A 123,139-nucleotide genomic window follows, 5' to 3' on the forward strand; every position below is an offset into this window, starting at 1 on the left:
TGCTGTAAATGTCACGCTGTAAATCAGATCATAATCAAATCACTGTAATGTCAGTACAACCCTGCTAAAACAAGATGATGATGATGACTGATGACCTATGACCTACAATAACACGATGACCAGTGTGCAGGCTTATCGTCTTTCTTTCAGATGACCACTGTGATTAAAATGATGTCATGTACATATGTAATCATGTTTCTGTGAACCCTGAGGAATTTATGTGTGCACCCATGGGTGAAATATCAGTGAAAGGGAGCTACTGGTGATGACATGTGAACGCTGAGATCTTGTATCACGCTTTGGTTGAGTTAGTCCTATGACAACACCAGTAAGCTCATCAGTTTGCTCTGCAATCTCAAAGCTACTCCCAGTGTTGTCGGTAAATGAAGAAAGAGTTCGGTCACCGCACAAAACAAAACTTGGAGCTAAATGCTAATGTTTGTATGTTAAGATGCACATAGCGCAGTTGACAAGTCACATGCATAAGATAACAACTGAGAATCAAGGGAAATGATGGTACTACGTGTGTTACCTTTTACCAATATGTCGTCTCCCACAGTCTGAAAGCAGGGGAGTCACACAAGATAAAGAATCACTAGCAACAACACATGTTTAGCATCACAAATAAATAAACTGTCTCACTCTTTGACCTGCTTTCATCAATCTTTGATTGAGCTTTATCTCCTGGAGGTCACTTGACTTTTGACGTTATCTGGAAACATACAACATGTGGAGCCTCCTCAGCCTGCAGGTCAAAGGTGAACTGAGAGTGAAGGAAGATGTTAAAGCACATGGACACAGATTTGACATCAACAGCAGCACAGTATTGTCACCATTAAAGTGTCATTTGGTTATCTGCTATGCCATGTCATTAAGTACTTTAATGAAAGAGTGACTGAATGTAATCATTTCTTTAGTTAATAAGTTACAGATGCCTACAGTACAATTACATGTTCTGAAACTCCACCTGTGGAGCAGAGACAAGGACCGACATTACATTATATGAGTCTAACATGAACCCAGCCACACCGTGGGAGTGCTATGATTTGATATTGGTTTTTCTTTCAGTGTGCTTAGTCAGGGGTGGTGACAGCTCCCCCGCTAACAGACTGTTACATCACTGAGACCTCTGACCCTCAGGTAAACTGCACAAATCTTCACACACCTCAAACATTTTAGTTAAAACACTTTTGAATGTGTTCTTAACAGCCCATTTAAATACTTTTTACCATATTTCTCTATTTGGGACTGACACATCCTCAAATGATGTAACGTCAGTGAAAGATGGGCGTCACTTATTAATTTCCCAATGCAGTGGTTTTGATGTGACTATCCCGAGAATGTTTGAAGTGTTGTACGTGCTCTTGTGCAAAATTTTGTCCCATTTTAAAGTTTTTTTTCATCCAGAAATTCTGATGGATTTAACACAACTTTTATTTTATTTTGAAAATAAGTTTTAGCTTCTTCCTTGTTGTGCTATATTTTAACAGCAAATATGATTTAATAGTTTTTCTTTCCATAATAAACAAAAAGAAACAGATTTTACAATATGACACAATCTGATTAATGTTGTACTGAACATCCCCATCAGTGACTGCACTGGTTCACTTGTCAAACTCTCCCATCATGCCCTGCGGCACCAGTTTGGTGGAATAAGCACAAATTACGCATTTGTTGATTGTCAGTGTTTTGATCAGCCCTGTGTCTCCACCCACTGACGCTGCTCCAACCAATGGGATCCCTCCCGCCCAGGAGGAGTGATCAGGGTCTGTATAAGCCCGACCCGCCTGCTCATTGTCCTGAGTCAGCGGCCATGCGCAAACGGATCCAGAGGAGGGCTGTGCTGTGTAGGCTGTCTTCATAAGATCCTGCGGGAGCGCACACACGCATACCCGACCGACTGGAGGGCACAGATAACTGCTGGATCCTGGACTTGACAAATCTCTTCCAGACCTTACGAGGAAAACATAAGTCCAGGTATCCCGTCGGGTACCTCGGGGTGTCCTCCTCTTATGACTGACCATATCGGACCACGGATGTAGAGATCAGTAACGATGTGGCGGCTGCGCTGGTAACTCACTGGACCCCCCTTTGCTGTTTTTGCCGGTTGTATCTGGAGGAGGCAGAAAAAATCCAGGATGAAGCTCAAACCGAACCAAACCAGGACGTACGATGGCGAAGGCTTCAAGAAACGAGCAGCGTGTCTGTGCTTCAAGAATGAACGTGAAGAAGAGGTAAGACACCCAGTATTTCCATTTACTCTGCATAGCTGAACCATCTGTCTCAGACTTTGTGGCCTAGTCATCCCCTGTGTGCACCCTCTCATTCAGACAGGGGCCGATTATAAAAATGTGCTTTAACAATGTATAATACGTTTTGATTCGTGGCTGCATCTGTGCAGTATTTGTTTCGCTCGAGGCCAATGTTGGTGTTTGCGTTTCCGTGGTGTTGCTGATGCGCCTTGGGCCATCCAGTTCAGGCTAGTTTGTGGAGCGCGCAGAGAAGAGAAAAATGACAGCTGTCAACGGAGCTTCCAGAAGCAACACACGACAAACCACCAAGACTTTCTAAATAAAACCCTTCTCCGTTAGAAACGACGCCCACTCATCACACGGCTCTTATTTTGTAGACAAATCGCCTCCGTTTCCGGTTAGCTTCTTGCTAGCTTGTCGAAGCTAACCCGAAGGGGGCGAGGCGCTCGTTTGCAAGTTTCCTTTATTTGCGGGTTTAACATCGGCCTGTGTTGAGTGAAGAGAAACGAGTTTATACTGGGAATATGTTTAACAACATATCTGTCGCCTCGTTTCAGTCAGTAACCGAACAGCATCCGTGAACAGGCAGTAGCCATTCATGACTATGCCGCATCCCGCCGGCCTCGATCGGGCTAAAATGATGTGGATTTAAAGGGGCCTGCAGCATGTTCATTATAATGTGGACTGGAAAACTGCCATGTTTAATCCAACAAGCACTAAACACCTTTTTATTGTGGTACATCTTTTTTTTGTTTTCTTTATATTTTGCACTCAGTTTTATAATTAATATGCACAAACAAAAAGCCAAAAACAAACCAATCCAGTGACCTTTAGGTGATACAGATGAGCTATGAGCAAAAAAGTTAAATATAATATTCAAATGTGTTGATCTGAGTGAGACAATCAGTTTATGTGAGATATAACATAGACGGCTCTCAGGCTGTAGGACATGGATGCTGGGAAGTGTGAACATAATATAAATGATTCAGACCAGTCAGGTTTTTTTTTTTTTTTTTCTTTTTTCCTGCATTTGTGGAAAATGTAGTTTTTGGCAAAAGACATAGTGAGGCACTATGTGGGCAGTCTGCAATAGAGTTCCTATTATGTAGTACTTTGGTGTATGTTTTCAGGGACGCTAACAACTTATTCCAAAATATATTTAAGTTACTTGTTAATATTATGTTCAAAGTCAGAACCATATTTTTTTTTATTGTGGCATATTATTCCATCAAAATTTAACCTTTTTGAGCTTGAACTGTTACACAATATGAAGTCCAGTCTGGACTCAACTAGACAGGCACAAAGGGCTCTCCCTGTACCTTCCAGTGTTTGGCTGTACAACACAGACCTTCAGACGCAAACATATCTGCTCACTGGATGTTATGTCATCATTATGTCTTAAGTGTAAGAACATGAAAGAGATTTTCTAGGACCTGTCATATACCTTCAGAGATCTGTATGTCTATTGTTTTTTTTTTTTTAATATTTTACTCAAATTGTAGTAGTAAAACCACATAACTGCGTAATTGCCTTCTTTTTCTCAGAACTTGTTTGTCGTATCATTTGTAATTTCAGGAAATCATATTCAGAGAATATTGTGACAACAGGAGTGTGTAGGCGTGATCAGCACCGTAAGGATTTTCAGGCTCTGACAGGCAAGTCTGCTCATGCAGTCAAAGATGACACTGAACCGATCTGGCTGTGACCAGTTTTGGGTGATAGTAATAGCCATTTTCTGCCTAAAGAAACTTGAGCCATGAGCTTTGCATTGTCAATAGTTTCCTTAAATACATGCCTACACACACAATCAGTTCCTGGACACAGGAGACCCAAGCATGGTGACATAGGAGCCGCACATGCCGCTGAAAAGTTTTTGTTTGGGAGGGGAAGGGAGAAAGCTGAGCCCCCAGAGTGAGGCACTTTCTGACAGCAATTAAACTCCCAACAGCGGAAAGTGGGAATGTGACAGTGAAGAGGGAGAGCAGCGATCTCTGGGTTTAACAGCACATGAAACACGGAGGTTCTGTGCCAAGAGAGTGTCTTTCATTCTCTGACATCATAATAGTGCAATGAGAAGTTGTAGAAACCCGTTATTAAATAAGTACTTAGGTTTTTTTTTTTCCTTCACCAATTCATGTGTTTAATTAAAACAACAAAAGACCCTTTCACAACATTTTCACACAGTTTTCCTTGTGTTTATGAACATTTTGGATACTGTAGAGGACTGACATCACATATATAACATATTGCCTTTTGGTGTTGGTGTAGCACCAAAACTGAGCTAAAAGTACCATAAATATTGGACTTGAATGTGTTGACTAGGGACAGAATGCCAAATGGCTCATAATCTTAATCTTAAACTTTTGTCTATGTCCTACAATTAACCAAAAACTCTGTTGTTGCAGATGTAGGTTAGACATTATAATCCTAATATTCAAATCTGAATTTTATATTTGTACCATTAAAAGCTTTTAAAAGTAAACTCTAATGCAATGAGTCTGTGCATCAGTCAAGAGTTTAATTCGAACGCTTAAAGTCAACCTGTGCTTGTTAGATATAAAAATTATTGCAGCAGATTTGTAAATAATGTCAGAGCTGGAAATGGAGGCGTTCGGTCTTTCTGTCCATTTGCCTCATTCTGTTCATCTCTGACTTTCCCCCTTTATGACCCATCCTGTTTGTTGATTCCTGGATAATGCAATGAGTGTATTACCATCTATTGATTCTGCCCCTGCACTTGAGTACATGAGTGGCTGAGACTTTCCATTATTCTCCCCTCTGGGCATTTGGAGCCTTCTTTTTTTGACAGCTACATGCGTTCCTGCTTGGGAATGCTTTGGGCAGGAGGAGGAGATGTTTGTGTCTTTCAGAATTTTCCTGCTGTGCTCTACAAATTTAGTTACAAATAACTGATTTTCTTTTCTAAATCCCCAGCATTGTGCAATCACTGCCTGTCATGTTGGTTATCCAGGACTTCTAAGTTTGTTCTTGTGGATTTTTGGATAACACAGAGGGCAGTTAACACCAGAGGTGTCCACAGTGCCTTTCAGGTTTGGGGTCCCTGTAAAATACCACTGAGAAATCTCGGGTATCTCCAAGCTCATCCTCTTCCCAAATATAAGTGTGTTTTCTATGTGCTTCCTCTTATAAAACTATCAGCTGTGTTCACCTCAGAAGCACGTGTGAAGGAACAAATTACTTAATTATATACAGTTTGTAATATGTTGATTGGGTGCTCTACATTCCTAAATAAATGAAAACAAGACTAAATGTAGCCTGTGCTGTTTCCTGAGGATGGACAACTGAGAGGCCATTTGGGGTAACAATCAAAAGATAAAAATGGAACAAGCAGAGATGAAATCTGCTTTGTCCTCACTGTCCCGACAGGACTGGAGCTTTTTTTTTTTTTTTATAGATCCCACACTGTCGGCTTTGGGCTGGTTGACACCAGTGATTTCCCTTTAAGCTTTGCTGGCTACCACTGACAGCACACAGACACACCAGACAGTGTGGGGATGCAGGCAGGAGCCTTTTGTAATCTCCAACACATCAAAAACACAAGCGATGACTGAATTGGTATTTTGGTTATACAACTGAAATAGTTCATCTCTATAATGGCAGATATGAAAACAGACTTCTGGCAGGTGGTATTCACATTCAAAAGGAGGACAAACCCATCTTTGCTGCATATTACACACACATACCAAGACAACAGCTTTTTCACATTTCTTACAGTTTGCACTCTGCTGAGAAGATTGTTGTACTTTTCACTCATGTAATTTACTGCCACGAGATTTTAAGACCTGCTGTGTCTTGTTCTTCAGCTGTTTCATCTGTGAAAAATGTTTACTAAGCGAGCACACATGTAATCCACCTCTTCATCCTTGACGTTCGTGCTGTAAAGCTACACATATGCAACCCCTCCGCCTCCCACCCTTCATTCAACCTATATTGTCTGGAGATATGCAAGTGGCTGAGCGGTGAGTGTTGCACGTGAGGATGCCAGCAGCCAGCAACGCTCACTGTCAAACAAAGCGCTGGGCACATGGCGTCTAATCAGTTTGGCCTTTGGTGCAAGATACAATCCCATTAAAGAGAAGCTATACAAATGCTAAGTTAGGATTAAATGACAGACTGACTCCTCGGACAGATTACTGGAAATGGTGATCGGGTGGCAGAGGGGGATGTCACCATCTGTTGCACTAGCTACTTAACACAGTTTTGTTTTGTTTTTTTAATGCATGTATATGTACATTCAGTGCTCGGGGTGTATCACAGAATGATTCCTAAACCGATAAATCAACACAAGAAGTGTTAATCTATTCTAATGGTGTAATAGAAGCTGTATGTGTATGTTTGCGTCCAAAGGAAATACAAAAATTCACAATATTGTAAATTAAGTCACGTTAAGGTCAGAAAATGTGGTGACTCATCAGAAGGTAACTGAATGCTGCTTCCTTGGGTTTATTTTTGTTTTGCTGTTGATATTATTGAGACCTGAGTCCTGTCACACGCTGTCGTTTAGTGATGATTGATCTGCATCATACAAACGTGATAATGTTTACAGCAGGTGAACCTCGGTCGTGTTTGCAATATGGAAACTGCCAAAAACCGCAGACGCAGGCGCATCTGATCTATGCATAAGTGTGCAGTGCAGCTGTGGTGTTATCCAAACCCTCGCGGGTGCTCAAGGGAGCAGTGATTTGAGTGGCTCGTGTTTGTTTTTATATGCATTGTCTGCTGGGGTCATGTTGTAATGGAACCGCTGTGATAATAGCTTTGAATGAGCAATCAGCAGAAAAAAATGTCAAATGTTTTGTTTTACTTAGTTTGCCAACTTCTGTTAAACTCAAAACACTGATGTATAAGTTTCTGTGAGCTATTTTAAATATACAAGAATTGATTTTTATTATTTTTACATGAAAGGTCCTCAACACGTGTCTGTCAGAAGCACGTGTTGAATGGGAATGTTTGTGGGTTGTGGTAGATTTTGGATCATGTAAACAGCAGCACAGGAAAAAAATAGCAGAAGCACTGCCAATAATCAGTCATCTGACTGTGAGTCCTGAGTCCAAAGGGTCAGAGGGTCATGGCTCATGTCAAAGTCTTCAGTTTCAGTGTGACACTCAAAGTGAAAGCCATTGGAAGAAGGGGTGAAATCAGTGAGGCAATTCTGAATAAAGACTTAGGTGCCAGAAAAACATCCTAAACCGAAGTAAAGACTATATGGCAGCATGTCGGCCTGAGTCAGAGGTTGTGACTTCTAGCTTCCACCTGAACTAATGAAGCCACATTCCTTATGCCACAGTAAATTAAAATATTAAAATGGTCTGTATTTACTAAGGTCCTGTTTTCTTGGACAGGTTCTGCTGGTCAGCAGCAGTCGGCACCCAGACCAGTGGATTGTGCCCGGAGGGGGGATGGAGCCGGAGGAGGAGCCGTGTGGTGCCGCAGTACGAGAGGTGTTCGAGGAGGTAAATAAGTCTACAGGTTCATTTTGTTTTAATATTATCCTGTTAAGTCTGGCCTCCAAAGTGAGGTCATTTTGGTGTAATCACAAAATGAGCAAGGTCACACAAAGGGAATCTGCACAAAACTGTCGTGCACAGCAGTTTTTGTGTTTTACTGTGATTGATTTTAACTCACATCCAAAGACCACTTGTTCCTTACATGACAGGGATGGAAACCAGCTGCTGCTGTAAAGGTCCTCTGTCCTTGCAAGTGTCAGTATTCAAACTGCAAGAATTCCCACCATTTATGACACCATATGAGTGCTGGGAATATTATACCTGCAATGTTTTGGATGGGAACAGGTTTTTTATTAATAGAACACACATTGCACTCTCTGACACTATTGTCTGTGTTTGTTTCCAGTTAAAAATAAATAAATTACCGGAACTGGAGTTGTGTGGTTTGGTAATGGTTTGCATGCTAAGGGTGAAAATTGCTCTGTCAGTAGCTTGGTGACCCAGGATCGCGCTGGTATTCCGGCCATCCCACTGATGGAGAACCTTGTGTTCTCAGCTACGTCAGAGGTCTAAATTTGGCTCCTCGCTGGATTCCTCTACATTCAGACACTGCAACCCAGCCATCCAGACACATCAGCGGGACTGAATGACATTTGTGAAGTATGCTGAGTAGGGGAAAGGACACGTGTCCTATATCTTGACAGTAATTTGAATCCTGTGAAGTATAGTTGAATGAATAAAACTTTAATAATGATGCCTATTATTAGAATTACTATAATCCTAGGCAAAATAACTGAATTAAGTAATGTCTAAAGACTTTACAATCATCAAACTAGTCTTAAAGGCATCCTGGTTGCATATGGAACCGTACAGTGTTTGAGAGAAACCACAGTTGACAGTTTCTGTTTTAAAGTGAAGAAGCTGTCAGGCCATGGAGTACAGAAATGAACTCTAAAAATATCAGTGTTGGCACATGGATGTGTTCTACAGTTCAGTTCAGGAACATTTTCATGCATGGGTAATTGTTTGTGTATCAAACCGCCTGCAGGGTCGCAGATGAGTTCAGTGCACAGAGGCGGACCTGAAGTACTTAAAAGTCACTGAAATGTAACAACAAATGATATGAATTGTTTTGACACTGAATATAGTCTGTGGTTCGAACACTGCTTTTCTATTGTTTTCACCCTCTAATCATCGTTGGCTATTTCAAGTCCACAGCTGCTCAAAACACAGGGAAGACTGTTGTCTGTCTCTATACTCTGTGAACTAGAGCCTGTTTTTCAAAAAAAAAAAAAAACCAAAAACATTTTTTTAATGTTTTCTCTTTCTATCTTTCTCAGGCTGGTGTAAAGGGCAAGCTAGGACGCCTGCTTGGTGTGTTCGAGGTAAGCCCTTCACTTATATATATTAAAGTATGCAAATTAGCGTATAAAATGTGAGCCTTTTCAAATTAAAATCCCCTGTATGTGTCAGGATAATCAAAAAAACAACAGCTAATAAACCTCTCTCTAATATTGATTTTGGATTTAACAGTGGTCTTATATTATCATTCAATATTTAATTTCCTTTCTTCCTGATCCCTAAAGCAAAACCAAGATAGGAAGCACCGGACGTATGTGTATGTATTGACTGTGACAGAAACCCTGGAGGACTGGGAGGACTCGGTCAACATCGGTACGGTTTCATCTTCCCCACAAATGTTTGCAGATGGAGATGCAATTGCACATATATATATATACATATATATGTGTGTGTGTGTGGTGTGCTGCAGAACAAATCTTTCTTGTGCAAAATACTCTGTGCATGTATGTGAAGGCCAGTATACTGCATGGAGACTATATGGTCACTGGAGTATTTGGTGACAACAGGTGCCTATAAATCGAGGCCACTGATCTCTGCAGTAGTGAGGTTGTACTTAGCTGCAGTATATCACAGTTGTCAGTGGTCCTGACGTCAGTATCCAGCCTTAGTTTGTGTGCTCAGTGGAGAGCATCCTCTATCTGGTGTCTGGTCTATTTATTGTAGATGGACGCACGTTTGTGGGCGTATGTGTTAAACTTTTACATGCATTCAAATTAAACTCAAATATCTGCCTTCACTTTGCTTTAATTAATCTTGTTAACCAGACAAAATAATCGAGGTTGATGTGTAAATACACACTGCCTCCGGTGTTAACTTTGTATATTTCAAATCAACGTGTGCAAAAGGAAAAACCATATCTTAGTAGCAGGCTTTATTATATAAGTTGTATTTTGGATAATAAGTCTGTTGATTATTTTATAGCTGTCTTATTGCGTTGTAACTGGGGAGCTCGTGCATTGACCTCTGTCTCCCTCTGCAGGTCGCAAGCGGGAGTGGTTCACGGTGGAAGAGGCCATCAAAGTGCTGCAGAGCCACAAACCCGTCCATGCCGAGTACCTACGGAGGCTCCAGCTCAGCTGCTCCCCCACCAATGGAAACTCCATCCTCCCGAGCCCGCCAACAAACGAGAACTACGCCCATTACAGCGCCACCGCCAACACACCCTCGACGGGCAGCGTGTTGGGCTCCACCTGCAGATAGGACTGCACCTTTTGTCCTGTCCAGCTCGGACAGTTCACTGAAAGTCTGTACAGTCTTGCATGAATCTAATGACTTTACACAGCTACGGCTCTCTTGTATGTATAATTTGTAGTCTTAGCTGCAGGACAGACCAAAGCCATTGTTAAAGACTGTACTGGAGTAACTGGTAAAGCTCACGCTCACATCTGTGGATATGGCTAAGTCAAAAACGCCTCTGTTTTCCTGACAAACACCAGACTGATGAGCTGAGGTTTGGGAAGAGGAAGTCACAGACGCTGCTGGCGTAAACGACCTGGTGAATGAATGCCTTACAGAAACTTTTTACGAATGTTATATTTGGGTTGTTTTATTTCACTAGTGGTCATTTTTATTTTCTTTAAGCAGAATGGATACACTTTCCAGTCTAAAATGGTAAAAGCACGTCCATGTCCATCTCCACCATGTAATAATTACTTATTAACTTTTTCTAAAGAGTAAGTCAATTGGCTGGATGAAGCCACTTTCCAACATTGCTTTTCAAATCACTAGACGGTGGCATTAAAATACTAAAAAACTAAAATGAAGGTACTCGAGTATTTCAAACAGTTTGTATTAACCAAAAAGAGAACAAAATAAAATGAAAGCTGCCCTGATTAACGCTCTCAGTGAATTGCTACCTCAGTAAACTGAAAAACTGGATCTGAGTCATGATGCTGCTCAGTATCATTTGACACAGCACCTACAGTGTTTATAGTTAAACTTCAGCCAATGCCGTCGCATAATGACTCAAATAACCTTGACTGATTCAACAAACTGGTCTCCTTTCTGTTTATAGCCACATACCTTTCTGTTTCCCATGTTTTCAAAGTAAAGGTATTTGACCTCTTTGTCTTAGGTATTATGTGCTGCTTTGAATTGTGGTCGGGGTTCAGTTCCAATAACTCTAAAAGTGGATTTCCTAAAAATATTATAATTCATCTTAAATGAAAATGATGCCAGCTGCCTTTTCCTGCAGGTGTTACAATGCGTCTGGTGCTGCAAGGCAATCTGCTGAAACAGTCCACTAAATGACACGATTACCAGGTACAATATGATTATTTTGTCCACCATCTCCAAGTACCCAAGATTACTTGTCTTTGGTTATTTTCATTACTTATAAATCTGTTAGTAATATCTTTTATTACTCTATTAATGGTTTTGTCTATGAAATATTGGAAAATAGTAAACATTAATATTGTTTGGGTTTTTTTTTTGGAGGGGGGTTTACTGTCTGAACAGACAACATTTTGGGAGCATCATGATTGTTAAGACATATGCAACATGAACTACATTGTGTTTGCTTCAAAGCTAGGATCATTTGTTGTATGTCACTAAATGCAAAAGTCCCCCCCCCCCTCATAAATATTAAAATCCCAACTGAATCGAGAATAAAAGAACAGAAATCTTTAACAAAAAAAATCTCACCGAAAGTAATAAAATGTTACATTTCAGAGAATTATTTTGCCTAATCATCCGATATTCACTTCCAACAGACTGACTCCTGTATCGACAGCTGAATGACAACTAGTTACCACACAGAGATTTGTAAATAGCTCTGAAATGCTGAAATTGTGTTTTTAACCTGAATGACCCTGTACAAATTTCTCTTAATATTTTCTATATTTTTAACAACAGCAGGAAAAAACAACAAGAAAACCCCACTGAGTCTGTACAGTACAGGATGTTTGTATCAGTGACAATGTGCCACAAGTTGAGGATATGAAAGTTGGCTGGTTTGTGTTTTAGTGTGAAATACAGATGTTTGAATTAACTCATTTAAAATCATTTCGTTAATTCCACGTGGTTGTTGATAATGACTCAAGAGAAGGAGATGTCCTGGGACATGCAGACAGCACAAAATTTGGTTGATTTAAAAATAAATTAGACTGGATTCACAAAATTTTAGAGGTATTTGGTAAAGAACTTAATGGAATTGTTTCTATTTTACAAACTATATATAACATCTTGTATTAATAAGTACAGATCTAAATGTTGGCATTTCTGTTTTTTTAAATATATATATATATAAACATTTTGGGGGAAAAAACAGCTTTTAGAACATAAAAGCATAATGACAAGAGAAATGTTTAAATGAATATATTGAAATCTACTTGAAGTTGTGCTTTCTCTCCACTTCCAAAGGGTTTATGCTCCAACACACAGTGTGATAACTTATCTACAGTATCTTAACTGTCTCGTCCGATGGGTAGAATAATGACTCCAACCACCTCGACCTCTTGAGTGTGTTTAAGTGTACTTTTTGGGCTATTGAACGTAACATATGATGTGCCAATTAGAAAACGTGTTGGTATTCAGAAGTCGGCGACTTAGTTAAAAATAAAAAAACATCTTAAACATTTATTTTTGTGGAAGAATGTGTGTCTTTTGAGACTGACTACGTCCTCCATTGTTAAAATTATGACTAGGCACGTACTGTCTCAAGATCCACTGAGGCTGTGTCTCAGACTACAATGCAAATCATGAATTTGAAATCTAAAACCTATCAATCCTGATGTTTTGCAGCTTAATGTCAACTTATTGATTTGTGACTGGTGCTATGATGAGTAAGGACCAGAATAAAATAAACCACAATGTGCAGAGATGTAAGACAGCCTGGACAGAAACATCCACGAAATGACTGGTGTTTTGTGGATTTGATCGACTTGAATGTTTGTAATATCATAAGGGTGCGTCTGGCACATTTAATCAGCGAAAACCATTTGTTTATGAATATTATGCATAGAAATGTTTAATGTGAAAGTGATTTAAAAAAATTGGACTGGAAAGAGTGTTTTTTTTTTTTTTAGAAAAAAAATTGCATTAAAGGAAAAAAACATTGTTGGTGTTTGTTCTCATTTGAGGAAATAATAAGGCAGCCTGCAGCAGCATGGTGTCAACAGTATGGACGCCCCAACAAACAGGCTTTTGTTTAATCAGCATTTAACCAGGAAGTCTCTTGAGAGACACCATCATAAATGTCTGGTGGTTATGTTGAGTGAAATTCATGGCTCACTCTAATTTTACAGCTTGTGTAAAGGCTGACAATTCACTGGAAGACACGCCTGCCTTTTGTGTCTGGCTGTGGTTTCCTCTTCCATCTCAATCCAAAGTGGGCGGTGCTGCAGTCCAGTGTGAAAAATGAATCAGGCAGACAACTAACTCCCAGAAATGTTTATTAAACACTCTTCCATATGTCACAGCCTAGTAATAAATAAATCAGTTGAAGGACTGCAACAGATATTACTTAGCCAGATCCTGTCCTGAAATAAAAGTACCACAGTTTACCAATACTGTCCTGCGTCCCAGGTCCCTGTAATGGTTATATTTTTTATAGTACACAGGGTACTTTAATACAGCAGCTGGTTATGTTACTGCCATCCTATTGACTGTACCAGATAGAACTAACCGGTTCCACCCCCTGCGGTGACACTTGACACCTCAGGTGCTTCGCCTCTAGCCCCGCCCCCGACACCGCCCTCCCCTATGGCAGCACGTCGGTCGACCCACCTGAGCGATCTGAGGGGAAACAAAGGCGAACCAAGAATCTGAGCTACTCCCGATCTACTTAAATGAAACGACCGAGTTTGACTCTTGGCGAATTTGGATTTGCTCAAAATGGATGAGGTGTTTTTCAAATCAGCGTTACCTGCCCAAGGCGCTTTGGTGCTGGATGACACTAGTCTGGCTCTGCCGGCGGAACCGACCCAACGATCCTCAACGGAACTTGGTTCAGACAAGCGGAGTTCACGCGTTTACCAGCAAGTCCAACTCACCCTGGCCAGGAAGGCGAGAAAGAGCATGTCAAATGGTAATATCTCATGTTTCCTTCTGTGGAGATTATGAATCCACGCAGTATAAATGAGAGAACACCCCAGAAGAGACTTCACACAAGTTTGAGTAGCAGAACAAAAATCTTCATCATCCTGATCCTCCTCATTATTTTGAGACCACCTTATTTTACCTGTGATCCGTGAGGCTTCTGTGTCTAGAATGCATGGGCCATAGTAGGTCACTTGTCCAACAGGTTTCTGTGGTTTCATCCAACTACCTAAAGGCTGCCAGCTGACTAGATTGAGTTTGTAACTCTCATGTATTGGTAGCTTACATAAAGATGTGAGTGGGTCAGCTCTGAGCTCCACTTAGTCATCAACTAAAAATAATTTCAATATTTTCAGGACACGCTGATTTTTAAGCTTGTTTTAATAGTGGCTGAGACTATTATTCTAATTATCAGCTGATTGTTATTGTTAAATATCCTGACTGATTTGGGATTTGTTTTATGTTACTCCTCCGCTGCCCTGCCTCTCTCTCTGCCTTCCTCTTGTCAATTCACCTTAATGCAAATGAATGAGACCTTTAGTTTACACTAGTCCGCAAAGGTGTTTGCAGAACCGTGACTGTGTACAATGTTTTCTCAGCTCAGGCAGCCAGACCTGACCTGAGGACGCGTCAAGTGTTGCCACGTTTTAGATAATTACAGTGTGAAACTGTACACCAACAGAAACCTCTTCACTGTGCTTCAGGTGGCATCCGCTTAGAGAGAAGAACAAAGAGCTTTGATGCTTCAGACAGACTTTTACCTTACATGAAGGTAAAGGACTCTTGTTACCCCTTTTTTTTTTTTACTTACATGTGATCACACACAGCCATTAAGAGTTTATAGATGTTTATCATCTTGTTTATGTGTTACTGAAAGGTTTATCTGTTTTCCTAATAAGGCCGATCGGATCATAAAGTATTTTAATCATTAGTTTAGTGCCTCAGATTCTTTGTTGTCCTCTCTTTGAATCTTGGACCTGACCATTAGAAGAACAACACGGACTCATAATTCATGTCATGGTGCACGTTTAAATATTGTACGACACAATTTGAATGTAGTCAAATGGTCTGTAGCTGCTCAGTGTTGTTATCAATCAAATGAGTCATTGTGTTCCTGCATTTGGTTTCCCATTAATATTATCAGGACTGTGGATTTTTTTTTTTTTTTTTTTTTTAACCATTCAGACATGTGCAGTCCTCACAGAGGAATATAAAGTGCAGAATAATTATGTTTACTTGTTTATTTTAAGGTGACTGGAATGGGTTACACCAACAACTCTCTTTCAAGCACCCACATGTGGAGACCATCCAGGAGAGTGGAGGTGTCTCCACCAGCGAGCCCAGAGTTTCCTCACCGTCGTTTTAATTATGGTGTCCAGTGTTATGGGACGTACACTGTCCCCGGATCCCACCAGTCACTCAGGGTGGGCAGTATGATGACCCACTCAGTTGGTTGTGATTTATTTCAGCGGCACGCCTTCTCAGAGGTCCCTCAAGTGACGCAGCCTCACGCATCCACATCCTTGCATGGCAGCATCTACCAGAGGACGCCGTGGCAGACGCCAGGTCCAAGGCCTGTGTTCTCAAATGCAGCACTGCAGCAAAGTGGAGAATATGGTTTTCACTGTGATTATAACCAAATTGGTGTCAAACAGGAGAGACGCACCAGGCAGGAACAAAGCGATATGATGCTTGGTGCTACCGAGCTTGATGATTGTCTGTCCTGCATGGCTCAGGTCAGGGGGGATAACAGGGGCCTCTACAGACTGAATTCATACCCGCACTCTGTCACCAGCGTGGAGATGGACACAGGGAAGCGTATGGAAGTAGGAGCCCCATTTCAACAGATAACCACGCAAAATGTCACAACTCTGTAAGACTGTGTGTTTGTGTTCAATTCTCACTTCATTTAATAATTTTAATGTGTTCTCACATAGTCCTGATGTGTGTGAGAAGCATACTGTCACATGTGGTGTTTTTTTTTTTTTGTTTGTTTTTTTTTTTTTTAAACCTATGGACAACATCTTCACACAGGAAGTCAGAGAACAAGCCTGAGGAAATGACTTTAGAGAAGGCCGTGAACCTGCTGACCCAGGATAACGAGGACACATTGATCTTTGCAACCACCCACATTCAAAATCTGTGTTTAAATAGCACTGACGCTAAAAAGATGGTACATATATATGCATTTTACAGTTATTAATAATAGAAATGTATACTTGTTAAACTCTTAAACCTAACTTTACTTACCAAATGAGATAAAAACACTTAAGCTCTCTGTACAACTCAATTAATCCATTTCTAACTTAGCTACTGCTATAACCAAGACCATCAAGTACCATTTTTTATAGATCATTTTATGTCTGTGTTTGTCCTCCCTTGTTTTCAGGTATTCGACCTCCATGGGATTGAAAAGCTTGTGCAGCTTCTGTGCAGCGACAGTGAGGAGGTGCAGTGTGTTGCTGCGGGAGCACTGCGTAATGTTGTTTGCCAGAGCGGCAAAAACAAGATGGAGGTGAAAAAAAATGATGGCCTGGCCGTTATTTTAGGCACACTGAAGAGCAGCCACGATGTGGAGACCAGACGACAACTTACTGGTACATAAGGAGGAGCTCAGATGTTTAAAATCAAATTTGTTTTAAAGGTTACTATATAAATAAATCTTCATTAAATTTAAATGTATGTTTTTACACATTATCAACTATGTTTGCATCTCACTCCCAGGTCTATTGTGGAACCTCTCCTCTCATGACCTTTTGAAAGAGGGACTCATCAAAGAAGGCTTACCCATCCTCACCCAGTCAGTCCTGGTGCCCTGTTCTGGCCTTTCAGAGGGGGAGAACCCAAAAGACGAGCTCCTGGCTGATGCTGATGTTTTCCACTTTACTACAGGCTGCCTGCGGTAAACTTCTGTTAGCTTTGACGTTAGATACTCTGAGAGCTTTTGCTGTGATGATGTCAGATAATCAGGTCATACCAAAATAAATACAGAATTTTAGGGATTTCTGCAAAAATATATAGAAATAGAAATAATATACAAAACATTTACTATGGTTACTATATATATGATACTACTGTGAATTTGGCAAAGATAAAGGTAAGTAAAATCCATGTTTAGTAACTCTGCACCATAAAGTCGTATTTTTTTATTACTAAGGGCAATAATTAACAGATGGCAGTGCATCTCAACATGGTGTTCATCTGAATCTGCCTATCAGTCGTATCTGTGGAAACGACCATTGCCCTCTCAGAGTTCTGGTGAATCATGCTTGGCAAACTTAATAAAATCCATTTGAATAATAAAAGCAAACAACAGCTACTTGGTGATGGATGTTGGATATCCAGTTTCTGCTGCTTGTTTGTCACATTTTAACATGAGCCCATGACCATCCTGGCAGCTGTGACGCTGTACTTGAGCTCAATGTTAATATAAGCATGCTGATATCCTCACAATATAACTGACAGTGGTATGGGCTGAGCATATTACACCGATTATCAAGCATCTGCGGGCGGCCCCCGTGTTGTTGTAATCCACACATGCACATAAAAGCAACATATATCAACACGACCAAGTAGATAGTTAGCAAAGTCACATAGAATTTTTTTTAAGATCAAATTACACATATGTGCTATGTAGTTAGACAAGATAGTATATTTACAGTACATTTAGGGACAGTGAAATGAAGCACTGGGTAAACCCTCATTAATATATATATATATATATATATATATATATATATATATATTTTTTTTTTTTTTTTCCATAGAAAATAACCAAGTTTAGGTGAGAAAGGTCAAAATGACAATAACTGCCTGCATTGCCATCAATATGGTTCACTTTATGCCTCTTGGATACTTTGAGTAGATGATAAGTTTGCTAGTTTGCCTGTTGACAGCACAAAGAAGGGAAGGGGAGAGAGAAGGATGGAGTCAGCACTGGGTATAAAACATGTCACATTCTGCTTAGGAGCTGACCACCCCAAAAAATGCCCCTGAACAGTAAATACCCAGTAAAAGAAAATCGGTTCAACATTTTAGGCAAAAAAATCGGCCATAGGCTGCCCTGCTTTCTAAAAACTGGCATCAGCCAAAGTAGAACCCAAATCAGTGGACCTCTAGAGTCAGTTTTAAAGACTAAGTTCTCCATCAAATATAACCTAAAACTACTGCTTTCTCATAAAGCTTCGTCATCAAAGTTGCTAAGTAATTAAAATTGTGTTTTTTATTATGTTAAACCACAGTGTATGTATCATATTGTTGGTTCCTGTTTGGACATATTTCATCTCTGTGTTTACAAAACAGGAGATATCAGACACGATTCTCCCCTGACAACTATAGTTGGAAGAAAAGAGTGAAAGACTGAATTATTCATCGAGCTCCTCTCTTCTTTCTGCTCTGCTGAGCTGAAATCACTCAGTCCTCGCTGGTTCAGTGTTATCAAGTTCCTCTTATCATGTTCTGAAACCCTTTGAGCTCTGTGTGGATGAGAAAAATGATGAGTTCGTCTTGGATTTCTGTTTCATCACTGCACAAAGAAACTGTTGTGTTAATTGCTGTGTTTGTTTTTCATAGAAAGTTAGATTACATAAAAATGGAATCTAACTCGGTAGTATATGAAAGAATCATGATTGCTACTGGCTGTGGGGAGAGATCCTAAATGGTCATAGTTCTTCATCATTAGCACTGACGACTTTATATATTTCAGTGCGGTTGAAAACACACACACATAAATGTCACATCCCTTGATTGTTTTTACTGCTTGTTTCCAGAAATCTGAGCTCTGCTGGTCCAGATGGGAGGAAAGCAATGAGGGAATGCAAGAATCTTATTGACTCTCTGGTCTACTACATCCGGGGGACCATAGCTGACCATAAGACAGATGACAAGGTAACATGAAAATGATAAGTTTTCCAAAGAGAATGTTTATCTTCACACTCTGTTACACAACAGACTGCGCTGTGATTTCATCTGCAGTGCAACAAGTTGGAAATCAAACCTCTGCATACTTTTTTTTGCTAATTTTTGTAATGTGCTGTGCAACATACTTCATGTGCAGTCATTCATATAAATTGTTCCGCCTCTCAAAGGATTAAAAAGGTTCAGCCCATTTTCAAAACGTAAATAGTTCCTGGGAACTTGTGAGTCAGTTGAAAAGGAAAAATCTGCTGGACTATACCTGTTACTCCCATTCAAGCTTCAGTATGTTTATCTGTATATATAAATTTAATATCTTCTCATACTGTATGTAATATAATATTTATATCTGCTCTGAAGTCCACAGAGAACTGCGTCTGCATCTTGCACAACCTGTCTTATCAGTTTGAGGCCGAGATTCCAAAAAAATACACCCAAGATCGCAGCCAATCTCAGCAAAACCTGGCTCCCAAGCCAAAGACTGTCGGCTGCTTTGCTCACCGCAGTGCTAAGATCACAGAGGTAATCCCTTCAGACAATAATCCACATTGACAATAGAAAATATATCCTTGAGTATAATGTTTGATATCCTGTGGAAACTGCCACATGTTTATTCATCCATAAAACAGCTTCTTCTTTCTCTTGTTTCTGGTGGGAAACATGAAAGCACAGGATATATTTGACATTACTGATTTAGCAGAGACGTGCTATTATGAACTTAGCGTTAGAGCTGCTCTAAGCAATATTTTTTTAATAATATATAAATTGCACACACAAATCCACAGAACCACTTTCCCAGTTGTCTTTTAGTGCTACAGAATGTTTTAGCTTCTTTAAAGTCTAGTTTAAAGTTTAAAGTTATTTTGGCACAAGGTACATTTAGCACACACTTGCCTCTAATACCAAATATACTGGGACACATCATACCCATGTGTGATAACTGAACATCTCTTTCCAAAACCCATGGACTTTAATCTGCTGCGTTTACACTTAACTACTGTCATGTAAAATATCATTGCATGCTGTTCGTTTAAGAGTCAAGTGGCCTAGCACCAGTAATGAAAAACACAAGACCAAAAATATGCAAAGGTGTCTGGACAGGTCATATGTTTGGCCTAAATAGTTTAAGTAGTTAGTTGTGTGGAGACGTTATGAATCCGTCTGAATACGCTCCTCACTTATCTCTTTTTAAAGGGGTTGTAGTTTTATAATGTTGCAGGATTTACTTGAGACAGATGGTAAATTGATAATATACACATGGATGCAGGATTAAAGTTTAAAAAATGTATTTTTCATTTCAGTTTGTTTTTAATTAAAAACTCCTCACAAGTCTTTAAACGCCCATTAGACCCTGCAAACAAAAATCCATATTGCAGCTGCTGTTACTGCATCAGACAGTCTGAATTCTGTATAATTAGGTAAATTTACTGTATAATGATGTTGCAAAGTTTATGTGCCACCAAAGGCACATGCAGAGCAAAAAATAAAAGCAACATAAGACAAGAAATATGATATTCATCTCTAACCTGCAGTAGTATTACTTCTGCCTCATGCTGTCAATATGAACTCTGTGAACTCTTCTGAAAGCTGCAGCTCATTACCCGGTTCCTTCTCAGGTTCTGGAGCGACAGAGCTCCCTGCTGGAGGACAAGGCTAACCCCTGTGGCATAGAGTGGCTGTGGAGTCCCATCACTCTCCGCATGTACCTGTCTCTGATCGCCTGCAGTGTACGTCAGTACACCCAGGAGGCTGCCATCGGAGCGCTGCAGAACATCACAGCTGGAAATGGAGCGGTAAGATGGGACTGGTGCAAACGTCATGGCTCATACCAACTTCCCAGAGTGCAAAGTGAAATTAGCAATTTTGTCTTGGCACCAAGTTAATGAATAATATATTTAACAATATGTAGATTGTGCCTACTTTGAGGCACTCTCTTTGCATTTGAGAGTGCAACCAGCAAATGAGATTTCTTTTACAAAATTCACAGGGATTCACATTTTTAACTGAAGAAACTGACCGTAATAAACTTCTTTGTCAAACTATTTACAGCAGTAGTTATCATGTATCAAGACTAGCAAATCAAACTGAAATATCTCACATACTTAATATATTTGGCAGATGTCTGAAGCCATCGCCTTCACCCTTGTTCAGCAGGAAAAGAATCTTCAGCACATCAAGTACATATTACAGGAGGGAGAGGGTGATGTGAAGAGGACAGCACTGTCTCTAATAAAAAACCTCTCTCGCTACAATGAACTGCAGCCTGAAATTGGTAAACTGAGATACTTACAACGTTGAGATATTTTCAACAAAGCTTGTGTTTGCTGATTATGTCGTTTCCATTTGAACCCTGAATTGCACCTTTAACTTTTCACTCGTCAGATATGTACTATATTGGTTTTGTCCTCCTGAAGTCAACCAGGTGTTGCCAGATGTGGTGGGGATGCTGCCCAACGATGACACCGGCACGGACCTGCCCGCTGAGGTGACAGCTTCTCTCTGTCATATCCTGATTAACCTGAGCCAGGCGAACTCGCAGAACGTCAAAGCCATCGTCAAAGAGAGAGCTCTCCTGAAGATCATCAACATCAGCAACAAAGACAACGGGTTAGTCAGTGTTCATGAACACATATTCTAATGTATAATAAAGTATCTGACTACACACAGACATCTCCCACTTCAGAGAGAACATATCTAAAAGCAAAGTAGCTCAAACGTCTGTTGTGCAGTTTAATTTCTAATTTCTCTTTTCTGTTTTCTAGATGTGGACCATCCAGAGCAGGTCAGGCAGCATGCATCCTGCTGCACACCATTTGGAAACACACAGACCTCCATAAGGACTTCAAGAAGGTGGGTTCCTGCACACATTACACTAACGCACATGGCGAGGTTTCTTCAAGGGCAGTGGCATCATAGTTATCAAAGTATTTTATGAGAGGAAATACTGATGTTACCCCTCCAGTGGTTACATCTGGGCAATAGCAGATCCATGAGCAGGGCTGTATGAAAACAATATTACATTTACAGACTTCATTTAGCAGGTACTGTTGTAACTAGCTATTATTAACTAGTCTATTTTTGATGCTACCACTAAGGGGCGCCAAAGTAAAACATTTTTGATTCCTGCTCATCCTACTGACTTTAAGCTGCTCTGCAATACAACATCAATACAACACTCTCTTTACTCTCAACAGCTTGGGTACAGGAAGACTGATTTCATCAATGCAAGGACAAATAAAGCTGTGAAGTCTAGATGAAACTGAGCTGAAGCTCCAAACCGCAATTGTTAACAATACTGTCATGTGGTTCCACATCAGCCCAGGCACCGTTTTTCTGTAAACTGTGTCATAGTTTAATAAATTAAGAACAAACATGGGGATGGGGTGTTGTAGTAAAACAGATAAATCATTAAATTCTACAACACAGTATCTTAAGTGAGGTGCCAGTTTTCATTTCACTGGACCTTTAAAGCACTTTTTTTTTTTTTTAAAGTTTTGTTCCTCAAATACATCAGGTATGTCTGGCCATTGTTTTTGTGCCTCATGTTAGCAGGTAAATGTAGAAACTTGTCCTGAAAACATAACATCTCTAGAAAAGATAATGAATTTGAAAGTATTCCTTTATATTTGTTTTTATTTCTTTGAAAGAGGCAGCTTCACTGTCATAGGTAATGCTCTGTTTTTAAGCACTATGGTAATTATACAAAAAACATGATGAAAAAAACCCAAAGATTAAAAGTAAAGACATTGTGCCTTCTTGAGTTGTGTTCTCAGATGAATAAAGTGTTTTGAATAAACTTTATTGTTCATTATCTTATGTAAATATTAAGGAAACGTCAAAGTGTGACACTTCACAAGATTGGTGAAATGGTCCTTAAAAAAATCTCTTGTTACTCTAATGATGAGTATTACAATATATATATTATTGAAAGGGGTAAATCTTTAATGAAGTGAATGAATGACCTTTTCTGTTGGAAAACCTGACCAACGCTAATCATTTGCAAATAAAGTGTGGAAGGCGAAGTCTGTGCTGGTGGATTAGTCAAAAACCTCTGGGGTTTGGCTTCATTCATCAGGCCTCTCAGTGACTTTGAAGCCCTGAGGCAGTGTTAACCTTGCGGGTCTTGGCAGGGTGGACTGCACTGCGGTGCAGGGGAAGAAGGGGGAGGAGCTGGGCGGCTGGGTGCCAATCAACACCCCTCCTCGACAAAGCTTTTAGGGCCAGGGCAGGCGGGAGAAATGGGAATTGGTGTTCTCTGAATGATATTAGAACAATGGTACTGCTGAGGGAGATTGGAGATGAAAAAAAGAGGATATGACATGAAGCACAGGCGTGCAGGTCCACGAGTCACAGCATTGAGATGAAGAAACTCGGCACCAACATTCTTGCAAGATGACTAAACTCATCCTCAGAGCCTTAATGGTCTTACTCAGATACTTTATTTAAACAGCCAAATTCCCCCAGAGATCCACTTTGTCAAATGAAGCCAATCCCAACTGGGAAATCTGCAGAGGCTTCACTTGATTTCTAAATCAAATTAACAGTATCCCACAAAGCAATTACAGCTTTGTGTCAGTGATGGCCCCTTTTTCTGCATACGCAGCCTGCAGAGATCATGGACGTGTGCTGGGAGAAAGAAACCCTCCTCCTGCAAGTACATAGGACATAATGTAGCATGACATGAAAAAGAAAAGCTGCTGATCTTCTTCTCTCTTGTTTCCCGGACTTGTGTTGAGCTGCGATAAAACCTTTCTATGTATTTCAAAAGAGGGACGACCACATTTGAAGTGCACATCAAATGATCCATGACTTCTGTGCACACAAAGGACATGGAATAATTTAAGTCGAGCTCCTTTGCAGTTGTTTTTTTTTGTTTTTTTTTTGTCCATAAATAAAGTACTGGTTTGTTGGTCATATTTCCTGCAGAGGGCAGTGTCGTAGCATTAACACAAATCACTCATCAGTCACGTTAATGAAGAACTGAGAAAAGATCCGGTTTTGTTCTGTGACACTTTGTCTGGAAATAAAATGTATTTTTCATATTCAGAAATTCTCCATCTCCTGTTTAAAGTGGTTTATCTCTCAGTTCAAACCCCAGGCTTTTCTTTTTGAGGAACAAAACTGTGCACTTCCCTCATTTTCACTAATAATCTCTAATTCAGTCAGATTGTGAACTATTTTGGTGACAAAGTCCACGCTCTCAAGCCTTTTGGTGTTGGTGCAAGAAGGACAAAAACAGCTCTGAAGAAACCAAATCCTTTTAACAATAGCTTACTTGTCTCTTCACAAACGACTCAGCTCTAAGAACTGGTCAGATGTTTCATGTCACAAAAAGAGCCTCTTCCTTCTGTAATGAATTAGGTGACCGGATTTAAAGAAAATAATTCCCTTTTCATCATTTCCTTTAAGTAAATTTCTTGGACAGTGTGAAGGATAATGTTGTCTAAAAATGATATTTATAGACCAACACATAAATAATATATGTCCAAAATACCAAAATAGCTAATAGTAACAGGTGTCGAGACATATGAGAACGGGTTTGTTTACCACTGGAGCGGAGTGGTGAAGTGGGCTGCCACATAAAGACTGAGCATGTTTAATACACAGAGAGGAAGAAAGCATTCTTTCAGCAGCAGTGGAAAACAGACTAAAAAGAAGCCAGTTTGACTTTTCTTTTTTTGAACTTCACACTGAGGCCATTGTCTGCGTCATCAACACTGCTATCCACTGACATAATGGCTCGAGAACATTTGGGCTCTAAAATGAAGTTGTGTTTTGCAGAACTGTGGGATGAAGTTACAAACTCTAGGTTTTTTTTTTTTTTAAAGTCAGGATCAGACAATTTTAAGCACAAAGCTCAGTAGTAGTAGTTTAACTTTCATCTGGCATCCCGACCCAAAGACGCGACGCAGCAATAAACCATGGAATCAATCAATCAGTAAGGAATTCCTTACACTGTTCCTACCATAATGATGCAAACATGCCATTTTAATGATTAAATTCTTTATTGCTCTGGACAGATCTCACTCAAGTTGCATTTAATTGCACATTTTTAGGCTTGTATATCTGTATACACTTTTTCTGAGGCTGACAGGGAGTTGTGTGTCCATCTCTTTTGGATTTCTGCCTTTTTGCACATGTTTCTGGCAGATTTGCACGTAACCCAAAGCGAGCGCTTCTATCCCTTTTGGCACCACACCTTGGCCTTGTTTTCAAAGATCCATATTCCCCTCGAGCCCTGTAATTTTTATTTTATTTTTTTTTTGCCTTTGTTTGGTACGTATTTGAGTTAATCCCTTTCTCAGGGAGCTATAGAGGACTCGGTCAAAGCACAGCTAATTAAAAACACCTAACTTCGTCAGATAACGTTCTGATGTTCATTCATCAGCTGGCAGCAACAAAGCAGTCATTATGGAGTTTAGGGAAGCAGTCTTTGGAGAAAGGATTTTGTACTTGAGAGAGGAGGTAGAACGGGGAGATCTTATGAAAGTGGGACAAAGGTTTTACCAGTGAGAGACTCTCCTAAGACGAAGCAGAATGTCTTAAAACTGCACAGACATAAACTAGAAATTAAAAGATGTCCAAAAAAAGGGTTTTGTGTGGGTGGCATTACAAAAAGTAACCTGGACAAGACCTTTTCCATAAGAAACATGAGGACCAACTAGTGACATAACTGCTTTTAGAGAAGAACATATGTGATTTGCATTTCCCCTTTTCCCTTAAGTGATTGGTCTTCATTTTAAATGTCTCACAGGGTAATGTGACTGTCAAGTGCTCAGACTCTTCAGGGACAGGTGTGCAAATTTGTCAGCCTGAAGGGTTTCAGTCTCAGACAGAAAACTTTCCTGAGACAGAAATTTTTACCTGAGGAGTGAAAATCAATTCACTACTCGGAGAGCAAGGAGTAGGAAGAATTGGGGCAAATTTGTCGAAGAGAGGGGACGAGTCTTATCAAAAGCTGAAATGTACTGTAGGGTACAGGCTGGTGTGTGATGAGCTGAGAGGTTTCATGTAAAGCAAGAAAAGCACAGAGCAGAGACTGTGCAGAGGGATCTCAGCGATGAAACCTCACAGGTGCTGTCGGCGGATGCAGAGAGACTGTACAGAGTTAAATTCTGAGATCTCATGGTCTGCGGGGATGCCAAGGGGCGTGCTTTGGTTTTTGGTGCCAAGTACAGCAGACAAGTCAAGAAGGATGTGGACTGTGGGGAAAAAAAAGAGGCAGCAGGAGAAGTGTGGAGGGTTTTTGAAACTCTGAGTGGTTCAGCGGTTGAGTGTTCTGGCCCAGCTCTAGGCTGATTGGGGTCAAGGAGGTTGTGTTGTGATTGGTAGACAGAAAGCTGGATAGAGGAAGCACATTGAGGAGTTTGCAAAAAGGATTAAAATTGTAATTCTTGACTGTAAGTCCTGAGTATTGGCTTCTTGACTTGACAGCATATGGTGCTATCAGGAATATTTGGTTGCTTCTTTCAGAAATTGCGAGAATTTCTCGAGGAGGAGAAGAGAAAAAGAAATTTAATTGCTAACAGTTTTAGCATGAAAATGTATAATAACCTTAACTGTCTTGTTTGCATGTATTTATTCATGTATTTATTATGTACAGTGTGTTTAGTTAATAGTGTTGGGTTTTTAGCATAAGCAGAAAACATTCACCAATCCATCCATCATCTATACCCACTTATTCCTGTTTAGAGTCACAGGGATCTGCTGGAGCCTATCCCAGCTCTCTTTGGGTGAAAGGCAGGGGTACACCCTGGACAGGTCACCAGTCCATCACAGGGCCACATAGAGACACACAACCTCACACACTCATACTCAGTCCTATGGGCAATTTAGAGTCACCAACCTGACATACATGTTTTTGGACTGTGGGAGGAAACCGGAGTACCTGGAGAAAACCCACGCAAGCACAGGGAGAACATGCAAACTCCACACAGAAAGGCCCCTGAGGGGGTTTCAAACCAGGAACCTTCTTGCTGTGAGGCAACAGTGCTAACTACCAGTCCACTGTGTGGTCCCTAGAAAATATCCTAGCCTAGCTAATGTTATGGGTCATTTATTAGAAGTTACTGGCACTAACTTCTGTTATTGATTCTGGGAAATATAATCTGAATTTGTCAACAGTATTGGAGTAAAATGTCATATTAGGCCCATGTCTGTAACTCTTCATTCTAACTAGATCAATTATTACCTACTAATGTCATTATGAGTCTGTGCAGCACACACAACTGGCAGTTACTGAGTGTAAATACAGCTGATCAGTTTGAAGGACTAGTTTGGTTGTGCAACTCATTTTAAATGTAGTGGTGTTTAAATCTCCACTTAGTAAACACTGAGGCCGATCTTAAACTCTGGAAGAGCAGGTGAGACCGGATCCTGCACACTCACATACGTTGTTTTCACTTGTTCTGGCTAATTAGACCTGGGCTCTGATTTATGCTCGGTGAGGCTGTGCAATGAATCACAGAGGATTTAATAAATGAACAGAATGATAAAGGTGAAAGTTGCCTCATCCTAACAGCTGTGAGAAAACAAAGAGGAAAGTAGAAATGATGTTCATTCATCAGGCAAAGTGAAAACACTTGTTTTGAGACTTTGACAATTTGGCTTCCAGGTTTAAAAAAAATGGTAGGTGGTTTTGGATTGAACAGTTGTAGCCAAATTCTTTCTCTCTATCAAAATGTCAGTAACAGGGCTGCTTCATGTTTTAACTCAACTTTTACATAACAGTTTATTCACTTTTACGTCGTGGACATGACACTATGAGCTGCAGCCTGAGCGAAGAGTCCAAAATGAGTCCGAAAAGCAGCTGTCAAAGCTCATCAGCACTTGCCTGCAAGAAAACATCAATCTCTCACAGCTTGATTGTCACAACGGCTGAACCATCTGCTGAGGATTAATTGCAGAGTGCAGTTCTAAGTGGATACATAGCTCTACAGTGCCGTAACTAATGAGTGCTATTAAAATTAGAGTTGGCCAGAAAAAGAACCATATCATGGGTTTTATTAAATTTATGAGTCATGTAAAGACATTCATCTACAAAATGGGTTTGTGAGAGGCTGTTTAATTGAGCAACAAGAACAGATTAAAAAACTAGAACCAGCAACTGTAATTTTATCAAATTTGACAAAAGCTAAACATAAAAAAAATGCAACTTTTTTTTCTTTTAGTCTAAGCAGGTGTGTATCAAAATACTGAAGCTTCAGGTCATTAGTGATTCTGTCTGATCAGCACAATGGACAGTGAATTTAAATAAGGATAAACACACACATCTTTTAACTATTTCCAGTGAAACTACTTATTCAAAACAGCTGTAATTTTATTGTTTCATTATTTTTAATTCTATTTTCGCATAAAACGTTTCAGAAAACACATCCAGGATTTTAAACCAGATGATTTGACTTGTGTTTATCTCTGTTGCTTTTTGGATCCTTGCTAAGATATTAGTCTATTTATTAAGGTGTAGAATGAAATGACAAAGACTTTAATCCATGTTTACAGCTGAACATCATGGCCTTTGCTCATGTCGGATGACTGGGCAGACACATGTTTGTGTTGTTATTATTATAATAATATTCTAATTAATCATCATTATGCAAAAACACCGAGTAGAAATGTGGCTCTGACTAAGGGGCAGCGACCAGCGGCCTCCGGCCTCAGGGGGGCGGTAGTGAGCCCTGCGCTGCTCTGTGCTCCAGAAACAGGCGAAGAAGATGCTGCGCACTAAAACACACCAGGACAAGCCACATAAATGTGTGATTTATGCTTAATTTGAAGTGTTTTCAAATAATATTTTCCACTTCTGCAAGAGGCCAGACTTTGCGGATGAGGGCAGGGTGGTTGGTTTCGTTAATGTACGTCTGGATAATCGTCCCGCACCCGTTAAAGACCCGGCAGTTTTCTCTGGGAAGTTCCGGGGCTGGATCCCACGGCGCGGAGGAGACAGTCCCGAGCAGGCGGGGGATGTGCGCGCACCGTTAACTCTGATGCAGGCGCGGACTCGCTCGGAATAAACAGGATCTCCCGCAAGTGGTCCGCATAACATGCAGCGGGAAGTCCCGGATTTTATCACAGGGAGAGACAGTGCAGCTACAGCCGAGCCGGGGAGTTTTGAATGCTGTGCCATCAGCTGCTCAGAGGTATGTTGTTGGGCTGAATGCAGCAAGTCTTTCCACTGGAGCGTGAATGCGTCAGTCAAGCCAACATTTAAAAGCCGCTGCCATCAAAACAAGGTTGTAGGCTGTTTAAATGGACCTCTCTCTTATATCTATTATCATATACACATAATATGTGTTATATTTTATACACAGAAGTGCTGATATCGAGTGGTCACTAGTAGTTGCATAACTTTATTTTTGCAAGGTCAGATTTATTCACTAATTCTCCCATATAAACACTAATACTCCAGTAAAATGTGTCAGACAGTCCTAATGTACTTTTAGTTCATATTTCACAGCAGAGTGCATCTTTAAAAGGCGTGATATTGGTGTCCCTGACAGATTTTCCACATGGTCAAATACCTGATCCATGAGCCAGCAGGAAGTGAGTGAATGAGGGGTTAGTGTGTGAGTGGATGTGCTGAGGCGTGCACTGATGGAAGTGATGTGCAAACCTCTCACAGACAATATGTGTTTGTAGTTTTAGCCCAAAAACACAATAAAAACATTATTTTTTTGCACAGGACAAAAGTATTTTGTTATCTTGTGGTACCTATGCCAACATGTGTTTATTTCTGTGTTTATTCTGACGCTGAATTTCTTTCCTTTCTTTAATTGAAATTAATTTTAATTAAAATTGGGAATGTTTTCTAGAAATTTAAATTTATTAAGAAAATGTTGCTGGTTACTTTCTTTTTAACCATTCATCTAACTGTGCTACACACATGATTCCCTCTGACTCTTTCCCCCGTGTTATTCATAATCTAATTTACTGATTGCACAATGCACTGATTTGGCTTTTATTCTTAAAAGCAAACTAAATGAGTGGACCAGTTTAGGGTTAGGCGGGGACCCCAGCAGACTGCCCCTGCCGACACCTTGTGGTCTGCTAAGCTTCGGGTCTTACAGGGTTAAAGCCTATTGTCTCCACCGAGCTGATTAGTTTTAACTTTTGGGACTACAAGGTGGCAGCTTGCTCACCCAGCTTCAATGTATTGATTACTCCCAGCACTCGTGAAAATGAATTTAATTCAACAAAATGTATTTCCACACATGGCTCATTAGATGTTCCTATAATTAATCTAACATTTTAGACCACATTTGTTGCGTCTGTGTTAACACCACGTTTAGTTTTTTCGCAAGCATTTTACATAATTTCCTGCAGAATAGATGACTGACAGTAGCCGAATACAAAGCCGTTCTGTCTGATTGCTCCCTGGAGCTGTTCACTCCGCCTATTCCAGCTTTTGTTAAAACCTGCAGCCACCTCCTGCTCAGCAGCTGACAAAGTTGATATGGAAGTAATCTCTGAAAAGCACCTCCACTGAGCAGCATCCAGCAGATGGAGGCTGAAATGTGTAGTTTCATGTTAATAGAAATATCAGATGAGAGTAGGGAGTTGGGCCATAAAACATGAGAGAGGGACACAACAATATGTTATAAAGCTCAAGTGCCAATAAAGTCATGAGTGATAAGATAACATAAGATAAGGTAAAACAGGATAAGATCAACTTTATTAATCCCCTAAGGGAAATTCAAATTACTGTAGGTATCAGGGCCACTGAGTCTTCAGGATGCTTAATCAAGAAAAGTCAGATCTTGTCTGAGGACAGGGGTCGAATGCTAATTTAATTTGCGCTTCATATTTGAAATACCTGCTGACGTTAGCATTTCCTGTGGCTGCTTTGAGCCCGGCTAGTGGCGTAGTTCCAGGGATGTCAATGTCAGGCGCACTGAAGTATCTCAGCAATTATTGGATGGGATACTTCAATGCCATGAAATTTAGTACAGACATTGATGTTCCCCATGAATGTTATTGGCTTAAGTCTTGGACTTTTCATCATCAGGCCAACTTCTGAACAATCGACTTTTTACTCCTTCAGTCTTTATCCACAGTACTATAGGCTGTGTAGGGTTGGGTTTTTTAATATGAACTGTATTGAGCTAGTGTGAGTGACAGCTTAATTTCTCTTTCAGGAGGTAAACTGAGCTATATGAGCACTCCAGCTGAAATTGGTGCTGGTCTCTACCAGGAGACCAACGCTAAGACGTTTCAGGAGCACCCCACTTTTTCCTTAGTTTGAGAAACCCCACTGAAGTACACACCTCCATGTTTTCTCGTGCACCTCATTGAGAGGAGACAAAGAAGAAGTGACAGGAGAGCACGGGTTGCTTCTTAATTGTTGGTGATTGTTTGGTCTCCTTTCCCAGACCGTTCCCCCCAATCAATCCAGTCATCTGTGTAAGGTTTGGACAAAGCCAGAGCTGTGTTACCATGGTGAGGGATTGTTTGCATCCAGCCATGCCGCTCTCCATGTGGACACACACACACACACACACACACACACACACACAGTATCGTGCTCTTTTGTCTGCACACCACTTGTTTCAGTGGACCCCCTCCTGCTGCCACAAAATCTTTGCTACTTAAAAAATCGGCCTCTGACTGCATCTTCGCCTGTTGTTGCAAAATTGTGTACTCAATAGGTTTTCGCATGTATTTATATTTTCAGTCTAACAATTGTATTTTTTAAATGTACAATAATATGGCATGTGATTGACTCTTTACAGCAAATCTGTCGGTTTAATTGGACTTTTTTCTGAATTTTTCTGAACAGTTCTGTTTGTTGGCAGGCTACTGGAGAAATTAGCAAAGGTCATAGTTTAAAACCTAATCAAGGTGTTTGTTAAAGTTTAATTTAGCAATAGACCAACAGAGCACTGAGCTCAATGAGGCAGAAAATAAACTCTTTGGTTGGTGTTTTGCATTTAAACCCAGATTTATAGCTGGTGTGTCATTAGAAGATTTTCTTTTACATTTCTCAATCATAATGTCTTTGTACCCTTAATACTCCTCTCAGGGATATTAAAGAAGCTTTCAGCTGTATTTTCTTAGCGACCTGTTTCATAAATTACTACCCAAAAAAGAAACATCGCCTTGCCACGCCATGTCCCCTCCCTAACTCGGCCTTTCTGTGGCATCCTGGGAATGACGCTTCAGGGGAGGCAGACTGAAGTCACAACTAAGTTTAGCTCAACAGTCCAAAGCTCAGACGACGGAGTGTTCTTCATGTCTGAAACCCAAATCTTTCTGGGATTTTTAGGGGCCTAAACAATGAAAAGGCAAGTTGAGAGCTGCTCTAAAGGTCAGAGCACATTTACAGTCAAGCTGAACTTAAATAGCAACGTATTTCCCAGCACATTCATTTATGTGTAGTGTATGATGTATTTATTGTCTCTGTGGCAGTGGGAGCATCAAAGTAACTGCAACGTAGATCAAAGACATAACCAGAGGGCAAGTGGAAATAGCGTGATGAAAATGCAGAACAATAACAGCAACGGCCGGGGAGAGAGCGGCAGCGGTGGCTGAGGGGTGGCAGGCACCTCAGCGATTCAAGTGTTGGAAGTTATTAATAGGGTAAAGAAAACTGAACCTCATTTCTACGTGCGAGTGACCCTGACATTATGGCTCCCAGGTCCCAGCTTCTTTAAGCGAATTTGCTGTTGTGCTCAGTGTTTTAATGATAAGGTTGTTGGTCATTGTATCAGTGAGGGCCAGACTTTTCACATTGATGTCCTCTAACCAAGTGTTTCCGTGTGTGTGTGTGTGTGATAGAGGGAGGTATCAGGATTACAAGCTTGTGTCAACTGTTTTTTTTTGTTTTGTTTTTTTCCCCCCCTCGTGGATAAAGGCTCACTGTGATTTGGATCTTGTTCGTCACTGAATAAACATTCAGTCACCACATTTCGACCACAGCTGTGAAAACGAAAGGTGTCGTCACATCAGCTGTGGGCGTGCTGTGTGTTACTCAACCGTGTCACAGTTGATTTAGATTGGAAAAGGTTTCTTTCACAGGTTTGCCTCGACACATGTTGCTGATGAGAATCTGAGAGTAATTATATGATTTTTGTCCTGATTAACTGTTTTCTTGTGCATATTTCATCTTCCAACAATAGAGTGAAGCTTTTTTATTTTGCAGTTGGATCTACAGCACAATAGTTTCACTTTTTAAACTTTAGACTTTTTCACCATAGCTAAGAAAGAACATGTTCTTCCACTGTTCATCGATATCTATATGTGCGATTGTGACATTGCCAAAGTTGTGTCCTGTTGTCTTTGTGCATCCCAGCTCATTATCTATTTTTTTTATTAACCTCTTTGCTTTGTTTATCCATCTGTCTCACTACTCTTTCACCTTCAGTCTCCTCTTTTTTTTTTTCTTTCTTTGCAATTGTCTGTCTTCTATTCCCTGTCCCACTGAGCAGTGTTCATGGGAATAGTCTAATTTACTGGGCTGTAACATGCGTCTGGGTTGAAATGCATCCTGCAGTATCTGTCTACAGTTACAAATCATCCTGCTCCCCCGCCAAATGTGGGCCTTGCCCTTACCAGATGCCTTCAGTGCAGGGGAGTGTGCAAGGTAATGCAGTCTCAGTAGGAAAATGCCTTGAGGGGGACCAGTAGTTAAATTGCAGGAGGGACGGGGGTCCCATTCCAGCTGTGATGAAGATGAAAAGTACCTAAATTATTAAAGCAGCCCTCGAGCGATAGGAAAGTCAAGAATCACAGCCGAACTGATGGCCCAAGTCAGGAAAAAGAAGCGCTCCTGCCAAGTAGGGTTGCGAGACCCTGAGCATTAGGCACCTGCTCCTTCATTGCTCTGTTGCTCTAGCCTGCTGTTGTGGCCTTGCCAGGTTCGTAATGACTGCCTCGCTGCTGAGGTGCCAGTGTCAGCAGTTTAAAATGGCTCTCATTCTGTGAGCATGTGACTGTCGTAAGCTTTCCTGCACTGACACCAGCAAATGAAAAATATATTGGATGAGGCCCGTTAGATGGTCACGTTTGCTGCGCCGCAAGTGTGTTCTCACAGCAAATTTATCACAAGGAACTGCTGCACAACCATGTGGTGCTTGGTTGGTTTTTTTTTTTTTTTTTTTTTTTTTAAAGTGGTTGTAAAGTAATTCTGGGAAATGTAGGAAATTAGTACCTAAGACACAAGGTAATGAGTTTTAGTAGAATTGCACTGTGATATATGATCATATTGTTTTTTAAAACTGATTTCAAGCCAACTGCATTGCTTACAAATAGATCATATTAGCTGCACTTTTCATATTTCACAGGCTCATTTGATCATTTCATCCACTGTTAGGTCGTCTTTAGGTTGACATTTTCCACTGAACTGTGTTTCTCTTTTTCTAATTCAGGATGGACAATAAAGCATTGTTAGCACCCTGCTGTGGTGTGGAGAAATGAGGACCTCTGGGTGAAGGCCATGGAGCTGAAAGTGTGGGTGGATGGTGTGCAGCGCATCGTGTGCGGGGTCACGGAGTTCACCACATGCCAGGAAGTGGTGATTGCTTTGGCACAAGCCATTGGTAAACTCAAACCCACTTACTACAGTACAAGAAAAGCGTGAGCTCAGCGCTGTTGTTCACAGGTGGTGGATTCTCAAAAGGAATCGGTGGAATATGAGCTGTAAATGTGAAATATTACTAGTAATATGATGGTGGGATTTCTAGCCCAATATAAATAGACATAAAAGTCTTGGACAATTCAAAAGGCCAACCAATAACAAAGTCCTACAAACGAGTAGATTTACCACAGCGAGATGAAATCCTTTGCGTCTGGCCTTTGTGCTAGAAAACCGAAGTGGTATGAATGATATTTTGTCCTACACAAATCCCCATGGGCATATTCTCTGATGTGCACTGTGTCCAGTATTGGTCAGGCAAGTTGTCAGACATACTGGAGATGATAAATTGCATCAAAATGAAAAGTGACTTGGGGGCACAAAGAGATTTTCACCATAAACGGGCTGCACAAAATGAGCTAACTCATGCTGCAGACTTTGATTTATCAGGACTCTATGTACAATTGCAGGGAAAAACATCAACACTCGATTAGTCATCGCACAGACTGGATTCTACATGTAACTTCACAAATCACAGACTACAGGAGAATATAGTTTCTTCCAATGAGAGTTGCTCGTGGTTTTAAAACTCATTTTTTCATTTCTTTACTCACTATCCCCACACATAGATAGATTGCTCTGGGTTAAAACGTTTGTGTCTTCCAAAGTGACAGTGTAGCAGGAGTTATAGCTTTCACTGTCCTTTGTGGTCCCAGTGCTTTTTGTCCAGGCCAGGCCACTTTGATGTGAATGGTTGTCGTGATGAATGTGTCTCTTTTATAAGGACCCTAACTGTGCGAGACAGGGGTGAGGGAGCAGCAGGCAGCGTTTAGCTCTTATCTTTATATGTACAGACACACACATAGAGCCCTGAACCATTGAACCCAGTTATTTTCCCCAACACAGTTACATTTTGCTCAATTGAATTTTCCCACTGTTCTCTCACTAACACAGTACTACTACTAACTCATTTTTCGCTACCTAGTGTGATAAAAGAAGATTGAAAAACCTCATCCCTTGTATGTCGAATGAGAGATCTCTGGCTTCATGCTTAGCACTAAAAAAAGCCAGTAAATGATGTTTTAACAGTCATACATGTGTCCTCTGCATAACAAGGAAAGTGAATGTTGTTTTTGCATCTAATGTGATTTTACTGAGATGAATCAACATAAGTTATCCTCCCTGGTGAAACCTATTTTTCTAAGCAGTTGATTAAACAGCAAAGTTTTATCGTCGTGGAGACGATGCAAGCTTGATCAATATGGGAGCTGAATTTTTTATTTTTTTTTAATTTGTCTCAGGACGGACTGGCAGATACACTTTGATTGAGAAATGGCGTGACACAGAGCGTCACCTGGCTCCACATGAAAACCCTGTGGTGTCTCTCAACAAGTGGGGTCAGTATGCCAGCGACGTACAGCTCATCCTCCAAAGAACTGGCCCATCTGTTAGCGAGCGTCCCACCTCTGACGGGCAGGCTCGCGTCCCAGAGCGTGGGCTGTACCGGCAGAGCCTCCCACCTCTGGCCAAGCTCCACCCATCAGGGACAGACCGCTCGCTCAAACGAAGGGAACCCAAACGCAAGTCTCTGACCTTCAGTGGAGGGGCCAAAGGTCTGCGGGATATATTTGGGAAAAGCAGAGATGCTGAAGGTAGAGTGTTTGGTTTGTCCTTCTTTTTGTCCACTCTGTTCACACTGTCATTGACAGTTTCTTTGTTTCCCTTCCTACTCCTGTTTTTCTACTTGTCAAAAATCCAATCACACCATCCTTTCATCTCCAATCTACCCCATCATCCATCCTTGCAGCCAAACAGTCACAGCAGTGTGGCGTGAATCTGAACCTGAGCAGAGTTGGAGGTGGAGTAGCATCTGTACTTGGGAGTCCAGCCAGAGAGCTGAGCCGGCTGGTGGAGCTGCAGAGAGACAAACTCCAGGCTCTGGAGAGACGTCTGCTGGGATGTGAGGCTGAACTGCGAGATTGGGAGGAGGCTGCAGCCGAAGCCAATGAAGTGAGAAAAAACCACACCTGTCAGTGTTGTTACTTGCATGATGCGTGTAGACCCACAATGCCCACAGTCTGAAACTGCATGCTATCAGATCTATTAAGTCTCACCCCCTTACATCAAGCATTTCCAAGCTGAATCATTTTCCTTCACCAGAGAGAAAACCTGGAGGAGAAGCTGCTGCTTTTAGAGCAGCAGGTGTGGAGGAACACTGCTGAGATGGAGGAGGAAGAATTCTGGCAGAACGAGCTGCAGATCGAGCAGGAGAGCGAGCAGCAACTCCGACAACAGCTAGCTGACCTACAGAGTCGCATACACGACTGCGAGGCCAAGCTTTCTGAGTATTTAGCACACATACAGGTGAGCCTGACATCACTACATAGCCACAAATGACCTACACAGAGTCAAAGTAGATAGCCACACCCACAAATGCTTCTAAAAAGGAAGTCATTTATTTGCTAAAATACAAACAGTAGAACAAGTTCCATCTGAAGTGTTATTCATCATGTTGACTAGAGCATGGAGGCAGTCCTGGAGCAGGAGCGGCTGCAGCAGGAGGCTGAGCTCAACCAGAAGGTCAATGAGGAGGAGGTACAGTCCTGAACACATATTTCCTACACGTTTGAAATGAGGATTAGTTATTTTCTCCAAGCTGTGATGAGCATTGGCTTTCACTCTTCACTTTCATTCTGGATTTCAGGTGCAAGCCCAGCTGGATAAAGTGAGGGCAGAGCTGGAAATGCAGAGCCAACAAACAGCACGGCTGGAGAGCAGCTGCAGGGCGCTGGAGCACTCACTTGGCCAGTCCAGTAAGAGATTACAGGTCAGCTCAGATTTTTACTGTTTAGTAAATTTATTTATTTTATTATTTTTTTTAACACCGTAACATCAGCATTGTCAGGGATTTAAAGCACCCCTGGCAGTTTGCTGAAAAGGTGTTTCTCCCAGTATGTTTGAAGTTTGATTTCAGAAATCCTTTTTAAAAATGCTCATTAAAAAGTTGAGATAGTCTGGAGCTGTGCTGTATGTGAAATCTCAGTCCCCTGCACACAGGTGGAGCCACAGAAATCTAAGCTCATTATTTTGTGGGCAGTGAAGCGAAGTTTAATCTCTGGCTTGCGGGGATGTGCAATGGATCCCTGGCTGCATGCATCCTCGTATGAGCTCTATGTACAGGCGAGGTCCAGTTGGGTGTGGGAAGCATGAGGTAATGAGAAGGGGAAGGGAGGGAGGGCATTACAGCATTCTTCGCCTGATTAGAGAGGGGCCTGAGTAAGTCCACAGTCCCTCAGTTGCAGTTGTGTAACCATTGAGGAGCTATCTCTTCTCTTGAGTTCTTTCAACTGGGTCATAACTTCTAGGCAGATCCCAAGCAGAGTGTTATCGTTTATTGATTGTCACACATAAGGTTGAGTCAATGTAGAAGTTAATACAATGTAGAATTTATTACGTTTACCCGTTGGATGTTTTGTGGTCACAGGAGAAGGAGCAGGAGCTGGAACAGCTGACAAAAGAGCTGCGACAGGTCAACCTGCAGCAGTTCATTCAGCAGACTGGTACCAAGGTCACTGTGCTGCCTGCTCAGCTTACAGAAAACAACAACAATGGTACACACACACACACACACATACTGACATATGAATGCATATACACACCCAGCAGAGACTTCATGACTTGCCACATTAACATCACATTGTTAAATTCAATTTCATAACCAATGTCATAGTGACTTAGGCACTCTACTTCTCTTGCATGTGTGTGACCACAGTGCCACCTTGTGGTCATTCTGAGAGTCACAGCTGAGACTGTAGACTTGCAGTAAGCTGTTACACAACAGTACTGCCCCAGTAGCTTTAAGTCTGTAACCCCATTACATGGACCAAATCAGCAGCAGCCCTGATATGCTGCAAGCATTTCAGAACAAGCCAGGAAGAAAATCCTCTATTTTCATTCTTAAAAGCAAAATCCTCCAGAATGTTTTTTTTTTTTTGTTTGAATCCAAAAGGTGTTTGATATGAAATAAGCTGGTTTGTGTCTGGTTTTTGCTTGTCTGTTACAGAAGTGGAGTCTGGTTCTCTGAAAAGACTTGGTTCATCGCGTCTCTTACCCAGCGACCTCCGCGCCCTTCACAGCACTGTCTCCTCCAGCCTTAACCCCGAGGGCATCTACGTTTGATGACTGGAGGAGACATTTCCAGGAGACATTATTTGGGCAGTAGGGCAGTCTAATGTTCTTGGACTGTTTTCTATAACTGAGAGGACCACAGACTGCTGAAGTGCTCCTGGACAAAAAAAAAAAAAAAACATCACATGGAGGATCAGAGAGGTATCTTGAAAGACGAGATCTGATTTGCATCTTTTTTGCGCTGCCTCTACCAGAGTCTTACCAGGACTGAGAGTCAAACTGATGTCAAAATATCCATTTGCAAACTAGCATTTATTTTCTAATCTGTACTCTGATGGGTGCGTGAAGATTCCTCTTAAATGACTACAAGCCAGCACACATTATTTTTGAGTACAGAGGCTTGAGACGAGCAGTGTGAATAAACTTTATTTTTATGTTAGAAATCATGAACTAGAGAGAATTTCAGGGTGAAAAGTTTGGACACATGTAAACATATGCATATATAAAAAAAAAAAATAATAATAATAATAATGCATGCACGAGGCATGCACAAACACACCACACCTGTGCTATACCCATAGCCATATCTGATTGCCTTAGTCTGGTATTTTAAAACCAGATGTCAGTAAGTATATTATTAAAACAGAACTCAAGGTAGCTAATGGACACTATGCGCAATATGAATTTATTATTAGCACCAATTCAGGTGATTCCCCCAGACACAGTGACTAATGTCAGTATTATTTTAAAATGGCTCGATCCTTGGCTTCCTCATCAATTTGAATTTTTGTATGTGAATGGGGAAATTTGCTTCTTTACCTGTTATGTAAGATATACAGTAGAAGAGAAATAGAGGTGAAAACAGATTTAATGGGGCCGAGGAGTAATACCATCAACTATTTGACCTTTTCGGTAAATTAGTTAAATTGGCTCTTTTTTTTTTTTTTTTTTTTTTAATTCAAAAGCCATTAACCTCTTTTTTTTTTTTTTTTTGTTTGTTTGTGTTTCTTCAAAAAGCTCTGTAATCTGAAGAGGCCTTTTAGCCTGAAGTTAAAATCCACTCTGGAATAATTTCACACAATGACTCCATACCCGGATCAACCACTGGGTGGTGGCAAAATATATATTATTTAGTCAGCTGAAAGTGACCAGTGTGAATTTTGCTTTGTTTTGCCTCAGCACTTTAGCTGTCATTGTATTAACTGAGGTGCCACTTCCAGTATTGGCCAAGTGTTTGACATGTCTCACTGTGCTCATTAAGCGACATTCATTTGTCCCATCTGATTTCTAACATTTTAATGAACTAAAGATGTCTCATATGAACCAAAGCTAGTGTGATCAAACATTAATAGTTAGATGAATGTAAAAATTTTTATACGTATGCAGCTCATGACCATGAAGTGTATTGACTCAAGTCCAATAGCAGTATATTTTTCATGGTTTGCTGTCATTAGTTTGTGACAAATTTTCATAGGAAAGCAAAATATTTGAAAGTTGACACAGAAACTGGCAGTTAAATTCAGTATTTCAAAGTCTGTAAAGCCACAAATAACTTGTACATTTATGTAAAATATTTGCAGTATAAAAACATTTTTGGGCAAATATCAATAGTGACATACACCATTAATTCCTGCAAAGACGAGGTGAAAGTTAAAATATTGAATTTTGTTTTATGCAGTCCAAAATTTCACATGTGCATCTTATATGTGTGTGTAACTCAAGTGTCATAGAGTTTCACACATATATTTCTGCATCTAATCTGTATGTACACAAACAGTTGTAGCTTTTTCAGAGTGAAACAAAACCACAGGCCTTGAAATTATTTCTGAACATTAGTTCACAAACTGAAGCTTAACACTTACCTGAGCTTATAAGACGAAGGTGACAGTATATTTGTGCTGTAAATGTGTAACAGCGAAGTGAATCCGTTTGTAGTTTGTTGTTAGTTCGGCAGTGGAAACATAACTAGAGAAATTCATATCCCGACCTGGAAAAAAAAACTTGTATTCAGTGATAGAAACTGAGTTTTTTTTTCCTCCTCCCTCAGTATGCAGTATTATCGTCATGGCAACATCTTCAGCTGTGACACGGAAACTATAATGCGCTAATAAAGGAATCGTATCTTCGGGAGACTGAAGGTTTTGAATAATAGCATGCCTTACTGAAACTGTAAATAAACCTACATGTCACCTCAGCCTATGGACTAAGTAGATTGGAGTCTGAAATATGCAGTGTGTGCTAGTGAGCTTAGGTGTTCATGCTGCTGTTCAGTAGGCAGCTCTGTGTGCATGCAACAGTGTGTGATTGATTCATTTGGACTCCTAATTAGTGGCTTCCAAGGATGCAACAATTCATCTGAGATTCAGTTTGTTTTTGGTTTGTTTTGTCCCTTTTTGCCTCATTGACCTTTACCCTGACAGAGATATGGGCCTAGTTAAAGAGCAGGCTGGCTGTGTATACTAGAAGAAAAATTACAGAACTGCGCTTTTTTTTTTTTTTTTTCCTTCACTTTTCATTTGATCTTGGATGTAAAACAGATCCATTTAGCTTTGACAAAGCGTTTGCAGACACCGCTGGTTATATCTGTTTGTCTTACTTCAAGCTCGGAGACATTGCCAATAATTTTTCTGTTGTGCCATCAGTGGTACTTTTCAATAAAAGTGAAAATATAAATGAGATTATGGAGCCATTATGGAAACAGCCATCAAGTGGTTTTGAAAGCTATTTTAGAAACGCGGCGGCTCAGGGATATTTGAAGACATAGAATTACCCAGACAAGAATGGGCAGAAAGTAATTACAGATAAAAGCTGTTCATGATGTCTCCAGCCATTTGACAAGTTAAGTCGTATATTTGCTCTCACGGGGACTTGAGCAGCTATTTGACAAGTTTAACGTTCGGCATTGGCTCCTAGACACAACACGACAATTGTTGCTGAAGTAATTCTGTATTAAAGTTGATGCAGCTTTGTTTGAAAAGTGTCTACGCTGACACATGTTTTACATTGGAACTGGTCCCAGTTTGTGTCTCTGAGAGATGCAACCCAGTACAGATGAGAGGCATAAACTGAGGCTAGTTAAAGTCTTTGGTTAACACCCCTCATGTTCTTCGCTGCAAACATAATGCTGGTTACATGAAGCATGCTTGGCTGAAATAGGTTACTTGCATTAACTCGGCATTTAGACAAATATTATAATTTTGTATTGTTTGATTTAGATATTCGCCCACTGTATTTTTTTAGCTTTCAGAATTTAACAATTGTTATTCTTGGGGTTATCACTCAGCCGCTTATGTGTGTGGACATAAAAATCTAATTCAAGAATAGTGTAAAAGATGCAAATAAATGAGTGAAACATATTGTAAAACATTCTTGTTGTGCTTTTAAATGACCCTAATGTTTGGTGTATTTAACTCTGTCTCAGAACACAGATTTGCCTCATATTGCAGAAGTGTCTTTGTCAGTGTATTAGAGAAGAACAGAGCCACTAAAGTTATCCTGCACTGTTGTACACTTTCTTCCAAGCCCTGGCTCCCACACTTATGTATGGTAGTTGTGATCAGGACCATGTTTAACCATAACATGTAACCACCCAAGATAATGTAGCGTGAAATGCCCCTGGCATTAGAATTAATTGCCTGGTGTAGGTAGTCTGGTAGTTAGCTCCACATGCTACCTTTTGCAGCCCACCATACGGCACAAAAAACACTCCATTCTTTCATACTTTTGGACTTTGATTTTGAAACCCAAAGTAAGCTGCTGTGCCTTGTAACAGTTTCTAAGATACTGCATGATTGGATACTCGCTGGTCAGTAAGAGGTTTTTACCAGTGGTCACTTGCAGTAAATCTGGGGATTTTGGAGCTCAGGGCAGTTGCCTGCTTTGCTTAGGTAGTAATCCAGTCATGGCAGGACAGAGAAGAAGTGAGAGAGTAATAATTGGGCTGACAGACTTCTAGTGTAGCAGCCCCCAAATCAAAATTCATATCAGAATTTCAAGTGGTGGAAATGCAAGTGAAAGATTTATTTTATGGTGTAGGGGTTGGGCGGCTTCTTATGAAGAATCGGAAGCAAAGAAAAGCCAGTGGTGCTTCCTGAAAGAGCTGGAGATGTGAACTAAACTTGTCATTGCCTAAACGAGACGCGGTAAAAGCACGGATGACCTCTAAATCTACGAAGGATAAAAACAACTTAATTTTTAATATGTTTCTGAATTGCAGGAAGATCAGCTGCAGCAGCCTCTTTACCTGCACTTCAGAAGTCAAGTAACTGTCAGAATCACTCCCAGCTCTCTGGCCAGCCAGCTTTGTGTTGGAAGTCAGACCGACAGACTGCTGCCGAGATCGACTGGAATAAAACTTTCTCCAAATAAGACCCAATTTCAGATTTATTTTCAACTTTGGAGGGACACTTTTGATACTTTACAGAGTTGGACAACTTCGGTTATCACACCAGGTGCTTATGTGGAAAAAGTCATTTGTCCCTCAGTGTCTCCCCAGTGTATTCCAGCTTTAATACTTTAAATGGAGCTCAACAGATGGGTCAGAGGGGCTCTGATTACATCTGTGACCCTCTCACACCAGATGATACTTGAAGATTTATAGCCTTAAATGCTGTTAAGTCCATCCAGGCTGTCTTGTTTTTTTTTTTAAACTGCAGTTGTCTCCTGTTGTTTGTAAAGGGCCATCATTGGGTTTAATAATTTGCAGTTTCGGTGATGCGTTTTACAGTTTGTCTCATTAGGGAATAAAACTCCTAAGTAAGTGACAGCAGCTCTTAGCCATTAGAAAGCTACAGTGTGATTCAGTTTAAAACATTTATTTAAAATCAGTGTTATATCGCTAGTGTGGATAGATGGAGGATTGTGGTGTTTCAAACAGCATCTTGTTCAAACCGTTTCATAGGATGAGACAGATTTGGCTCTTTATTGGCTGCTTTACTACTTAAATGTTTTTTTTTAGGTGAGGCTTTATCCCTGATTCATATCTTGAGCCCTGCTGATTCAGACACGCAGCTATCCCAGGGCTTATAAAAACATCAAAATAGTTTAAACATCAAAATAATTTTGTCATAAGAAAATCTGTACAGTTGTGCAGTGTGAGAAACCATCTGGATGGAGATCAGAGAGTTGATGAGATGCGAGTTATCTGGAAGTCTAAAAGGCAAGGTGTGATTGGGGATGAGTAATAGTCTTACACTTACGAAGCCTAATTAGTTAACCCCAATTTGTGAATTATGATGCAAATATCACACCTTAGATGGATTAAACAATTGTGTTTAGAGTGAATGTTGTGCTGGAAGATTGATTAGCCCATATAGTATCTGTGTATATGTGTGTGTGTAATGTGCATGTGCTCTGCTGTGTGTGTATGTGTGGATATTTGCACAAGCCACGGCTGATGCTGTCATTAAATAGCCCCTTGGCCCCTCTCCTGAATTTGTTTATTCTGAACTGGGCATGGAAGTAGGTAGCAAACAGATGGGCATCCATGAATTATGGAAATTATGGGCTTTGATTAACCACCACACACTCCTGGATAAAAGTAACTCCAGGGTTGCCAAGTTATATAGTGCAATGGGCTGTGGCGTCAGTCAGTCAGCAGCGTGATGGACCTGATGCTTGACTGATGATGTTCTCAGCTCGATCTTTAAGAACGTGGAAGAAAACCTACTCTTAAGGTTCGTCCCCAGACAGCGGTTGTTCCAAATGTTTTTCCTGTTTCATGTTTTGGTAGAATTGTGTAAATTTATGTGTCTTGAATTGATTAGCGTAGCTTTGCATAAAGAGTGGAAACGGGGGGAAACGGCTAGCCTAGTTCAACAAAACAAACAAAATCAAAATACATGAACCTCAGTAAAACCCCAGCTTTTTATTTATGCCAATCATCAGTCCTTTCCGCTCAGTGCCAAAGGAAAACAACAACGGTCTGGTTTCTTGTTTCTCATTTCTATCACAACCCACCTGTTAGAGACTCACACATTCATCCAGGGGTGTATTGCGGGATAATTAATCATAATGTCATAGTCACTTAATTCTTGAGGAAGTTTCATTGAATGAAGTCAGATTTCTAAAGTGTTTAATAGAAGCTCTTTTAAAAAGTATTTGATTTGTTTGAAAAACCTACCAATTTTCTCAGTATTGGTCTTGCAACCCCCCCCCCCCCCCCCCCCCCCCAATACACACACACACACACACACACACACACCATCGGCCGTCGCCCCATAACAGCACTGTCCCCATGTCTCTGCTTTCATAAATGAAGAGAGACAGCCTTATCCCGGAACCAACACGGAAAAGCAATTAAAAAGGAATTAAGGGTGTGCAGGGAGAAATTGGATATGATATCCGACGCCTATTGTAAATGTCAACCTTATTACTGTGTTGTTGTTTCCCATTCCTTCGGCCGCCTTGCCCGTTTCCAGGAGTGACAGCCCATAGTCTGCTCGGCTTAATGAAGCTGTCTCAGCAGCCAGGGTCTTGGTATATAAGGTGAAGAGTGCTGCTTATGCTCGTCTGCATGCAGCTCTCATTAACAACCCTCTCTTCTCTTTTGTCTCTGTCCTCCAGAAAATGTCTGTTAAACTTATTTAACACCATTGCCCTAATGTGATGTGTAGTGTTTCTGTACTGTAGGTTTATCTAATCGTTTTCAGCTCAGCTCACACAGGCGAAGCATTGGTTACCTATGATATTAGATAATGGCCTCTATGAACATAGTTGTTTAATTTCATTGTTTTAAAAACAGGGATAAACAAATTAATTAACATCAATATGACATAAATGTGTCAGATTTTAGCTTTTGATATAGGAGGTCAAAGGTCAGGGTGAATAACAGCTTAACCTCATAGAGGTTCACTGTCTTAGCAAAGCACAGATCATTGGACCTCCTTATTTACTATCCCACTACTCAATGTATATTTGATTATCTCTCTTGGTAAATACAGCTATTTAATGTTAGTTGACTAAATTAATTATTTATCGCACCCTGCAAAAATCCACAATCTCGTTCTGGGAATTCCTCATGAAATTCAGTCATGGGTTATTCTGTTAAAAAGAATTCTCCCTGGAAATGGGAGTGTGGAGACCCTGAAAAGCAATTTCAATTTCCAGTCACTGCTGACTGCTGTCTGAGCTGTCACTGAAAACATAAGAACTGATTCTGATAGGGGAGAGAAAAAGGAATTACAGTGTGATCAGCTGGCTGTATTACTACAATATGTGAATGTCCTGTTTTATCACACTTTAATTTCCCCAAGGGACTTTTATTTTACACCTTGTAGCTTTGGCTTAAATGAATTGCCATTCCTCTCGGTTCTGCCTAGACTCAGATTTCTTTCAAATATATCCTAGGAAGGTTTTTTTTTTTTTTGGTCTGGCTGCTTTTTCAACTTTGTGCTTCAAATTCATGCAGACATTCACTTGGAGCAGCTTCAGTCTGATGCTGTTGGCCACTGAGCCAGTCCACTGGAGCGATTTGGGGTTTAAGAGGCTTTCTCAAGGGCATCACAGTGATTTTTGTTGAGGGAGCTGAGAGTGTTGCTCATTCATTTTTCAAACCTCGACGTCCTGAAGGCTATCTGTCCTGAACTCTCATGTAAGTTAGAGTAAAAACAATAATTCCTTTTTCTGTAATTACACACATCCACCCAAAGCAGGAAGGTCTATGTGTGTGTGTGTGTGTGTGTGTGTGTGTCTGTGAGCGCACGGACATTTCTCAGCTTCCTTTGTTCTCACACTCCCGTCTTAGTGTGTCCCACTTCATCCTGCTGTATAATGGAAATGGGTGACAGCCACATCTGAAGTCAAGAGATGAAAGACATCATTTACAAGTAGGTGTCTGCTCTCCCTCTGTGTCTTACACACACACACACACACACACATGCACATGCACATGTACATGCAGACACAGCATCACTGATAAGTAAAAAATACACTAAGCTAGGTATAATGTGCCACATAATATTTTGTGATTGAAATCAATTTAAACCAATATAAATACATGCTATTTCTTTACTTTAGCTTTTATCTGTGTAATGCAGTTCATTTTAAACTGTAACAAACTAAAGCACCATCTATTGTTAATGTATAAATTATACTGTAATCTAAATGTACGTCAACAGTAGCGACAAATGCTCTAAATGGATGTCAGCAGTTATTAACTCCAGATGGCACATGCTGCGCTTCTACCGTTTAAACGTAACGTGGAAGTCCGTGCTGACATTAAATGGTGGTGCAGATGGAGCAGGACACAGTATTCTTACAAAAGTGTTACTAAATTTATACTGCTCTGCTGTAACCTTTTAGGACAGACTCATACTGTAGGATAGGTTTGAGATGACATTTTATTATTTTTTTTTTTTATTCTCACTGAGGTAAAGGGCTTCATAAATGGGAAAGTAGTAGATAATATAATGGTAGCTCTTCATTTTACAGGTCAGTAGTTTGAGAGAAATTTCCTGGAAAGAACTATGTACGTGTGGTACTAGTCAGAGAGAATATAGACAGCGTTCAGTTGGAAGGCTGAAGTTTTGAAGAGCAGCTAGTAATAACAAATTTACGACCTTAAACCAACCCAATAACAAAAATGGTCCAAATCCAAACCCAAAATGCAATACTTGTTCAGGTAAAACTAGTGTAAGCAAATCCAAACAACCCATTCAACATACATGTATATGAAGAATAGAATTTCTAATAATAAATGAATATAGAAGGCATTCAGTTCAGGTTTAAATAGAGCTTTTCTGTCAGGGAAATTCATATTTTACCTGTAATTAGTACCACACTGCACTGGACTTTCTGAGAAACATTGTAAAGTACCCAGAAAATAATTTATTATTAGGAACTTATGACCCTGTAGAATAATTGCAGATGTAATTAGAAGTAAAGGTAGTTGTTTTGGTGCTCTATAATTAGGCCTGTTTAGTTATCAGGCCTATCACTGATTATCACTGACAGAAGAAAGTTAAGTCTTACTTGTAAAAATGATTTCCTAGAAGAAAAGCCCATGTGTAAGGTCGGTGAACAATAACTGACAGTGACACAAGGTTGTCATTCACCTCCTTCTTCTCCCTTTCTTTCTTCTTTCAAGGTGTTAGACCTTGAAACAGTGTTTTTCATCCAATTATGAGACATACCCTGCCAGGTCTGATTGTGTTTCCATCTCCGATGTTCCTTTTCTCTGCATCCTACTGTACCCTCTGACGTGCACTAGAGCCATGAGGGGTTAGAGTACAACCTACACTGGCGGTGCAGCCTCTGCACCTTGTCTTGATGCCCTTGAGCAGTAATTGGCTGAATCCCTCCAGAATCTGACTTGAGGGCACAGAAATCCGCCGCTCCCCAATCAACCGGCTGTCAATCATTCTGCCAACTAAACTAAAGCCGGGGATAACTAACAGGCTGAGATTGGAATTTAGAGTTAGTGAGACAGAAATCTCTCCGACAAGTGCTTGGCCAGGTAGTGCTCTTTTATTGGCAGGGCAATCACCAAATTGGATGTTGCCAACATGGTGGTTAAAGGGGGAATCCCAACATCCAGTTTGGTTTTTACAGAGGGGGAGGATGTGGACTTTTCACATCCCAAATATGTAAAGGTGATAACACTGTGACACTGACCAGATGTTAAGTTCTGTTTTTAAGACAAACGTTCATATATTGGATTTAGAGGAAAATGTCTTTCTCCTATTACAGGATTTATACTTAACATGTTTAACTCTTTAATCATCTTCTCATCAGTTTGGTAGAACACTTTTTGAGTTGTAATATCTTAGTTGCATTCAATTCAATGTGATTGAGCCATCTGGCAGTTCAGCTGAAGTAACCCCCCCTCCCCTCCGCCCCCAACCCAAAACCCCAGGGTGCACTAGTGGGTCTCAGAAGTTTTCATGTGGCTTTCTTCCAGGAAGTTAGCAGCAGAAAAAAAACACTCTTGGCACTTGTCCAGTAAGTGTCAAATGGAAGTTTGATTTGGTTTAGTATCAGAGGACTTATAACATGTAATATAATATAATAGCATGATACATATTTCTACCCGCCCTCCAATATAAAAGGCTGATTAATAAAACAATGCCAGGGTTGTTAGAGGGTTGTATTTTTTTTTTTACAGTATTATATCAGCATTATTTTGAATCATGAAAAATGATTTAATACAGGCATTACTCTGATATTTCTAATACAAGTAATAATAAAGCCACAAAGTCCGATTTCAAATGAGACTATATAACTTTTCCTGCAGCCACTGTGGCCACAAGCAACAATTACATATAAATAAAAGCTAAAACGGTGTATTTCAAGTAGATTACTGGAAATCCACTTTTGTTGTAAATGAACATTTCATTTGGACAATTGCTGAAGGCTGATAATTAAATTGTGCGGTCAGTTAAGAAAAGAATGTAATGTATATATTTCATTGTTAGTGCCCACAGGAAGAAATGCAAAAAAAAAAAACCCCAAAAAGCATATTCATATAAGTGATAGCACAATATCCAGCTTTGCTTTGCTTAGTGTAGCAATTAAGAGCTGTTTATTGGCTCTTGGTGATCAAGGTGTGAATTTAGGACAGCAACAGCAGAGTAGCCTCATGATCAGGGAAGCCATCCTGTAACTCATTTTCGATCCTTATAACCTCCGGCGTCCACCCTGCAGAATAGTCCTTTTAATCATGACTCTAAATCTGTACCAGGTCCATGAGCAGCTGACCCTGTCATCTGACCTTCCTGGTGGGGGGAGGCAGGCAGTAGAACAGCATCTCAGGGGATCAATAGAGTGTTTGAAAGTTCACAACAAGCCATATTGCTGCCATTCGTTGATCATACAGAAAGGCCAGCAGTCGACAGTAATCCCATTCAAAGTTGATTAATGCGACAAAATGATTATCTGCTCCAGTGCAATCATTCTTATCCCTCTTCAGGACACTTTGCTATTTTTGAAGTAGGTGATGGTAGTTATAGTACAGATTTAACCTTTATTTGTTCTGATTTATCGAGCATTTAACTGTCCTCACCGCAAGCCAAATCCAGGAAAGACCAGCTGTTCTTTTGAGGAATTATCAGCGTGAAAGGATGTAAATGTGTCCAGCATGTTGTAACACTGTTATATAATTCATTTGAGGACACATCACACAGTCAAGACTTCTGGGGTGTTTCAGGGTATAATTTTGTTCCTCATGCCTAAGAGTTTGCAGCCATGTTAGCAGATGTGTAAGCATGCATGTCATTGCCACACAATGGGTTTGAACTGTCACATTTGGTTTATTTCAGCATTGGAGGCAATTTACACTGTCTCCCTTTGGCATCATGTTTTAGGCCCATGCTGAGAACTACTCGCATTAAAATTCAGATTGATCAACTCTATCCCATAATTCATTTCTGCTCTGGTGGGAGCATTGTCACAAAGCACAAGTGGCCATCTAGTTGTTTGATGAGCATGATAATTATTTCAGCCATATGCCAAGGCTTTTCAAAGCACCTGATCTGAACCCACCACCAGGCAGGCAAAGACTTGAGCCAAAGACACTGTTTGCCACTGACAAATTATCTTTATTGATATTCTCTTTATTCATTATTTGCGCCTTTTTTTGCCCTTTTTTTTTTTAATCGTTCCCATATTGGCCATTCCTTCAACCCCCCACCCCAGCTCCCAGTTCTCTCTCTCGCCCGCAACCCCCACCCCATCCCGTTCACTTGATTATGTCGAGTCTGAGTCGGGGAAAGTGTCACTATGGAAACAGGGGCAGAGGCAGTGGAGGGCTATCTATGGGAGAAAGGGGAAACAAGACGAAGGGATAGAGAGAGGAAAAAGACTGAGAACTGGCCAGTGCTGAGGAATCCACAATGATGCAAGTCTTAAGGGCAGGTAGTGAATTTTAATCAGGTCAGTGGTGGAAACAAGCAGCTGAGTGGTATGATCCAAAGCACAATAAATGCATTTCCCTGATATTTCAGTATTCCTCAGTCTAGTATTTTAGCTGTTTTCATCACTCAGACAGTGGGAACGCTCTGAGTAACATGCCACATGTGATGTGATATGATCGCTGTCTAAAAGATGAGCAAACAGTCTTTTGATAAGGCATTTCACTCCATTTTGCACAGTCCAGATACCCTGAAAATTCTTCATTATTTCCCGTGTTTAGCTACAGCTCATCAGCAGATCACTTAAGTTATATTCCCAGGTGTGAAAATCTTGGAGTCCATAGTAGAACTTGGTGCAGTGCATTATAGACAGTTGTTACTCAGATTTGAGATTTTCCTAATCATGGACTAACTCACCTTAGGAGATGTTTAAATAATGAGTTTTTCATACAATTTTGGCAAAACAGCAGAACAGCAATCTGTAGAAGGAGCTGAAAGTAATGATTAAAGCCTTCATTTCCTTTGTCACCCTTGGGAGTAGGGTGGGGTAGGAGAACGAAGAGACAGGAGGGAGCAGGTTAGAAAAGGGGAGGAGTAAAAAAAGAGGAGGGGGGAGCAGCGTGGGAGGGAGGTATGATAGTGAGAGGGGCTGAGACAGTAGCAGAGCGAGCCAGAGGCAGGGAGGAGGCAGCAGAGGAGCAGCTCTCCTCCTGAGTCTCCACCCGAGAAGATGCAGAGAGGGAGAAGTCGACAGTCCCGCCTCACCGCTGCGTCCCAGCATCTCCTGAATTTAAAACCAAGACATCCACTGTGAGGTATGTCACTTCTCACTGTCTCCTTTTGTGCAACTCCTGCTTTCATGTTTAGGATGTTATCAGGACTGCAGACTGGCAGCATTCAGGCGCTGTAGGATGTTGACTTGAGTGTCTGTGTGCAACAATCCACTAAGTACAAGGCTTTTTAGCAGCAGGTTGTTCTGTCTGTATGTGTGTGGATATGTGTGGGAATAGATGGAGCAAAATAGGCTCTGATTTACCAAAATGTCAGGAGTGATTCTGCTGCGATGTAGTTTCGTTGACATTTGAAGACTGATATTTCCTGCAGTCCCACTTATTGTCGACACAGTGTGACCTGATGTTCCAAAGGACACTGAAAAGAGTTGATCGCCTCAGAAACTTGGCACAGATGTTCTTTCTATTCTTTTACTCTGTTATACAGTGCTGTGCAGAACAGAATACGCCAAGAGCTGTGAAAATGAGCTCATTGTTCCTACTTATCACTTGCATGTGCACAACCAAGGCTTTTTGCAACTATCATCTTTTGTTCTTTGTTAGTTTAACTCCACATTATTGGTTTAAAATAGTCACATTGATGAAAATACACCAACAATCATTTGTGAGCTTTTAGTTTATTCCACAGCAGTTTGTTTGTTCTTGTAATCTGAATGTATAGTAGAATATAAGTATTAAGAAATTACCCATAAATACTGTTTTTAGTGCAACTACGGTCAGTAAAATATTTTTTTAAAATGTAATGATAATCCAAGAAGGAATCGGCTCTGCAGATAACAGACTGTTTCTCTGACCTAAGTCTTCCTGAGTCTGTGTCGACCGCTCTCTTCATTAGTGACACTAAGGATGGTCTAATGTTATCAGGCACACTTGTGGTATTGATCTGTTAACCTGCTCCCAGAGGGGCAATAGCCTAGACAAGCTCCTAGTCTTGATTTTTAACTGTGCACTTTGTACAGCAGGTACAATTTCAAGACCGAGTGAAGAATGTGCAGAGACTGTCTTTGTGCAGATGTCATGATGTCATTCTAACTGGACCGTCTGCTTCGTGCTGCACAGTGGAGAAAACGTTAATATAAAGAGAGTAGAAGTGAACTGACCTGCATTAACAAAGAATGCAGCAGAAGGGTGGTGGTAATTTGGTGATTCAGTGTGATAATTCTAGTCTTTTTCACAGCACTTTGGCTTAGGGCTCTGATATGTAATTCTAACTGTGTGCTTTATGCGGAGCATTTCATGTAAATTTAAAGAAGTGAAGAAAGCCTGTGTTTTTCACTGGCACTCTGGTATAGCAGGAGCTGTGCTGTGACTGCGTAGCGAATGATGCAGAATCATTTTGGCTGCTTCAACTCATTTTAAAGCAAAATGCTCTTGATCACTCACAAAGAGATGAATTACATTCTGAAATCAGTTTATCAAAAAACAGAATACACTCGACTCTTTTGACTATTTGTGGCATTGACCAAAGTATTCCAAAATATAATTCTGTAATTTCCATAATATCCATATTCTCAAGCTTTTTTCTCAAGCTTGCATATTAATTTGATGGTTTAGCAGTCTTAATTTGTTAATTCCTTATTATTAATTTTCAGTGTATATAATAACATTCCCTGTGTAATCTCATTTTAACAGTTTATTTCTTTTTTTCTTCTGTGAAAAATTCAAGGGTGGCTATTTTACATAAACCTATTCATAAGAACACGAAGTGCAAGACTTTCCTAGTAAATGTTTTAATGGAGACAATATAGAATTGTAATATTTTTATAGACTAATTAGGTTCTAATTCATATGGTTGAGGATTAACACACAAAACCATGTATGTTCTGATACGTAGGACTGCAGATATTTTCATTATCAATTCATCTGCAGATCTGGATTAATTAATTAATTAATTCATTTTTTTTAATGTATATAGAGTCAGAAAATAGTGAAAAAATGTAATTTACAAGTTTCCATAGCCCCGTGTGACATCGTGAAGGTGCACGTTCTGTTTTACCAGCTATCTAAAAGCCCAAATGATTAACTTTACTATCACTGTAGGCTCAGAAAAATGGAAAATATTGACATTTGAAAAGACAGAACAGCTTAACTGTGAGCATCTCTACTGACCACTGTGGACATCAGACTGTAGAAAGTAAAGTGACGGACTACAGTAGATGTATGCATTCATGTGCCTGTGGGTAGCATCTGTGTGTGTGTGTGTGTGTGTGTGTGTGTATGGCAAAGAAAGTATATGGAGATCAATGCAAGCAGCTGTTCTCTCTACACTTCAAACGCTGCTCTGTTGTTGGCGCGGCAACGCTCCGACAGGCCTCACGCAAGGGGATCAAAGGCTAATGAGACAGCCATCGCACAAACGCACCCGGCAGACCCATGAATATTGATACGGCTCAGGAGAGAGATGGAGGCAGGGTGTCCTTATGCGCTCAACAGCACACCAACAAACCGAAGAGGGGGAGGGGGTGTACGTGTACTGTACATTGGAAGGACTTTGGGATCTAAAACCCTGTCAGAATTTGTGGTCAAGTACTGTACAGGCTGATGGCAGATGCCAATAGGATTTCCTAGCGGGGTTGGGATGTGATCTAGGCTCTATATTTACAGTTTTAAATGCCTCCATCACTTACATCAATAGTCCCAACTGCAAACAGACAAGTTTCCAAGTGGTTTTGTCAGATTTCACTGATGCTGATGAAACAACCCACCAACTGTCCTGAGTGAAATTTTGCTAAATTCTGATGTACATTTTTGGCTGAGCCTCACCCATTTCAAAACCAATAAGAGAAAGCACCCAAAAAAAATTAAATAAATAAATAAAAGAATCTACTCTAAAATTACCAGAAGTGTTTAAATGCCTGGTGAAAATGTTTTCCTGTCGTACCCCAGAGGTGAAGATAGAATGCTGATTGAAAAAATTGATTTTTTTTAAAGCATTTACTGTGTTTTTCTACTTCATATCATCACGGGGCTTTGGTCAGTGTGTGGACCAATGGGTGTTTTTTCATGATTTCCTGACATTTTATAGATCAAACCAAGCTAACAGTCAAACAAGACATATTTTATAGCTGCACATTTAAGAATAATACATAACAAAATCTTTTTTTTTTTTCTGTGCATTACAATTGTTCCCCTTTTACCAGAAATCAGTTGAAATATAAGGACAAGAACCACATATAAAATATAAGGACAAGAACCACATATAAACAGCCCACTGGCCTATTTTCAAAAGCAGACACATGTTCCATCCTCACTACTGCATTCAGCAACCAAAGCCTGACATTTCTGCAGTCATCACATACATATTTGTCTTCTTCTCTGCATCCTGTTTGTTACAACCAATATCATCCTGTATACGATTGCCTGAGGGTGATATGCCTCCCACAAAATAATGTATTTTTTTTTTCTTACCTGAGGGCGGTTGAATAGTGTAGCAGCATAGTTAACCTACTGAGTGTCATCAGGTTGTTTCTCCCAGTTGCTGACGGCTACATGACATGTTGAAATTAGCTCCTATTCGTGCATTATCTGTCTAAACATCAACATCCCTTCCCTATAGATAGGTTTGTTAAAAAAAAAAACTAAACAAGCTAAAGGTGACATTTAGAATTTCACCATCCAACAGCTCCAACAGAATGTTAAGAACACACTGAAATGTTTTTCTGGGTGGTATGTCATTTCAGCCCATTCCCGCTGTCAACAAGCTGGCAAATAGACATTGGGAGGAGGATGAGTACAGCAGCAGGCAGGCTGGGGAGAGGGAGACTGATGTGGCAGGAAGGCCGTCTACAGTATGTGGGCGACTTTGCCTCCATCTTAACTCAGGCTCGTAAATCAAGCCTCCCCTCCGGGGTCTATCTTCCATTCTCAGACCTTCACAACAGCTTGTTCTCCAGCCTGTGACGAGAAGGCCTGTTGTCACAGCAGCTATCAATCGTGCGGGATGAGTTTGTCAGTGCGGGGGATTTCACCCATCTGAGCGTGGTCACTGAAGTGTCCCGGCTTGTCTCTGTCTGAGGGCTCCATGTTGTGTCGAGTGCCAAGTCACTACCAGCTAATGTCAGCTGCATCTCACAGCATTTCAGACCAAAATAAAATATCTGGGATTCCAAATAAGTGACACAAGCTTACAAGAAATCTCGCAGCCTGTTTGGCTGATGTATTTTATAGACTTGCTTTTTAGATTTAATGACTTGTGTCCTGGACTGCAATGCACGGTGCATTCTGCTTTTTTTCTACAGTATGGATTAAACCAACAACTTTTTACAGAACCAGACTGGCTGCCTAAACCTGTTTCCAATATTTATGCTTACCTAAGCTAATTACCTACTGGCTCCAGCTCCGTATTTACCATCTAAATATGAGTTATATCAATCTGCTCAACTAAATCTTGGCAAGAATACAAACCAGCCTGTTTTTGACCAACTATATCAGTAACATTTAATGTCAAAGATTTTAAAATAAATATTTGGTGATCTTAGCAACTCTGTTTATACTACAGACTTAGAGACTTAATTCAGAAAACATTTTGACCAATTAAGAACAGTAGAGTTTATTAAAGCTGAATATTTCTGACATATGCAATCGATAATAATTCAAACAAAAGTAACACATCAACAAAAAATGGAAAAAGAATGAATACATTTATCTTATGTATGGGGAAAGAGTGTGATTAATTAGTTAAATTTATTCAGTAAGAACACTGTAGTTTAATCTCAGTGTTTATTGTGCATATGCTAATGCATTTCAGATGGCATTCTAATCCAGTCTGCCTGCACAACATGCTGAACTACTAAACCTTATGCAGTTAAGTGAAAATTTGAATAATTCTCATTATTTGCAGATTCTTTGATCCATTTGAAATATAAAGCAAATAAACAACATCAAATATAATTTAAGAAAACCTAAATGACACGGTGATGTAATTCACAGTTCATTGTTTTCAATCAGCCTGCGTCACAGCTAGAACTGCTCAGGTGTGACTGAACCTGGTGGTACTCTTACACCTCAGTGAAAACCATGCTGTCTTTCATCTTATGATCAGCCATTCAGCCTATTTAAATGGAGAAATGTCTTCAAGGTAAAAGCTACACGACCATCTCCGACCAGCTTGATCTTCTTTTCACCACAGTACTATTGAGAAATCCATTAAAGTCTATTGGGTCATAGCCAACCTCATTGGATGTAGCCACAAGAGGAAAATTGAGTCCACACTGAACAGAAGGATGGTGTGAATGAAGAAAACGAATCAAGAAAAACTTCAAAACAGATTAAAACTTAGCTGATTAAGGTATAGCAGTATCCAATTTCACACTACTACTAAAACTGGTGCAGCCTCAAAAGGATATGCTTCAGAATATTAGGTTAAGACTTTTGCCCACATAATTTTCATTTGCTGTAATTAAAATAAATGTTACACCTGTTATGTTTGTGGGTTTGAGGTTATTTCAGACATTTTATTTCTTTTTTAAGTGGAAGAGAACCATGTCTGTATGTTCATCTCTTTGCACTTTAGCTCCTGTTGTTGCTGGCTTCATACATGACTAGCCTGACAATATGTTTTAATGAGTTTCTGGACAAGAAACTAAATTTAAATCAAATCAAATGCAAAATTAATTTCTGAATAGTGATTTTTTTTAAAAAAGAAAGTTTAATTCCTGCACAGTAATGGATTTCCAAAAGTATTCTCAGCCTGCTTTTAAACCAAGTAGTTAAATTATTCACCAACGCTCACTCCATCCTTTAAAAGCCAATTAGGTGAACGTTTCATGAAAATCAGGGACAGTATTTGATCTCCTGATGTCATTTTGAATTCAAGTGGGAATAAATTACACAAATTTGACAGTTCCAAAATGAAAGACCCCATCCATCTGACATTCCTGTCAGGTGAACACTTAAGCCAACATCCACAATTATAGGATTAATTTATTTATTTTTGGTGCCCATGTAGTTGCAGTGAGAACCAGCACATTTTAAATGTTGATATGGGATTTCAGGCAATTAAATGTGTTGTTTATTTATTGAAGACAACTATTTTAAAGTAAGTTGTAAAACATCTTCTACATAGCAGCTCCTTTCATCACAGTGAAGTGCTGGAAAATAATCATTTTTGAGATGGAAATAAATTTCATCTCACCACTCTCAGAAGTGGCATGCAAATAAAAATGTATTGAAAATGATAATAGCTGTAATATTACGCCACCGTGTCACCAGTGCCTCCACATTCTTTGTCCTCAGGCAGTTTCACAGCATTTCTTCATCTTGTTTCCTCACCCTGAAAGCATGTTTGTGAAACTCCACCAGTGCTGCGCACAAGCACGCACCCGCTCAACCTCCCAGCCTACTGAGAGCACTTGAAAGCAATTTTCTTTTAATCAAGTTCACTATAAAGGCCCCTCTGATGCGAACCTCAGCAACACTACCATTTTGTTTTTTCAGCTCCATCTAGCTCTCCGTTATATTGATTTCTTCATGAGCTCTATGAAATACAGTTTACTGACATAATGAGAATTCTCTTTGAGTTTATTGCTCCTATAGGATAGATACGAATAAAGGTGCACCCCTAAGTGGAGACCTAATTTTTCAAATTTCTGCATCTACTTGAGAGCAAGAAACAGTCAAGTTAATGACCCTCATAAGGACATCTCATTGATAAATCTGCCAATTATTTTCTCACTCAGTTAATCATTTTGTCCATGACATATCAACAAGTAATGCGAAATCCCCATGAACGCTTCCTAAGGTCCAAGGAGATGTCTTCAAAACTATTATATGACTATTATATTTGCACATCTGAGAAAACTAGAAAAGGTTTGGTGTTTTTGGTTAAAAATGGTTAATCAATTATCAAAATAGCTTTTTATTCCATCTGACCCAGGGGTCAGTCTCCTCCAAAGGTTTGCAAAATATTTAGTAGCAAAGAAAAAAAAAAACCTAAATACTGCTGCACAAATCTGTATTTTTTTCAAATGTTTCTTTTTTTTTTCTTTCTTGAGTAATTTTACATCTTTGGGCCCCCAAAAATGTTATTTAAATTGACATTAGAAGTATGTTAACAGATTTCCCCAACAGGGTGCTAATTTTTTGCAAGCCAAAAAGTTTGCAAATGTTGCAATCCATTCCTGGTGTCCTCAGGCAAAGAGGTGTCTGCTGTACCGTATTGGTTAGGAACATATTTTATAACCGCTTAACAGTCAGTGACCTTGAGAGTGATGCTTTGAAGTGCATATGAATGTTGCCCCACTGAATTCTTAATTTAGACTGTTTCAACAGGAGGGAGTTGTTTAATACATTGTGACTGCAGAAACATGTTGGACTCAAATAAAGGCTGAAAAAAATCATTTTCTGACTGATGACATACTGTTTATTACCAAATTTAGATTAGATAGAGAGTCTTTAGCAGCAAACATAAAATCATGTTGTAAATCACAAATTATTCAGGTTAATCAGTAACAAGAGCCACTGTCTCTCACACAGTTTGAATTTTGACCTTTAAATCTTGAGAAAAATAATATAGAATTCAAAACCTAAAACAAAATGTGGTATTAAATCATTACAAGCAGACCAGAGCTGAGAAAAATTAAAAAACTTTTTGGCTATAATGAAACCAGATTATAAAATCTGGACGATTAGACAGAGTGCACGCTGCAGTTACTGATTTTAGCCATTAGGGGGCAACAAGCTGTAAAACAAGCTTTTTAATTTGTTAAAACCTTTGCTAGAAAATCTTCTACACTCCCAGCAGGGACAAAGTAGCGTTTCCATTCATTTGGATTCATGCTGCTGGTCATTTGGTGAATGTAAGTCTGACACTCACTCTGCTTTTAGCTCTTTTTTGGTCTCTGCCAGCGTCTAAAAAAAAACATCTGCTCTTTAGCTGCTAGCTTAAGTGCTAACGTTACTAGCTACGTAGGTTAGCGCGGCTAAATGCTAACGCAACGTTTTTAGAGTCGGCTGGCCGATAAAGGTAATTGTCAACCTCCAAAATCATAGTATAAGAGTCTGAATGAACCAAAACATTACATTTGTGACAGGTAACCCAACATGGTGAGACACCATAATGCTAGTTTAACACTCACAGACTGCTAACATGATATAAGCTAAGCTAAGCTAAAGTGAGAGCATTTCTCCTTTAACGCTAATAAGATGCATAAAATATGTGTGTAGAAATAATAGTGAAATGTAAATTACATGATACAAAGATGGAGTTTTTTTGTTTGTTTTCCACACGTGTTTAGGTCTTTCACCTTTTTTGCTGTTCATGTTTGGATGATTCAGTGTCTGTGTGAGTCTTCATTAAAACAGCATAGACAGACATACACTGGTTGGATATGTGGTGCTATTTATCCACAATAAAAACAGAAATACCCGTGAGAGTATTTCTTACTTCATAGTCTGTTCAAACATTTCATTTCGCAAGGCACAAATGTTTGTTCAGACTCCTGTTCTAAAATGCCTGGAAAATCAAAAATATTTAGTTTGACTGGAATGAGATGGATGTTGTTATAGCACTGAATTTTCCTCCAATTCTGGACATCTTGTGTGCAGGTGAAGAGGACATGATGCACTATGAAGATTGTTCGATGTGACTGAGCCCCAGAACTTGTCAGAAGACTGACTTTCCTGACCACATGGGTGAGCCTCACTCTTCTTACTGTCTCCTCTCAAACATTTATAACAAGGATCCTTGAAAAGATGGAGGACTGGACAAGCCAAGTGATCCTTCATTGTTTTCACAGTATAGTGTTTTATCTCTGAGAGCTCTGCACTTCTTAGATCATAGTCTCAGCATGTTTTCAATTGTATATCTGTTAAAGAAAAAAAAACCCACAATTAAATATCAAGATTAATGAGGCATTTACTCTTCACTGACTTTATCTTGTGAAAAGTTTCAACTCAGTGAGAAAGGTTAGAAACTCAAAGATTGATTATCAATACTCCAGAACTTTAATCCTCACCCAGGATTTAGCTGTTCTTTCCATGAATTTTAAAGTGGTGCGCATGTAGGGATCAGTGAAGCTGCACATTTCCGTCTTTCACTCCCCTGCTGCTGCATTGATCCCCTAGAGGAAAACTTTAGTGCCCATACAGGATTGAAGCCATGTAGACAGATTACAACACTGAGTGCTAGAAGTCGAAGCAAAGTGACTTCAGTCTTCAGATGCACACAGACTGCAGCAATGACTACAGCAGACCTTTACAAACACATTTTCACGGGTTTCATAAAACTAAATGAGCTGTCACATGGAATCAACCAAACAATATTTAAGCTAATAGAAATTCAAGAACATTAAAAAACTTCATAATTAACTCACTCAAATATTACTTTTATAAGAAATAGAAAATATTATATAGAAAGTTGTTAAAACTGCTGAAGTAATTGTGATATGTATTCTACTAAATAGGAGGTAATTGTTTAAGCATAGCTTAACTCTGATATGGATTATGTATGGAAATTGCATTCTTTCCAGCTGCCTAATGTGTGTTCATGAAACTCCAAAAAGAACCACTTTAAAAACTGCACAAAATACTATAAGCAGTAACAAGGAGGAATGAATAAAACCCTGAAATAGCTTTATGTTGAATATTAAAGTGCATTCCCTGTGCAGCCAAACTTTGTGAAAACACAAATCTAAGTGAAAACAGAATAAAAGCTTTCCGTCACTTTTCTTATTTTCAGCTCCCATTTCCTATTTCAGTTTTCTATTTTCTGTGGCCCAGCTTACTTTCACGGAGAAAACCAAGGCTCTGTGTAAACCCAAGGTGATTACTTTCAGTATCTGTTTGAAGCTACATGTTGTACAGATGATAGCAGTAATATCCTGGGCTCAACCTGTGTAACAATGATGCAGAGTTGTGCAGAGTTCACCTTCCAGTCTGTGTTAATGAGATGACTCTTGTCTCTACATGTTGCTGTTTAATTTACAGAAATCTGTATACCGCTGTGTGAAAGACTATAAATGCAATCACAGTGTGCATTCAAGCAGCATATATATCATCAGCTACAGGGGCACACTATGGAGGTGTAGTGAGGGTCCAGCAGTGCAGTGTGCAATTCATCCTGAGGTAGTTATCCTGCAAAGGTTGATGTGAGTGGAATAAGTTATTTGCATTACAGAACAAGGTCTTATGTCTTGTGTTTTGTCACAGTTTTAATGATGGTACCCTCACTAAGCTCAGGTTGCAGTGAATCTGTGTTGACCCTCATGGACTGAGCTCTGGTGACACCTTCCAGTCTGTGTTAATGAGATGACTCCTCTCTGTCTATGGGTCACAGTGATATTTACAAAAAATGTTGTAGCAGCAGAGATCCACGCCTTCCCGTGGTGCTCCCTTGCCTCATTTGCATAGCTTTCAGACTTCCCTTTCTCGCTCTCCCTCTTTCACCGCTCTCACTGTGCTCCTCCATGATCGACAGGCTCCTTCGCACTTCTCTTCAGTTTGTGTCGCACATGTTAATTAAAGCCACTAATTAGCTTTCCCCACTAAAAGGCCGCATTAAATCAGAGTTGGAATGGCAAATGATTCCTGGCATTAGCATAATTGTGTTTTTGAAGTGTAAAGATTTGGGCATTAGGGATGCTAGCACGCATTTTTGTTTCAGTGATTTGTTGTGTTTGGGGTTTGGGGCCCAAGGGGCCACTGGAGGTTAGCTGGGTTGGGTTTTAAGGCTCCAGGACCCTACAGGGGCCACACACTAATGAGGCCTGCTCCTCTCTGATGGAGCAGATACAGGAAAAACAAACCTGATGTGCTACCCTCAGGTGGTCCTGAGAGCCTGGCAGAGCAGAACAGGACAGTAGTGGAATTTGTGTTGGTGCGTGTATGATGGATGGAAATATTAAGGAGACAAAATAAAGAGATAATGGTGTTTTTAAAAATTTTAAACGTAATCTTTGTTCAGTATCCCTCCATTTGGCCAATGCATGATGGGTTTTGCTCAGGGGCCTAGTGATACTGAAGCGAATCAGCAGGTATGAAATACAGATAAACTAAAAAAAAAAGTTGGCTAAATGTAATGTTCAATTTTTAGAAGTTAAACCATTTTATTATTAGCATAAAAATATATCTAGTGTATAGAAATGTATGGAGTTGTACCAATTTATCAGTAGCAATTTAACAGTAGCTTTATTCTACTCAGTAAACTTTTATGTTCAGTTGATTGCCATTTGGTGGCATGATTATGAGCTTTCAAACATTAGAACAATCACAAGTTGAAAGAGGTCAAAAAATCAGGGGACAAATGACTTAGTTTGCCAAGAAGAACATGTCACGTTTATATAAATGAGATTAACAGAAACAGCTTTCTCTCTAACGCAGCACAGTCCCAAAGCAGCATGAGCTACAGCCTCCATGATGATCATACATTTGAGTCCTCTCTGAAACAGTCTAAAGAAAAACTGCCTGTTATCACTTTCATCAAGACGTGATTTAATGCAGGACATTTTCAGGACAGCTAGGTGTACCTAATAAACTGCAGAGTGAGCATATGTCTCCATCAGTTATAATGAGACATTTCCATTTTCATTTGATTGTGTTGATGAATGCACAGAGACTCTGATGTCCTGGGCCATTTTAGTGTGACATACCTGAATTTACTAGTGATTAGTGCTGTGCACATCCTTGGCTATCAAACAGTTGTCACCATCCCATGAATCATGCCTTGGGGTGGACATGATGTACTTTTCAGGAACTTCCTCTGGGCGAACGTGCTCACTGACTGCTGCAGCTAAATTATTCAGGTTGAACTTGTCTACCCAAAGGCACAGTGGTGGAACCGTGACAGTTTGGGGGTTGTGTGATTAGCCGAGTGTGTTGTCATTTGAGTTATTATTGAACTAGCCAGATATACCACAATACAGCAGATTTCCGCTCCGGTTTTAAATCTGCTTCAGGCATGAAAACCCATTAAGATGCATGTGAAGAAGCAGCTAGAGAGTTGAAGAAATGATCTAAGTAGGAAGAGGCTATAGCCTGAATTATCATCACTTCTGCAGATTTTATTAATTCTAATTAAATGGTTTTTGTGTCAGCAGTCAAATCGTTTCTGTTTCTTTAGAAGACCACAGGTTATTACGTAAGGATGTAAGTGTTTTTATGTGTGAGAAAGGGAGAGTTAGAAAAACAGAGCAAGAAACACAAAGAAAGAGGAAAGAAGGGGACAAATGGACAACAGATAGAAATGGAAGAAATATGGAGACTGCAAGCAGCGCCAGGCACTGCTTGGAAGCTGAACATTCATTATGTCTTTTTCACTGGTGCTGGTAGTCAGAACGCAGTAGGAGATCTCAAGACAGCCAGCAGAGAAACCAAGGGCACTGCCGGAGTCTTGATTTACACAACAAAAAGACATTTCACCCCATGTGACCTGGATAGCACTTTTTGTTTCTCAAAGTTTTGCCAAGTTTATGTAGCTGCGGTTGCCAAAAGGAAATATTCTTTTAGTATGTATTGTAAATGTTGGCCTCCATCAACGCTTGTTGCACCTGTGCTGATTGCAGATCCTGCTTCTGTAACAGGTGTGAAGCTTTTCTCAAGTTGCAGTAAGAGGCAGAGCGCTGCTGGACATATTGAAAAGCCAGGAAGTATTGCTTGGTGCAATGTAGAGCAGAACATTACTGCCTGTTTATGGTTATCTGAATTATTGCTTTTATAGACAACAGTGATAGAGTATTTTATTATAAATACAGAACAGCAGCACGCAGTTGGCAAAACACATGCCATGTAATTACAAAATTTCTGTTTCAAATTTGGCTCCCTCTCTTTTTCTTTGTCTTCGATTTGGATTGCTTTATTTTTCCACCCAGTTAACTAAGTTCAGTTTTGACAAAGCAGTTTAAACCTTCATTTACATTTATTTAAATAGTAATTTTTAGTATAAACTAGCATAGTTTTGCTGAGTAACATAATATATATTTTGGACAATGATCAGGAAAAGGTATTAGACACAGTGTAATTGCATTTTTAAATTTAGTTGTAGCACATGCTCAGAGAACCTTTGAGTTTTACAGACAGTAAAAACAACAATGCTAAATAGCAGTTTTGAATTTTAACAGACCTAAGAGTCTATAGTGAGGCTGTATTAGAGCACAGTAGCTAGGTGCTATGGTTGCATGCTAAGAATTGGTTGACATTAATTTTGTAGTTACGTAGTGAAAGATTCAAATTCAAAAATTTTCTCTGTTGGTGCAAGATAAAAGTGATAGAATCAGCAAATGTTTTGTGATTCATTGAAAGAAGGGACATAAATCTAAGTGCCAAATTTCCTGTCAGTTGGTCCTGTAGTTGTGTTGATATCTTGCTTAAAACCACAACGGCAGTAGAGGAAAAGTCAATTGATCACCAAAGTCAGAAGGATACATCTTCTGGTTGTCTGCGTTAGTGTGGACCAAAAAGCCTAAATTTACACTTCAAATGATGGTCATTAACCATTTTAGCTTTTATTACCTCAAAAGCAGTTAATAGAAAAAAACAGTTGATTCAGTTATTTCTTTTAATTCATATACACATGATATTTTTTGAATTCTGTCATATTCTTCTCTTTGTTTCTGACAACTAGGTAATGGTTAAATCATGACTCTTACACAGTGTTTCTGTGTTTCTACATTAGATCATTAGACTCTAAATGGACCATGATGTGCTTACAGGTGCGCATTTATTAGCAGTTTTACTGCAGCTTGGAAAGTGACTCAGCTAAGCAGAACTGGGGGACCAAAGCAATCTGTTCAACATGGTACAAAAATAAAGCAGCTGAAGTTATAACTCTAAAAACCACAAGTGTGAGGATTTTTTTCTTTATAGGTGAGAGATTTAATCTGTACGACACAGGAGAAAACTAATTATCTGAAGTTCACCGCATAGGTCCTTTCTGTTTACAAATTATCAGTCAGGGGCTACTGACCTTTGAAAGCGTTCATTTATTTTGTGCTGCTAATTTTATATTAAAGAGAATGGGGATGAGATGTTTTGCAGACATACTGATTATATAGTCCTACATGATGAAAACATAGCATGCAAACATTTGAAAATGAGTGCATTCACCTGGCAAGACTGACAAGTCAGTGACAAGATGACAGGCACAAAAATAAAACTGATATTTTCATTAAAAACATCCTGGGGCCTCATTTAAGGGAGCCAGAGATAGGGGCTCTAAATATCACAACAAAAATATGACAGGTAACCACACAAAGCGAAACACACACACATCCCTAGATTGAGTATAAGTGTCTCTGTTGGCGGTCAAGGTCAGCTGATAATGGGAAAGATTGAGGACAGGGTGAGGCAGTGAGGGGGGTCGGCTGCAGTCTCAGGTAATGAGATTTACGACCCTGAGCTCTCACTGCGCCCCCCTACACCACCCTCCTCCCCCCACCCCTTGGCTAACATGATTTATAGATTTAATAGACGTCAGCACTCACGTTTAAGATAGAGGCTTCACATTATCACTGAGAAAGTCATCACTTCAACAGGGCAACAGTGCTGAAACAACTCTACCAAGAGGTGTGTTTGCTTGTGTTTGTGCATGTGTGTTTGTATATGGCAGGCTCACCTATGTAAATGTGCTGCCTTTATACCGTTGAAATTATTTTGTTCCATTGTTGGGGAAATATTCTATGTACTTCTTTAAATTGTGTCCCCTGACATATGGTGTCAACTATGTAATTCTAGTGGAGAATTTGTAGTATTTAAGACTCAGCCATTTTTATGTATATTTGCCTAGTGGTCCAGCAGCAGGCGTTAAAATTCATTGTCAGCTTTACCTCTTGCATGCTCTATTTATATTGGTGATCAAAGCTGTGCTGATCAGACAGTAATGACATCTAAGTTGTTTTAATTAATTTTAACAAATGGCATGTCATTTCAAAAATTGTTTGAATATGATTTTAGGAAAAAGTGAAAGCCCTAATAGATTAGCATCTAAAATAGTAAAATTTGATCTACAAAGTATTAGAGATAGTCTTTCAAAGTCTAAACAATAATATATGTAAAGCAATAACTAAAAGTAGATTAGAGGAATTAAAACAAACATAGAAGGTGATTAGCTGCCACACAGAAGTAATGGGATTACTCTGACATGCCGCCCTCCATGCTGTTCTGCTCATTGTGCTAACGCTCTAAACAAAATGACATTCAACTGAAACATCTCACAAACGATGCCATTGTTCCAGTACGCTGCTCAAGCCAGCTGAGGCACAGCGGCAGTAAGGATGGCAGCCATTGAACTTACTGCTCATTACCAGTGCAAGCTCTCCTAGAGCTGCAAAACAACAGAGGCAACATTCACTGTCTGTTCAGCTCTGTTTACTGATGCTTCTGCACAAAAAACCCCAACAATATGGTGACAGCCAGATTGCCTCCCAATAGATGCAGTGCTAATATTTGCACTAGGCCTGCTGTACGTGTTGGAAAAGATGGTAGATTGGATTTTGAGCACGCGCTTACACACATAAACATGTACAAACACCCCCTTCAGTTGTTTGTTCTTATGCAGTCTACCATCTCAGTGTATTTTGAGAATTAAACCAATAAAGCCCCCCTGCTAAGCCCAGCCTAGCAGTTATTGATGTGCTGCCTTTTTATTGTCTGGAGTTTATTCAGTTCATATTCACTGTGTCTGCCTTTGTGCCAAGAAGCAGTTACTTTAAACAGACTGATACTGGAGGGCTCAGAGATACAGAAGCAGCAGTAGAGTTTGAGGCAAAAATATATTTCAGAAATCATATTAATACTCTGATATCTGTTTTGCTCATTGATATTTTCTTGAATCTATCATTTGGTTAAACATTCAGACATTAATATTGTTTTGGGTTGAAAGACATGAAACATACAAGATTAAGGAATAGTTTTAGATTGAAAAACTTTCAAGCTAGAAGTAACGCATCTTATCTATTTTCTACAGCATACACTAGTCTGCTGTGAGCATTTGACACATTTTCTCATCTCCTCTAAAAATTCATAAATTCTTCTTTCTCTTAAATGTGTGCAGAGTGAATACAGCTCATTTGTATTAAAAGAGAAATGCCAAATTACACAGAGAAGCAACTACTAGTGCAGGAAATACAATTTAAATCCCCGTCTGCTGCCATTTTATTGTTCAACTTTTAAACCCTTAGCTGTATATTACTTTTGCTCTGAATATGAGTTGCATTATAAATAGCAGGCATAATATCATTAACGTGATTCTATAACCTCTCTTAATTTTCGGCAGCATGGTATGGTTTCATTTGTAATTTCTTTTGGCAAAAAGAGCTGAGAACTGTGTCCTCTACCGTTCTAACAGTATAACTTCATACAGAGGTCAGTGCAGTAAATACAAATACCTTAGGTGGCCATTTGTGTCAATAATAGCACCAATATTGTCACAGCAACATAATCTCAGTTATACATTTCCTTCCATACATGGAAACATTTTCACTATTATTACACTGGAAACTGCAAATGAAACACTCAAAACACAGCTGCAGACTTTGATCTGAATTGTCACACCACTAAGAGTTGATTTGCTGCTTGTGACTGGAAATAGAAGCATAGAAATTATAGAAATAGAAGCATGGCCCCTTGCCTTCTCTTCTGTGTCACATTGTTTCAGTGCCTCAATTTGCCAATCACAGCATAACCCTAAATCTGACAACAAGGTTTGAAAGTCAGGCAAAAATCACAGATGCGACAGTGAAGCATATTTATACATTTATTTTCTATATGAAGCTCAGATTTTATTGTAACAGCAAGTTTTGTCATTTTTATGTTTCACTTTCATTGAATATTCAATATTGTACTATGTGCACATAACAAATTCACATATATACGTTTAAAAACTGTATATAGCTAATATATTTTAATGTGCACTGTAGTTATTATTTATACCATCCTTACCAAACCATACCAACCATACCAAATCTTCACTTGAATAAAAGTACTCAATATTTGTACTGTACCTGTACCTGTTTGCTAAAACCAGAAGTATACAGCTCTAAGAGGATAATATTGATTTCTATTGAACAGATATTTCAACAATCTATTTATATACATTAGAATAGATATTGCGATGTGCATATTTTACACATATATTAATATTTGTTTCTTTAACAGTTATTGTATTTTTGTTTATTTCATTCAAATAGTTATCTGATAACCTGTCTGTTGTGCTGCTGTAACATTGCCATCCCCTGCCAGGGATCAATAAGTGTTTAGTTTAGCTTGAATAACAAATTAATTAGTTAAGGATCCGAAAAACAAGCTTAGTACATTTTAAAAGCTATAAGGAAGTACAAAGCCCCAGATGCACCCAACATTTCTATGAAACTGCCCTTTAGAGATTGTTTTGATAACACTTGTTTCTTATTACATAGATGACATGAAGAGAAAAATACATGATGGACCAAAAGCATAAAAGACACAAAAGTTCTTAAGACTTTGCAATTAGTAGACTGAGTCACTTGAAGCTGCTCCCCCTGTATACCTCTGATATCATATTGTATCATCTCCCTTATATCATTTGATCTCATCATACCCTGTATCTCTGTGTGTCGGTGCTTAAGCCCACAGGGAGGTTTGTCACTTTGATAACAGGTTGAATAAGATGAGCAGTGGGGCAAAAGTACAAAACAGATTGTGTTTAAAAAGTTGTAGACGCTGCTGAACTATAAAATGAGAAAAATAAAGCTCTTTCGTTTCTTCCGAGATTTCTATAAAAACATTAAATTAGGCACACACAGAAAGGCTCCGGATGCTCTTTTTAATTTTGTTTATTCGTCGGCTACTCAGCTCTTTTCACCTGAGGTAGCGTTCTTGGCTGAGGGGACAATAAATAGTGCTGTTCAAGTGCCTCAACAATTTTCAGCTTAATAGAGAAAATAATGCTGTTGATTTCTCTGTGGTGTCTCGGCTGCTTTATTAGCACAGAACTAAAGGGGCATTTTTTATTCCTCTGTTGGTGAAAAGGACACAGTCCCCAACAAGAAATCCAAATATGTGGAGGTTACAGAAGTAATCAACAGAAAGTCCAGAAGGGAGGAAAATAATAAAACTTTAAATTAATGCAGAGCACAACTTTGTATTCTGGTTGGAAAAATGAAGTGTAATACTTTTTGTCTACCTTTTCTGATCCAACATTTTCTTCTCTCACATGATCCAGTTTCAAAATATACATTTCTAAGAGGCTAAATCCTTTGTAAAGCTGAATTTCTGTATTTGAGGCCAAACACAGCCAGCCACTTTAAACACGTAGATTCAAACTAGTACAGTAGCAGTACTTCAGTGCTAAAATATTACAGCTTTGTTTTAACAGGGGTGGGCGAGTGTTGCTAGAGAGAGCTTAAAATGGCTGCTGAAACTCAGAATACTGGAGCTGAACCAAGCCCAGCAGACGGTGGACAGGCTTGCAGCTGGATGGCTGGGTTCGAAGGCATCAGCTTGTTAGGGTGGAAATGGATTAGTGAGAGGCACAATGGGAGTCTTAGGCGTGTCTGCGGTGTTGTGTTAAAGCCCTGCCTACGTTGCCTGGGATGCTAGACTCATTTATGCCCAGCGGTGCATGCAGCAGCCAACTCTCACACACAGGGCTTTTCTAATTGCCATGGTTTCTTCTGTGCTTGCAGCGACAGCCCAGATTCAGCATCCATCAAAGCTGTGAATCAACCTGTGGTGCCGCACAATTGTTCTGTTTGCCACATGCAGCTGGTAGTGGAATTATTTCTCTAACACTGCTTTGTTACATTGTGGGAAACACTATAGATTTTTATAGTGGAATGGAGAATTTCTGAACAATAAGCAGGCTTACTTCACCAGCAGATCCAAACATAACAGAAATCCTTAAAATTTGGATCAAAAATTTTACAATTCTCATTCATTAGTTTTATTTCCTTCCATATTTTTGACTTCTAGTATCAGCATTGGATGGCAGTGTTGGTTGGTCAGCCCACAACTCTGCTCCAGCCTGAAATGTTAGCATGCTAGCACACAAAACTGTGTAGTGTTAATGTTAAGCTCCTAATACAGCCTTACAGAGTTGTTAGCATGGCTGTAGACTGTTGTCCTGTAAAACAGATCAAATAGAACAAAGACTGGTGCCTGATTTGACCTGGTGTCATCAACTATTTATCTAAGGCCTAAAACACTGGTATATATCTAATTTGCTTTTAAGTTAATAAAATAATTCTATCTAATCTATTTACTCGAGTGTCTCTAAGATTGGAGATTGATCTGTGTTTACTGTGCAGATCAAGGCTGCTATTTTTTCATGTCTTAAGTGCTTTAGGGAAAACTCCAAGTTGCAGAAAGTGGTTAATAATTGTTAATACTTCCCAAAATATTGAACTAAAACATTTTTTAAATGACTACTGTCTATGTATATGTATATGTATATACAGTCTATATATATATATATATATATATATATATATATATATATATAGACTGTATATGTTTGAATGAAATTTATTTGCCATGTGGTGTCCTGAAACTCCCATGAAGAAGCAAAAGAGTGTAGCACCCTCTACGTTTTGTTAGAAATGCCTGTGTCCAATGTCTGCAGTCTCTATTATTTACAAGTCAATATATCTGCTCTGGAAGGACCTATTCAAAGTCACATTCACACCTACAGGCAATTTTAGGGCCTCCAGTTACCCTAAACTACATGGCTTTGGGAGAAACTGGAGCACCTGGAGGGAACTTGAGGAAGCAAACTCCACACAGAAAGTTTGTCAAAGGGAAATCCAAAAAAGAAAAACAGCAGAAGTAAAGCCACATTTTGACTGACAGGTGATCCTTTGGAAGTGCAATGAAAAGACACAACAAAGATGTTGCAACAAAGAAAAACACAGTTTGCTAAGCTAATCTTCTCCAAAATAGCCGCCTCAGAACATTTTCTAATGCTAGCAAACGTATTTACTACTGCTATGCCGCAGAATCAGTTGGTGGCATTTTAATTAAAATTAAACGCATAGCAAGCCATTGTTGCACCTGGTGACAGGTTCTTTAATTACAATGGACTTGGGCAATGTAGTTTATTTTAAGCCAGACACACATACGTCGTCCTGCTGCCCTAAATACTCACTAGAGCACTGAATGTGTATTAATATGCAGTGGAAGAGTCCCTCTTGTTTGACTAGCATTTTTTTTTTATGTTTTGTTTTTATTAAACTCTGTATGTGACCCATTTGAAATACCAGTGGGCAAGGGGGAGGCTGGACAAGTCAGAAAATAGTGACAAACTGAACACTTCACTGGCTTTGTTCTTATTTTAGGATTTGTTGATAGAAAGAAAAATATAGAGCGACACGCTTCTTATCCTTTTAAATCTCTTAATCAGTGGTGAATATCTTTTTCTGGATTTAAATACATCATCAGAGAACAGGAAAAGTCTGAGAAGTCTTGGTTGATGAAATCTCAAACTGACACATTTTAGAAAAGTGTTTCTCGTGTTGTGTTAAAGCCAAATGTGTGTGTATGTGGTCATGGTTCTAGTTCTGTGCAAATGCAGCCTGGGTAGATGAGAATTGACAGGCCCCTAATGCCCTCTGCAGCGAATAAACGGATAATGGAGAATCCTGTTGTGACGCCCCCCGTCCTGTGTCTGAGATGAGACACATAGCCATCTGAGCACTCTGATGACACAGCCAGAGATTGATTTTGTGATTGCTTGTCTATGTTTGTGTGTGTTTGTGAGAGAGTGACAGAAGATGAATTTATTCTCTGACTTTCATAGTATCAGCCGCACTATTTACATATTCATTTCTCACATTTTAATGCACTGACAGTGATGTTAATCTGTTGCTGCCTTCTCAGTGTCAGTTTTGTATTTGGGCTTTTGCGTCTACTGTGGACCAGTAAAGAACAGGCAGGTCATGTATGGAATATGAATCCACTGTGAACCTCACACATTTTATCATTAATACTTTCTTAAACCCACCTGAAGATTATTGTAGATTCTGATTAACATGTTGGTCGCTATTTGAAATTTTCTACAAAATGACCTTACTGTCCCTACAGTTGTCAGAAAAACAGATTTTTGTACAGTTCAAACAACTGATCCAGCTGCATCTGCTAAGGGAGGCCATGCAATATGATAAAAAGCCCCTGCTCCTGAAGAGACCTTGTGGTTAGTTTTGTCAACTGTTGAAAATATTTGTGTTTAAAATGGCACAAAATAATGAAAATGCAACATTAACATCTTCAGGTTGCGGTTTTAGTCTGATCAACAATCTACAATTCAGATATGAGAGGCTGAAACCAACAAATGTTTGACGTTTATCTTGATAGATGACATAAATGATTATGTTAATGTAGCAAAACACTTTGTCCTATAAGCAAACAAATAAAATAGTTGCTCTGAATCCAAATTAATCCAAACTGATTGAAAAACAAGCATCTCTGTACAAGCATCCCTACAAGAACAGAAGAATAGAGTTCATAAATACATGCATAGTCAAGTTAAATAGAAGAAAAATGCATGGATTAAAAAAACAGTGTAATTATCAGCAAGAAAGGGACATTCATGTCATCCATACACTATATACTGGTCCAGCCTCTGCTTCATCCATAATACTGAGACCCAGTATAGATTTTTAGTCAATGCAGTAGAATACACTATGTAGTAAATAAAAAAGATGAAAAAATTAATTGGTAACTTATGAATAATACCCAGAATTTAAGCCTTAGCCACTGCTTTATTATTTTAATATTTATGCATTTGTTTTGCCTATAAAAATGCCTCTATATTGACATAGAGCCACTGTGGGCAATGGTCAAAGCGAGACTATAGACTATATGACTATTTGCACCACTTAATGAAAAACGGGCATACAAAAGAAAAGGTGCCCTTTTTTGAAAAATCAACAAAACTTCGTTTACGTTCTCCGGCTGTGTGATCAAGGACGATAGAGAAGTGTAATGAAATAAAAGGCGGGCAGAGGAGATAGACTACTGTGCGAGTCACGTCCGTCTGCAATGCACTTATCAGGTGAGGATTTTCTGGAAGTGTCAGTCGGTATAGGAAGCCTTCAAGGCTCTTGGGGAAAGGGGATGCTGCGGTAGTGACAGGGCTATCTGCCTCTGACAGCCCAAAGACCTAAAACCGGATGGCTGCAAGAGATAAGGCTCTGTCAGCAGTGGACACACACAAACTGACAGGACACACACACTCTCGCACACACATTGCATGCAGACGCACCTGCCAGCACACGCAAACACATGAGCACACAAACACACAGCCAAACACTGGCATTCACTTTGCATTAACAAATTCCCTATTGCCTGACCACTCGCTCATTCATTCACTCATGTGCACTGAAACACAAACACACACATACGCAGACACACACGCTGGCTCCCTGTCTGCCAGCCAGCGAGGCTTCCCATTAGCTGTGGTGCAGTGTGCTGGGTGAGGAGCGCTGGGGCGAGAGACATCAATTTGCTTCCTCTAATGCGCTCGCTGCCCCCACAAGACATATTGATTATTTCTTCCCCGCAAAGCGACAAATAGCAATTTCGGGGGCATAATGGAGATAGATGGTTGGTTTATAAGAAGCCCCCAAAGAAAAGTTGTAAGAGGGTGGAGGGCTGGGGTGGGGAAGAGGAAAGGGGATGGGGCTGCTTTTCTTCCTCCTATTCCTGGTTCCCCCATCTCTCCATCCCTTGAGTTGTAACTGTCTAACACCTCCACCTTTTTCTTGTCAACCTGCTTTGACGCTTTAAAATGACTAAATATGACATTTGAATGAATAAATGAATCTGCGTATGGTTTTAAAAAAAAGTAGCAAGAGATGGGTGTATACATGGTGAAAGCATGATAGGGCTTTGGGGTGCACAGATGTTGAGGCACGCCACCAGTGCACATTCTTCCCGTCTTAATGGTTGTACTACAGAGAGCAGCTGCTGCCGCAGTGTTTGCTCTGCCTCACCCTCCGTCTGTTACATTCACCTCATATCCCCCTTGTTAGCATCAGTGTGACTGATCCATAGGTTGCTTGTATCGTGACTAATGAATATTTGATTCCCAGTGCGCTGCACATTGACTCTGCCAAAGTTTGAAGATCATTTCAAGTTTTGGGTGAGTTTCTGTGTTAGAGGCTGGTCACTGGATTTTTATCAAACATTTTTGATTGATTTTTATTGACTGCCAGTTGACTGAGGTTGTATTACCTTTGTTGGCTTAAAGGCTGTTCTCACTACATCACCAGGTCAGATGAATGTCAAAAAATAAAAAACAATTGAGTATTTTTTTTCAGTCCAGTCTTGACAAGGAGGTAGAAGCTTTCACATCTTTAGGCAAGTGAGACCTTTTGTAAAAGCAGACATCTTGGTCTTCACGCAGTCTGTTTGCTTTGAAAAATGGGCTTAAGGGCTGACAAAATGCAACAAATAAATCACAAGATATGTTGTTGGCATCCAAGTTGAGTGTTGAGTTTGTGTATTTAATACAGATGAGTTTTGTGCATCCAAACATGTCTGCATTTATTTCCAGAAATGTCCTTAAACTTTATCTGGCTGTTTTTCTTTACAAACTTCCACAGGAAACTCCAGTGTTTCTTGTCCTCCAGGCAGCTATAGTGTTCACATTGTTATAATGTGCTGGCTGATTTGAGGTAGCTGATAGCTGCCAGCTGTACAAGTCAGTGTTAGTGCAGACTCCAGACATTAAATGAGGTAATTCACGTTTTCTGCTAATCACATGATGAACTGATGGGAAAATGTTGCTCAATAGTTCAGCTGCAGACAACTTTTCCTTTCCAACAAGATGATGTCTACTCATGATAAGCCTTGAAAAATACGTGATCTAAACCAGGTTGTAGAAAATTAATGGACTTTTCAGACTCCTGATGTGACCTGCAGCAGCTGGTACAGAAACACTTACACATAGCTCGGCTTGCGATAGTGTCAGCCAGAATTGGCACCAGCACATAGAGACCCAGTGAGTGATATCATCATGAGCTGCGTGCAGTGTGAACAGATGCTTAAAGTTCAGGCATCTATACCCTGAGGGAGTAAGTAAGTAAATATTTGAACTTAGGATGAAATTTTTTTAGACTTTGCCAAATCTGTATGTGGGTGTAATACTTGGTACCTATTACGTTATGTGTTACAGAAGTCAGACATCAGTCATCACTATAAGCATGACAGGGATGTTAGGTCAGGAATATCAAGAATTTCTGATAGCTACAACATCACTTTATAGTTGAAAAACACTGTCTATTGAAGGACTATAATTATTTTTACTGGATATTGCAACTGCTTAGATTCCAACCACATAATTATGTCTGAGCCAAGGTCATTAACAACTCAAACACTTACTTTCAAGTTTTCAGTCACTTGTTAGTGTCTCATATTTTTCAATTGGATGATCTATATAGTCTCTTCAGTTTCAGCAAGCACATCATACTTGGTGAACTGTGATTTAATTCAGGCCACAGGAATGCTTTGCACCGTGAATGTGTGCAGTATTGCAGGGGGGGGTTTTGGGGTTTTTTTGATCTCAGATTTTTTTTTTCCAAGAGCTGTCTTCCTCCTCTTTCTCAAGCCTCACTATATCACAGTTCCCTTGAATATTTCATGCATCTTTTTTTTCCCTTTCAAACCACTGTCATTGTTTAGTCACCAGAAAATTTTGAAATTCAGAAATCAAGTCCTTGTTTAAATCTTAATCAATTATTCAGTATTTTTGAGTGCTTGGCTTGACTGACAGAGAAAAGTGAAATCGTTGCTTTCCTGCCATGAATGATATAGACATGAAGTGAGCGCTTTCACTTTTTGTAAGTTTGTAATGTATACATAAAACTGCAGTCACAATAAACCCTAATGTTTGAAATCACTTGGCCATTTAGGGTAACATCCTAGAAGTTGCTCCATTGTAATATTTTGCAAAGTTGGTAAATATGTTAAAAATACAAAAAATAACAACAACAAAAAAATCCAATTAAATAAGCAATAATTTGGTCCCTCTTGAGTACTGATATTTAGCAGATTATAGTTCAACCAAACCAGCGATAAGGGTGTTCAGTTCAAATGTTTTCAACTTCATGAATGTGAATAAAGCAAGCATGACAGGCCATTTTGTTTTTTGTTTTTTGTTTTTTTTTTTTGCAATAATGGATCACCACTTTAATTGTATGCAACAAGCCTGCAGTGGGCCATTAACCACAATAAATTATTTCCAAAGCTAGTTTGAAGAATTGCAAAAACTTTGACCGTTTCAGTGCCTTTTATACCCTTGCTTTGGCAGCCATTATCAATTTAGTTTGTTAAATGAAGGCAATGCAGCCATTACAGAGTGTAACAGCAGCAAGTTCTCTGCTTGCATGTAAACCAACACCCTTGAAGAAATGGAATTTTTAAACACCCTGGCCAATTCTCAACAGACTAATAACACGTCCCTCCCCAGAGATGTAACAGACCTAAATTATAGGAAGCAGCCTAGACAGACAGAATTGACACGAAACTGCATGCAAAATGAGCTTATTATCCCTGTTACTGTTAATGCTGCACAGCCGAGCTGTCAGTGATCACAACAGACATGTTATATACAACAGCGCTATTACAGGCCCACGCCTGATAAGAGGAATGATCCACTGCAGTGATGAAAACAGACAGGTGAGATGGAGAGGAAAGAGGAGATGGATGGAGGGGATAGAAGGGCAGAGCGGTTGTTAGTGAGAGGACAGCGGGCCGATGTGAGGATGTCGAGTTGGATGGAGGGGGCAGAAAGGTTGGACAAAGGAAAGAAAAGATGAAAGAAATAGGGGAGAATGACAGGATGTTGAAACAGCAATGGATGGATAGTGTCAAGGAGGGAGGAAATGGTGGATGGAAGGAGGAGGGAGAGATGAAGTGATGAAGGGGTGAGGGCTCTGGCTATTATCCTGCATCGATTTACTCCAGTCAGGGATGGCTGGACGTGTAATGAAGTGTGGGATCTAGGGGTTGCCGTGTGCGCTTGTCTGCGCCTTATAGCTTTCTGGATGTATTGTGGCGATGGTGTGTCACGGTTGTGTGTTTGTGTGTGTGTTACATGCAGATGGTGAGGTCTAATTTTCTGTAGTTAAACTCAAAATTAGGTCTTTGTCTCCAGGATGCTTTGCTTGAATGAGTCATTGATTATGAGAAACCTCCTGGTCTTTTGAATTTACAAAACCTGCCTGCGGATAGATTACAATATTTCTACACCTTTAAGCTTTGGAATTATGTTCAAGACAATCAATTATAGTTTTGTAACTTGGTCTTGTTTCTAAACTGCAAAGAATATTTTGAACTTAATTCAAATGATGCACATTAGTAGTATAAGTAAAAGCCCAATAGACCTCTATTTTAAATTCAGATCAAAAACTTAACACCAGCTGATTAATTTACATTTAGAGTATCAGGTTGCAAAAAAGTCCTCATCTCATAGTCAGGTTCGGCATTAAAAGGAATTCCTGAATATGTAATAGTTACCTATCAGACATTTATAGTCAGTGAAGAAGTCGAATGAGCTCAAGTTCATGAATTTTCATAATACAGTAGTGTTTCTAGTAGTATATTTATAAGATGTCACCTTGGACGTACTTTCTTTGCTCTCTTCTAATACTTAGGATAAGCAGAAAAAAAAGCAAAGGCAGGAGGTAGTTCACAAAAGAAGTAAATAATTCAAATTATGCTTAAAAAAGGAAAAAGTTGATGTGTACACCAGACACTTTCACAACTGTTTTCTTGCTGTTCTTTTACACATCCTTTAAACTTCATAGTTTTCCTTTGCCTGGTGTGAGTCATCCTCTTTTAGTACTTACATGAAAACCAATGGCGTCCACTGCAGACAGCAGAATTAAAAGAAAATACCACTCTTCCTCAGGGGGTTTTCAATGTAACAGAAATGTTTGGAAATAAGACCAAAGGAATTTTGCATATGCAGAGCAAGGGTTTCGTCAGGTACAAGTAAAGAAACAAAGGTAGCAGAAGGGAAATCAACATAACTGTGAAAGAAAAGTTGTCCCTGTCTACCTCTTTTATTCATTTCATTCCCTTGATCAATTCTTACATCCCTCACATTACCTTTTCTCCTGCACCCCTTTTTCCCGTGATTTCCCTCCACTGAAGCCACACACTTCCTCCCCCAGTCTAATCCGCTGCTCGACATGCTCCCTCTTTGTTCTGCGACCCTGACAAGTCGTCTCGTTCCCCTGCTCCGAGGACAGCCCCGGTGTGCTTGGGATAATGGAATGAAATGCTGAAGTGATAAACCCCCGAGGATGTTGGGAGAAAACACAGGAGTGTGTCAACCAGGGTGATAACACTCTATTCTCCCGCTCGTCTGTCGGAGGAGCAGGGATTATGGTTTTACAGGCAGGCTTTGCTGATTTGCAGCCCCTCTCTACAGGCTGTAATGTTTACACTGGAAGGTATCATGGGTGACAAGGGGCACCAGAGGAATATTCTCACATCTGTCTCACACAGAGGTCTTCATTAGTTTAGAGCATTTCTTCACAATGTGCAGTCATATCTATGTGGACAGGTAATTTAAATTCACCCTATCAAAGTTTACTGCACTCCTAGGATATTAAAATTCCTGGAGGATTACTCGAGGATTGAGTTATAATCTGTTTTGTCCAGTTACACAGAGGTGTCACATAGCTGTATCACAGCCAAAGTTTGAATCACTAAAATCTGCCATAACAATAACATTTGGAGCTTGTAACATTTTAATGATAAGGCTGATGTTAATTTTTTTCTCCATATTCCCAGAAGAGCCCAAAGTCCCACAAATTACTATCCAAACATGTTCTTTCTTTATAATAAACATAGGCACTACAGTTAACTTAACTGGTGGAACTTAACTTAACTAGAATAATTTCACATACACCATCCTGCTTCTGTAAATATCTACAGATGACCATGTGGTGGTTAGGACAAGTAAACGGCTCAAATACTTGCTTAAGATTTGGAAAGATCACAATTAATGTGTATATCAGGATACAAACTCCACTCTCCTGTTGCATAACCCCAAATTCGACACCCTTACTTTCCACCTCGCGCCATAAAAAGCACACTGTTCTTATTGTGGCTCCGAATGTCGGGTTGGGATGTATATCATGATGTGCTAATTCCTCCCGTATGCACACAATTTCCAGTATACAGCATACATAAAACCAAGCTTCATTTTAACTGAAATCCTGTCATTGTTCAGAAGTGGTAAGGGATAGTGACATAGAGTGATAATGCTGATACAGTGCTACAAATTTGTGAATGTTGTGTAATCGAGCAATACTGGACCAGTGAAAGCTTGAATTCAGTTAAAATTGTGGAAATGCTGAAGGTGACTGGACTTCTCTGGATATGGAGTTAAATTGGACATTTTTGGTGATTTGTTTTGCTACTCAGGTTGACTTCCAGACTACTATTCGGTTGGGGATGCATACATTTTCACTAGATTTGTCAAGTGCAGCCACTTTTGTTGGTCTCAGGACATTTCTTCTGCCTTGCCTCTTGATTACCCTGACAATAATTGTTAATGAAAAGTATAAAAGTTTAAAAACACAGGCTGCATGCTGCAGATTGGAGTGAAGTATATTTTATATGTCAGACTTTAGCTAATGAACAGAATATATATATTTCCTTTGGCAGATGCTCTGGGCTGTTCGTCCTAGTCATTATCAGACATAAAATAAGATTCAGGGGATTCACATGATGTTCAGGCTTTGAGTTAGGATTTTTGGTGCAGTGAATTGAGGAATCAATAAGAACTGATTGGTAAGTCTGGTTTTTTGCTGCAAAACAATTATCAGGGTTTGAGGCGCTTGGTGAAGAAAGAGATGAAACTTAGGCATTTCTAGCAAACATTCTGTCTTGGCAGTGCTGTTACACTGCAGTCCACCTACTCTTGACCTCAATCTCCTATGGATCCACACAGGCAGGGGAAGTGGACACAGTCCCCCCTCTAACATGCCACATACCACTTTGACTTAACCTCAGCACATCTGACAATCAGACATTCTCTAAACTGACCTTGACCACAAAATAAGTAAAAAATAAATCGAATAATTGGGGAAGGGAGTCTCAAAAGAAAACCTCTCACACTAAAAATAGAAAAGGTGGCAATTAAGTGCCAATCTAATCATCCCTCTGGTAAACGAGCCCTAAAGATTCCACCCTCATATCCCCAAGGCTTTTTTCACACCACTTCCTCATCATCGCTGGCTATCGGCTTAATTACGCCCCCGCCATCCCCAGATAAGAGAGTGATAGCCTTATCACCACGGCTCATTTCCAAATCCATGAAATTAATAAAGTCTACCTCCTGCCTCAGTTCTGGGGCCAAACTTATATTAGCTGTCACGTACAAGAACTCGGTGAAGTAGTACTTTGTCTGTTCTTATAGTTGGCAAAGAAAAGCTGCAGGAAATCATCCACCAGGCGATTAAATGAGGGAAAGGTGTTTTTGTGTTACAGGCAAATGATATTTGCGCTGTAGTTTTTCACCCTGATGAGGGTTATGTCTGTGTGTTAGGTTTATGATTCTTGTGGCTTCATTTATCACTCGCACAGTAGCTAGGTTGTCCATTCAGTTCAGTTACCTACTTAATTTTCCTTAATCTTCACCTAGGGAGAACAGCTAAATTGCACAGTTTTGTTTCCTTCTAGAGTGGACTTTGCACATATTACTTTACATGTGTGCAAAATATTAATTACTGGCAATATGTTGGAATAAAAGTACTGCCTGCAGACAATCCATAAAGCTCCCAGCTTGTTATAACTGGATTTCTTTATCTGTAGATCATCAATAAGACTCTAATCAAATAAAATGGAGCTCCTTTCCAGCCGGATCCACCTTGAGTCTAAGAGTTCTCAAGCTCTCCATGTTGGCTGTTGTAATCAGGAGGGAGACAGCTGGTTTCACCACGCTGTTCCACCTGCCCGCTCCCCTGAGTAAAGGGCTGTGCTTCACCGACCAAATCCACTCCAAGTCTCTCTCTGAGGCACACTCCAGCATGACTGGCAGGGGTCTCACACATTGATTTCAGGGAAAAAGGAAGGTTGGGAGGACCCGTCACTGCACCAACGTTGGCAATGGAATGAGACGGGCTCCCACTAGGCTTGGGCCTGTCATTTATTTCTAAATGACGGCAGATGGTGGGTTTGGCGCTTGCACCATCCCCTCAATCTCCCAAGGTGCATTTCTGTGATGGATGTGGCGAATGGGAGCGCTGCAGAGAAAGCTGAGGCACATCTGCGCGGGCCGATAACGGGGGGCAAAGTATGTCTGGGCCTTCTAGCCGTCGACTCGCTTTCACATATTACTCATTCTCATACAGACCTCTAGAGGACTCACATCTTTCTGAGTTTATTTGCCTCTTACTTTCATAGTTTCCCTTTTTGCGGCTCTTATCAGCAGGACACCTTTCTGTTTACCATGGAGGTGGACTTTTAGGTGTGCAGGTGTGTGTTGCTGCCTGGTTGGAAAATTCTATACAAACTTTCTTTCCTGTATCAGGTATACCCCATTTGAAAAACGATTGCTGGTATGTTAGTACAGTGAACATCACATTAAAATATATACAGTTAACTGTAACTATCTTGAGGTCCATAGATGATTTAACAAATCCTTCCTTGAAGAGAAACATCTAGAGATGGTCAGTAACTCATCTTTAGCCCAAAAGTTTATGCAGGTGTGTAACCTTTGGCTTTCATTCCTGTTGAGTCAGAGAACCAAATAAGTCAGTAAAAATATTGTCATTACACTGTTCTGGTTAAGTCATTATGTTCAAGCTGAATGAACAACAGTGCCCTTTCACAGCGGTAGAGTGTCACTAATTATAATTTGATCTTATTTTATGTGTATCCATATTAAGAATTAGTAATGTGTCCACACTGGACTATTCATTCATTCCATCCATCAAACAGGGCACTTAATTCAATTTTCGCAGGTTTAAGACAAAGAAAAGGCACAAATCTCCAGGGTAGAATAGCTTAAATGTGAAAATGTTTACCATTTTTGCTCAAAATTTATACTTAAATAATTAATTTTTCATAATTTTTCCACTTTTTTTCTTAAAGATCCAGTGAATGTAGCCTTTATTGAAGCAATTTACAAGCACAGTCCATGCAAGATCTGACACATTGAAGTGAGCAATCACCACCTAACTACATACTCACAAAGGTCACATCAACTCCATCGTCCTAATCATCAAACACCATCACTTTCTTGGATTTAGGGTTGGAGTAAAAGCATAATAAACCGCCCAATGACCTCCATGGCCATAAATGTATCCATGGCAACAGAGATGTTGGTGCTGCCCTCCGACGATGCATCTTTGGGATTCTCTGTGCGTCGCTGCAGGGTGACAAGTCAGGCGTAAAGAGTCGATTTAGCTGCGGCATTGGGGAGGCTCACACATTAGCAGAAAGGAAATAGGAGCCAGCAAATACTTAGTGGGTGATTGGCTCCGCAATAACAGAACACCCCCTTTGGCAGCTCGTCAAGCGGTACTATACGGATGCCATTACAAACAGGGGGCCATTAGCAGGCACCAAGGCTTTGTGAGGCATGTCGCTGCTTCACGCATTTAACCCCCCAGGCCTTTTCGACGATGTGTATGATCAGCTGTATACTGATCATCCTCTGTGTGTTTGTTGTTTCTACCTTTTAGATACATTACGGTGATGGCATTTAGGAAACATCAGTTTCCATCCAACTACAACAACATTCAGCACTTTAGGAAGGTTTCATGTAAAATGGTAAAACATCCAGATCCCTCCAAAGGCCTAGTTATATCAATCCTGTTTGCAAAAAGAAGTAATTTGGGTCAAACATAGCACACTGTGTATACACAACGCCTCAGAGGATCAGACCCAGATCTGAGCCAGAAACAAAACCTTTGTGCTTGCCTTTATAAATTGAGAACTTTCAGTTTTATACAGAGGTAGAAAATTGTAATCTTACAGTTTAATAGCACCTAATAGGAGATATTTAGTGCATTTCGTGCTGGGGAATTATGTTTTTAAACACACACACACATCCTAACAGCTTTCCTTGGCTGTAGGCAGCACTAGAGACTACTGGTGCATTATAATGATTTTCTCTGTATAGGAAAATGTGCGTGTGTGTGTGTTTTGCCTCATGCAGTGTTGAGGAGCAGTACACATTGTATTTGTGTGGTAGATCTGCACAGAAGCACTTAATATGCAGTAAAGAGCTAACTTAATCAGTAGTGGGATGAATATTTTATCACTATAGGGTGCATTATTGTTTCCTCCATTTTTATATTATTGTGGAGTGAAAAAGCCTTCAGATATAGCTAGATGTTAAAACTTTGAGACTGAAAACAACACCAAAGAAAGAAATACTAATTTCACACTTTCATAGTTTTCGCTTATCACTTTTACTGTATTTGGATCCTGTCATAAATGACAAACAACAAATGTTCACGATAACTGAAATAATTAACTGCTGGTATTCATTGATAGCCTCTGTGTGAATGAAATGGCTGATTAGACAGTTAGCAAGCTGCTAAAGTGAAAACATGCACCTGGAATACCTGGGCTCTTTTTTGTTGTATAAACAAGGTCTGGTTGTACATGCAAGTAACCTGACAGAAAAGAAATAGGGAAAGAGAATATATCAGAAATACATTTATTTTCTGCTGTTCAGCTCTGGTTGGTTTGCACTTCACTGCAGTGTCAAAATGAAGGAGAATAAGAAGCTTCACAGCTTTAGTTTGCATCTGCTTGCGTCTGGCATGGTATGTTTTACATGCTGTACTCGTACCACCAGATTTTTTTTTTTCTCTTGTGAACAGACCTTGTGGATGTACAGATTCATAATAAATATAGGCAGATTCAATATTAACAGCCTCTAATTGAGATCTAAAAAACAAAAAAAACATTGGCTTTGACTTCACCTCTTTTCTAATCCTTCCACAACCATGTGCATCACATATCTTTGGTGGTGGTTACAGTAATAACCCAGGTTGCACCAACTAAATTTCATAAGTTTGATAGCTGGGCTATCAGTTCTTTGTTTTATAACCACCAGAGTTGTAAAATAGTGGGAGATACTTCTGACAGATTTTGTTCTGGAAATAAAAGTCCAGTTTATTTTCTTCGTAGACAATGTTGAATTATCAATAAAAAAACAATACGTTTGAAAATAAAAGTGGAGGTTACTAGCTCATTTATATGTGACTAAGATGAAAACACTTCTGAAACCAACGGCTTTGTTAGCTGTTCTCACAGCTGAAAATGCATGCATGCATTCATGCAAGAGTGCCAAGGTTTGGATGAAAGTGTCCACCATACAGTGTGGATTACGTAAAATTAGATGCCAGCCTGTCTGGACCAGTTTGTGTGTACTTCGGTAGTCTCTTCTACCAGCCATGAGATGGTGCACAAACACCCCGGGAGGTTTTTTATTTTTATTTTTATTTATTTTTATTTTTTTACTTTCACAGTCCCGCAGGCAGCTTCACTGACTGGCATCTCATTAGGAGAGCACAGCGCCATGCTCGTGTGTTCACAGCCAGACAGACCACACCATGGGCTGCATGCTAATTGTGGAGGCGTAGCCAGCATGAGACGACCTTGTATGGTAAAAGAGGAACGAGGCAGAGAAGTGGTTTTGCTTAGTGTCTGGTGGGCAGGGGGCTCTGCTCTGCAAACCGCTTTTGTCATGACCTTGGGCAGCAAAGTCGGCCAAGTCTGACCACTCAAAGGAGTAAGATCATAAAGTGAAAGTCTCATTAAAATTATGAAGCAGTGTAGTGTTTAATACATGTAGTAAGCACTTTACTTATCACACTGTGTTTTATAACAACACATAATGAGGAAAGCATCTCAGAGAGTGACATTATTCTGACATTAATTTGTTGATTATCATAACTTTGCTTGACTTCTTTTGCCTGACAACTCATTAGATTCAAGGCTTTAAGTGAAAGTCGCACTCAAAACGTTCTGACACTAATTTAGCACGTCTTGACAGTGATATATATACTTTCACCTTTAGTCACATTAATTTACATCATTTCTCAGCTGCGATATAGTTTCAGGTTTTGCATCATCCTTCCAAAGGGCATGTAATTTCTATTGAACACGAAAAGCTGCTTTATAAAGCCTAGATATCAATGGATATGATACCCAAGGCAAGGAGAGGTGGCCTTTTCATGCCTCTTTATTTCAAACACTGAACTCTACTGTGCTATATCTGTTTTTCCATCTTAACCTCTCCAGTCCAATAATACAACCTTTTAGCAGCACACTCAATCTCAGCACTCATATCTGACAGGTGTTCTCAAACAGCTAAACTGTAAAACCCTTAGATTAAATTCCAATCTACGACAAAACATTGAAATACTTGGGCAGGGAAGGAAATGGAGAAAATAATGGAGAGGAGAGTGTGGAGTGTTCGTACTGTATGTTACTGTCCAAAAAAGGTCAAACAATGGTTTTGCATTTTTTCCCTAATACTGAAATCCTGGCAAAATATAATTTAGCTCCTGCAAACAGGAAATATGAAGTGTGTGTTGTGTGTGAGAGTCTAGGCAGTCTGTCTGTTTTAGTGCCATTAGTTCTTCCCTGCCACTCATTGATAAAGAGGCGCTGCCATCAGCCAAACCAGCCATCTCCTTCAGTCCTCATTAAAATGTCGTCATATTAAAAAATCATTTCAGGCCTTTGCTGATGAGCGTTTTATTGCCTTCATGAAAATGTTCACACAATGGAGTCAACGGGAGGGAGAAAGAGAAGGGACAGAATAGATAGGGGTGATTTGCTGCATACTTGGGAGGACAGTTTTGATATTTAGACAGTGAATAATTACTTCATTTAGCTGCCCTACATAAATATCTGATCTTTACAGTCATGTACGTAGCAAGGTGAGCCTTTATCCTTTATCCTTAACCTGAATCTAAACTCTGAATCTTGTTGCATTTCAGTCAAGAAAGAATCCCTCAGATGGTCTCTAGCCAGTATTAAGGGTTGTCATATAGTGAGCTGAGTGCACATTTTAATTTATTTTACTTATACTTTATAGTTACAATTCACACTGACAAACATCACTGCTGCTGCAAATTGGAATGTGCCAGCCAAAAGGCTAATTTTCAACAGTTGTCCTTGGTCAGATGTTAAACTGGCCATTAAAACAATAAAACAAACAACAAAACCATAAAATCACAACAGGGGAGAGTAGGCGAAATATGAAGCAGATGTACTGAAGATAAAAAGTGGAAGGAAACCAACGTGGAAGTAGGAAATGTACAATGGCTATTAATATACCAGAAATTAAAACACAACATCATACATTTTACCACGCATGTCTCTATATTTGGTTTATTATTAAAATAATTCTGACATTTTTGATAGGTAACTCCAAAGAGAACAGCAGTCATAATATTCTAAGTCATTTTCTGGCTTGTGCACAAAAATGTGCATTTGTTCTAGACTGTCTCTGCTTTAGCTTTACAAATTATGTTTTTTTTTTTTTTTCCATTTTTACACTGCAGTCTCACCATTTTATCTTTTTAGACTTTCTACACTTGCTTGAAACAGAACACATCAAACGTTAAAGAACTGAACTTTTTTTTAAAAAGTGAAAACTTCGTAGTTACGACTGTAACCAATACTGCTACAGTTAACTACTTAATACTGCTGCTAATAAACACTGCAATCACCTGTATTTTTAGTAAAGGGCATCTCACAAAGTAGTGCAGCAAATTAACAAAAAGCCAGATATCTGATGTAGTCAACTACACCTATCACCTTTGCAGGTCCGTTAGATGTTGCAGAGGGAGTCTGGAGTTAATCTTCTCACTTTACAAAATGCTTCCACCAGCACTTTTTATCGTAGAGACTTGAAATGGGAAAGCAATCTTCTAATACCCCTGCAGTGAAAAACAGCAGCGGCAGAAACCTAGAGGCTATCGGCTGGAGTATAAAGGTTACTGGAGAGGGAATTTGACACACTTTAAACTAATGAAGTTTGTGTGGTCTTTTAATGACATAAGGGCCTGTAGTTGCTATATGTTGTACATATAAAGCCTGGTTGAAAAAGAAGGCTCTCTTATGAGAGTCCTTGAAGGATCCAGTGTACATCAACAATGTATTAGGTTTAAATAGACTCACTAGTCATATACCTATTCATCCTTATGGATTTATTATCTGACTCATTTCCAGGCTTTTCAGTTTGCCAATTTGTCGTAGAGATAATGAAAATCCACACAGCAAGCAGCATGAATACATATCCAGTAAAAACTGATGGCCAAAAGTATAGGGATTCCTGCTGCACAAGTTGTAAATTTAATGCCGCCATATGCTGATATTTTCAGGTGCTTGTGCTGATTAAATGATTTGCTTTTCATTTGATGAAGCAGTAAAAGTTTTGCACCGTTTGTTATGTTGCAGCATGCTATCTATCTCTTCTCGATAATCAAATTTCTATTCAAAGTGGAGCAAAAATAACCACATTAGCGCAGCGTCAATACTGTACTGTTTCCCTGAGCTGTGTGTTTTGTTTATGAGATGTTTTAATTGTGAATAGAAAAAAAAATGTGTACCAGAATTAATCTATTAATGCAGGAAACCCTGAATTATGAGCGGAAATTAAACTACTTACACACACACACACAGAAACATGGAGAAACAACAAACGCCCAGCACACAAAACAAGGTTTGTAGGAGTACTTTAATGTCCCAGCAGAATATACACATAACTACTTGATTGGCCTCAAGGGATGTAATGTCTACGCTTTAATTTCAGATAGCAAGTAAGCATAACCTGTTACAAGCCATTACAAGAGTTTAATGCTAGGCGCTGTGTTGGGGGATGGTGTTTGTTATGCTCTCATTTTATATCCTCACTTCTTAGGATTTAGCTGTGTTTGAGATGAGATGAAAAGATTTATGCTATTTAGGTTACAGCAAGAGTTTCTTGTCTTGCAAAATTTACTCATGTAATTAAAAGTATTCAGTTGAAAATAGATGCTTATTTCTCTCCTGATTCGGGAGCAGGAGTAAAAAGTTAGAGAGACATAAAGTAGATGTAACTAATTGCTTTTTCCCACTGGGTCTGTGGTGTAATATACTTTAGTTTGGCTGTGGCTTATTTATTTATTTATTTGTTTTTTAGGATGTGCGCTCCACTGTGGCTGCTGGACAGAAACATTAGGTTTTTGCTCTGGTTCTAGGCTCATGTTCATGCTTTGGCCAGTAACAGATTTGTTGCTTATGGCTCAGGTTTTTTTTGGTTATAATACAAACAGACGATGCCAGAAACAGTGTTGGGTCATTACTCAATCCAAAGCCTCATGATCTGCAGAAATAGAAAGTAGAAACATGCCAGTCAAGCTAGCCAGGGATGCAAGAAGTACTTGGATCTAATGATAACCTTCTGGTTGAGGTGTCATGTCCACAAACACTTCTGTCATGTTCTGTTGTTAAGTTTGTAGGATTGCGCTCATCGACAGCTAGCTTTTCATATCACAAGCCACAAACATTGGAAATCATTGGTTTAATCTTTTGCAAAACATTGTATTTATCATATGTGTTTATCCAAAATTTTAAATTTAATTTAACAGTAAAATACACTTACCCGAAACTTGTACTTGTTTCTTTTCACCCCTGAGAAAAGCATGACTATTTCAGTTAAATGTGACTCACATCACTGAGCGAACATAAAAAAGTGGAAATGGTCTGTGGCTTGCTGCAAACATGTTTTGGGGTGTAATACTGCTGATGAGTACTGCGGACAGGGGGATGATATTCATTTGTGACATCCTCATTTCATATTCTCGCCAGTTGGGCATGCCTCAGTTTCGAGGTGTAATATAGGCCTGCCAAATCAGTGGTAGCCCCATTACTCATCCCCCTCTGCGCTGTCTCCTGGCTTGTGCTCCGGCGCTAATGCAGATTACAGGGATATATGAGGGCTATTTTGTTCGCTGCAGGGTGGAAACGATCACAGGCAACCCTATCCCTCTTTGATGCACGACTCTACATCTGTTCCCCCCACGAAAGCCTATCTCGAGATCCATCAGAGCCAAGCCCTTATCAGATCTGAGGCTGCTACATTTATTGAACATCAATTATAGATGCTATGTGTAAAGAATTGGGTCGCTCTATCAACACACGCTTGTGATCTTCAGAGACATTGTTTGGTTAAGTGATTAGTGGCTTGACTGTAGATACATTGTGTGCAATGTTATAAGTGTTAAATGGTCCATTTATGATACATGAGTATATAGACACAAGGGACTCCAGTGAAGGAGAATAATGTCTAACTGAAAATGGTTTTGCCATAATGATAATGTGACTCAAACTTTGTGTGCTAAGAAATATGTTAAAAGTAGAGAGAATTCATCACAAATATCCACACCTTTTATGATTTTTTTTTTTTATAACCTTAGTGGTCCCCATTGGTGGAATCTGTGCAGGTGGGACGCCACACAGATCTAAAGAGCATTCCCCATAATCAATAATCCCCCCCCCCCACTGCAAGACAATCCAAGGTGATAAATGAGCCAAGCTGCATTATTCGTAGCCGAAAAATCACTCGCAACTTAAATTCATTTCCAACTTGCTCCCTGACAGAGAACACAGCCATATTATTCAAATTTCTATCTGTTCTGTGACCAGGACACGTCCAAAACCACACGTTTAATCTTTATGCAAGTCTCTCCTCATCTGTTGGGTAAATAGACCATTCATCATATTATTGGGCTTTTACAGCTTGACTGTTTGAGCGATCTGTCTCTCAAACAGCCTCTCCCTGGCAGCCCTATCAATCATTTTTCAATGAAGATGTCACAGCTCATTGTGTGGAGTGTTATCCCAAACAATTTCCAGAGCCTTTTAGATGATAAATTAAAAGCTAAAACTTTTTCTAATGCGGACAGTCGGTCCTCTGTGTAAAATGTTCAGGTGCAGTATTCTTTACCTGGATTCTTCATAGTTTCAATGCAGAACTTGCCTGCTGTCAACAGTTGTCACCTCAGTGGAGATATTAGCAGGTGCAGAAATGTCTGACTGTGCTCACTATTAACTTTTCATTAAGCTTTGTAAACCACACAACTCATCAAGAAGTAGTTGATGCTCAACAAGGGACATAATTGGTTTGTGGTTAATGGCTGTTTGAAACTGCTGTGGATATGTCTGTATGAACAGTATGAACTCTTTAACTCAGCACGAGCCCTTCTTTTTCAGGAAGGATAAAACTTAAGATTGACAACTGACAAGTAACTCATACATTTCTTCTACAGTTTGCTTGTTATTGAAAGTAACTAAAGAAAAGATAATGACCCCTTCATTTAATAATGACAACACAGGGCTTTACTACAGCAGTACAGCAAACAGCTGCAGAGCATTAATAAGTATTCCACTCTCGAGCTTGAATTTTTATTCCTGCATCTCATGCCTCCTCTTTCCTCTCTTCTGTTTGTCACAGGATCCTCCAGGCGTTGATACACGAACATGCGGCGCCCAGAGCCTGGATGCTGACGTCAACTTTCACCTGATAAAAAGATGTGTACCAGATAACACAGAGCAGACAAAAGATACAGGGAGGACATGAACACAGGCATGTGTACGTTTAAGTGCATAGAATTCAATGCATCTGAATCCTTGCTCAGAGTATTTTCCTCACTATTTTCCTCTGCTCAGTCATGAGGTGCATATTTTAACTATATTTTGTGTAGTTTGATCCACAATATAGCATCATATTATTTTTAATTAGAATTTATTTCAGTATAGAAAATCTTAATCTGCAATAGATAGCATCCAAAAAAAATAATACAGTGAAGCCAAAATGTATCATGTTTTTTCTTGAACTGTAGCACAGTAGAAAAACAAAGCAAAAGATGGATATGACACAGCAGAATTCAAGTATCTCAAGATCCATTGCCGCTAAAATCCAGACAAGAAATCACTTAATTAAATGGAATTTGTATTTGTAGGCTAATATTTCAAGAGCACTGTAATGGCCATTGATATGTTTTTTGTGTGTGTCTCTCTGGTCGAATGCGTCACATAATGGCCTGTTTTATCAAGAGTAAGTGCAACCTTTCCACTTATGAAACTGAATGCATTGAAATCCAGCCTTTCTGCAGCCTAATTAGTAAGATTAAATGTAATCTGTTACCTCACTATTCATGCCTCGTATCACAAGGCCTAACAGAGGATTTGTGAGGATCTGCAGCTCCGTACTTCAGTGTGTCAGCCTCCAGCACAACCTCCTCCTCTTTTACCTCCACCTCCCCACCCTCAGTGCACCGCAGTTGCATTATTAAACTTGTATAAGATCATTAGCATACAAAGCAGGAAACCTACCACGGTGGAGTCATACATATTTATCTGGACTTGCCTGAATTGTGCGTGCATACACTCGTACTGTAACCTCTTACACACAGGCGTGACTGGATTTCTACTGCAAGAGAGCTGTGAACAGACTCTATGAAGGGGACAGCAGTAGGAGCATGTCTAGTTTTATGGAGTAGATATTTATTTGGGTAATATCTGAAAAAACACAAGCTTTGATTTGTCTTGAACTCCACATTAAAACATGTGCAGCTGCCTGTTAGACTAAGAAAATGTGTGTATTTGGAAACAGAGCAGATGGAGTTTGGTTAGGTTCATCAGAGCAGTTTGCTTCAAGCATATCAAATATAGTTTATACACAGAGGGAGAGTCTGGTAATGTCTGCAATGCATATTCATCTACTGCTCATAATCCAACAGAGAGAAAGACAAACAGAGAGGTCCTGGTCCTGTAAATATGTGCCTCACCTATGGGTTACTTCTACCATTTGAATGACTGTGAAATCAGTTCCTTTTCTCTCTCCTTCCCTTGTTCCCTTCCTCTTCAAAATCCATTTTTCTATCCCTATTTCCCTGCCTTCATGCGGATCACTCCATACACTTTCCTTCATTTCCTCAACCTTCCGGCTGAGAGCACAAACCTTCCTTTTTTTAGCGGCGTGGAGTCCTCTGTTAATATTCCTTCCTCCTTCCTTCTTTTTCTTCCCTCCTGTGAGATTGCTGTTGTGTCTTATGGCTTTTTATTCCTACGTGATGGTAGATGGGTTCATGTAGGAGTAGAAGCCACTAAACACGCGGTGAGTGCTCAACGCGCTGGCCAACGCACACAGTGAGCTTCCTGTGGATATGACAGCTGCCATGTTCACATCAATGTCCTGACCATTATCAAGAATAAGCACACAACAAAAAAATAGTAAAGGATAGTCACTGAAAAGTGGCTATTGTTTTAGGTAATCTTTTTAGATCAGATTTCTCATGTTATCCTTTTCATATGACATAAACAGATATTATACTTAATTGAACAACTGGTGTTAGGACATGGGAGCAGACTGTACAGTAAGTTTGGACAAATCAATCTGATGAGATCTTTAGTTGTGAACAGACCTACTTTTCCCACCTGCATGCTGCCTGCATGTGCCCTGAATTTCAAACTCATTCCTGCATTTTTCTGCCCTGGGGTCATTGTACAAAACTGGAGCTGGAAAGTTCCCAAAATAGAGAACAGGAGGAGTGGGTGGCACAAATGAAACTACTTGTGGAGGTAGGTCATCAGTGATGCTTAATAATGTACAGAATCCAGACTATTCAAAACAAAGGTGAGAAATCTGTAAGAGAACAAATCTTCTCATAAGAGCATTTGAAATCTTGCGTTGTCACTGTAAAAGCCTCCAAAACTTCCACTTCTCAAGAAAAATTTATACTGTTTTCAGTTTCCGACAAAGCGTTAAAAGGCAGGATTTTTCTCAACCCATAAAATATTTAAACCTTCACTGTGTCTAAGCAACAGTAAGACACAGATGCAGTTCTTCTCATTCATTTAAATGAGAGAAATGTGTTTATATTGCGGGGGGGGGGGGCTGGCACCATAGGGGACTCCGCCAAAATGATGCAGCGCTTCTGTTATGAATGTAGAAAAACAACTACAGTTAAATGCAAAAATCATATAATGTCTGAGATTTGTGATTATCTAAGCACATTTCATGGAAATCCATCCAATAATTGTTGATGAATTTCCATCTGAGCCAAAGTGGTGGACCAACACTGCCATGACTGTCTGGGCATTAGCATGGGTAAAATTTAAAAAATCACAAATATGGGATACATAGTTTTCACATGACAGCATTTAATGATTTTTTTTTTGTTGTTGTTTATTTAGCATTTCCTGTTGAGCTGCTCTGCCCTTTTAAATCTTTTAGCACCAGCCTGAACACACTAACTCAGCCCAGTGCAAACCTTTTAAATTCCTGTCTGTTCACAAATTATGTCCAAGACATTTAGGCCAGCTCAAAATGGATAATAATGCAATTTATCAGCAGTAACTCCGCCTGAGCTAAACCTGGTGTCAACCAATTAAGCAAGAAATTCAAATTATCCTGCTGCTAGGTCCAGTTGGGTGCTGTGGGGTTTGGGTTTAAATGTCAGCCTTCTGTTTGTATTTGCTGTGAAATGAGCCTCTCACTCTCTCCTGAACAGAATCAGAATAAACGGATTGTTGGTGCAAAACGGAAGCTTGAATTATTAATCCCTGGATATTACACGAATTTAACACACGCTTGCAATTGTGTGACATTACTTTTCTGCAGTGATATGCGGTGGATAATTATCAAGATGAAATTGCAATAGATAGAGTCTGCTGAGGTTTAATGATTTATTCAAGGCTGTAAGTTGTTATGATCTAATATTCAGTGGGTGGGATAGGAAGTTTCTTTTGCTTGCATTATCAGTTAAATTTATTTTTTACATTCCCACTCCTACACAGCTTTTTTTTTTTTTTCTTTTTCGTAGAGACACGAGGAGGTCTGAGAGAATAGTAGAGCAGGGGAGACACATTAGAGGAGGCTGAGAGAGGATTTGATCCTGGACCGGCGGGGATCCATGGGAATCTAAAGGGTGGGAATCAACCAGCATGGCATTTATGGGAACGAACCTGCATTATTTAAAACATCGCTGTATATAAAGGGGAAGCTGTGTTGGAATAGATTACTCCCACCCTCGGTTTCACCTGAGGGTGTGTATGCTTTTTTTTACTGCATGTCCCAGCTATGATCTGGCTGTGCAGTAAACCTCACATTTCCTAACTCTCAAAATGTTCGGTTAAATAAGACAACAAGGCCTCAGTTTCACTTTGACAGCTTGTGCATTTTTTAGACTTATGAGTCCTTGGGTTATGTTCAGGCTGTACAAGGTCATTCAAACCCCAGGTTCAGGTAGGAACACGAAAATCATCAGAATTGAAGGATTGGGGGGGTTTAATCTGTCAGCTGCAATTATGTGTTATGGCTTTGTACAGTAGGTTTAATATAGGTATGGGTGTTGTGCTACTGTATCCACCCCCCTCAGGCCACACTTTGATTTTCCTGTAATAAATAATTCTCTTTTGTGTTCTGTGCTTTATTTGTTCCCTGTTGTAACATCAGTACTGCTCAATAAATTATAAATTACGCCTGTTCAACCTGCCGCATATCTTGTTTCATTTGTCTTTCAAACTCTTTTTTTTTTTTTTCCCCCCCTTACTCCAAATGCTACACGGATACACAGCCCAGATGTATGCACAAACATACACAAGGCCACATGAGATTTGATTAAAAACTCAGGGCAAAGTCATGAGAAGAGGCAGGCTGGTGTATGTGCACACCATGTAGCTAAATTAGCAGTACAAACAGTGAGTAAGCAGCAGGAATACAGTAACAACATGGTAAATAATTAGTAACAATACATTTTAATTGTAAATAAGATTCAGTAGCTACCAGTTGATTTAAATGTAAGTCTGTAATAGACAAAAGGTACTGAATTGTCTAGTAGATCTAATTTAAACTGTTATGATGCTTATGTTCAGTGTACATTAAAGCTTGGTGAAGCCATGAAATTGCCATACATGACATCGCAGTTGCATGCAGATTCATTAAAAAATAAAGATGTCATTCTTGCTGCACGACGTTACCCAACAAAGTTGTCTAACAGCAGGCGAGCAGAAAGATTGTTTAGGGGTAACTCTGATGCAGAGGATGAATTGCAGATGCACAGCGTGAGTCTTTCACTTTCTTTTCTCAGAGATTTTGGGCAGCAAATCTCGCCTACACACACCAGCTGGTTGTTGTCTGGGGAAATCGCCTCAGCCATCTTTTTTCTGATGAAATCTGAGGAAATCCACAAGCAGCCCAAGGCAGACCACACATCCCTTCTTTTTTCCCCCTCCTCCTTCTCTATTCAATAATTCTCAGTGATAGGCCTCTCCTTTGAGCACTGGCACCACTCCTCATTCCAATTAGTGAAAGGCAAAGAGGCCGCCTTGTTTGTCGGCACGCAGGCAGTAATTGGATAATCCCTGAAATTTGGGTGAGTTCACAAAAGGGAATTTGTAATTAAACCAGAAAGACTGTCAAATATTGACACATGCGATCTGTGAAGTATAGATACAGAGGATGAATCAACAATACTGTGCAGGTTTTTTTTTAAATTCCACAAACTTTTATGCACAAGGGTAAAATATGAGTCTAAAATACAGCCTCTACAATGACAATAGCCTCAACAGATCATCCTAATATTAACATGAACATTGTTTTTGCAGAATCTCTCGTTTAATTAGCTTTCCTACAGTGTCACGTATTTTAACCATGAGTTCCTTTCATATCTTGACTTCTATAGGTCACAGTAGTTGGACTGGTCTGCAGTGTGAATCAGAAATGAAAAGGAATTTCAAAAGTGATGATACATCCAGCTTGTTTTCAGCGGGAAAATGCTGAAGACTGCACAGGAGAGAAGACATGGAGAGAAATGTAAAATGAGAAGAAAGTAGGCAGGAGAGACAGAGTAAGATGGGATGAGTGAATCAAAGAAAAAAAAAAGGTGAAGAAATGATTGCAAGGGATGAAGATGAGGATAAAACAGAATCAGAAAAAGAGACAGAAGCAAGGAGTGATGAAGAAACTGAATTCCAGCTGGACCTCATGGTATGTTCTTATTCTTTGGTAATATTTGGTTTCATTCTACTACCATGTTTTTTAGTTATTGCCTTTCTGTTATATATCTGTGGTACAGCGTATAATGATACATGCACACACCCCCAGACATTGCCATCCCCTGCCAACACCTCTTCCTATCTCTTTGCCAGCTCATGTAGAATTGTCTAGATCCGCCACAGCAAAGTGGTGTACCGACTGACATTTCCACCCATGGAGCCTTGCCTGTAGCGGGGCTGAAAGCTTGTTAGGATAGCATGTACTGTAACTTTACTCTGTGTTTTGCAGCCTGTGAATGACGAAATTTCAGGTGCCTTCCAGAAGCCTACATGGTACTTTGGAAACGATCTCTGCTCACAGTGTGACCTATGGACTCCCCATTGTGACAACAGTGTGCTGAGTTACACAGATTTTTCTCAACATCTCACTAAAACCCATCACAACGAGATGTCTCCTCATCAGAGTCCACTTAATGAGAGTGTAGCGTCAGCGTTCTGGCTGCAATTACAGTGCTTAGGACTCTTTAATGATATGTTAATGGCTTGGCTGTATTACCTGTCAGCTGCCCAAACAACATTAAATACCCCGCGGCTGATTAATCCGGCATCCACAAAAACACCCAATTAGAAGGAAAATGTTTGAATCGAGTTCTGCCAACAACTTAAGAGCAAAATAGACAAAAAGTAGACTAAAAGAAATGCCCCAAGACATGTTCCCCAAAATAGAGTAAATAGAGATGATAACTGGAGATTTAAGATTTTAGCAATTTATTCCTATTTAAATGTGTTAAATGTTCTGGCATTATATTGATGCTATATTAGTTTGGTGATGTAATGCAGAATGACTTCAAAAGAGTTAGGGTTACTTTGCTCAAGGGCACAGTGCTAAAACGCACAGCTGCTGATGAACACTGGGTGTCAGGAGGGTCAAACCTGCACCCTCTCACTTCTACAAGACTGTCTAACCAGCAGGATGCACTGCCTACTCACTGCAGCTGTGGTGTCTGCATCAAAGTCAGAGATACACAGAAGAACATCCAACACAACTTGCACTAATTATGTGCATGTCGGTTTAGGTTTTTTTTTTGTTTTTTTGTTCCGCTTAAAAAGGATCTCAGTGAATTTTTTTAAGTTGTAGTCAAATTAGCACGATGGGTCTTGACAGGGGTGGTGAGAAAACAAAATGAATGCTCAGGCATTCATTTTCAAAACAAAACATTTTTCACTCCTCTGCATTACCATTGTGTCAAACACCATTAATCCGTGACACGTGTCCAACAAATCCCAGCACAACTTCAGTCTTGTCAGCACGTGATTGCCGCCAACGTACAGACTCACAGGGCTATAGTGATTGTTAATGGGCAACATCTGAAGTCGAACTTATGAGGGGGGAGTTTTTTCATTTTCCTTTGGTAACTTGCGCCGAGTGATGACAAAGCACCGCTGAGTCTGTAGAGGAGAGGAGATCCCATCCCATCTACAAAACAGACAGAAGTACAAGCAGGCTGAGATGAGAAATAACTGCCAGGTGGTGATGAGTGCGTTTAGTCTTGTACTGTGCTTAATCAGAGTTCTGAGTTGTTGGCTCTTGGGTGTATTTGGGTATTTTTACTGCAGCATATAGAGATTAGTGCTGAAAGAAAAAAAGATGAAGTGCCTGCATGACAACTCCAGTGTTGGTTGGTATAGATTCTACAGCTCTCAAACTTCACAGGAGGCACATAATTCTTCTAAACATACCCCTTCATGCTGTTCTGATGATTTTGATGGAAAACGCTGCATAAACAAGCATAAACTTTTGATGGAGAACGCCATGGGCCCAAAATCTCCTATAGATATTTGTTTAGATTGAGTTCTGGTGGCTGCGAAGGACATAACTCTCATAACTCATAGTGCATATTCACGTAGTTGCTTGGTGTGTTTCTTGCCTTCTTGCTTTCCTGTTTGGGCTCTCTGGTAATCCAGCATTGGATTTTCTTTTTTTGATCCATGAAACCACTGAGTGATCCATCATTTTCTATAATTTACACTCTCTCCTCAAGATCCACTAATAGTTGTTCTTGAGCTTCAGATGTAGTTTGCCCAGTTATCATGGAGATCACAACTTTTCTATTTGTTTCTGAAAATGTTGAAACATAAGTTAACGCATCAACATCTACACATCCTGAACGATCTTGTACTGTTTCCTCTCATACCCATGTGCATTATATTTCTGTCTCCAGTAATAATAGCTATTATATAGTATTAAATATCACATGGTTCAGTTGTAATCATTGTATGTTATATATAAGAAAAAGGTAATAGTACATTATTAGTAGTAGCAGAAGTACCAGTTGCAATAGTGCTAGCACTGATAAGAGTGGCCATTTGGTATACTGCCATGTGTTTGACTAATAATATTTCTATATCTTTATAGGTATTACTGCTTGTAATAGTGCTAGCAATCGTCATTTTCTCCACCCTGAAAGCCTCGGTCAGAGTGTCAGGCAGGTCTGTGCTTTTACCTCCATCTCGTCTGTCTCTTATCACCTCTCATCAGCAGGAAAGGAGAAAGAGGTTGGAGGGGGGGGGCTGCTCATCCGCAGCAAAGAGGAGAGCCAAAAGAAGGCAGCATCCTTATCAAAGGCCTGGGTGCTGAGCCTCGGTTAAAAATAGAAACCGAGGGGAGATTGGCATCGATTTCCGCAGGCGTTGACGGCCCGATTGACAGCAGCACCGCGGTGTCGAGCTGTTGAGCCATCGAGGGAATCCGCCAGACTGCCTATGATGAGATGAGATGGGAAGATAACTTCTGACAAGCCCTCCACTCGCCACCCATCTCTAATCACCCTGTCTCAGCACACACACACACAGAAAAAGTAATTACCACATGCATGCACGCGCACACACACACACACACAGTATAGACACAAGCACACACAGTCGCTGCCCTCTGAGCAAGTAATGGGACTTTGGCTGGCTGAGCATCCACCTGTCTGGTGTCTCCTGCCAAGCCACAGCTCATGTGCTCACACACATACAAAATACCTCTGGAGGTCCCTCCACAGCTACCAGCCACCGTCCTTACGGGTTATCTCGCTAAATTATCCTCCATCAGTAAATAGTGCCTAATATCCATGAGACGTCCCAAATGTGGATGTCAGTGACCTTTGTTTTACTGTTGTAAATGAACTCCACTAAGTGATTGCTGTTATTACACTGTCTGTTTTACAGCACTTGAATGTTAACTCACCTCCCTGATGTATTTGCAGTAGCTCAGTAATGTGAATGTAGTTTGCAGACTAATACCAGCATGTATGGAATGGCTACATGAAAATAACAAGTCTTCACATGATCAGAGGTTATCTCCTTCTGAGCACCCTTATAAGAAAATTTTGATGTTATAGTGCTTATTCACTCTTTTGTTAAGACTTAAATCAGATCAACACCAAAGCCATAACCGTATGTCAATATGAAGCTGGAGCCAGCAACTGGTTAGCTTAGCATAATACTGGAAATGGGGAATTAGCTTTCCAGGCTCTGTCCAAAGATGACACAATCCTTCTTCCAGCACATCTAAAGCTCACTTCTTATATCAGATCTCATATCTATATCTATATCTTATATCTAAATATCCCATTTGTTCTATACAAAATGCTAACAGGACAAATGTCTGTACTCTGTATATGTACAGACAGAGCCAAGCTAGCTGTTCCCCTTGGTTCTGGTATTATGCTAAGGTAATCAGCTTTTGACTCCAGTGGTAACATGTTACTGACATATAACTGTTATAGTCTTTTTACAGTCTAAAATGTAGTCAAGGTTTGTTTAGAGTTGACCATGACCATGAAAAATCCAGATGATATGACCATATTATGGCAGCTACAGTCCTTTTACAACTTGACAAAAAAGCCTGAATATCAACATCACCTTAAAGTAAAAATCAAAAAAGATGAAGTAAAGATGAAGATGTGTTCTGAGCTGGGACGTTTATCACATATAATCCTCTTTTACACACTCTCTCCCACTCTCCTTTCTCTGTCGATCATTAAATTACCCAATAAAGCCAAAATAATCATCATTAAAAGCTGAAAGTTTGACTTCAACTTATAATTAGGTGATTTGCAGCAATCTGCCATGAGAACACTGTCAATCTGTCAGCATGATCCTCCTCCTGTTAAAACTGCCTCAGAGACAATTACTCTGGGCTCCTCCTAATTAGAAACTCATTGAAATTTATGAGTGCCTGTTATGAATTATTGAGTTCTGTTTCCTGGAAGGGAGGCCATTAGGGACGTTTAAGCAAGTGAATTTCTTACAGGCCCCTGTAATTGTGTTTGTCCAGGTTTAGCTGAAATATAGCAAGGTATGTGTCTCCCTCTGGTGGTGATAATTGCACAGTCAAAAACTCAATTTATAGGTTGCAGGAGAAAAAAGGAAAGGAAGTAAATTCTCACAGTTAACAAGCATAAACTGGAGCACATTTGTCGTGTTTGCTTGAATTCATTGATATATTAATTATCAAAATGGCCGATAGCTAACGAAACAGCAAAAGCCCGAGGTTTGTATGTTTAAGTTATTTATTGCCTTTATTTATAGGAGGAATATGAATATGACAAGAGGTGACGAGGTTCAGTTCTGGGGGATTGAAGGTTTTAAGACTGGTTTATACTCATGCGGTTTTGACCAAAGTGGGTTTGGCTGAAAAAAGTTTGGCTGTGTTATTTCAGTACAGGTATATACAAATATCTAATGTTTATTTACATGATAAATTAGAATATAATGAAGGATATGATGTAGTTCTCATAGAGAAAGTCTACTTTGACTTACTCAAATGTTTTTTCCCCAGTACATTTACTTTTAGATTCTCATCTGCCTCTGTCTTCCTTGTGCCTCTCGGTTCCTCCGCTGAGGTTGATGTCAGCTTACATGTCGCAGGTGGGTCTGGAGCGAAATGTGTATCAGTATGACAAACTGGCTGAATTCATCACATTAGTGACAGAGGTGGTGCCAGAGATCAGGAGCTACAAACAGTGGCCTCAGCTGATCCTCGGACTCAGAGCTCAGGTGAGTGAGAGGGGATATTTGAGCCTACTTATGGGTGTTTGTTGAAATAGAGCCAAGAAAGAAAAATATGAATGCTTACTGGAGCTGTGATGGTGCATAAATTGCATTGTCTGCCATTACTGAACATTACTTTCTAGGGTAAAAGTTATTCCGTTTATGATTGCAGACTATTTTTGAATTGTTAAAGAATAATCGTGATGTTATCTAGGAGCATCTAATTAGATTTTAAAGTAGGACAAACAACTGCACGCAGGATGAGGTGGGAAATGTTTAAACTTTAGAGTTTTATTAAAAGTCACACTAGGAAATATATGAAACATCCTATGTACCACTGATCTGCCACAATTATTTAATATTCTTACAGTGTACAAAAGCAGCAGCTTCAGTCAAATATGGTGCCAATCTTTTCTTTGCAGTGTAGCAGCATCCATTCATGTCTTTCAGCATTTTCTACCCTCAAAGATAGTTATTAAAGTAAACGTCTCCTGGGCCTCATGGCAGGATTAAGATGGAGAGGCGGTGGAGTCAACGTCAGTGTTTGTAGACCTGATTTAAACATTACTCAGTGACAAGTATGAAAAGGATACATTTCTAAAGGTGAGTAGTGCTTCAGCTCTTATTACTTACATTTTATAAAAGTAAATGTATGCGGGCTATTTCTCAGTCTGTGTCCGCCTGTATTGAAGCTATTCATTTATTTACTTTGTGTGTACAGTGTGTTCTCTTCTTATTCTGTCCAAGGAAGTGTTCCCAGCACTTCATGGAGCCTGTTTGATACAGTGCTGCAAATCCTGGTGTGAGAGTTCTTGTACAGACTGGAAGAGTTTCTCCTGGTGTCAGGTATTTCAAAGGTAAGCAGCATAGTAATGAAGAAAATCTATCAGACATTAGTGTTTCAAAAGCATAATGTATCCATAATCTGTAAACTATTCTTTTCAATATGTCCTCTAAACATTGTATGATTATCATATAAAGTTGTCTAGGAACCTTTTTTCTGCAAGGTTTTTTTGTCTGTATGAAATGTATGAAACAGTTTCTCTGCAGACTTGACTGAACTCTAAACACCACTCAATAAAATCATTGTTATAAGCCTAAAAGGTTACGGCCTAATTTGAGTATGAAAATTAGATAGTTTCTGTCTCTCAGAATGTGGCATCAGTCACCTGGTAGATGTTAGTGCAGACTGCAGTGTAATAGTAAAATGCCTAAGCTCTTTAGATTGGAGATAGTTACTATAATAATCCATTTTCAGAATTTTCAAAATGTTGATAAATCTGTATAAATCTGTATGTTCACTTAAGTAACAGCATAATGCAAGAAATATCATTGTCTAATCACATAAATATGAGTGACTGGGCTGATCTGTGATTTCTTCCACATTAACTGATAAATTAGTATACTGTCTTTAACTGTTGTCTTTGTAGTGATCTAGACTCTGGATGCTGTTTCCACCTACTATTCAGAGTTTTTATGAAGAAAATACAAAATCACTTTATTATGTTTTGAATTAACATTGTTTTCATAATGTAAAAACAAAGAAATAACGAAGAATTAAAGCGACAATTTCTCTGATTTTAGAATATAAACTAAGTCTAAAATCCCCAAATTCACAAAAACAATCCCACGGAATGACCTTAGTGTCCTCAGTTATAGCAATAGTAGGCCTACTGATGGAGACTGAGATAATCAGCCAGCTATATTCCAGACAAGATCATTTTCAACTCAGAGTAGATGTTAACATGGATGCACCCAGCAATGAAAGGCTGCAGGAGACTTTCAGTACAATGGACAGAGACCCAGGCTTGCACCTGCAGTATATTGACATCTCATCTGTACTGTAACTGCTCCAAATCCCTATAGATCCACTCATTGACCATACTAAACCAGCACCAACTCATATAGTGCTGTTCTGCAGGAAATAACTTAAGGAGTGCACTTGAAGTTGTTCTTAGACATTGATTGAGCCTGTTTAGTTATGCTTCAATTCATCTGTTCAAGCTCTAAGTCATGTTGTGTCATGCAGGCCGATTAGTCCATCAATTGATATACTGCTCCAACTTAGGCCCCTCAAACAACCCTTGTTTGTTGGCAGCTATAAATTATATAGAGAGATACAATGCAGACAGTGTGAGGCAATTATTATGTGTTCTGTGGCAACCATTAGCAAATTGTCCTGTCAACGTTTAAGAAAACATATCAACTGTTTACTGCTTTTTACGTTTGGAATAAAATTACATAAAGCAATTTTTCTAGCTCTTTTTTGACTGCACTTGTTCCTACCAATTAGATACAGAAGAAAAAATAAAATGTGCATTTACACATTAGTTTTTCATATTTTTACTTTACATGGGGTTTCTGACTGTTTCATTCACGTATCTAGAAACACTGATATATTTTGTCGGTACATTTTATTGACTAACATTTTCTGTCTAGAGTCTGTCCTTGACTTTAACTCTAAACATAATACTGAATCACATTTTAGCCCTTAGATAAACATAAACATTGTGCTCTCATATTGGTCTCCTGAAATACGAGCTATATTTACATACACACCAACATGTAATACCAGGTTAATATTTACAGCATACATGTTAGGGATTCACTGATATGAAGATGTACTAAAGCAGCTTTTCCTGACAGGACTAAACCATTTTATTATTTATTAATTAAGATGCAGTCTAAATGATAAAGAACATGCTCCAACCAAAACAATGGTTGTTCAAGGCGGACTGAGACAAAAACATCTTGCCAAACTCCAGGCAGGTGCTCATACTGAATGAGACATCAGCTCTGCTTTCTGTCAAGGACTTGTTAGAGCTCTCTTCTGATGGCTCCTTACTTCTACTCATATCTAGATGTTGCATAGTTTCTTCCAATAAGCCTCGTTAGCATATGAGTGGCTGGAAAGCAGCCTCACCAGCTGTTTCTGCTGACAGGAAACATCAGATTTAGTGATGAATTTGCTTCTTTTCCCCTTTTAACCTAGTATGACTTCATGCGGCACCATCTTCTCTAGAAGAGAAAGTGATTGTCCATATTTGGATTTGTTTACCTGGAACTGTCGTCTGTCTCTTCGTTGTCCTCACAGTTGTTTTTAATGCTACAGCTCTTTACTTGAGTTCTTACCTGTGGTTTCTCACTGTTTTGTTACCTGTCTACACCACCCCAGGAGTTTCAGATGCTACTTTGGTCTGTTTAGATATAGAGAGGATGGTCTCAGATGTGAGGTAATCTACCTTTTTAATGAACATTGATAAATAAATTCAGCCTCCGAAACACACGATGGCGCTGTCACCTAATGACCGTGCCTGTATTTTCCCGACCAGCAGGGGGCGCTGTTTGTTCGCTGTTTAGGGGTACAACAACCTCAACCTCTCCAAACTTAGCGGTAGGCGTTCACTATGTTAAACTCTATTAAGAACCGAATAATGTTATTAAATGTATACTCTCTGTTAAATAATTAATTGTAAGCGTACACAAAATAATGTTACAGACCAGGACATTTTCCATATTTGGAAGTTGTCGGGTTAGTTAGCTGGCTTTGCTAACGGTTGCAGCCGGTTGTTTAGGTAGTTAACTTTACAGCGGAGTTGACAGCCTGTTAGTCAGCGCGTAACGTTACGTTTTATTTCAGATTATTATATCCAGTGCAAACACAGTGTTTTGAGGCTAGTGTAGTCTCGCCATTGTTTAGCGTTAGTGCAAAAAAATATATAACTATATATTTCAAGCAGTTCCGGTGACTCGTTTTCAAAATAAGAGTCCAACTTGATGAGTTCATGAAAGGTCAGTGAAGAATAAATGATTGCCTCGCAACTAGTTACACTTTTATCCCTTGGAAAAATAATGCCATAAATAGTTCTATTAAAAAAAAAAAACCCAGATCAAGATATTTGGTGTGACCACCCTTCTCCTAGGTACACTTGTGTCTAGCAGAGTGTCACAGCCCTGTGGATTGAGGCCGTCTCATTGCTCTTCATGTAATCTCAGACTGCCTCTATGATGTTGAAATCAGGCCACATAATGTAGTGTAGGACTCTTATTCCTCTTATCAGAGGAGGTTGTTTTGTATGACTCTGGTTGGATATTTGGAGTCATTGTCATGCTGCAGAATGAATTTAGAAACTACTTAGAGACTGTTCTGTGACCCTTTGTATACAGATGCTTGCTGCAGTAATAAACATCAGTGTCTCTGCTCAAACTCAAAAGCTCTCTGAACACATTTTAGGTGAACTATTTTTGGCGTTACTCCTTCAGTTTTATGTCTGAAGGGATAGCAAAGCAGGAATGCTTTGATGGACCTCACTAATGGAAAGGCGGTTCTCCACAGAGTCCCAGTTGATCCAGCAGATGTGTTTTATCAGCTTTGGTTCACTCCCTTTGACTCACATCTTGACCTAGATACTCTTAGTGCATTAGTGAGATGTGAAAAGTGCACAGATATGTCTTTCAGTGTATGAAAGATATTACAAGGTACAGAAAACAAATCTATATATTCATTCACACAAAATATGCCTATATAGCTTGAACTGCAACAGTAAAATGTCTCTTATACATTAATAATAATCATGCAAAGGAAAGCAAACAAAAAACATCCCCACACCTCAGGTCTGAGATAAATTCCCAGTAAAAATACTATACAGAAAAGTGGCCATGCATAATTACATATATCTGTGCTTTAACTGAAATATAGGTTAAATTGTGAAAAAATGTGGTATTGGTGCATTTACTTTAGAAGGCAATCTGAATTCTCCTTTCATCAAAAATACACTGCTATATGTATGTGTGCTGTGAAAGCATACAATATTTAGAGTAAAAACCAGGGTATACCTGGTCAGACCTGACGTAAACTGAAAACCAATAGCGCCATCTAGCGTTGGACTTTCTGCATTGCTCGGTTGTTCAGGTCCTCGTCAGCCAACCAGGAAAGGGGGCTAGCCGTGATCTGGACTGAGGCGGATGAGACTAGAAACCTTTGTTCTGTCTCTCCTCCCAATGCGAGAATAAAAACAAGAACCTGGTAATTCTCCGAACAAAACTGCGCTCGCATTTTGCGGGTGGACAATCGCACATGGATGTTTTATTAAACAGAAATTTGCAGAATTTATTAATTAGGCTTCATATTTTTTTCCAGATCGCCACAACCCGAAGGAAATATCTGGTCCCTTTTTTCCTGTCAGCTGCTAAATGGAAATTAAACGCGGAACTGAAAGTGGAAGCAGCAGAGGTGCGTGTACTTTATGGAAAATAACGATAAAATGATCCATGATCTCTGTGTCGGCATTAATGACCTTAAAACAGGTAACGAAAAACGACAGCATATATTCTCTAACTGTGTCCCTACAGCGTTTCTATAAGGACTAACTTGATCTATAACAAGCTTTTTTGGGATCTGCAGGGCTGGATGTTTTCTATGCCTCCATTAGGGACTCACTTATTTGGTTGAATATTTCTATAGTACGATTTTATTATTGATTAGAGCATTATTCTATTTTTAAATGCAGCCAAAGTGTGTGAGTAGGATGTGCAACTCATGCTGTGAGTTTGTCAGATGCTGTTGTCAGTGAACCTGACAGCAGCATCATTCTCCTGGTACTATCTCACCTGGGACTTTGCTGCTGTAAGTTTATTTACTCAAAGTGTGCTCATGGTCAGCTCCTGAAGTTTCATGTTGTTGGAGTGCTGATAAATAAGGTGCTCACAGTTGATGCACAGTGCACTGCCAATATAAGTTTGTACTTTTTAAAGTTGATTTTGGATGTTTTTTTTCCCCCTTGCCTAAACAACAAAATCCAGGTTAGTGTGTAAAAAAAAAAAAAAAAACTAAGCATATCTGCCTGCCCCCTGTCATGCTGGGGCCAACTATCCTCTCACACATAGGGTTGATTGATTTACAGAAAAATAATGAGCAACTATTTTGGTAATTGATTATTAGAATTAGTAGTAAATATGCCCCATATTCTCTAGCTTCAGCTTCTTGGAACAGTGTTTAAATATCCAGTATGTCCATAAATTAGTTGAAGCAAATCTGGTGTAGACACAAGAATTTCGGCCTGGATGCCTCTGGAAATAGAAAATCCTCTTGTCCAGAAAGGAGCATCTGGCTTCAAAGGATACAATGGATGCATTTCCTCATGGGATGGTTCAACATCTCATGTTAACATATACTCTGAAACTGAGTGTAGAGTGTCTGGACACACAGGACCAGTGCTTACCTTATCTGGTCCAGTCAAGATTGGAATTCATGCCTTTTGATCAAGGGGCACATAGTTTGTGACCCCCCGTTTATAGAAGTCTGGCTGCATTCTTCAGGACTTAATGTTTCGTCATTCCCTTATCAGCTTCTGCTCCTCTCGCCCTCTAAACACACCTCACACAACCCATGAAGAAAACCAAAGTGTGCTGTATTTTTAGTTCAGTTGTTTCAGTGTTGTCTCAAGTTTTCTGTCTCTTTGTTACACATTTTTTGTCCTCCTATTTAGTTACTGTACTTTACTTTTGGAGGTAACATTCTCACCTTTTCCTATTTCCTCTACTTCAGGTAATGATCTTCCAACCCATTATCTACGCCTCCTGGCCCCACCCTTGCAGCTTTTATCAGCTGCAGTGTGGCAAGTTGTGCAGCAGGGACTTGTGGACCACTATGGAATTGTGGAGGAGTTTGTTACCATGGTGACAGAGCTGGTCCCAGAGCTGATGAGCTATAGTCAGAGGGCACAGCTCATCCTGGGACTCAGAGCCAGGGTCAGTATCATTCACTGTTCAGTCTTAGTGAGTTGAAATTAATACCTGTAGAAAATCTGAATGAGCAAATTTATAAATATTAAAAAACATAATAAGTAGTTCTTGGTAACCATAGTAAAGCCAGTCTTGCACTAAAGATAGTTTTCATTTGTCCACTGAGTCAGTTTCCTCAGGAGCTGTAGTCCAGTGTTTTACCAGAAGATTTATAAATCTGCCTAATGAAACATTTGTTTCTGTGAACAACCAGCTGGTTCTAGAGATGTGTCAAGGTGAGCACCCAGTGGATATGCAGACCATTCAGCCACATCTGGACAGAATTAAAGCTCCTGTCAGCACAGCCAAGGATCATCATGTAAGTAAACTGTTTCTGGAGAGCACGACTGTTTCTCTCCAATGTTATAATTTATGTGTGTGTTGAGTTGTTTAAAGAAGCTAAAATCCTGTTTTTAAATTAAATAATACATGGGTATATTTTTTTATTTTATCTGCCATGTTTCTCATAAGAAACCCCAAACAGTGGGAAGATGCACTGACACAGTTTATTAAAACAACATAGGAAATCAGGGTATCTCAGAATTTTAAAGAATCTGGCAAGGAAAACAGACGTCAGAGTCCAGGACAAGGTCAAAAATATGCATGCAACAGTCCAAACCCAGGCCAACAGTCCAGGAGCACAGGCAAAGAGACAAAATCCAGAATCCAGAATAATCCCAAAAAGTAAACAAAGGTGAACAGAAACAGGCAGGTTGCTAGAATGTTAAGGTTTATTAGGCAGCCTGGCAGAGGGCAAGAGAAGAGACATGTATTATGTATTAAACAATGAGGGTATGAACAACCAGGAGTGCAAGTGAGGAAAAGGAATCAGAGGACATCTGGAGGCTGGAGATGGGGCAGAAAGAGCCAAAACACACAGAGCTGAGATAGGAACATCTTCAATGAAATACATTTTTAGAAATGAAACCACAATATTTACATATAATATTTACTACCATAATATTTACAGGTATTTTTTTTTTACGTTTGCGTAATTTCAGCATTTTTGTGTTTATTATAGCATGTCTGTGTGTTTGTATCTCAGGTAACCATCAACCAGGTGGAGGAATCTGAGGTGAACTTTGTGGAGTTGGTGCATTCGTTACTGGAGGATCCCTCTGAAAGAAAATATTTTTTCCAGGTTTGATGATGAAAAAAAAAATACTCACACAAGCCACATATATATTTCTGTGCTGATAAGGTGTTTTTCTGCATACTCAAAATATTCAGTAACATCAAGTAAAGGGACTAGTTTTACCTCATAAGCCACGGTGAGTAATCAGATTGTTTAATGTAGCCGTTAGAGAAATCCAGACACAATAGAGAAATTCCCAGGCAGCTGCAGCTCAGAGCCTCATGGTCTTGGAGGATTTGTGCCAGACATGGTGTTTTGTTATGAAACCTGGTAACAAGTTGAGACAAACACTGGTACAGCAAACCATCACAGGAGCAACAAACAGGGAGGAAAGCTGTGGTGTCAAGGTAATCAAGCAAGCAACATATCCCGCTCTTGTTTATTTGTAGGAGATCTTCCCTGTGTATTTTGGGTCGAAGTATGACGCAGCACTTGAGATGCTGGTGTGGGAGTTCATATCGAGACTGGATGAGCTGCTACCAGTTCCAGACTTCACACAGGTATTGGGTTTATTTTAAGTTTTTGGTGGCACAAATTATCAGCCAGTTATACAATCTAATAATTCAGATGTTTTAATCTGTCTTAATTTTGTCCTCTATTTGTTTGAATGTCACCAACATATCTGATGAACTAATGGCTGAATTGGCATAAAATATGTTGTGTACGTTTAAACTCACAAAACACTTACACTATGCTTTTTATTGTGCTTCTACCTTTCAGTTCATTATCAAAAAACAAATGCAACACAGATCTTGTATCACCAGGAAGCAGCTCTAGTGTTATTGCAAGTTGAACAACCTTTTCAGGGTGACTGTGGCACACAGGCTCATTGCAGATGCTCATCTGTCTGCACCGCTGCACCGCTGACCCACAGACAGAAATAGAGCAGAGTTACCTGGGTGCAGGTGCACCACAGTCTTCTAATAGATTACACCCCTCTGCTGTTGTCTGTAGTGAGTAGTTGGAGAGGAACACTATAACAGAGGAATAATAGTAGTATCAGTAACGTATAAGAGAAAATTACAAGTAAAAAATAAAGACATTAAATAATAAAGAAAATAACAGACAAAACTAGAATTACATTAATATTTTGTGGAAAGCAGATCTCATGTGACATTTCTAGCAGTAACTTAGATGTAGCATACTAACACCAAAACCCCAGTAACACCACCCAGAGTCTTCATCACATAAAAGGTGATCATTCACTGACAGGTTCAGGGGAGGAACCCACATCTGGAGACAGTGCAGTCTCTCCTTCATCTTGAATAAACCCAGGCCCCCTCCTTGAAGATAAAACTATTACCGGTAATTTACTTGGGACAGATTTGGAGTGCTTTTAGGAAGCCTTAAAACTGCCCAACCAGAAAGTTTACAGGGGTTCAGAAAACAGGACGAACGTGTTGCTATGGTAACGGGGCGATAAAGCCCCGTGTCTCCATAGTAACCCACATTCCAAAGCTGAACTTTGCTCTCCTAGAGAAACATCTGCAACTCCCACAAAACTCTGACTCCATGGACTGAGAAGTGCACAAATAAATGCTTTAATATAATGTATATATGAAATATTATATTAAACTATATATTCTTTTTGTATAAAAACCTTAAGTATCATGTGCTAATTAAAGAAATGGTTAATTATTATTTAATTATTATTTTATCCAATTAACAAAATATATTTGTATTTTATCTCTGGTTCTCTTTGATGGTTACAAAATTGTCTAACTATATAATCCAGATATTTTTATTTTATTTTTATTTATTTTTACATTAACAAGTGCCTTAAGAAGTGATTAAGGTAATCAATCTTAAGAAACTAGTGAAGAAATGCAGTGCTGCTCTTTACAGCCAAAGCAGTGCAGGTATTAAATTAATTTCCAAATGATTACAATCCATATATTTATAAAAATTGTTGCAAATTATATAAAGTAACATTGAAACCTTCATATGCTACACAAATTTTCTGAACTAAAATATATGTAACCTCTCCCTAAATTTACTAATTGTTCATTTGACCTTAGTTGAGGTCATTTTTCAGTATAATGAGTAAATGCAAGTTTACTAAAACAAGCAACTTGATCTCTCTTCTCTCAGTTGGCAGATTTACTCCGAGACGCTCCGTCATTCCTAGATGACTGTTTACAATTCTTTTTCCCGCCGGAGGACATGAAGGCTGTACTTGAACACCACAGAAACCTCGGCCATTTTAAAGAAAAAGGTACTGTAGGCTTGTGGCCAGAGCTAATGAATGTTGTAACTAAGTCAAGAAAATAATGTACCTCTTCTGAAAATGTCCAAGCAGATAGAGAAAAAATGTTTCTTTTCTCATTTCAGAACACCAAGTTTTAACAGAAGTCTATTTGTCATCTGCATTAAATTAAAAACACTACACAGATGCAGTACAGTACAAGATAAGATGGATATGCAGTTGTAATGTTTCATCTTTGAATCAAAATAACCATCTTTTTTTTTTTTCTCAATTTTAGATCCTGGATTACTACCAATGGATGACTGCATCCTCTCCTCACTGTCGTTACCTCCCGGGACCAAACCTGTCATGAACACCACGTCCTGTTCACCTGCTCTCAGAGACTCAACATCTCCAGAGCACAAAGAACATGTTGATGCTCTGATCAACACAGGCAGCCTGGACTCTGGTATTTGGCAGCAGCAGATTAGAGGAAGAAACACTTCTCAGGAGAGGAAAGTGACAAACTCTATTAGTACACGTCCATGTGATGAAACGATAGACCTCACCACATCTAATGACACTGTGGACACGGACTCAGCAGCCAGTGAGGACAGCCGAAGCTTGAGAGGAGGGCGGGTTCTCAGGAAGAGGAAGCTGAGCGGAAGTGTTGACATTCCTACTAAGCAGCCTGTGGATGCGTCAACCTTCTTGTAAGACTTTCAGAAATGTTTTATTTGTGGTGTACAAAGACAGCAGTGTTTTGTACTGGCTCAGTTGCCAAGTACAGTATTACTTCTTGTCTCCGTGTTTTATTTTCATTTCATCTTTATTTGAAATATTTTTTATAACTCAAATTTGTCCTTGGTAATTTTTTTCATCTTTGCAGGGATTCCTCAGTGGATGATGAGAATTCGGGTGAATCTCCTCTAATCTCTATATGGGGAAATTACACAGGTTTGTACAGTGTCTGTATTGTTCAGTGGATATTTGGGTATATTAATCTAAGCTTTTGCCTTTACTTAACTCTTCTTGTCTCATTTTAGACTCTCAGGAAGGTACTTTCCCAGTTGTAGCAGACTGCAAAGTTCCCTGGTCCGATGAGGAGACGCTCAGTCTGCTTGACATTTGGGGGAAGGACTCGATACAGCAGTCTCTGAAGGGCTGCTTAAAAAATCGCCACATTTTCACGCAGATTGCACAGAAGATGGTAGAGAGGGGCTACATGAGAACAGCAGAGCAGTGCCAGACCAGGATCAAACGACTGAAGAAAGTCTTCCGCCGGAACAACAAGGGGTATCAAATGACAAAGTTTGTGTAGCTGTCTTCTTTTCCTTCCGTCCAATCACTGAAATTTGACAGATAACTGTATTTTCCTCAAAGTAGAGAAAATTTAAAGAGGCATTTTTAAAACAAATTGCTGTCTACTGTCTGTTCTCCCACCAGAGGGAACTCCCAACTAGAGTATAAAATTTATGAGCAGCTGGGACGGATCCTCGGGTCCTCAGTTCCTTCAGCTGTCCCTGAGGTTAACTATGATGTGGAAGAGGTCATCAATGAAGACGGGTCTCAAGATGGTGACGAGGACTTGCAGTTTCTTGGCCACACGAGCCAGCTGGACGTCGGTACATCAAACATCGGACATTTGACATTGGACATTAGTAACACATTTTATTAAAATGATTAAACATTTATTGTGTATTATTTCCTTTTATCATTTTATTATACTATACTATATTATTGACCTTTGTTGAAGGAACTAGAAGTGTGCCGTGGACTGACTTGGAGACGCTGGCCCTTATCAATATGTGGGGGGAAGAAAAGTTGCAGCAAGAGCTGAGAGGGATGCACAGAACCGGACACCTTTTTTCCATCATTTCCAACAAGATGGCTGCCCTAGGCTTCTCTCGAACACCAGAGCAGTGCCAGACAAGGCTGAAAAGGCTGAAATCAAGCTTCAGGCAGTGCTACCAAAATAAGTACGTACTGTATGTTTACACCAGACGAAAGGAAAAGCTCAGGATTTTGTTGATTTACAGTGTTATCTCTGCTCTCTGTTTATTCCTAAACTCTAGCATGAAGGGCCAGGAGCAGGTTGAGTGCAAGTTTTACAATGAGCTGGGAAGGATCTTAGTGAAGGACTTCCCTGCAGTGCTGCAGTTGGATGAAATACCAGGACAGGCTGAAGACCACAACTTTTCTGCCTATTCACATCATGAGACTGGTAAACACAAATCTCCTCTATCAACTTAGAACTTAGATATCTAGCTGTGGTGTTTTTAATCAGCCTTCTACCTAATCATCATACACTGAGTGCTGGTTGTGCATCCCTGACAATACGTTGACATGAAATTCATTCAGGGCTTAAATCATTTATCAAGTCTGAAAGTATTTATCATCCATTTAGGGTTTTATTTTCTCTTTTTAGTTTGTGCCTCTTCTGAGTCTGCTGTGGCAATTCAAGAAGACAGGAAAAAAGTCCCCTGGTCCGATAAAGAAACCATCATCCTCCTGGAGATGTGGGGAGACGCACAGGTAGAGTAAAATATCACGATGGAAATCCTGATAATGCATACGACTAGTCATTTTGGTTCATTTCATTTTAGCTGAAAAAACATCCATGATGCCAACAGCTTCAGAACTCGTGAAACCAGGCATATTTCACACTGACATCTTTAGATTTAAAGCTTTGAGCATATCCTATGTTTTTTTTTTTTTCTTCTTGCTAAAAAGCGAGGTGAAACTCATGAGTGTCTCTGTCAATGGAGACCTCAAGGAGCACAGGGACCATTAAATCAGCCATATAGATGTAGCTTTCTAGAGGAAGCAGGTCCATGATATCTTCATCATTCTGATTGCTAATCTAATTTTAAGTATTTTTTTTATATTGCAACCTTTAATATGAATGTTACCCTTATTTGGGCCCAGCAGAGCCTGAGACGCCACCCACACAGTGGCCACATTTTTACTGAAATATCCGAGAAACTCAGCGCCAGTGGCTTCTCCCGCAGTGCAGAGCAGTGCCACACCAGGATCAAGAGGCTGAAAGCTTGCTATCGTCAGTGTCAGGAGAACATGAGGTAAAAAGTGCATGTGAGTATTTGTTTAGAACTCTGTGCTCTTCGCTGTGTCTGAACACACCTCTGCACACTGCCTGTAGATCATCTGGGACCGATAGAATCGATTTTAAATTCTACGATTTGCTGGAACAAATCTTAGACAAGCAGCCGTCAACATCTTCTACTGTGGTGACTGACTCCATTGAAATATCAGAAGACTCCAGTGGTGAATCAGTGATTGAAACGGGTAAAACATTCCAACACCAACTCAGTAATATAAAGATTTACACCATCAACGTGTAGGTTTTGAAATATTTTTGTTGTAATTGTGTAAAACACAAAAGAGCAACAAAAACTAGGAAACCATTTCCTGCAAGAATGTGAAATGCATGTAATTGCTGAATGAATTAGATGTTTGCGCTGTGCTGTGTTTCTGTTGTAAGATGGAGAAATCAGCATGTCAGCTGAAAAACCAGCATGGAGCTCCTGGTCCGATGAGGAGACACTCACACTTATCGATATCTGGGGGGATGAAGACATTCAGAAGGTTCTGAGCAGTGTCATCCACAACGGACATGTCTACGCTGACATTTCAGAAAGAATGCACAACCTTGGCTACTCAAAAACCTCGGAGCAGTGCCGCTGGAAAGTCAAGTCACTGAAAAACATCTTTCAACAGTGCTACGACAGAAAGAGGTGAGATCCGTTTGTGTGTTTGTAAATATAATTCACTGTCCTGATGATGGTTCAAATGATGTGTTTTCACACCTTCTAGATTTGGAAGAAGAGTAAAATATAGATTCTACAGCCAGCTGGAACAAATACTGGGACAGGAAGCAGTTTGCATTGATGAGTATGATGAAAGAGATGAACAGGTGGAACATGATTCAGGTAGAGTCATTTTTATTCATTCACTCAGGAGGAGAAATAGCCCACTAGCTACCCCTTCAGTCACAGGCCCAAAATCCTTTTCATGTCCAGCTGAAATAAGCATCGATGGCGTGAACACAGCGTGGACGGAGCAGGAGACACTCACACTTATAGAGATGTGGGCTGCAGATGATGTGCAGCACAGCCTGAAAACCTGTGTCCGAAATGGGCACATATTCGCCGACATATCGGAGAAAATGGCAACCATGGGATATCTGAGGACGGCGGAGCAGTGCCAGTCCCGGATCAAACGGTTGAAGAAGGTTTACAGGCGATGCTGCAACAGACAGAGGTAAATAAAAGGAGCCGTTGGTTGAGTGGGTGGGAGTGGTTTCATCAAACAGCATCCCAACCTATCTTTAATTTATATTTTCTAGAAGTGGAGGACGTTCTCCTGTGTTTCGATACTTCCACCTCCTGGCCCCAGTCCTTGGTGACAGCAGTGCGGATGTGGACAGTACTGCTCCTGACACCACCTTGCAACCCCTCATGGACAATGATTCTGACTTGTGTAGGTTTAAACATGATCACATCCATTTGTACGGTTTGTCTTATTACACCTGTGGACAACATTACACTGTCTTTGAATAGAATTTGTGCGAACTTCAAAGATTAATGTACAATAATAATTTCATTGATGCTGCTTTTTAGACGAGCAGCCTTCACCCAACCACCTGCTGTCTGACCTGAGACGGAATATGCTCTGGTCAGACCAGGAGACTCGAACCCTGCTGGAGATCTGGGGTGAAGACAATGTCCAGCTCACCCTGAGGGGCTGCCTGAAGAACCGACACGTGTTCGAATACATCTCCGAGAAGCTGAGTAGTCACGGCTTTATGAGGACATCAGAACAGTGCCACTCCCGCATCAAGCGCCTTAAATATGGCTTCCTCCATGAAAAGTCAGTGAGGCCAGATCTCATTTATATTATTAGTATTTTATCAGTATTCATTTTGGTTGGTTAGATATCAAACACATTCTATAGATATACACCGAAGTTAATATTGGATGATTGTAAAAATACATGTCAAGATCTTTGAATTTAACTTGTTGTGACCCACTTAAATATTAGTTGTCTGGTGGTATTTCCTCTCCTCCTTTTAAATTCAGGGAGGAATTCAAATTCTTTAATGAGATGGAGAAAATCTTCAGGAAGGAGGTGCCATTAGACTCTGTTGCTGACATGTCGGTCGCAGATGAGCTGGATGACTGCCCACCCGAACTGGATCAAAACAAAGGTGGAGCAAATTGGAAAACAAATATAAAATTCACTATAGGGAAAGTTTTATAATAAATAGCTGAATCCATACATTGCAGGATTTTGAAAACATTTCTCTTTTTTTCAGTCTTTTACAAATTGAGTGCTGTGTATATTCACCTGCACAGCTTGTGTCATCATTGTGATCATGCTATATATTGTATATTTTTAAACTTTGAGCTTTGCTCTGTTAGTTGCCTCAGCTAACCAGTGGATGGGCGACAGCTTGAGGCTGCCATGGAGCGACGGCGAGACAGAGGCTCTCCTGGAAATCTGGGGGAGCGAGGAGATCCAGGAGAACATGAAGGACGGCATCAGGAACAAAGAAATCTTCGTCCAGATCTCTCAGGTCATGTCCAGCCAAGGCTACCTGCGCACTCCTCAGCAGTGCCAAACCAGGATAAAAAGGCTGAGGGCCAATTTCAGACAATTCCTAGAAGGCAGAAAGTACGTGCAGTTGTTGGTTGTTGGGGCTGTGACATAATGTGGTCAGATTGTGCCTTCACATTTTAAATGCAGTTTGATCCTCTAAACCTGTTTTAAACCTCTTCACATTCATTAATCTTGTCTGTTCTAACAAGCTGGAATTTTCTGTCCCATGTTTCCAGAGGAGAGAAACAGGGGTGCAAGTTCTTTGACCAGCTGGTGCAGGTTTTTGGCTCTAAGTACGCAATGAGCTCTGACCCCCTGGCTGACGATACTGACGACATAGGTAAGAAGTCAGTGACCTCACTGACATCATCCTATTGTAGCATCTGTGAGCACCTTTAACATCTGGATTATTGTTTTGGTGTCCTGGTTTGTATTCAAAAAGCATTACTTTGAATCTCACCTTTAAAGGACAAATTCACAATTTTGTGGAAAACACTTATGATGAGGGTTGAATAAGAAGCTAATTATCATTCTTTATGTTTGTTATGTTTCATATGGAATTATTCTGTGTTGTTTCTACACTTTATTTTTGTAAGACTTAAATGGAATGTAACATGGTAAGTCCGCTGGTTTTAGAGGTGCTGGTAGGCACTAAGCTAGCTAAGCACTAAGCTAGCTAGCAAAACCTTGTCAGTCATGTTCACAGTTTAACATCTGCTTTTCTTTCTGTCTGATCCAGAGTCATGAAACCGTCCATCACCAAGACAACACAACAGCAGCGAACAGGAAAATAACAAAGGACATTAATGCAGCTGTTGGTATCGGCTGCTGTCGTGTGCGGTTGTTTACAGACGACAGCCAAGGGCCTGTCCAGGCTCACTTGAATTTACATTTGCCTCTGTATATAATTCCAAAACATTCTTCAGACACAAAGACCTACTTCAGGCTGTAATGTTGTGTGTGTTTGTGTGTGTCCCTCAGTTAGGGTGTCTGTGATTATTAACAATAGAGCCATGCCACTAAAACCAGGATGCTCAGGGCTCAAAGGACAAAAATGATTCTCTGTTTCGGATTTGGTGGAATTCACACAAAATCCTGTGCTTTTTTTTTTTTTCCAATGTTTAATTTATTTTGTACTTGGAACTTAAAGTGAGTGAATAAAAGCACATGCAAAAAGAAATACAAGCAAGGTCAGGTTATCGCTGTAACCACAACCTGTGTTTGGTTTTTTGGTTTTAATTTGAGTCTCAGTTGTAAAATCTTTTCTTCTTGCACCTGTTTGTAATGTTTGGAATTTGAGTGGTGAAAGATGAACGGTAGATTTTTTTTTTTTAAGTTAATTTCTATTTTGTACTCTGTATGAATGGACCTTGTCTAGAATTTTATTTATTGAAATTATTGCTTATTTATGTATTCCAAGGTTTTACAGTTCACTTGAAATATGTTCTACTTAATATTATTGAGTTTTGTCATGTTCATTAAAAAAGAAAACCTGCGATCACGTGATTATGTCTCTTTGCGAGTTCACCCACAAATGTTTAAGGCAGTCCCGTAATAAAACCTCAATTCATGAAGGATATACAATATGAATGTTTCACTACACAGAGTAATTTAGTAACCCATGTCAGAAAGTTCAAACATGACAGGAGAAATTTGATATATTTTACTTTTTTCTTTGCTTTGTCCATTCTAGGACTCTTGGCCCTCTGCGTGTTTGCAACTGGGGGCAGCTGAAGTTCTTGTAGTGTTCCTCTGTCCTTACTGAGATTGTTTGCAGTACATCCGGTTCCCTGTGCAGGTTCCTAGTCTTTGGTGTGGAGCGATTAGTTAGAGGACAGCTGTTTCAGATTTGTTTCCTGTGGACCAGGAGCTGCTGGAGCAGGACTGGGTCATGATTTCAACAGAGAGCAGATATACAGGGACTGCTCTGTCACATTTCAGCTGACTGGCCTTCTTCTTGCCACAGTCTTGTTTGGCAACTCCATGAAAGTTAAAGAAAATCAATGCAGTAAAAACAATTGACTGAAGGAACCTGACTGAGGTTATATTGAGCTGCCTAAAGTTGACAGTAGGATCATTTTTTCCAGTGCAAGCAAAGTTAAACATCCTCCCGAGTTCTGACTGTGCTGCAACTCTCTGTTAATACTTGTAATATGTGACAGATTTATGACTAAACATCTGTAGAGGGCAAAAACACAAATCTTAATCTCGCCCACAGGAATCATGGGCAGTTTTTGTTCCCCAGAGCCAGATCTGTACTGCTGCGAGTCAAACCTGAGGCTGTTTGACTTCCTGTCCTGCTTCTGGACAACTGCTTTGACTGGTAGTGGGGGAAGGTGGGTTGGAACCACTCCGCCACTACATCCTTCCTGATGTTTGATACAAGAAGAGATGGGAGCATCAGTTATATACAGCAAGTAACAACCTGCAACAAATACCAGTAAGGAGTAATTGTTTTTTACTTTTCTAACCACTTTTATTACAACTGCTATATTTTTATTAAAACCGCTGCAATACTGTTTCTATGCTGAGCAGGAAATGTTATTGATTCATTTTGTTATTATATTACCTTTGCTTTCTGCCACCCATGGCTTCAGCCTGATGGTACAGTGAGTTGAGGTTTGTTAGTTGTGGCAGTGGAATGATGAGCGTTACCTGTATGTTCTACGACAGCACACCTGAACGTTCCATCTGAACATTCTGCTAAGTCCCTGTGAACAGACGGGTTCACTGCATGCAAATACAGAAGAGTGGATCTGAATGAAGAACTAAGCCACTGATATATAAACGTGACTGTGACCTCATACGACAAAACTCACCCTCTATTACTACAGTTTACCCCCCCCCCACCCACATCCAAAAATATTGGAAAAATAGAGTCAAGAACTTTATTGTCTGGTAAATATATTATGCAGTATTTACCATGAGATTATAATTTTCCTGCAGTATTTGTGTTGTTGGGTAACACCAAACCAACTGGTTTTCCCCGCAGTATCCTCAGCTTTTCTTCATTAGCAGCTCAGTTATAGAAGTTTGCAGTGCAACTTGCAGATGTTGCCCTCTTAGTGGCGCCAGTGCATAAAGAAAGTTCCAGGACTTTACTAAATATTTTACCGCATGTTGATCATTCTTTAAGAGATTCATTTGAAAAAGGACCCTCAGGAGTACTTTAGAATGACTGACTAGTTAAATCCTGTGCTATGTGCATATCGACTCTCACTATACAGTATTTGTCTGTATCTGTGTTTGGACTGTATGTTCAGTCTTGTGTCAGTATTGGAAGCTGGGAAACTCTATATGAGTGTAGCTGACATGAACATACTCCATATAAAACACACACACACACAGTATATCACACAGTATAATAAGCTATAGACTGATTCACACAGAGACAAACACATATACTGTACACATATGTACACATCTCTCAAACGTTAGGACAGTAATTATGTGTCTAAATCTGACACAAGGTCCAACCACCAATGTGTGGCTGCCTGCCTCTGTGTGTGTGTGTGTGTGTGTGTGTGTGTGCGTGCGTGTGTGTGACATTGGTGAAGATAGAGACAGACTGGCTGGAATTTGTGGAGGGAAGGGTTACACCGTGGGTGTTGCTGCACATAAGAAAGGCCCAAGCAGTGCCACATCACCCACCTCTCCACCCAGACCACTCTGCACGCTCACCCTCCCAAACTCTTCCCACGTATGATACTGCATGCCGTATTTTACTCCATTACATTTCTTATTTTCCACTTCATTCACCACTGGTGTCAGTAATTCTGAATTCTGTATGTACCTGAAACGTTTCATTGATTTGGCACCATTTTTTGTGACACTGTCATCCTGGTACGAGTCACATGACAAGAGCACGATATGATGCTGTTGTGTGTTTTCCGGTTTTTGATTGAATTTGTAGCCTTCTGTATATCACTCAGTTCAAAAGCAACTGGGGGGGGGGGGGGGCGGTTGTGCACTGCAGGGGTTGTGCAACATGCCACTGAATCATTCCTCTCCTGAGGGCAGACATTTTCACCCTACTTCATTACTGCAACAGGCAGGCTCAAGTTCTCTATGTGTGTGTGTGTGTCCAGACCAGATGCTTTATACTCATCCTGCTATGTTCATGCTCTGCCCTCTACCTCAGGCGCACGTACAGTATGTGGGAGACATAACACGAAGGAGCAAAAAGAGGGACTATATTGTTTAGCAGCGAGGAAGAAAATCAGAGAACAAACGTTGTGAAGAAAAAACATAGTGTGTATATGTTTGTGTCCGTGTGTGTGTGTGTGCAGGGAGCCTCCCAGCTTAGGGGTTGTGTACAGGCTTGTTACAGCAACATTCCTCCACTCAGCTGCTTCTGAACAGCACATTCCAGGAAGAAGAAAGAAAGAAAGCGAGTGAAAGGTGGAGAGATGGAGGGGAAGAAGCACAGAGAGGGGGGACAGTGAGAGTGAAAAGTAAGACATACTGTAGAGAGGTTAAAGAAGGATGGGCAGGGGGAAGCCGGTAAAGGAAAGAAAGGGGAATAATAATAACATGACATGTAATCGATCCCTGTTGTGTTATTTGAGTTCAGCTGACCCCCCACAACCCCCCCACCCCACCCACCCTGAGAGAGGTCAGAGGTCAGGGTCAGATACAGTACAGAGCAACCAGAGCCAGTGCTGAGAAAAGGAAATGATGGAGTGGAGGCCAAAGTGGCTCTCTTAAAATATTATTCCCCCATAAAACCATAACACACACACATACACACAGAGTACAGTGCTGCACTCTTTAGTGTGTCCATGTCTTCAGTCTGCTTGACCTGTTTTCAGTGAACTGTGGAAGGAGGAAACAGATCTCACCACAAACACAGACACACACACACACTGTAATGATCCAGCCACACAATTACACTCCTCCATATAGACACAGCAGAAAAACACACATATGACATACAGATACAGCATGTTTCTTTTAAAAGAGTAATAGCAAAAGATGCTTCACAAAAAGACTGAAAAGACTTCGCACTGTGCCTATGTGTGACTCCATCCTATTGGATTTTCTCTGGAGTCAGTTACGAAAGGAGAAGAGAATAAAATTAAAGTGATGGAGAAGGGACTGGAGATGTTCTTATCAGACATGAAAATCTACTGTGTCCCATATGTCTGCTAATTGAAGACAGAACAGAAACACAAAGAGATTGTGAAAAGAAGACAAAGTAAACAAACTATTTACTGGGATAACAAACAAATAAGGTAAGACGAGAGCAACACAAGAGCACTGTGTGTAAAAAGCCTGTTGGCTCAGCGACAGCGTCCCCTCTCCTTCTCCCTCTTTCTCAGGCTGAATAGACTGGTTTGTTTGTTGTCACTGGTAGAACTAAAGGAAAACAAAGTGTCTTGATTCAGTGTGTGTGAGCTTATTGGAAGAACGCTAATCATGCATAAGTGTCGAAATTAACCATTTACATTCTCTGATCTTTATTCCATCGTTGTCATCCTTGTTTTATCTTGTAACATTCAATGTAAATAAACTGAATGCTCAACATTAGCACATAATCATAGTTAGCAATCTACTATTAGTCCTCACACTAGGGTGGCTGTTAGCACAACAGCTTTTTCTACTATGCAGCTTCAACATTTGTGCTAATACCATAAACACTACTAGTACTTTTAATAGCACACACCACAATGAGGTCACCAACACATAATAGTAGCTACTACCCACTTTCTCTAAATTGAGAATTACAAACCACCCATGTGACCATTGATGGACTGTTACATGATGCATTTGTTTGTTTCTATTTCTGACAATATCATAATCTAGATTATATATCTGACCCATTAATCTGTTGGCTGTTAGCTGCTTCTTCACTTTGAGCTCACATGCACGTCTATCTATCTATCTATCTATCTATCTATCTATCTATCTATCTATCTATCTGAAAAATGTATGTTGATAATTAATTGTAGACATTGCATTGTAAATGTATGCAGTTAATGCAGAGCTCCCACTCAATAATTTACAGTAATATAAAACCATGTGGTTGAACATATACACATATGCTGAATATAAATGTTGAACACATACAAGGATAT

General features: G+C 39.8%; 4 protein-coding genes and 1 long non-coding RNA gene across 15 annotated transcripts; all 5 read left to right on the plus strand.

Annotated features, from left to right (window-relative positions):
* Window positions 1-1,786: 1,786 nt before the first annotated feature.
* nudt4b (nudix (nucleoside diphosphate linked moiety X)-type motif 4b) lies at window positions 1,787-11,982 on the plus strand. Its single transcript, XM_026327179.2, has 5 exons — window positions 1,787-2,234; window positions 7,616-7,726; window positions 9,061-9,105; window positions 9,307-9,394; window positions 10,062-11,982. Exons 1-5 carry the CDS (start codon window positions 2,139-2,141, stop codon window positions 10,280-10,282), a joined length of 561 nt encoding a protein of 186 aa, XP_026182964.1. The 5' UTR covers window positions 1,787-2,138; the 3' UTR covers window positions 10,283-11,982.
* Window positions 11,983-13,787: 1,805 nt separating this feature from the next.
* On the plus strand, window positions 13,788-22,404 carry pkp2 (plakophilin 2). The gene is made up of 13 exons (XM_026327044.1): window positions 13,788-14,108; window positions 14,824-14,891; window positions 15,370-15,992; window positions 16,154-16,292; window positions 16,509-16,716; window positions 16,844-17,021; window positions 18,889-19,006; window positions 19,394-19,555; window positions 20,650-20,826; window positions 21,152-21,305; window positions 21,448-21,640; window positions 21,796-21,883; window positions 22,228-22,404. The coding sequence occupies exons 1-13, from the start codon at window positions 13,916-13,918 to the stop codon at window positions 22,288-22,290; spliced, it is 2,364 nt and encodes a 787-aa protein (XP_026182829.1). The 5' UTR covers window positions 13,788-13,915; the 3' UTR covers window positions 22,291-22,404.
* A 6,410-nt stretch (window positions 22,405-28,814) lies between these two features.
* On the plus strand, window positions 28,815-39,283 carry rassf8b (Ras association domain family member 8b). Of its 5 annotated transcripts, XM_026327412.1 has the most exons (10): window positions 32,202-32,336; window positions 32,438-32,608; window positions 34,396-34,566; window positions 35,903-36,253; window positions 36,409-36,611; window positions 36,762-36,965; window positions 37,122-37,196; window positions 37,306-37,428; window positions 38,086-38,212; window positions 38,665-39,283. In XM_026327412.1, exons 3-10 carry the CDS (start codon window positions 34,464-34,466, stop codon window positions 38,778-38,780), a joined length of 1,302 nt encoding a protein of 433 aa, XP_026183197.1. In that variant the 5' UTR covers window positions 32,202-32,336; window positions 32,438-32,608; window positions 34,396-34,463; the 3' UTR covers window positions 38,781-39,283. The 5 variants fall into 5 exon arrangements, with proteins under 5 accessions (XP_026183195.1, XP_026183198.1, XP_026183197.1 ...); XM_026327410.2 differs by lacking the exons at window positions 32,202-32,336; window positions 32,438-32,608 and adding an exon at window positions 28,815-29,172; XM_026327413.1 differs by lacking the exon at window positions 32,438-32,608 and having other exon boundaries at window positions 32,192-32,313.
* Window positions 39,284-51,252: 11,969 nt separating this feature from the next.
* LOC113142206 (uncharacterized) lies at window positions 51,253-93,085 on the plus strand. The gene is made up of 3 exons (XR_003296923.1): window positions 51,253-51,390; window positions 59,911-59,997; window positions 90,755-93,085. It is a non-coding gene; the product is annotated as an uncharacterized LOC113142206 (long non-coding RNA).
* Window positions 93,086-104,669: 11,584 nt separating this feature from the next.
* On the plus strand, window positions 104,670-118,568 carry LOC113142286 (uncharacterized). 7 transcript variants are annotated; one of them, XM_026327243.2, is made up of 25 exons: window positions 104,716-104,734; window positions 106,253-106,366; window positions 106,481-106,573; window positions 107,888-108,090; window positions 108,338-108,442; window positions 109,169-109,264; window positions 109,648-109,758; window positions 111,350-111,473; window positions 111,742-112,156; window positions 112,333-112,400; window positions 112,490-112,754; window positions 112,890-113,104; window positions 113,200-113,422; window positions 113,519-113,667; window positions 113,872-113,978; window positions 114,372-114,523; window positions 114,604-114,749; window positions 114,946-115,198; window positions 115,278-115,724; window positions 115,810-115,943; window positions 116,084-116,333; window positions 116,543-116,670; window positions 116,885-117,137; window positions 117,299-117,402; window positions 117,802-118,568. In XM_026327243.2, the coding sequence occupies exons 3-25, from the start codon at window positions 106,534-106,536 to the stop codon at window positions 117,807-117,809; spliced, it is 3,996 nt and encodes a 1,331-aa protein (XP_026183028.1). In that variant the 5' UTR covers window positions 104,716-104,734; window positions 106,253-106,366; window positions 106,481-106,533; the 3' UTR covers window positions 117,810-118,568. The 7 variants fall into 7 exon arrangements, with proteins under 7 accessions (XP_026183029.1, XP_026183028.1, XP_026183027.1 ...); XM_026327248.2 differs by lacking the exon at window positions 104,716-104,734 and having other exon boundaries at window positions 105,462-106,366; window positions 115,278-115,393; window positions 115,484-115,724; XM_026327244.2 differs by lacking the exon at window positions 106,253-106,366 and having other exon boundaries at window positions 104,670-104,734.
* The last annotated feature ends 4,571 nt before the right edge of the window (window positions 118,569-123,139 follow it).

The sequence above is a fragment of the Mastacembelus armatus genome, chromosome 23, assembly GCF_900324485.2.
Source record: "Mastacembelus armatus chromosome 23, fMasArm1.2, whole genome shotgun sequence".
NCBI classification, from domain to species: Eukaryota; Metazoa; Chordata; class Actinopteri; order Synbranchiformes; family Mastacembelidae; genus Mastacembelus; species Mastacembelus armatus.

Coding starts and splice junctions, on each gene's coding strand:
- nudt4b (XM_026327179.2), top strand. CDS start 2,139: ATGAAGCTCAAACCGAACCAAACCAGGACGTACGATGGCGAAGGCTTC. Junction 7,727..9,060: donor TACGAGAGGTGTTCGAGGAG/GTAAATAAGTCT, acceptor TATCTTTCTCAG/GCTGGTGTAAAGGGCAAGCT. Junction 9,395..10,061: donor GGAGGACTCGGTCAACATCG/GTACGGTTTCAT, acceptor CTCCCTCTGCAG/GTCGCAAGCGGGAGTGGTTC.
- LOC113142286 (XM_026327244.2), top strand. CDS start 106,534: ATGGAAATTAAACGCGGAACTGAAAGTGGAAGCAGCAGAG. Junction 108,443..109,168: donor GCACAGCCAAGGATCATCAT/GTAAGTAAACTG, acceptor TTTGTATCTCAG/GTAACCATCAACCAGGTGGA. Junction 115,199..115,277: donor CAGTGCTACGACAGAAAGAG/GTGAGATCCGTT, acceptor CACACCTTCTAG/ATTTGGAAGAAGAGTAAAAT.
- rassf8b (XM_026327410.2), top strand. CDS start 34,464: ATGGAGCTGAAAGTGTGGGTGGATGGTGTGCAGCGCATCGTGTGCGGG. Junction 34,567..35,902: donor TGCTTTGGCACAAGCCATTG/GTAAACTCAAAC, acceptor AATTTGTCTCAG/GACGGACTGGCAGATACACT. Junction 36,612..36,761: donor CTGCAGCCGAAGCCAATGAA/GTGAGAAAAAAC, acceptor TTCCTTCACCAG/AGAGAAAACCTGGAGGAGAA.
- pkp2 (XM_026327044.1), top strand. CDS start 13,916: ATGGATGAGGTGTTTTTCAAATCAGCGTTACCTGCCCAAGGCGCTTTG. Junction 16,293..16,508: donor GCACTGACGCTAAAAAGATG/GTACATATATAT, acceptor CCTTGTTTTCAG/GTATTCGACCTCCATGGGAT. Junction 21,306..21,447: donor TGAACTGCAGCCTGAAATTG/GTAAACTGAGAT, acceptor GTCCTCCTGAAG/TCAACCAGGTGTTGCCAGAT.